General features: G+C 42.2%; 4 protein-coding genes, 1 non-coding gene and 1 pseudogene across 12 annotated transcripts; 3 read left to right on the forward strand and 3 right to left on the reverse strand.

Annotated features, from left to right (window-relative positions):
• Positions 1–20,370: 20,370 nt before the first annotated feature.
• Zfp57 (ZFP57 zinc finger protein) lies at positions 20,371–29,757 on the forward strand. The gene is made up of 7 exons (XM_026415316.2): positions 20,371–20,437; positions 21,290–21,414; positions 23,014–23,102; positions 24,541–24,923; positions 25,541–25,667; positions 26,687–26,791; positions 28,567–29,757. The coding sequence occupies exons 4-7, from the start codon at positions 24,627–24,629 to the stop codon at positions 29,745–29,747; spliced, it is 1,710 nt and encodes a 569-aa protein (XP_026271101.2). The 5' UTR covers positions 20,371–20,437; positions 21,290–21,414; positions 23,014–23,102; positions 24,541–24,626; the 3' UTR covers positions 29,748–29,757.
• Positions 29,758–30,469: 712 nt separating this feature from the next.
• Mog (myelin oligodendrocyte glycoprotein) lies at positions 30,470–41,840 on the reverse strand. Of its 4 annotated transcripts, XM_026415319.2 has the most exons (8): positions 41,729–41,807; positions 39,461–39,808; positions 35,425–35,538; positions 33,307–33,327; positions 33,014–33,034; positions 31,452–31,568; positions 31,158–31,176; positions 30,470–30,489 (listed from the first exon to the last, which is right to left on the reverse strand). In XM_026415319.2, the coding sequence occupies exons 1-8, from the start codon at positions 41,805–41,807 to the stop codon at positions 30,477–30,479; spliced, it is 732 nt and encodes a 243-aa protein (XP_026271104.1). In that variant the 3' UTR covers positions 30,470–30,476. The 4 variants fall into 4 exon arrangements, with proteins under 4 accessions (XP_026271104.1, XP_026271105.1, XP_026271106.1 ...); XM_026415320.2 differs by lacking the exon at positions 31,452–31,568; XM_026415324.2 differs by lacking the exon at positions 30,470–30,489 and having other exon boundaries at positions 31,000–31,176; positions 41,729–41,840.
• Positions 41,011–41,121, reverse strand: LOC113201562 (U6 spliceosomal RNA). Its single transcript, XR_003303170.2, has one exon. It is a non-coding gene; the product is annotated as a U6 spliceosomal RNA (small nuclear RNA).
• A 24,121-nt stretch (positions 41,841–65,961) lies between the features above and the next one.
• On the forward strand, positions 65,962–95,915 carry Gabbr1 (gamma-aminobutyric acid type B receptor subunit 1). Of its 5 annotated transcripts, none has more exons than XM_026415298.2 (23): positions 65,962–66,049; positions 66,520–66,607; positions 67,278–67,481; positions 68,202–68,387; positions 69,738–69,758; positions 71,164–71,324; positions 74,576–74,710; positions 75,076–75,246; positions 76,279–76,380; positions 76,669–76,734; positions 77,306–77,497; positions 82,713–82,955; positions 83,580–83,643; positions 85,618–85,695; positions 86,978–87,128; positions 87,620–87,752; positions 89,099–89,215; positions 89,307–89,414; positions 89,572–89,665; positions 90,383–90,510; positions 91,277–91,405; positions 91,632–91,775; positions 95,625–95,915. In XM_026415298.2, exons 2-23 carry the CDS (start codon positions 66,520–66,522, stop codon positions 95,682–95,684), a joined length of 2,775 nt encoding a protein of 924 aa, XP_026271083.2. In that variant the 5' UTR covers positions 65,962–66,049; the 3' UTR covers positions 95,685–95,915. The 5 variants fall into 5 exon arrangements, with proteins under 5 accessions (XP_026271083.2, XP_026271089.2, XP_026271085.2 ...); XM_026415304.2 differs by lacking the exon at positions 95,625–95,915 and adding an exon at positions 92,477–92,691; XM_026415300.2 differs by lacking the exon at positions 69,738–69,758.
• Positions 95,916–103,942: 8,027 nt separating this feature from the next.
• On the reverse strand, positions 103,943–104,881 carry Or2h2 (olfactory receptor family 2 subfamily H member 2). The gene has a single exon (XM_026415315.2). The coding sequence runs from the start codon at positions 104,879–104,881 to the stop codon at positions 103,943–103,945; it is 939 nt and encodes a 312-aa protein (XP_026271100.1).
• Positions 104,882–130,087: 25,206 nt separating this feature from the next.
• Positions 130,088–131,953, forward strand: LOC113178561 (oxysterol-binding protein-related protein 9 pseudogene; annotated as a pseudogene).
• Positions 131,954–143,483: the final 11,530 nt, after the last annotated feature.

Genomic DNA, 143,483 nt, shown 5'->3' on the forward strand with positions numbered 1-143,483 from the left:
TCTGCCGAGAACTAAGAAATAAATATTAAAAATTCTCTCTCTCTCTCTCTCTCTCTCTCTCTCTCTCTCTCTCTCTCTCTCCCCTCTCTCTCTCTCTCCCCTCTCTCACTCTCTCTTTAAAAAAATAAAATAAAAAAATAAAGAGAATCCATGAAACCATGGCTGACAGATGGGATCCTTTAAAACAGAGAGAGCTGCACATACAGAATTCCTTCCACTTATATTACATCTGACAGATCAATTCCAACTGCAAATTTCTACAATAATTCAGAAAACCATTCAAAGTCCAAATTTTTTTATAGTAAAACATCTTTTTCTTGGGCTTATATTTATAGATGGCCCATTCAGCCAAGATCTCTCTTCTCAAGAGACCAAAGAGACTAGCAGTGGGCCAGCCACGGTGGTGCACACCTGTAGTCCCAGAGGCTGAGGAGGTTGAGGCAGGAGGATCTTGAGTACAAAACCAGCCTCAGCAATGGCAACTCAGTGAGATTCTGTTTCTAAATAAGATACAAAATAAGACTGGGGATGTGGCCCAGTGGTTGAGTGCTCCTGAGTTCAGTACCCAGTACCAAAATAAAAACAACACAGAGACAAACAAGAGGGAATTTCTAAACCCAAGGAGACCACCAGTAAGATCAACATAGCATGGTCTATTTCTTAAAGGGCCAGTAACTCATTTTAAAAAGGAAAAGAAAAAGAAACACAGAGACAGACAAACCAGAGAGGATCCATGAAACCAATAAACAGATAAGAATCTAAAATAGACCAGATAGGAGCAAATATCCCTAGATTATAAAGTCCCACTTAACTATGACTCCTATACCACTTATACCACAGATGTCCCTGCAAAGAGGAACCACATATGTGGAATCAAGAATCTTGGTGTGCACACTGAGGTCTTACCAGATGGCCAAGATTGTCTCAACTTTACTGAATTCAGTTTCCTGTTTTTTCAAAGTGGACAAAATGGAGCAACATGTATCATTCAGGGAGAGGAGGTGGGAGTTCCCCAAAGCAAAAGGAGCTTAAGCAACTGCTGGGATGCTTTAATCTGAGGCAAACTCACCCATATCCTAACTCTCCTACAGTTAGGCTCTCAAGTTTACCAGCCACCTTGCATCCTCGGCATGTAAGTGGGGTTTCTTGGAGAGCCAAGCCTGCCCCCCAAAATACCAGAGCAGGGCCTGCTCTTGGGTTCCACTGGGGTACCAAATTTGTTACCAAAAACTGGGTACTTATCCCCACTACCAATCCAATAATGAAGACATCTTTTTGAGAAAAAGGAGAAATTTTATTGTTTGGCTAGCAAAGGAGAAACATAGGGAACGCCTGTCCTAGAAGCTGTGATTCTTCCCATCTCAGGGAACAGGGAGTTTAGTTTTATTTTGTTTTTTAATTGTTATTTATTTATTTATTTAGTTGTAGATGGACACAATACATTTATTTATTTATTTATTTTTATGTAGTGCTGAGGATTGAACCCAATGCCTCATAAGTGATAGGCAACTGTTCTACCAGTAAGCTACAACCCCAGCCCAGAACAGAGAGTTTTTTGTTGTTTGGTTGGTTTGTTTTTGGTACTGGGAATTGAATCCAGAGGCACTCAACCAGTAAGCCACATCTCCAGCCCTATTTTTGTATTTTTATTTAGAGACAGGGTCTCACAGAGTTGCTAAGCACTTCACCATTGTCATTGCTGAGGCTGGCTTTGAATTCCGGATCCTCTAGCCTTAGCCTCCAGAGTCACAGGATTACAAGCTTGAGCCTGGCAGAATAGGGAGTTTTTAAAGAGGTGATTCAAAGGCTACATTCAATGTGTTCTCAGTTCTAAGTTGCAATTCACTTGTTAATTCAGGAAATTGTAATTTCTGATATCTTCTGGTGCCACCCCTAAAATCTGAATTACTTTGTACCTGTGGTTGGTGTATACTCAAGGACAGATAAATCTGCCAAGAATGGGGAATAAAGGTAGTCCTGTTTCCCTGGAGATTAGGGAGGGGAAGATATTAGGAAGGAGTAGGAAAATAGGAGAAACAAACATGTCCATTTTAAAAATGTCACAGTGGCACAGCAGTAAGGGCTATATTTAAAGCAGAAAGTGAACTACTGTTACATGTTAGTAATTGGAGTACCAGCCTAAAGTAAATCTGCAGGATTTCCAAATTGTCAACTGCTTGGCAGGCTCCAAAGGCAGATTTGGTGCCAATGTTAAGTAGTGACAGTTTTTCATTTTGCCAGAGTGCAAGTTCTAGTAAGAGCAATAACCTCCACAACATGAATTGATTTTATAGTGGGCAGAGTATGCCTCAAGGGTTTCATGTAGGGAATTATTGTCTTTTTCTCTAAAAATTCTCTTCCAGAGCCATTGCACAATAGAAATTATCTGAGTTATCTATAGAGATATCATGAGAGATCCTCTTCCTTCAAAACCATTTCTGTAACTATGAGTCAATCCTATGGAGTGTATAAGGTCCTTGCTAATCATCTGGATGGCCATCTTAAGTGACAGCTGCCAGTTTAAGGAAAAAGTTTTGCTTTCCCACCCAAGGTCTTTTCTGAGAAAGGCTCACCACTCCCTCATACCAACCCAAACCTTAACCAGCCTCATTAGGACCCACCCAGCTCTGATTCCTGAGCCTCCCCCATTAAAGTTCCAGAACTCAAGCCTATTTTGCCTCTCTCTCCTATAGAGAAATGGCCTTCATTTGTCAGCTCTGAGAAATAAACTGTCATGTATATCTCTGCCTGGTCTCCATCTGTTATGCTTGAATTCGGGACCCCCAAAAGACCATCAGAGACCAAGATCGATATAAGCAGCAAAGAGGTGTTTATTGTGAGCTAGCTGGGTCCTCCACGCACACAGCAACTGGTGATGCTGAGAGACCCCAGCTCAGGGTTTGCAGCAGTTTTATACACTATTTAGGGAAGGCAGGGACTTCACATAGCATCTCTTAACAAATCATTACACACCACGGGAAAATCATAAAACAACTCTAAAACATGATTAACACATTCATTGGTGGGAACAAGTTGGGTAGGGGTGAAAAACCAGCCTCTACCTCAGAGCAAAGCCTGTCCAAGGAAGGGCTAGGTGGGGATCCATAGCAACCCCCTAGTAGCCACCAATCAGCATGAGACAGAGAAATACCTGGGATGCCAGATGACCCTCCCAGTAGTTTACGGTGGTTGATAACATGTTGGGAAACTATGTAGTTCAGCACGAACACCCCTTTTGGCTTAAACCAATTAGTAACCAATCACCCCTACCCAACTTGTTCCCGCCAGTGAATGTGCTAATCATGTTTTAGAGTTGTTATTTGATTTTCCCACGGTGTGTGATGATTTGCTAAGAGATGCTATGATGTATGTAGGGGGTCCCTGCCTTCTCCAAAGAATGTATAAAACTGCTGCAAACCCTGAGCTGGGGTCTCTCAGCATCACCAGTTGCTGTGTGCGTGGAGGACCCAGCTAGCTCGCAATAAACACCTCTTTGCTGTTTACATCGATCTTGGTCTCTGGGGGTCTTTTGGGGGTCCCAAATTTGAGCATAACAGGGGTGATTGGCTAGGAATTTACTTCCTGATATAAAGAGACATATTCAGAACAATATAGGTGTCTAAGATGTTCTGTCTCTTTAAAATCATGATAGAAGAAAGTGCACAACTCTTTGAAAATGAATGGCTTACAAAAAAAACAAGAGGAAGCGGGGAAAGGAATGAAAATCTACAATTCTTGCTTTGCAAATAGAATCTTAATAGAGGCAAAGGAATAACTCTAAAAAGGAATCAAAGGGAGCTGGGCACAGTGGTGCATGCCTGTAATCCCAGGGGCTCTGGAAGCTGACAAATGTGAATTGGGAGTTCAAAGCCAGCCTCAGCAACAGTGAAGCACTAAGCAACTCAGTGAGACCTTTAAATACAATACAAAAATAGGGCTGAGGATGTGGCTCAGTGGCTGAGTGCCCCTGAGTTCCATCCTCAGTACCAAAAAAAAAAAAAAAAAAAGAATCAAAGGTAGATGTGGTGACACACATCTGTAATTCCAGTTATTCACAGGGCTGAGGCAGGAAGATTGCTAGTTCAAGGCTAGTTTGGGTGACTTAGCAAGACACCATCTCAAAAAAAGAAAAAGAAAAAGAAAAGAAAAAAGGAAAAAAGAAAGAAATCTTTCTTAGTGGGTTTACTTTCAAATATTTGCAGATATTACAAAAAGCCAGGGCTTTTATGAAGATGTTTTTGTATTTTTTATGCCATTTTTAGCTATTTTCAATGAGAAGACTTGTCCATATAATATTTTTTTTTCCAGAAATGGAGATTCTAATTCAAGATAGTTCAATGAAAAGATCATGGCCCTAGAGGAGATGATCAGAACTGGAGTCTTAAGATATGATCAGGTTACTATTCTAAAAAAAATATATATATATAATTTTATATATATATTTTTTATATATTTATTTATTTATAATATATTTTATATATTTTATATATATATATATATATATAGTATTTTTTTTAAAAAAAAGAGGAATTCATGCCAAAAAAGAATTCAAAAGATACACAAGGATAGATACACAGATAAGTATGTTGTATCTATTAGATATGGAAAAAGATACCCCCCCCCCAAAAAAAAATAAGGAGGCCCAAGAAAAAGAAGTAAAAAGGAAAGCCATACATCATAGCTTTCATCTTTCTCAAGGTCAATCCCTTTCAGATTCTGGCTGCAGGTGGGAAAAAGTGTTTCATCAAACCTAGAGTGATAGTCTAGGAAACACTAATCTCTCCCAAGATAACTCCTTTTCAGGTGCTGGCCACGGAACCCAAATCAACCCAACAACTTGACTTCCTGAGTGCCCAAACTGACATGCTCACTAAATCGCCTCTCAGGATAGCCTGTTGGAGGGACAGGCAAGACGATAAACCAAAGACAGCAGGAAGCAGATTTATTGTTTATTTATAATTGAAATCAGGTTTGAGGGAAAAGCTTTTGCTGTAAACTTCCTGAACGAACCCTAAATTCAGGAAGTTTCAGAACTTTACACCCAGTGTGTAGGAGGAAGGGCTCAGAAGTTCACACAAAAGCAGCTCTTTCTTTCACTGTTCTGGGCAAGTTAACTTTCAAGGACAACACCTAAGAAGGGGAGAGCTTCTTCTCCCCTTTCTTCCCTCCCCCTGCCAGCTGTTACCATGGAGCCATATTAGTAACACCTTCTCTAATCTTTGAAATGTAAACATCTCTGAGAAGATCAGGCCAAGGCCAGAGGCCTGGTTAAAGAATTTGTCCTTCTTATCATACTCAGCATTTGCAAACACACTTCCTGAAAGAAAAGTGATCACAACACTCAGAGCAACCAAGAGATCTTTATTGCAGCAGTGCAACAGAGGAGAAAAGAGAGAAAGAGGAGAGAGAGAGAGAGAGAGAGAGAGAGAGAGAGAGAGAGAGAGAGAGAGAGAGAGAGAGAGCGCCCAAGAGAGAGACTGCGAGCGCAAGAGAGAGAGAAAGCAAGAGAAATAGCAAGAGAGATAGAGAAAGCAAGAGAGAGAGGGGCCCGGCAGGAGGAAGTTTTTATAGCCCAAATCTAATGAGGTCTCTGGGTCTGCAAGCTGCCTTGTTGGCACAAGGGGGGTTACATGTTCGGTCTTGAGCAGGGGGTTGAGTGTTTAGCCTTGAGCGGGGGCTTGAGCATTTGGGCTTGAAGTAAATAGTTGATAAAGAACCAGACAGAGGGTTTAAGAGGGCAGGTCATCCTGCAGCCAACTTTGTTTGGCATGCCCTGCAGACAGCTTACTCAGCCTGTCCTGCACCTAGCACTTCCTGCTTGAAAACTTTTACAAACTATTATACATATTATTACTATACTAGATAGTCCATAAATGTTTGTGAAAAACTAGTAAAGGGGTGTTCAGCACCTAGAGTGCTGATCTCTTTCAGGCCGGTGGTCAAATTTAATTATTATAAGATACAGCAACAGGAAATAGGAAGCTTAATTACATTGAACTCTTTTGAAGAGATCCTTTTGCTGATAGTCTTAAGCTCAATTAAGGTGAAGATTTCTGGAGATGCTTAATTAAGATTTTCTGTGGAGAAGGGGATGCCACTAAAAGCCTAGTCCCTTTCTCTGTCCAGTGGCTCATTTTCCACCAGGAAAGTGGGTCCAACAGCATCACCCTGTCCCTGCACCCCATTCCTGTGTGATACTTTGTTCCTGAATAAAAGAGCTAAGCTGATTTGTAAAGTTTGTGTCTATCCTGGTCTCTTTGTGATAACAGTATCCTCCTCCTTTGTTCCCCAATCCCCCAATCATCTATTGCAGAAACCATCACATATAGCAATTGCTCATTTCTCTTCCTATTAAAAAATATATCTTTGCATTAATGTGTGTTGTTGTATTAGCAAAAGAATGCAGGCCACAGAATTGGATAAAGTATTTTCATATTATATATATGATAAAAGAATTATATTTAGTCAAGCATGATGATGCAGGTCTGTAAACCCAGTGAATTGGGAGGCTGAGGCAGGAAGATCTCAAATTTGAAGCCAGCCTCAGCATCTTAGGGAGGCCTTAAGCAACTTAGTGAGAACCTGTCTCCAAATAAAAATTTAAAAGGATGAGGGACATGGCTCAGTGTTTAAGAGCCCCTGGGTCCAATCTCCAGTACCCTTCCCCCAAAAAAAGTATTATGTTTAGAATAAATGAAAAATCTTTAAAATTCAGCAATTAGAAAACAAATAATACAATTTAAAAATGATCAAAAGTCTGGGCACCTCTCCAAAGGAGATATACTGATGACAAATAAGTGCATGAAAAGATACTCAACATAATTTTTTTTTTTTTTTTTTAAATTTTCTAGTTCTCGGCGGACACAACATCCTTGTTGGTATGTGGTGCTGGGGATCGAACCCGGGCCGCACGCATGCCAGGCGAGCGCGCTACCGCCTGAGCCACATCCCCAGCCCTCAACATAATTTTTGATTAGGGAAATGTAAATAAGACAATGAAGGGAAAGACAGGAACAAGAGACCGGTAAGCAAGAAATGAAAGAGGAGACCAGGCAGAGATACATACTAGAGTTTATTTGTCAGAGCTGACAAATGAAGGCCATCTCTCTATAGGAGATAGAGGCAAAACAGGCTTGAGTTCTGGGACTTTTATGGGGAAGGTTCAGGAATCAGAGCTGGGTAGGTCCTAATGAGGGCGATTAAGGGTTTGGTAAATATGAGGGGGTAGGGTGCCTTTCTCGGAAACACCCTTGGGTGGGAAAGTAGAACTTTTTCCTTAAAATGGCAACTGTCGGGGCTGGGGATGTGGCTCAAGCGGTAGCGCACTCGCCTGGAATGCGTGCGGCCCGGGTTCGATCCTCAGCACCACATACAAACAAAGATGTTGTGTCCGCCGATAACTAAAATAAATTAAAAATAAAATGGCAGCTGTCACTTAAGATGGCCATCCAGATGCTAAGCAAGGACAACAGTGATACACTGTTTGTACCTGCTGCAGCACATGTGCTTGGAGCTGAGGCAGGAGTTCAATCCCTTGTACTAAAAAATAAAAAATTAAAAATCCAAAAAACTAGTAATAAACTTCTTCATTAGCACATATTACATAATAATATGTGCTAATGAAGAAGCCAGGCCTGGTGCTGTGGCACATGCCTGTAATCCCAGGGACTTGGAAGGCTAAGGCAGGAGGATTGCAAGTTCAAAGCCAGCCTCAGCCAAAGTGAGGTGCTAAGCAACTCAGTGAGACCCTGTATCTAAATAGAATACAAAATAGGGCTGAGGATACGGCTCAGTGGTTGAGTGCCCCTGAGTTCAGTACCTGGCCCCCCCAAAAAAAAAGTAAGAAAAAAATTAATAAAATATGGAGTAGTAACAATATATCAATATTGTTTCAGGAGATATGATAAATGTATAATAATAAAGTAAGATGTTTACCATAGGAGAAACTGAGGATAGGCTATACAAGACCTATGTCATACCTTTGCAACATTTCTGTAAACCTAAAAGTAGTCTAAATTTAAGATGGTTATTATTTTTTAAATAGTCCTCAAAATTTTTTTAAGTAACCCTCAGGCATTAGAGGTGCAGCTCAGTGGTAGAGTACTTGCCTAGCATGAGATAGGTCCTGGGTTTGTTCCATAACATCATAATATATAATAACTGTCCACATGAAAATGAATACAGTAACATATGTATGTATACTCTTTTATATGTATACACATATATACATGAGTATGAGTGTATGTGTGTATCTATCTACAATTTTCAGTTTTCTGGGTTATTGTCATCAAGGGGCTAGATATTGTTGAGAGAAGAGATGGAATCCTCAGAGGTAGGATAGGATTCCTTTCAGAAGATCTTCTTTCCTGTGTAGTACAGGGCTGCTCAGAAGGTTCTTTTCCCCACAATGATGCCCTGCCTTCACATCAGCCATCTCTACCTGATTCAGACCACAGCCCAATCCTCTGGCTGGCTGCTCAATCAGAATCCCAGAGGGCAAAGCGCCCTCGTGTGGCCATGGGATTTAGTACATAAGAATGGAACTCTCCTGCCTACTCCTTAAGTAGGGACCTTCCCAGGGTCACACTGGGCTTCCAGCAACTGGCAGGGCCATGTACACAAAGTGGGGCCCAAGTCCTGCATCAGGTTCAGAGACTGAAGCATTTCTAAATCTACACTCACATACATGTTTCCTCTCCACTGGGTGATGATGGACGATGGACTCTGGCCTCAAAGCAGAGGGGAGTCTCCAGGTTGTAATGGCTGATTCCTAGGTTGGGAGTTTCACCCAAGAAATACTGTCATTTGTTTCTGCTGCTGCTTCCAGGGATGAAGGCGCCTCCTTCTGGGAACCAACCCCGAATTCCCCATTCCTAGGAAGAGGGGTGGATGAGGACATCCCCAGGGTATTGACCTAGAAATGGGTAATCACCTGGAAAAGTCAAAATAGAGAAGAAATAGGACCTGCTAGTTAGACCAAAAGATATAGAGGGGGAGAAACATAAGAATAAGAGACAGAGTAAGGGTCGTTTATTTCCGGAAAGGTGGATTCTGCTGAGAAGAGTCTCAGGGACTTCTGGCTGAGATGCTGTTTTCTTGTGACTAGTAATTATAGAAGTATCAGTTTTACAGTTGATTGGTAAACTAAAGTTGTAGGTACTTAAAGGAACAGTATAATTTACACATAGAGAGATAAAGGGACAAAGAGAAGATGAGGGGAGATTTAGGAAGTTCTTTTCCCTTTTCTTGATTCAGATTCCCCCAATTTTATTGTGCTGGGGTGCCGCAGTCCGGCTGCAGCAGAATAACCCGGGGGGTGACCAATAACTTGTGTTCGTTGATACAGCAGGAGTAGGAGCCTTTTATTGTAGGACAACAGAGGTATTTATACATTTTGCACAGCTTATCTTAATTAGTATAAACTAGATACATCAGTCAACCAATAAGGAATCTCCACACTTAATGGCTCGCTTTTGTTACTTCTCAAACCACTCCCTCTGGCATTTTGCCAGGCACCAATCAAACTTGTTTATGAACTCTAACATTCCCCTGGCAAAATACCAGGTGTTATTTTGACTTGTTTACAGACCTTAACACTGGGGCTGCAGGGAAATTGAAGGGCCCTATAGGGGAGTTGAAAGTAAGACCTATGCTTCCCATAAATAGGCCAACCCTGATGAAGGTATTCCTGCACCCACTGTCTGATAGGGTCACAGTGTGGGGGATGCTGTGGCAAGGCCGCACAATCTGGAAACTGGAACCATTGGGAATGTTAAGTGTTTTGTTTATGATACTCATGATATGGATAACAGGGCATACGTCAATCAATAATAAAAGTACGTATTGCCTGAGATTGCAGGAAAATTCCCAGAATGAGACTAAGGATACAATTGAGACATGCCATGAGGTGAGTTTCAATGTCTCTTAGGATACAAACAATGGTGTTATTCCTCAAGCTTAAACAACAAGAAATATTTACCCTATGGTTAACAATTTACACTAGCCCCCCAACCCCATCCAGAAGCCACAACCTGTACAATATCCTAGCTACAGAAAAACAATTGCTGTGTTAACAGTACAAGGACCACAGTATGTAGCTTATGGTATCCCCTCGAGGACAAGAGGCTAATAAAAATACATTCTCCAACCAATAGACCCTCCTTTGCTTTACACAGAAACTTATGATGAAAATGGAAAACACACTGTTAATATAAATGACAAATGAGTTGAGGTATAAAGCCTGCCTTTTAATTAGAGATTAAAAAGACATAAGAATTGGTGTGCTTTGACCAAGGATCAAGGAAGTTCTTTAAGAAAGCAGTTGAATAGGTCATATGAAAAAAAAAATTACCTTGGAAATTAAAAATAGAATAATGTAAAATTAATATAGATATATTTTAGAGGCACCTCAGAGTAGTAGACTTTTAAATAATAGACTTTCACTACTTAATTGTGTTTTACTGGGATTTTAGTTTAGAAGTAAAAAAGCTTACCAATAATCATAAGTATGCTTTAAAGTTAAAGGTTAATGAAATAATTATAGGTATGCTTGAAAGTTAGAAGTGAATAATAGGTCAGGAGTCATGTAGTCTAGTTGCTGTCACCTAGCACCTAGTGATTGACGTGAAAACGTAAAAGCTTAATCATGATTGTCTAAGGTTACAGAAAAATAATGAACAATGTACTCAATATCTTAGGTAATCAATGTATGTCAGAAAAGATTGTAACTCCTGAAAACTATGTAAATCAAAAAAGTTTCAGGCTTTGAAGCTATCCATCAACTACCTGAAAAAAAAAAACTGTAAAAAAGGTATAAAAATAAAGGTCTCTCCAGGGGCAGAGATGTCTTCTGGAGATTGCTTGTAACTTACAACCTGTCATCCGACTCTTCTTCTTTCGCCCACGCAACTCCTCCTTCAGGACCACCCTGGACCCTCACTCCCCTCCCTGGGGCTGGACCTCCGCACAACCCTAGTCCCTCATTCTGGGGTTTTCAGGTCCAGTTTTTGAGTGTTCAGTTCACTCTTGGCTCACTCTCAGGACGTCAGGTGCACATCCTTCAACTCAATTCAATTCTGACACTAACTGGAATTACTACAGACCCCACAGGTAAAGGCTCATTCCCACAAGACTGCCCCCTACTTGAGATGCCAGTCACAAATCCCAGGCTATTTTACCTGTGCTTCTACCATAAGTTGGAAGTTTCCAAGATCACTTCCTCAGGTTCATTCATTTGCTAGAATGGCTAAGAGAACTCAGGGCAACTATTTCTTATAGTTACTTATTTATTAGAAAAGCGTGCAAATGAATGACCAGATAACAAAGACCTAGCAGGAGATTCAGAAGAATCTGGAGCACTTTTCCATGGAGATGGGGTAAGTCACCCTTCCCGCTCATGGATGTGTTCTTGTTCACCATGCAGAAATCTCTCTAAACCCCATACTGCGGGGATTTTTATGGAGGCTTCATCACATAGGCATAATGAATTAACATCAATTTGCAATTCCTCTGCCCTTTTCAGAGAATGGAAGGTAGGAATAAAAGTTCCAAGTTTTAATTATTGCTTCATCATCCTGGAACCAGCTCCAATCCAATAATCACCTCACTAAAGGAAAAGATACCCTGATCACTCAGGAAATTCCCAGGGACATATGACCTCCATGTCAGATGCTCCTACTGCTTAAGAAGTTACAAAGTGAAGGAGCACTAGTTTAGCATGCATGAGGTCCTGGGTTCAAACCCCAGCACTGGAAAGGAAGGAATAAGTTACAAAGTAGGAGCTGTATCAGGAACTGGGGTCAAACATCAACTATTAGAACAAAAAATTGTCCTAGCACACTTATTACTCAGAAAATTACTAGAGTTTCCTACTGGGTGCTTTGGTGCACACCTGTAATCCTGGCAACTTGGGAGCCTGAGACAATTTAATGTCTCAAAAATTTTAAAAATAAATAAATAAAAAGGGCTGGGGATGCAGCTCAGTGGCTAAGCACCCTGGGTTCAATCCCTGATATAAAAACAAACAAACAAACCACACACATCAAAAAATTACTAGAGGGGATGTAGTTCAGTTGCATGCTTAAGGTCCTGGGTTCAATCTACACCACCACCAAAAAAAAATTCTAGAGTTTTAGGAGGTCTGTGCCTGAATTGGTGACAGAGAGCAATATATATATATATTCCACAGGTGAATATTGGTATTTTTTTTCAATACTGGGGATTAAAGGGAGGTATGCATTATCGCTGAGCCACATCCCAGGATTTTTTTTTTTTTTGAGATGGCCTCCCTAAGTTGCTGAGGCTAGCCTCGAACTTGAGATCTTCCTGCCTCAGCCTCCCTAGTCACTGGGATTATAGGTATGCACCACTGTACCTAGCTGAATATTAGTATTTTTCTTAGAATCATGCTACTACCACCACAAGGAAAATGGAGAAATTAGTTTCTTTACTTTATTCTTAATTTTATTTATCTGATGCCTCTTTGAATTTGATTTTCCCCCACTTGAGGCAACCAATGAGATACTACATCACTAGCCACCTTTTTTTTTTTTTTTTTTGAGACAGAGTCTCACTAAGTGTCTTGAGTCCTTGCTCAATAGCTGAAGCTGATCTGGAACTTGAGATTCTTCTGCCTCAGCCACCCAAGTCACTGAAATTACAGGCATGTGCCACCCCAATCAGCTAAAATATAAAGTTTGTAATTTCCACATCCTGTCAATATTTAATATTGTTATAAGTCTTATTAGTGTTATTCACTCTACATGTATTTATACATTGTGGCTTTAATTTGCATTTATTTGATAACTAGTGGTGATGATTATCTTTTCAGGTACTTAGTGACCTGCATATCATCTTTTGTGTTTTTCGAACATTTTGTACATGAACACAAGAATTGCTTTTCCCTTTTTATTGAGTTGTAAGCATTATTTATATCTTCTGGAAAATATGTGTCTGCAAACTCTTCTCCCTTTTGTGAATTGCATTTTTTATTTCCTTAATTATATTTATCAAAATTTAGTTTCTGCTGGGGTTGGTTGTGCATGCCTGTAATCCCAGCAACTCTGGAGGCTGAGGCAGGAGGATGGAAAGTTTAAAGCTAGCCTCAGCAACTTAGCCAGGCCTTAAGCAACTTAGTGAGACCCTATCTCTAAATAATATATAAAAAGGATTGGGGATGTGGCTCAGTGATTAAGAGCCCTTGGGTTCAATCCCCAATACCATTTTTTTTAAAGTTCATTTTTAATCTTGATTAAATCTATTCCATCATTTTTTTGTTTTATATTTTATTTCATTTTGGCACTAGATATTGAACCCAGGTACCCCCCCCAACCAACTTTTTTTTTTAAAGAATTTTTTTAATATTTATTTTTTAGTTTTCAGCCGACACAACATCTTTGTATGTGGTGCTGAGGATCCAACCCAGACCGCATGCATGCCAGGCAAGCATGCTACCGCTTGAGCCACAACCCCAGCCCCCCCCCCCTTTTTTTTTTTTTGTTGGTATTGAGAGTTGACCCCACAGGCACTTAAACTCAGAGCCACATTCTCCATCCCTTTTTTATTTTTTTATTTTGAGACAGGGTCTCACTAAATTGCTTAGGGCCTCATTAAATTGCTGACACTGGCTTTGAATTTTTGATCCTCCAGTCTCAGCATGCTGAGCCACTGGGAACATAGGCATGTGCCATCACACTGGGTCTCTTTTTATATTTTAAAATTTTGAGACCGGGTCTCCTAAGTTGCCTAGACTCACCTCGAATTTGCAATCTTCCTGCCTCAGCTTCCTGAGTCTCTGGGATTATAGATATGTTCCACTATACCTGATTTAGACAAAAAAAGAAAAAAAAAATTCTCCCCCCAGTACTGAATCCAAGGTTACTTTAACACTGTGCTATATCTCCAGCCCTTTTTATTTTGTTTTTGAAAATTTTGAGACAGGGTCTTATAAAGTGTCCAGTCTGGTGCCACTATGTCCGTCTTAGGAAAAAAATCTGGTAAGAGCACAAAATAAAAAGTTTCAAATGTAAAACAAGAGCTGGGTGCAATGATCCACACCTGAAATCCCAGCAACTTAGGAGACTGAGGCAGGAGGATTGCAAGTGAGAAGTCAGGGTGGACAATTTAGTGAGACACTGTCTCAGAATTTTTAAAAATGAAAATGGCAGGCTGGAATTGTGGCTTAGCAGTAGAGTGCTCACCTAGCATGTGTGAGGCCCTAGGTTCAATCCTCAGCACCACAAAATAATAAATAAAATGAAGGTATTGTGTCCAACTACAACTAAAAAAAAAATTAAAAAAAGAAAAAAGAAAAAAAAAAGAAAATGGCTTGGGATGTAATTCAATAGTAGATTGCCCCCTTGGGTTCAGTCTCCAGTACTGCAAAAATATTCTTCTTCATCATCATCATCATGATAAATATGTATATATTTTAATCTAATCTAATTATACAAAAATTTTTCTGTGTTTTTTAGAAAAAGATTCTTAGTAGTTTTAACTTTTTTTTCTATTTTTGGTATCAGGGATTGAACCCAAGGGCACTTAATCACTGAGCCATATCCTGTCCCTTTTTATATTTTATTTTCAGACAAAGCCACTAGGTTGCTTAGAGCGTCACTAAATTGCTGAGATTGGCTTTGAACCTGCAATCTTGCTACCTCAGCCTCTAGAGCTGCTTGGATTACAGGTGTGAACCACTATGTCTGGTGTGAATTATTCTAATTTGTGTGCTGATCTTTAAAAAAAAAAAAGAAAGAAAGAAAAGAAAAAGGAAAGGGACTAGGAAGGAAGAATGAGGATGTAGCTCAGTGGTACAGCACTGAGACACTGGAATCAATCCCTAGTACCTAAAAAAAGAAAAAAAAAAAAAGGACATGAAAGAAAGTATACATTGATACACATTGCAGTAGAAAGCCCCTGATTCTGGTTCTAGTAGAGCCCTTATTAGTTACTGGCTGTGTGACCTTGTTAGTCACTTGTTAGTCAGTCACTGTGTGAATTTACACAAGCATTTTACCCCCTGGGTCTCAGCTTCTGCATCAGACTAGAAGATCTGAGATCTCAGATTCAGACACTCTTTGAAAACATGTTGGAGACACTTCCTGATTCATGGACATTTGGGATTATCCCTGCTTCCCCCCACCCCCATGAATGGGCACACAGGATATAACAAGTGTTCCCCATTCTGAGTCTTAGTGAGGATTGCTAATGCACCCAGCAGAGAGGAAAGGAAGGAGCATGCATTTACAATGCCTTTCAGCACCCGGCTGCTGTCCCATTTGGGTAGCATTGAAAAACTCTGCAGGAAGCAGGAGAAATGGATCTGGGGAAATCTGGCTAGTCTTCCCAGGTTCCATGCCTGTCATAGTCTATGACCATACTTTCCCTTTGAGTACTACTAATAGTGTGGATTACATATGTTCCTAGATCAACCTAAAAACACAATTATTATTTATTACTCCATTTCTAGGAATAAAAATAGGTTCCCAATACTGGCCTATCAGTTTAAAACTAAACCTTTAGAATACAAAACTTCAGGGAGTTTGGACTTGGTGTGTGAGGGAGTGGCTCTTTTGTCAGTGCTTTTGCCTTTCTGGGTGGCTATCCAGAGGGAGGAGCTGTGTCTCAGGAATGCTTAAGAAGGGGCTGGGGAGTGTACCCTACCTGCTCTGGTTGACTATGACATCCTATAAAATAAAGACCAAAACATGCACTTAGTTTCCACATATCCTTCCTATCAGGAATTCTGTACCTTCTTTTTTCCTTCAAATGTCAGCTGAAAACTCTTTTTCCCCAGTAAGTTGTATACTCATTACCTACTCATTAAACTGTCCTGTTACCTCATGTTTCCTTGCTAATGTGGACTCTGCAGCCAGTTCTTTTGTGATAATTTCTCTGTTTCAGTCTTAAAGGGTAAGTTCTGCCTCCAAAGATTAAGAGCTGGTGGAGAGCTGGGACCAGCCTTGAGTTCTTAGCTGGACCTGACAGGAGACCATGACAGGCCCCATTTATGGAATTCTCCCTGAGTGTCACAGCCCACGTGGAGTGTTTTACATGAATTCTTTTTATAATGTTTGCAACAACCCTACAAAGGAGGTGCTATTATTATTCCTGTGCATAAAAGAGGTTAAGAGACTCCTCTAGTGATACAACTAGAAGAGGCAACATTTAAACCCAGGGCTGTCTGAATCCATCCATAGTTCTTAACAAGATCACAGACTCTCTGGGCTGGAGGAACTAGACAAGCATTGGTCCCTCCCATTAGAGATAATCTTCACTTCCCTTTCTGCTTCTCTCCAGCACATTCCAGCTCACAAAGTGGTGCCCCTTCCTGTGGAATCCCTCTGTTCTCCCAAGAGGGGGTGGGGCGTCTCTCACTTGTAGAAGCTCACTTGCTGGCTGCTGACACTTTTCCTCCAGCTCCTTGACTTGGATTCCAAGCTGGATGACCTCCTCAGAGACCTTAGTGATGTACTCATCCCTCTCCTTCCAGATCCTGCTCTAGCTCCCTCAGCCTGGCCAGCAGGAGAGGCCGCTGGTCCTCCAGCTCCTGCTGCAACCTCTCAAAAGTTGTTTCTACTTGTTGTTTCTTGTTTTCAATCTGAGTCTATCAGCAAGAGAAAGATGGGCATGGTTAGGGAGGGGTTCACAGAGCTAGCTTCCGGAAGGATTATTGATGTACTTATTAAGAGGAATACGGGGCTGGGGTTGTGGCTCAGTGGTAGAGCCTGCCTCTCATGTGTGAGACCCTGGGTTCGATCCTCAGCACTGCAAAAAAATAAATAAACAAAATAAAGATATTGTGCCCATGTATAACTAAAAAAAAATATTAAAAAAAAAAGAGTATGGGGACTAAGGAGCTTTAAGACTCAGTCCTCCAAATAAGACTATGGTAAGTTGATAGGTCTCAGGATAAACTTTCCATGATGAGGGCTATGCTATCATCTTAGCTAGAGATTCTAATAATTATGCCACATTGTGCTCTGAGGGCCACATGGAGCTTTTTTAAAGTGTCTTTGTTTTAGTCAACTTTTTGCTACTGTGACAAAATGACCCAACCATCACAACTGTAGAGGAAGAAGAGTTTATTTGAGGGTTCACAGTTTCAGAAGTCTCAAGCCATAAAACAGCCAGCTCTATTACTCAGGGCTCAAGGTGAGACAGGAACAACATGGCAGAAAAGTGTGGCAGAGGGAGGGGGCTCAAGTGGGGGTGAGAAAGCAGAGAGACTCCACCCTCCATATACAAATTATATACCCCATAGCCATGCCCCCAATTCAGCACTTCCTCTAACCACACTTCACCTGCCTATAGTTACCACTCAGTTACTACCATCAGGGATTAATTCACTGATGAGGTTAAGGCTTTCACAACCCAATCATTTCTCCTCTGAACCTTCTTACATTGTCTCACACGTGAGTTTTTGGGGAATACCTCACATCCAAACCATAATAACCTTTGACATCTACAATGCCATCTTAACTCTACTGTACTTTCTTTAGAGTTAGGTGGAGATGATTATGGTAAATTTTTAAGAAATTAAGGCAAAAGGAAGTTGTGATTAGAATCAACACAGGTTGGTGGACAAGTATGTCATCCTGGTTTTAGCCACTGAGGTCAGTCACCATCTACTATGCATCGTTGGATAGGAGTAGAGATCTAGAGAGATCTTTCTCTCCTGATAGTTCATCTCTTTGGTCAAGTTACCAACATTCTTTTTTTTAAGGTACTGGGTCTGAACTCAGGGGCACTCAACCACTGAGCCACACCCTATTTTTTTGTATTCTATTTAGAGACAGGGTCTCACTGAATTGCTTAGCACCTTGCTTTTGCTGAGGCTGGCTTTGAACTTGCAATCTTCCTGCCTCAGCCTCCCAAATTGCTGGGATTACAGGCATGTGCCTGTAATATATTTATATATTTTATATATTTACATATTTTATATATATATATATATGTCCACCTGTCTCAAAATGAAAAATAAAAAGATCTGGGGATGTAGCTCAGTAGTAGAGCACCTCTAGTACTTGGGTGGCCAAGGCAGAGGATCACAAGTTCAAAGCGAGTCTCAGCAATTTATCAAGGCTATAAGCAATTTAGTGAGACCCTGTCTCAGAATAAAAGATCAAAAGGGCTGGGGATGTGACTCAGTTATTAAGTGCCCCTGGGTTGAATCCCCAGTACCAAAATAACAACAACAAAATCCCACCCCCAAAAAATCCTGTAGTAAAAGGATGTCAGGAGTGTGGTGATGCATGCCTGTAATCCTGCAACTTGCAAGGCTGAGGCAGGAGGATTACAAATTTTAGGTAAGCCCGGGCGGTTTCTGGAGACCCTGTCTCAAAAAATAAAGGGCTTGGGACATAGCTCAATAGTAGAGGGCCACTGGGTTCAATTTCCCATACCATTGATAGATAGATAGATAGATAGATAGATAGATAGAGAGACATACATACATACAGACAGACAGACAGATATTCACATGTCCAATGTCAGTTAGGAAACTGTCCAGGTGCCAGTAACCATCAAGAAATTCTTGGCTATCTTAATAGGGTTTGACTATCCTATAGGGTTTGGAACATGTGCCACAGCCACCTAGTGGGAAAAATAGTGATTACAACCATGATAGCTTTCATCATGACAAGCTGGATCCCTACATTGCTTACTTCCTTGCTGATTCTCAAGAATTAAGGATTAAATTGAATCAGTTAATTAGAGTCCAGGGGCTGGCAGCTCAGGTTTGTAAATACAGTGCTTTGGAATCAGGGTAGGATTAGGGTGATGCAAGGGCAAAAATGTGTGCCGGATTCTGTCCTTACTGAAAGGCTGGTCTAGTTCTCCGTAATGGAAAGCATTTATTTTTAATGGAAAGCATTTTTTTTCTGCTTCCACTACCACCCTGTTTTCTTGTGGGTCTAAAGATAATGGTAATCTACATGCTTCATTGTGCTTTCCACAACCTTCCCTCCCAGCCAACTATTTTGCTCTGATGCTGCCTGAGATCACAGATATCCACTGTCTGCCTGAAACACTGTGGACAGAACACTGTGTCACATATCTGAGAACATCGAGGTTCAAAACCTGCACTTGCCAGCCACCCAGTGCTTTCCCATGGAGCCAAGACATCAGAGTGGAGGTTTGAAAGCAGAGTCTGGTTTCAAGTCCTGGTGCAGTGTGGGTCATGGTCTTTCACAAGGCTCAACATTTCTGGATCTGTTTCCTCACTTGCAAAAAAAAAAAAAAAAACCACAAAACAAAAAGCATAATAATAGTAATGCCTACTTCCCAGAAGTTGTGAGAATTCAAGGAGTATTTGTTTACAAAAATGTTGGTTGTGTAAATTGTAAAACTTCATATTAATGTGAAATATAACAATCATTAATACAAAGCGAGATGAGATTATAATTAAAATGCTAATGAAAGGAAATTGTGGTTTCAGTTGAGCTGATTAAGAGATTTTTTTTAGAGAGAGAGAGAGAATTTTTTAATATTTATTTTTTTAGTTTTTCGGTGGACACAACATCTTTTTATTTTATTTTTATGTGGTGCTCATGGAACCCAGAGCCCTGCGCATGCCAGGCGAGCGTGCTACCGCTTGAGCTACATCCCCAGCCCCAAAGAGATTTTTTTTAAATAAAATAAAAGATCACAGAGAACTGGGTTCCAGTAAATGAGGAGTAGTAACTACTAGAACTTGATTATTTTTTGGGGGGGAGGGGTATTGGAAATTGAACTCGGGGACACTCAACCACTGGACCACATCGCTAGCCCTATTTTGCATTTTATTTAGAGATGGTTTCGCTGAGTTGCTTAGCGCCTTGCTGTGGCTGAGGCTGACTTTGAACTCCGGATCTTCTAGTCTCAGCCTCCTGAGCCCCTGGGATTACAGGCGTGCGCCAATGCGCTGGCTCTAGGACTTGATCTTGACGCGGTCCATGGTTCTCCCCGCCTTTATCTAGTGTCTGGGCATCAATCAAGTCCCATTGATTTCACTCCTTAACTTTTACTTTTCTAAGATGCTGTGTGCTTGAGGGGCTGTAAAATTTTCATTTTCCCTCACCAAGTCAACCCCCCCCCAAATTTTTAGTGGTTTTGTGATTTTAATCGAGGTAATTTGGTCCATATTTTTTTCCAAGAGTAAAGGGGAAATCCTAGCATGAAGTGGGACCACTGGCTATCAATTGGTAGGTGGAGCGAGTTGGTAGGGCAAGGCGGTCCTCTCTGTGCGTTAGAATTGGGATGCAAACTCCTGACCTTGGCTAGACCACCGACTGTGCTGGGTCACTTGGCTACGTAGGAGGTGGCTTGCGCACTGCTAACCAGCGGAAGCAGGCGGGATTTGGGCGGAGTTGCGAGCGCTCTGGACTTTGTGCCCGGGCGGAGTGCTCCAGCCACCAGCTACAAAGACGTTACGCGCGGAAATCAGATCCGGGCTAGACTGGTGAGTAAGGCAGCGAAGAGTGGCGCTCCTTGCGGTGGAATCTGATGGAGGGTATTTGTCCGGTATTCCTCCATCCTTCACCTCGGCAATGTGAGGCCCTAATCTTGGGGAAACTTCCAACTTGTGGAATCCCAGACTTAGCCAGATGTGTGTGGCTTGGTGCAGTGTCCACTCCCGCCACCTTGGGGGCTTGCGCCAAGGAAAGGGTCCTGGCACGTTTTGAGTTGTGATGCCAGAAAAGAGGGTTTCAGGACAGACGGGCATCGGGCAGTGCCGTCCAAGTCAGTGAGTCTATTTCAGAGCACCGAAGCTGGTTCGGTGAGTGTTAGCCCCAGCTGTGCGCCGCAGTGGTGAGCAGAACAGCCTGGCTCCCACCGGAGCGCTATGAAACGCTGTGATCTGACCGGCCTGGGAGGCACAGTGACTGGACAGTATCCTTGGAAGGCCTGAGCAGCGACCCAAAGGCCATATTAGAGGGACGAGTGTTGGGCGGTTCGCTGAAGGGCAGAATATTCACGTGGCTGAATACTCGGGTTTGGGACCTCGAGGGCACATCCCACAAAGCCTTGAGGGTGTGTTGGGAATTTAAGGGGCATTTTGAGAATTTCCTGTGGGAAATTATGATAGGGTTTTGGTTTGGAGAAAGACTGATTTGGTTCAGGACTGGAAAATGGCGACACATTCCAACAGGAATTGCTTTCTGGAAGGGTGGGGACTGGCCGGTACGTGTAAGCCTGCTGTGACTTCCGGCCCCTTAATAGCCAAAAGTCTGGTGAGTCATATCTAGCTTCCTTCCACTCCAGACCCCTGTTGAGTTCCGGGGTCCTGTGGACAAAGAAAGTACTCTTGTAGGCCGCCAGAGAGACAACCCTGACAGAAGATAGAATCCTGATCAAGGACCTCTTCCTGCCACTCTCAGCAAAAGCCATCTTAAGTACTGATGACAGCAGAGTTCTTCCATGCTGGCGAGGGGAAAGGCAAGTCTTTAAGGACATTATCATTGAGGCCATTTAAAGTGCAATTGGCTGGAAAATAGATCTCTTTACTTCATAAAAATGGCCATGAAAAGTCTTGTTATGTCCCCTGATACTGGGACTTGAACCCAGGGACACTCTACCACTGAGCTACATCCCAGCGCTTTTTGTTTTTTGAGACAAGGTCTTGCTAGTCTGGCCTTGAACTTGGAATCCTCCTGCCTCAGCTTTCTAAATCGCTGGGATTTCTGGCCTGCATTACCACACACAGCTGATCATAAATTGCTGAGGTCCAGGTCCAGCCCGGGGAGGTGGGGGGGCTACTGAGGGTCCAGGGTGGTCCCAAAGGAGGAGTGGCGTGGGCAAAAGAAGAAGAGTCAGGACGACAGGTTGCAAGTTATGAGCAACCTCCAGAAGACATCTCTCTACCCCTGGAGGGACCTTTATTTTTATACCTTTTTTACAGGTGTGTTTTTCAGGTAGTTGATGGATAGCTTTAAAGCCCGAAACTTTTTTGATTTGCATAATTTTCAGGAGTTACAATCTTTTCTGACATACATTGATTACCTAAGATATTGAGTACATTGTTCATTATTTTTCTGTAACCTTAGACAATCATGATTAAGCTTTTACGTTTTCACGTCAATCACTAGGTGCTAGGTGACAGCAACTAGACTACATGACTCCTGACCTATTATTCACTTCTAACTTTCAAGCATACCTATAATTATTTCATTAACCTTTAACTTTAAAGCATACTTATGATTATTGGTAAGCTTTCTTCTAAACTAAAATATATCTATGTTAATTTTATATTATTCTATTTTTAATTTCTAAGATAATTTCCTTTTTTCTTATGACCTATTCAACTGCTTTCTTAAAGAACTTCCTTGATCCTTGGTCAAAGCACACCAATTCTTATGTCTTTGTAATCTTTAAAGGGCAGGCTTTACACCTCAACTCCTATGTCATTTATATTAACTAACTGTGTATTTTCCATTTTCATCATAAGTTTCTGTGTAAAGCAAAGGAGGGTCTATTGGTTGGGGAATGTATTTTTATTAGCCTCTTGTCCTCGAGGGGATACCATAAGCTACATACTGTGGTCCTTGTACTGTTGGCACAGCAATTGTTTTTCTGTAGCAAGGCTGTTGTACAGGATGTGGCTTCAGGATGGGGTTGGGGGGGGCGGGCTAGTGTGTAAATGATTAACCATGGGATAAATATTTCTTGTTGTTCAGGCTTGAGGAATAACACTATTGTTTGTATCTTGAGAGACATTGAAATATACCTCATAGCATATCTCAATTGTATCCTTAGTCTCATTCTGGGAATTTTCCTGGGATCTCAGGCAATATGCCCTGTTAACAATCCATATCATGAACATTATAAACAAAACACTTAACATTCCTAATGGTTCTGATGTGGTGCGCTGGTGCGGTGGTATGCTGGTACCGTGGTGCGGTGCTGTACTGCCTTGTAGGTTGTTCCTGCCTTGCAGACCTGCAGCAGCATCCCCCATGCTGTGACCCTGTCAGACAGAGAGTGCAGGAATGCCTTCACCAATAAATAGTCCTTTTTTTTTTTCCCCCTCATGAATAGCCTTGAAAGGAAAAGGGAGAGAGGAGAGAGGAAAGAAGAAGAAAATAACTTCAGATCCTAGGACTGCAGTTATCATCACATCTTTGGCGGTACCCAATTCACTTTTACTCAAATGTCATTTTCCTTGCTGGCATTTATTACTTTCATTACTCTTCCAAAAAAATGAAAGGAGGAAAAAAAGTCAACAGTTTAATATACTTTTCTTAGCATCTGAAGGGAGGGAAGATGTGGGTGAGTGGTTGTTAGCAGGAACTGGTGTTCTAGCATGTTTGCATCAGAGCAAGAACTCTTTTCGAAGTGAGCAGGGAGCCACAGTGCTTGGCACATTGTGACCCCTGAATAAGTGAGAGCTGTTGTGTTGTTGTCAGTATTATTCTTTACAAGCATTGTGCTGTTTAGATGCTCTCTGGCTCACAATGACATGATTGTTTAACTAATGTATTTTGACTTTGCAGTGTTAGGAAAGCCTTACCCATTCAGTTGAGATTGTACTTTGGATTTTGAATTTGGATCTTTTTCCCAGGCTAGTGATATACATATAATACTCTGATATTCTCATCTCTCTCTCTCTCTCTCTCTCTTTTGGTACCAGGGATTGAACCCAGGGGGGACTCAACTACTGAGCCACATGCCCGAACCTTTTTTTATATTTTACTTAGAGATAGGGTCTTGCTTGCTAAGTTACTTAGGGCCTCACTAAGCTGTTAATGCTGGCTTTGAACTTTTGATCCTCCTGCTTTAGCCTCCAGAGCCATGGGATTACAGACATGCACCACTGTGCCCTGCCTCTGATATTGTCCTGAAGCTGTGTAGTGCCATTGAGCTTCAGCTTCTTGTTAGGCATATGATAAGGAGAGGAAACAACTGATACTCTTCAGTGTGCTTTGTTGCTAAGCCAAGATGTTCTGTAGGTTAGGTGCATTAAATGCATTTCTGATTTAAGACTTATCACAGGCTGTGGATGTAGCTTAGTGTTTGCTTAACATATGCAAAACCCTGGGCCTGAGACCCAACATCAGGAGAAGGAGAAGAAGAAAATCTAGGTCAAAGAATCATTTAAAAAAAAAAAAAAATATATATATATATATATATGTGTGTGTGTGTGTGTGTGTGTGTGTGTGTGTGTGTGTATTTATCTCTGGAAGAGATCTTAGAGAATGTCTTCTTTATTTTCACATTTCCAATGAAACCAAGTCAGAGAAAATGAAGAGACTCATTCAAGGTGGTTTGTGACAGATTCAGAAGATTCAGATCTGGATGCCCTAGATATATGCTTTTCAGTGGTTCTGAGTAGGGTTTCAACAATTAACTTTCCCATGGATCAAGAGTGTCTTCTCCAAGTTACTCAGCATCTCTATATTTGCATACTTTAAGATGGTGCCAATAATTGTTACCTCAATGGGCATTGCTAAGAGGTTTCAGTGATACAGAGTAGAGGGTTAATAACTCTTGGTGTTCACTGACCAAATAAGGAGTTGTTTCTTACTCTCCTTCTTCCTCATATGTTTTGTTTCTCTCTGACCTCAGGTTCCTAGAGGTAGGCACCAGCCAATTCCATAAAGCAGGCTGAAACAGAAGTTAGACACCTGCCTTCAGCCTGGCATTACTGGACAATGGCAGCTGAGCGAAGGATGACCAGGTCCCTGAATTCTGCAGCCCAGACTTTGAGGGAACCAAAGGTGTTCCCAATGGTAAAAGAGGAGACTTTGGACGGCACAACAAAGAAAGAAGACAGTCCCTTGAAGCAGAAGTGCTTGTCACTGGAAGCCATATCAAACCCTCCAGACTTTGCAGGGCCTCTCCATCTGCCCAGTTTTGGGGAGGTAGAGAGCTCTAAGAAGGAGTACAGTCTTCCTTGGGGGCTAGGTCAGGAGTGGATAAAGCTAGAAAGAAACACCACAGAAGAGAAGGTACGGCACCCTTAGGTGGGTGAGGTGGCAACATCCCTTCAGGAAGCCAAGAAGAAAGATTGTGGTTGAAAGTAAAGAGAACTAGCTAGAAAGGGGGAGGGACCAGGTCCTAGTCTCCAGGAGCTCTTTCATCTATTCTCCTGCCTGTGGGTCTTTGCTTTTCTTTCCTATTCATATTCTGCATATCCCACTCCCTTTCCCACCACATCTTCTTTTCATTTTTCTGCATCTTTCCTTTCCTTTCTGTAGGTCACAGTTGCTGGCTTAGTACCTGTCTTTTTAAAATTTCTCTCTTCCTTCCATGGTTTTATTTTTCTCTTAGGTTTTAGTTCTCTGAATCTTTTTTGGGGTAGGGGAGGGGGTATCAGGGATTGAACTCAGGGGTATTCAACCACTGAGCCCCATCCCCAGCCCTATTTTGTATTTTATTTAGAGACAGGGTCTCACTGAGTTGCTTAGTGCCTCACCATTGCTGAGGCTGGCTTTGAACTTGTGATTCTCCTGTCTTGGCCTCCTGAGCCACTGGGATTATAGGCGTGCACCACTGTGCCTGGCTCAGTTCTCTGAATCTTGAGTGTCATGTATATACACACTCTGAATCTGTTCTACTCTTCCAGATGCCTGTCACCTTTGAGGATGTGGCAGTGAATTTCACCTGGGAAGAGTGGGAATGTCTAGATGCCAGTCAGAGAGCTCTTTACCAGGTTGTTATGTCAGAAACCTGCAAAAACCTGGAGTCTGTGGGTAAGAGGTGGGGTCCTGAGTCATTACCTGGGCACAGTTAGCTTCACTGAACTAGTTCTGTGCCTTCCAGATGTGGAAAATATGGGTCACTAAGCTCGGGGGTAAAAGGAGAAGAAATGAAAATCTGCATAAAGGCAGACATAACACTTGTAACAAGATGACAGAGTTCTCAGAATATGCAAATTTGTCTATTCGTCCAACCTATATTTATTATGTCACTCATGTGCCAGGCACTTAGAATCTGGCCTTTTGCAATGTGTTTCTGCATCTAAGTGTACAGATTAAATTTGTTTTTTAAGGACTTAAATCAGTAATTGTTTATTTGACTCACAGATCTATAGTCTGGGCAGGGCTCAACAAGGAAATCTTGTTTTGGTTTAATATGGTGATGGCTGGAGTGGCTCTTGGGGCTAGAGGATCCATTTTGATGATGGATTATTCATGTGGCTGATAAATTCACAGTAGCTTTTGACTGGAAGCTTGGACAGGAACCCGAGTTCCTCTTCCTATAGAATTTTCCATAGGGCTGCTTGAGCTCCCTTCTAGCATGGAAGCTGGGTTGCAAGAGGGGTTTTTTTTTGTTGTTGTTTTGTTGTTCTGGGGATTTAATTCACGGGTGCTTTACCACTTAGTCACACCTCCAGCCCGTTTTATTTTTTATTTCGAGACAGGGTCTTGCAAAGTTACTGACTAAATTGCCTCACTAAATTGCTAAGGTTAGCTTTGAACTTGCAATCCTCCTGCCTCAGACTGCTGAGTCTCTGGAATCAGGTGTGAGCCATGATTCCTGGATGAGAGGATGTTTCAAAGGACAGGATGTGGTAGCTACTGATCTACTAAGGCCTGAGCTTGCAAGTTGGCACATCATAAGTTCTGTCACATTCTGTTCATCAAGTACAGAGCCCTCCAGATTAAGGTTCTTAAAACAAGCATATAAAAAGTAACCTGTTGACCTCAACAGATGTGAAGGGTCCGAGCCTGGTCCTAGCTTTACTCTTTCTTTCATTCCCACTTACCAGGAGGAATATTTCTGCCTAAATCAGATGTGGTCACCAAGCTTGAGCAAGAAGAGAGACAGAAGAAAGCATATCTCCATCAGCCAAAGAGAGAAGGCCTCCCTTCAGGTAAGAGTTGCAAAGGAGACAAAATCAAAAGGGCCCAGGGCAATCCTTGGAAGGGTGGAGAGCTCACTGAGAGAATCAAGGTTCTCTGTGTTCTCTCCTATCATCCATTTTTCCAGCCTGGTTAGACTTGGAGCTAAAAGAGACCTGGAGATGAAAGGCTGAATCCTTGACTTGGTGATGAATGTCTAAGCCTTTCCGGACAAATAATGTCTTATCTGAGTAGCTTTGTCAGCTAATACCCCTTTGATGAAAATTTTTTTCCAAAAGAAAAGAGAAGCAGGAGAGAAAAGTTGAGGGTGGATTGGAGAAGGGAAGACTTATTCCTGGGAGTAGAATAAGGAGTAAGAAGATATCAAGCCAGACTGATTACATCTCCCAATTTGCTAGAACTGTCCTAGTTTATACTTCTCATGCCAACTTGATAGATTTTTTTTTTTTTTTTCCTTTTGGCAGTACTGGGGATTGAACTCTGGGCTCCTTGCATGCTAGGCAAACCTCCACTACTGAGCTATGTCCCTATCCCTTTTTATTCCTATGACACTTAATTAATTGATTGATTAATTAAGGAGCACTAGGGACTGAACCCAGGGGGCTCTCTACCACTGATCTACAACTCCAGTCCTTTTTGTTTTTTATTTGGGTCTCCCTAAGTTGCTGAAGCTGGCCTCTAACTTGCCATTCTTCTGCCTCAGCTTCCAAAGTAACTGAGATTACAGGCCTACACAACCATGCCTGATTTCCAGTTTAATTAGTAATAACATATCTTTATTCTCAAATGTTCCAATTTGCATGATATAGTAGTCCTCCTTGGACTGGGGATAGAGTGCTCCCTTATCCACAGGGAAGTCTTCCAAAACCCCCTGTGGATACCAGGCACAGTGGAATTAGCCCGTAATCCCACCTACTTAGGAGGTTAAGACAGAAGGATTGCAAGTTTGAGCCCAGCCTAGGCAATTTAGCAAGACTCTGTCTCCAGATAAAAAAAATAAAAAGGGCTTGGAGATGTGGCTCAGTGGCAGAGCATCTCTGGGTTCAATTTTCAGTAATGGTACCAGGGACACTTTACTGCTGAGCTACATTCCCAGTCCTTGCCCAGCTAAATTTAATTTATAAATTAGGAACAGTAAGGCATTAAACAATAATAATAAAATAGAACACTTATAAAAAAAAAAGTTCTGTGAATATGGTCTTTTTTCTCTCTCAAATTCTGGAATTTTCCATGTAATATTTTTGGACTGTGGTTGGTTGTGGATAACTGAAACCATGAAATTTGAAGTCACAAATATGGTAGATTACTATACATTGTGTGGTCATTTGTGGATATCTGTGGAGTGAGTGTCTGTGGGAGTGTGGACAATATTGGAATGGGAAAATAAATTTCAAGAAATGTGGCCATAAGTTAAAATATAGATCTCTGACATTGTTGGAAGATTCCAGTTAAATTTTATTTGCTTATAATTTTTTTTTTTATAGTTGTGGATGGATAGCATGCCTTTATTTGTTTAGTTTTTTAGGCAGTGCTAAGGATTGAACTCAGTGCTTCACACATGCTAGGCAAGCGCTCTGCCACTGAGCCTCAGCCACAGCCCTATTTGCTTATAATTTGAAAAGCCTAAAGTTATTCTTGTCTCCATCCTATGAAGTTTAAGGGTGAGGGTAAATGTGCAGGTGGGAAAGTGATGGCAGAAGGGGAAGTGGCTCACACTGGAGGGAGAGGTTGTACTGGCCTTCGCCTTGTGAATCTTGTGTCATTGATACTTCCTCATTTGCTACAGGAGACAAGAAAGAAGAACTTCAAGAGCCAGGTCAGAATCTGAAAAATGAGGGGACTAGTGATGACAAGAAAGTCTCCCTTATTCACAGAGGGACAAGCCAGAGATCACCTTCTGGCAGGATCTCAGTGTTCCGAAAATCCCAACCTGGGCCACCCTTTCTCTGCAACACCTGTGGCAGGTGTTTCAGAAAGAGCTCCCACCTCCACAGCCATCTCTCCAGTCATCAGTTTGTTCACAACCCTAAGCAGACTAACATCTGTAACCGGTGTGGAAAGTTGTTCTGGAGCCGCAAGGCCCTCAGCCACCACAGGCGCAGACATCATGGAGAGAGGCCCTTCCGTTGCTTACTCTGTGATAAGACCTACTGTGACGCTTCTGGACTGAGTCGGCACCGCCGTGTTCATTTGAATTACCGGCCCCATTCATGCCCTGTGTGTGGGAAGTGCTTCCGAGACAGATCTGAGCTCAAACGCCATCAGAAGATACACAGAAACCAGGAGCCAGTGGCTGGAAACCAGAAGCATATTGTGAGGATTCCAGGCACCACAGCTGGATTGCGGGAGCCCGTTGCCACAAGACAGAAGTCCATCCAGGGACTTGTGAACCAGGCACCAGTGGCTAGGATCCAGGAACCCAGATTTAAAACTAAGAATTCTGTGACCAGGACACAAGCACCAGACAGTAGATCCTCCTACCGGAATACCAGATCCAACTCTATTACAGTGCAACCCTCAGGATTCAAGGTCTTCTCTTGCCCACATTGTCCCTTGACTTTTACCAACAAAGCCTCTCTCTCCAGTCACCAGAAGGTTCACCTCACAGAGCAGCCTACCTGCTGCTTCTATTGTGGCAAGTCCTTCAGCTCATCCTTCTGGCTCTCCAAGCACCAGCAGACTCACTGGAAACAAAAGATCTACCGATGCCCCATCTGTGACCTCTGCTTTGGGGAGAAAGAGGACCTTCTGAATCACTGGAGGAGCTATAAAGGCAAGGAACAGTACCTAGGCAGTCCCCATATATGCTGGGTAATTCTGGGCCAGAGCCTTGGCTGCTTTCATGATTCCCCGCGACTGGGAAGGATTAGCGACATGGAGGAAATAGATCTTCAGGAATCCATATCCCCAGGAGAGATGCAATATGGGAGAAGGCATGCAAAGGAGACAAGGCGAAGGAGGCAGTGAGGATCTCAAAACATAAATAAATGACCTTTGCAACAGAGGTCTTTGTGTTTGGTTTTCCTGAGGACTGACCTCCGGGGTCAGGAGGCTTGAGTAGAGGGAGAGAGGTGAATGGATGATGAATAAAATAAACAAAGAAAAGGGAAAGGACGTGTGCATATAGAAACTCATTAATTAGCACCTAACTTGTTTCTTTGTGTCTTCTAGATCATCAAGTAGTATTTGTTGAATAAAACAATGTCTACTGTGATAGGTATGAAGATGGGAGAAAGGGATTAGAGGAGAGAAAGTGTGAGGGATGCAGAGAAGTTGTGGAAGTAGAAGGGAAACCATTCTAAAGTGGATGTGCTGCTCAGTTCCCATTCATTGCTTCCTGTGGCCCTCCATAGGCTGCATAGACGAGATGGAGCTCTGGCCAGTATTCTATGTTCTCTCCCCACTTCCAGGTCTTGGTTAGGGCTCCCTACATCCTCACTCTGCAGCTCATTCAGCTCCCTCTTTGATATTTTGGACTCTTCCTATTCCTTCCCTTCTACCCTCTCAGCTCTGCTCAATAAGGACTCAGTCTTGGAAGAAACAACCACCATTTGCAAATTGGATGTTCTGTAATTGGCAGTGAGGAGGATCTTGGTCTTGTTTGTGGGAGAACTCCTCCTGTCTGTGTTACTCTCCAGCACAGGTGTCCTCTGATGAAGAAAAGAGACCCACCTGGCTTTAGCCAGAGAGGGCTTCCTAGTGAAAGATGGAGAGGAGGAGAAACATGGGAAGCAAAAAAATGGCAAAGGAAGGAAGGAGCTGAGGAAAGGAAGAAAAAAGGTAGATGACAGAAGGGAAGTCAGTTCTATTTTGAATTCAGAATGTTCCTAGAAGTGGCCAGTGAGTGTGCAACTTGATGGATGAGACATCCCCAAGGATCAGTCTCTGGACCCACCAGGCTCGCCTCCAACCTCGTCAAAATGCCACAGCACTCAGAAGGGATTTCCTAGAAGAAGGAGAAAATAACTTGAAAAATCAATGTCAGAAGTTTCTATCATGAAACCCCTGAATCTGGGAAATGAAAAGACCCCTGAGGACATCTTATTTCTGTAGCTGCCTTGGTAGTTGGTCTCAGAGGTGAAGCACTGGGCAGCTGCTGTTGAGAATGGGAGGGGAGATTCCTACTGGAGGGCACTGCGGGTAGAACAGATGAGACAGTAGATGGCAGCAGCCCAGCTTCCCTCTCTGCCACCTGTAAACTTGAATCTGACAACTGCCTTCTTCCCTCTCCCTCACAGGGTGAGTCCTCCTCCACCATGCTTTCCAGCCCCTCCTGTCCTGGGATTGGGCGTCTTCAGTAACCCCTTCTTTGTAGCTTCAGTTTCCCTTTCCTGGCTTTTTGTTCTCAGTTTATAAGAAAGAGAAGAGAACTTACTTAGTTCCTCAAGAAACTGCCCTGCAAACAAGAGAAATAAATAGATGATCAATGGAAGATGGCTACCCGCTCTCACATCCTCCCTGTGGACACTCAAAATGACCCTTCCCTTTCCATTGAGGGGCCCCACAGATTTCGTAAGCAAATCTCCTAGCAACTCCTCTGAGGAGCCTGGCGATGGGCATGAGGACAGAAGAGGAATTCCAGGGTTCTGGTTGCACTGTTTCCCAGTCAGGGCTGCCTGGGTCCCCCGCTGCTTAGTGGTTCTATTTACTGTCTCCTCCCCACTACCTCACCTGCCAGTCTTCGATGCAACCAGTTGTAGCAGATGATCAAGGCAACCAGGGGTCCAAAAACTGGTACAATTACAAACAGGGTTATCTTCCAGCAGGGCACCCTCAGAAAGTGGCGATCTGAATTGTTCATCAAACAAACAGGGTTAATATGTATTTCTGCTCATACTCACCTACTCTTCTCCTTTTGAGGCTTCTGGTCCAAGAACACCAAAGGACTCAGGACAGAGTCCAGGGAGTCCATGAACTTGGATGAGAAGCACCACGTCTTTATTCACATCACAGTGTCAGCAGTACCTGTACTTTCATTGCCAACGGAAATCACAGATGTTTTCCATCCCATTGGAGTTGTTACAAAAATCTCCAGGTGCTGTTTATGTTGAGAGTTGCCGCTCCTGTATTTATGTGTTACTTTTATTATTTAAAGGAATGTTTGTTAATATATATCAGTTTGTTTATGTGTTGGTAGCTGTATTCCAACACAGATTTTCTTTGTAATCCTATGTGTTATGTGTACATTTAAAAACTTTCTGGGGATGGGAATGTGACTTGGTGGTAGAGCATTTGTTTTAGCAAGTGCAAGGCCCTGGGTTTAATTCCCAACAAAAAAAAAAAAAAAAAAAGAAGAAGAAGAAGGGATCCTTTCATGGTACAAAAAGAGTTCAGACCTTTGATATTAAAATCCTACAAAATAAAGATCCTCTTGCTCTTACATGTGTATGAGGCAGCAGGAAAGGCTACTCAGCATAGGGAATGCCTGTGCTCTGCCTAATGCCAAATTTCTATGAAAGTCATTCATTTCAGCACAAATATTTGGCTGCTCTTCTGTTGGCATTGTCCTTAGGCACAGAGCAATCTGTAGTAAATGAAAAAGACAGAGACCATATCCTCAAGGGATCAACTTTCTCTTGGGGCTTGTGGCATTACTGCTCCAAAAAACTTTCCCTGATTAGTTGAGTATGGTTACTTGGTCTACACTTATGAAAATTCACTCTGCCATGTAAGTACAGTAGATATGTGTGTTTTGTTTTGTTTTGTTCTGTTATTTCAAGTATGTTTCTCCTCTCCAACTATACACAGTTTGTGTTTACCTTCCTTTTGTAATTCCTAAAAGAAAAATGTGTAAGGATTTAACACTTTACATTTGTAAAGGAATAGAAAAGACAGTAGAATTAATTGGACATAACTTTCCTAGCCCTGTATTTGTATACACGACACATCATGTATGAGTACAAGAGTGGGAATATAAACAGAATACGTTATATTTTATGTATGTATATCCTGCCAAAATACATTCTACTGTCATGTATAACTAAATATTAAAAAAAATTTTAAATTTTGTAAAGCTGTTGGTATAGTACCTGGCACATGGTATAATAGTATTTGCTATTTTAACCAATCCTAGATGCAAATGATGACATATTTAAAGATAGAAAAAAGAAGGAGAATAACCATCAGAAACCAAAGGTTCTTTTTCCTCCAGGTGACTGGAACCTGGTTGAAAAACCAAGTTGACCCTGGAGGGCCGTGATACATCTGACTTACCGTGATATACCTGTACTTACCGAAGGTCCGGTGAAGATTCTCTGAAAGAAGAACAAATAACAATGGATTTAATAGGGCAATCTAGGAGGATCCTTTCTTCTCTCTGAGTCTTTGTTTTCTTCTCTTGAGTCTTTGTTATTTAATCACTTAAAATTTGTTCTAGTCCTGACCCAGGAGAGGAAGGGAAGCTGTAGGATTTTACTTCTGCTCTGGCTAAAGGCACGGAGAGGAAGACCCTCTACAATTCGTGGCTGGTTATTGTTTTATAAATAGTGAATTTCCCAATTGAAGAGGGAGGGTAGCTGGAACTTACCTATTTCTGCTCGGAGTTTTCCTAAAACAGAAAAAGGCAACATTTTTAGTTCCTGCTCTGGCACTAGATAGGAGTCTGTCCATACCCAGTGCCGTAGCCCTTTGCACAGGCTATTTCTCTACAGCCTAAGAGTGTCTTCAGGAGAGCAGGAAAAGGTCTAGATTTGAAACCAAGGGTTTGGCTCTGTCCCTGGTTATTGTCTGGATTGAATAGTGAAACAATGCAAAAGACTTCTCTAGTCCAGAACTTCAGTAAATAGGATGTGAGGGGCAAACATCTGTCAACCCATTGATTGCCAATGTTGATTCAGCTGATCTAGCTGGCTAGGCAGGTGTCCCTTTCCTCCAGAAGCTGTACCCTCAGTTGAAGAGGAGAACCCCGATGTTCTTCGGTCAAGGGTACATGAGTATATATGTTCCCCACTAGAACTTACAAAGAAGCTCTCAAAAACCTCAGTGAAGCCAGGCACAGTGGTGTATGCCTTTTTTTTAAATATTTATTTTTAGTTATAGGTGGGCACGATATCTTTATTTTATTATTATGTGGTGCTGAGGATCAAACCCAGTGCCTCACGCATGCTAGGCGAGCGCTCTACCACTGAGCCATGGCCCCAGCCCTAGTGTATGCCTTTAATACCAATGGCTCAGAAGGCTGAGGCAGGCGAATTACAAGTTTGAGGCCAGCCTTAGCTAGACTCCATCTCAAAAACATGGGAGCCTGGGAGTGTAAGCTCTGTGGTAAAGTGCTCCTGGGTTCAACACTTCCCACAGCCAGGCAAAAAAAGAACCTCTGTAAACAGCAAGGCCCCAAAACATCCTAGGACTTTATTACCTCTCCCACTGCTCTTTGTTCCTTTTCTGGTAGTTCTTAGTTCACCTTGTCACTCTACCCCACTGGGTTGCCATTTTGTAAATCTAAACCCACTTTCCATCTGAATGAGGAAGGGAGGAGCTAGATCTTTAGTGAGCAGCTACCTTGTGACTGGTTCTTTATTGGGCACTTTACATAACATTATCTCCTTTAATCTTCCCTACAATTTAGGAGGGAGAAAGGTTACTTGACAAATGAGGAAATGGGCTTGGAGAACTGAAGAATTTTGGTCATAGTTCAGTGCCTAAGACAGAATTCAGTCCCAAGTTGCCCAACTTCATCATTCTCATTCTTCCAAATCACTAAGATCCATTAAGGCGGTTTTGTTGTTGTTGTTTGTTTGTTTGTTTGTTTTGTTTTCAGGTGGGAGAAGTGAGCATCTGAGATAAATTCAAGATGACAGAAAAGACCCCACAAGATCCCACTAATATCTGTTCTCCCTTGTATACCCAAACCCTCCTAGTTACTTTATCCTCTTAGTAGCAGGAGAAAGTGATAGGTCAAAGTCCTTGTACTTTGGCAGTGGGGAGAAGGCTCAGAATAGAAGTGGTGGCACAAAAGAAGAACCTCATTGAGCCGGGTGTGGTGGCACACCCCTATAATCCCAGTGGCTTTGGTGGCTGAGACAGGAGAATAGCGAGTTCAAAGCCAGCCTCAGCAACAGCGAGGCGCTAAGCATCTCAATGAGACCCTTTCTCTAAAGAAAATACAAAATACAGCTGGTCGAGTGCCCCTGAGTTCAATCCCTGGTATGCCTCCCCGCCAAAAAAAAAAGAGCCTCATTGACAGCTGAACCCAAGGCCTTGGGGTTGAATGGAAAAGATGGAGGGAAACTAGTTTTGAACACATGCTATTGTGCTAGGGACTTTCATTTTCATTAAAACTCCTAATAGCTTAGACTTGCCTGACTTTGAAGCTCACTCTCCCTGATGCATGAAGCTACTGGATATGGTACAGAAGTTTGAGCTCTGCCACTTACAACTTGTGTCAATTTGAGCAAGTCACTGAACTTCTCTTGGCTTCAGTTGCCTCCTTTGTATATGAGGCCATTACATGTCAGATTCACCTCCTAGGGAAATGGAAGCTCTTATTATACCATGTGAAAGCATTCGGTGGTTAGATGTAAGATTTATCATTGTGTAATTCTGATCTTGAAAGTCTCTCAAAAGGAAATGTTAACTGACCCAACTCTAAGAGGTTAGCTACTGACAGGGAAGGATATTGATGGGCCCAACCTCTGTCCTGTACCTCTCAATCTGTGTTGCAGGCAGAGAAAGACGAGGCCCACGGTGATCTGCAGAAGGAGCACAGGCAGCACAGCAATGAGGACCAGCACTCCAGGGTTGATCCAGTAGAAGGGATCTGAAAGGAACAATTGATACCACCCAGGCTGTATCCTCAATTCCCAGCACAGCATCCATTAGCTGTTTTGGATAAAGAAACGAATATCACCAAGATTCAAAGAAGGTGACACAGAATTGACACCTGAGCTTAGCTTTGAAAAAGAAATGGAATAAGACATAGAACAAGACTTTTGTCTATTATTGTATTCTCCATTTTTAAAAATGCAGCACAGGGCTGGAGATGTGGCTCAAGCGGTAGCGCGCTCGCCTGGCATGCGTGCGGCCCGGGTTCGATCCTCAGCACCACATACAAACAAAGATGTTGTGTCCGCCAAAAACTAAAAAATAAATATTAAAAAAAAAATTAAAAAAAAAAAAAAAAAAAAAAAAAATGCAGCACATACTTTACTTTTAAGTTTTTATTTTTTTCTTTCTTTCTTTCTTTTTTTTTTTGGTAATGGGGATTGAATTCAGGGGCACTCGGCCACTAAGCCACATCTCCAGCCGTATTTTGTATTTTCTTTAGAGGCAGGGTCTCACTGAGTTGCTTAGCACCTCGCCCGCCCGCTGCCCACCTTTGCTGAGGCTGTCTTTGAACTTCCAATTCTCCTTTCTCAGCCTCCTGAGCTGCTAGGATAACAGATGTGTGCCATCGCGTCCAGCTACTTTTAAGTTCTTTTTTTTTTTTTTTTAATATTTATTTACTTATTTAGTTAGTTAGTTTTTAGCGGACACAACATCTTTGTTTGTATGTGGTGCTGAGGATCGAACCCAGGCTGCACACATGCCAGGCGAGCGCGCTACCGCTTGAGCCACATCCCCAGCCCCTTAAGTTCTTATTGAAAGTTACCTGTAGCTATATAATTAAGCAGGTTCAACCATCCCTTGGAATTCACAGGGGAATTGTTCCAGAAGCCCCTTGGAGGTCAAAGTCTACATATGTTCAAACCCCTTATATAACATGGCATGGTATTTGCATATAACTAACCTATGTACATTTTCCCAAATACTTTATTTATTTGGCCATGCTGGGGGTTAAACCTAGGGCTTTAAGCATGCTAGTTAAGTGCTGTACTACTAAGATACACCCCTAGCCCCTTCCCATATACTTTATTTATTTTGTATTTGTGCATTACCATATACTTTAAGTCATCTCTAGATTATTTATAATACTTAATGCAATGTAAATACTATGTAAATAGTTCTACTGTATTGTTTAGGGAATAATTACAAGAAGAATTCTACATGTTCAATACAGACATCATCACCATTATGATGATGATGATGATGATGATGATGATGATGATGATGGTATGTGGATTGAACCCAGGGGGAGATCCACTAATGAGCCACATCCTCAACTTTTTTTCTTTCTTTTTTTGTAGTGCTGAAACTCAGGGTCTAGCCCTTTCTATTTGTATTTTAGACAGAGTTTCACCAAGTTGCCAAGGCTGGCTTTGAACTTGCAATTCTCCTTCCTCAGCCTTCTGAGTTGCACACACAAGTGTGTGCCACTATGTCTGGCTTTTTTTCTGAATAATTTTGATTCTAGGTAATTCAATCCACTGAAGTGAAATTCATGGGTATGGAAGGCTAACTGTGCACACTTTTCTTTCTTTCTTTCTTTTTTGCATACTTCTTATACTTTCACAAAAGATTAGAATCATAGAAAGAGATAAAAGCAGACATTATCAGCCTCTATGAAATATGCCAAAATAAATCAAACCTGAGTCTGATCTTGCATAGATTTCTCAGTTCACCTGAAATAAAGGGCATGTTAATCAGAAATGTGGGAATGTAGTCAGCAAAATTCAGACTATGGGAAACCCTATAGGCAAATACAAATGTGGAAAGTCTGTTTGGATCTTATTCAAACAAACCAACTGTAAGAATACATTTATGAAAGGAAACCTTGAACACCTTGAACAATAGAACACTATTTGATGATACTAAGAAATTTTTGTTGATTTTTAAAGACATGATCATAGAATTGTGGTTGTTTTCTTTTTTTAAAAAGTGCTTTTATATTTGAGTGATACATTCTCAAGCACTTAGCAATGAAATGATAATGCTGCTTGGGATTTGCTTCAGCAAGTTGCTAGGGAGTGGCAATGAACAGGAATCAGGTAAATCTAGTTGTAGTTGGTTTGATAACTGCTGAGCAGAGTTCTTGGAGGTCCATTATGATATTCTCTATACTTTTGTAAGTGTTTTTAAGTTTTCATATTGAGTTTAAAGAAATGATTAGAGACTGTAAAATGACATCAAAAAAGTCAAAAAGAGAGATGGGAAACTTTTTGGAGAAGGAGTTTTCTATATTTAAAAAACATGGTTACTGCATTCATTCCTATATTTGTTTCACTTCCGGGCTCCTCAGAGTAGTCAAGTGGATTTAGCTGTAAAACAATCCTGTTTTCAGATTCTTAGGTATGCAGACCAAGAGATGGGGGAGGGGTTTGGAATGCGGAAACCAGCTCAAAGGAAAACTTTCTCCCCTGAGGCAAAGCTTTAGGGTATTTTTCTCTTAATTCTTTTTTCCCCTTTCTCTTTTGGTGAGGTGGGCCTCAGGGAGTGAGTTGGGGAGGCAGTTCCTAGGCAGAAGTAGTAAGCTGTTGAACAGGAAGGATGAAAATCTATAACCACAGAAATCCTTCCTATTTGACATCTTTGTGGGTAAAAATTCCCCAGTAAAAACAGCTGTCTGAAGAACATTCTGTGACACACAGAGCTATTTTCATGTCCCTGCAGTTCATTTCTAGAAATAGTGCATTGTTATTCAGCACACAATGCCATCTTCTGGTTCCTACACTGCAACAGTCACCCCCAGCCCAGTCACAAAAGTGAAGGATTGTCTTATGTTTGCACTGCAGGTGGGGGAAGAGGGAGGGTGAGGAGGGGAAAGGACTGGAGGCTCAGGAACTCAGAACATTTTTGTTCTTCAATTAAATGGCCATTAATCTTCAAAGCTCCCCCTTTGTCCACTTCACCTTGCCACATTTTAACCTTCCTAAGATGGAATGAATGAATGAATGAACGAACTCCAAAATCATCCATCACAGAAAACATACTGAAAATGGATTTCTGCAGAAGTGAAGCAAATAAGGTAAAACCTACAAGTGTATCTCTTTCTGTAATTATTTTCAGATATCTGCTTTGCTTGTTCATTTAGTTGTACTATGTTTTACTAGGAATATGGCTTTCAATAATGTTTCTCACCCAATGAAACACACACATACACAAACACATACACACACACAAAGATTTTTTTAGAACTATACTATATGGCTTGGAGGCATTTCATGATAAAAGGAAGTTAAAGAATGTAGGGAACAAAAACCTTGTGACCTTGGGTTTGTGAATATATACATTATATACACACACACATATATACACATATATACATATTATATAATATTACATATTATATTAAATATATATTTTTTCATATATATGAAAGAATATCAACAAGAAAGTTAATATGAATTACTATGGTAGAAGAGCTTTCTCTCCAGGAGGGAGAATAGAAGTGTGACCCAACCAAAGAATAAAAAAGAAAAGCCCATAATTATCCATATGATTGTTCTTATTCATTGATATAAAAGTCTATATAATGTGTACATTTGTGGATACAATTTGAGAAAAAAAATTAAAGAAAAAAGGAAAATAGAAAAGATGAGAAATGGAGGCAGCAAAAATCTAGAATAATCCATCTATGATGATTTTGTATCGCTAGAGGGAAATATGAATAATCTTTAAGTTAACCTTCCTAAGATGGAATGAATGTATCTAAGTATCCTAGGGGAACTTTTCTGTTTTGCTTTGGGATGTTCTTTTATTTGTCCTAAAGAAAAACATCATTCCTAGGGAGTCACAATTGATCAAATCCTATTACAGTGAATTCCCTGGTGGGTATGAATGTGGTATTTCATTGGATGACTCACCTTCCACTTTCAATTCCATTGCTGCCTCTTCTTGGTAAGAGTGATCTCGGAAGAAACAGGTGAAACCTCCTTCATCTGAGAACCTTACATTCCGGATCCTGAGAGTCACCTTTCCTTCACCAATAGTCTCTTTCAGCAGCTCTGTCCGGCCCCGATATTCAGGTGCCTGCTCAGCATCTTGGTCCTTGCCATTTCTGTAGAGATGGACCACCCTAGAGAAGGGGGGGCGGTACCACCCCACTTCCATGCCTGTAGCATTCTTCCCAGGAGATAAGCGACATGGCAGCTCCACTTCATCCCCGACCAGAGCCCGGATGGGGTGCCCTGGGCCTATCACTCTGAACTGTCCTGTCCAAGACACCAAAGAGAAGAAACTGAGGGTCAGAGGGGCCCTTGACATGGGAAGAGCTGTTTCGAACAAGAAAGGGAGGAACACACTCAACTGTTAAGTGGAATTCAAAAGTCAGTGAGGAGCTCATTTTTTCCTTTTGAGCATATACCAAAACAGTCTCTAGTCATGTCCTGATTGTCTTACACAGAATATTCTAGTATGTGATCATCTTGACAGCTGCTGCCCACATTTTTTGCCAGCAGCATCCATCTCTGATTCCCACCAATCCTTTAGATTCTACCTTGGAATGTGGTCCAGTATCTTGAAGTTTAGTTCTCCCATGCACCTCCCCGTTTTTCCTAGCTATACTGGTCCCCTTTCCCCTAGAGGTTTTGCTTTCATCACCCTCTATGACTTCTCAGCACTCTGTCCTTGTTCACACCCTGTTCCCCAAATTCTACTCTAAGATCTTCTAGGGGTGGCTCTACTTTACTCTTCTTTACTCAATGCACCTTCAACCACATTCCAGATCTTGTCCCTGCCTTAATATCTACAAGTCTTTTTCCTATGAAGACAGGTTTTCCAAGCTAGACTCTGAGCTACCAGATAAGGCTGGTTTCTTCCTTAGATCCTGGGGATGGGCTCTGGTTTCAGAGATCTGAAAATATTTCTCCTGCGAATATCTAGACTGGACCTATTTGTGAGTCAGGGGTCTCCCTGAGGTTGGAGCCTTGTCTTCTTTTCTTTATGGTACTGGAAATTAAACCCTGGGCCTCAAGAATGCTAGGCAAGTGCTTTGCCACGGAGCTATATCCTCACTTCAAGAAATCAGCATTTTAGTTAGATGTGGTGGCGCATGCCTATAATCCCAGCTGCTTGGGAGGGTGAGGCAGGAGGAGTTCAAAGCCAGCCTCAGTAATGATGAGGCACTAAGCAACTCAGTGAGACCTTCTCTCCAAATAAAATACAAAATAGTGCTGGGGATGTGGCTCTATGGTTGAGTTCCCCTGAGTTCAATCCCCAGTACCAAAAAAAAAAAAAAAAAAAAAAAGAAAAGAAAAGAAAACAAAGAAAAGAAAGAAAGAAAAAAGAAATCAGCATTTTTTTCTTTCTTTGTGGTGCTTGGAATTGAACTCAGGACCTCATGCATGCTATACAGCTACACTACCACTGAACTACACCCCTAGCCTTTCTGTTTCTTTTTTTTGTTTGTTTTGTTTTAAACATGAAACACTTCACGAACTTGCATGTCAACCTTGCTCAGGAGCCATGATAATCTCAATTGTTCCAATTTTAGTATACATGCTGCTGTGCTGTGCTGCTGAAGCAAGCACTACTTCTGTTTCTTTTATTTCTCCTCTACGTGGGATAAAAAAGTTCCCCCATGAAAACTTATTGGTGCCCAATTCTGCAGGGCAAGTTCTCAAACATAACAATATGTTATAACTCAACATTTATTGGAATTTACTACAGGCATTGCTAAGCATGTTACATATCTCATCTTATTTAACATTAACAGCAACTGCAAGAAGTTATAATTTTATCCCCATTTGAGAGGTGAAAAATCAAAGCCTGGGTTAGGGGTGTAACTCAGTGGTAGAGCGCTTGCCTAGCATGTTTGAGGTCCAGGTTCTATCTCCAGCACCACACATGTGCATGTGAACATGCCATATATGAATTCTCTCTCTCTCTCTCTCTCTCTCTCTCTCTCTCTCACACACACACACACACACATACACACACACATACACACACACACCAAGTTTGGATTCTATTCTGAAAGGAGCCACAGAGGTTTTGGAGGAGAACTGTGTTAGTAGATCTAAGTTTTTAGAAAGATAACTCATATAGCTGTTTGAGAATGATTGGAGGTGAGCCCTGGGAAACTATCCTTTCTGTTCTTGGGTCTCCACACAGCAGGGATAAACAAACCTTACCTGCATAACTGGAAGACAGCTGAAGGAAGAGAAGGGTGAGGACACAGCTGGGTAGAGAGAAGCTTGATAAACCTGCCATCTCTGCTGTTACTGGGGACAGAGAGTCCCCTTGATGGGGTCAGGCCAAGCAAAGACCCTTGGGATGCATGTCCCTTACCCCTGGGAAGCTTGAAGGGAGGATCTGGGAGGAAGTACTGCCTAGGGCCCTGCCTCCACTCGGGCCACTGCTGCAGCTGTGCCCTTAGGAACAGCTCCACGTCACCCTTGCCAGACACTTATACAAAAGGGCTACAGACTAAGGGGATGACCAGGATTTGCCTTCCCCACCCCCTCCAGAGCAATGGAGAAGTGTCTGCCTGGTACTGAACCTTCCTCTCTTACCACCTCCCAGTGACCCAGTCTTCTAGGGGCCAGTGAGATTGATCATTCACTGGACCTCAGAAGAGACTTGTTCATGGAGCCTGTAAGGTTTTTTGGATCCCTCTTACCCCCTGGAATTAGTGAAGGGAGCATGATTATTGTTGACTCTTTAAAGGAAGAGGATCAGCAGCAGGAGGAGGAGAAAGAGGACAAGGACAAGGAAAGACTATTTAGCCTTGGCTTCCTATTTCTATTGTCTCACAACTGACATTACCAGGTCATTTTTCTTGATGTCAAATTCCCTGTGTTCTACTACAAATCCAGCTCCCTTTCTTATGCTTCAGATATGGGACAGGTTTCTTGAGCTTACTTAGTCTTTTACCCCCAAAGAATGTGCTTGGCAAAGTTATAAGGTTGACATCAGGAACTGATGATCATCTCTTCCCAGAGAGGCAAGCATGGAGGAAGAGAATCAGCAACTGATTGATGATCAACACAGGCATCAGGGACAGAGCCGGCATGCAGGACACATCCCTCAGCCTTGTATTGTTCTCTGTTTTCCTTGGTGTCACAGGGGAAAGAGAGTGTGAAATGAATATGAACTTTTTTCTTACCTCAGACTCAGCTGAGAACTGCACAGGTGAGACCAGCATTGACACAAAGTTTCTAACTTATTATTATTAATCTGGGGATAAAATCCAGGGCTGCAAGCATGCTAGGCAAGTACTTTAGCACTGAGTTACATCCCCAGCCCTATTTCCCAATCTTAAAGCAAGAATGCCTCATCAAATAAGAAAAAAAGGGGAAGGGTAGACAATTTAAAGCCAAGTTGTCCAACATGGTATCACTAGCTACAAAGAGCCATTAAAGTTAGAATTAATTAAAACAAAATAAAATAAAAAATTCAATTCCTGATTGCATAAGCTGTTTCAAAAAGCTCATAGCACCCCAGCTAGTGGTTACCACATTGGACAACACAAATGCAGAGCATTTCTATCATCACAAAAAGTTAGTCAGGCACACAGAAGGTAACATTGGGAAATAATGGGTAGAAGCATGTGGGGCATACACTTTTGCTTTTCTCTGACACAGGCATAACAGGCTAGAAGGACAGATTATAGTTAGCTGAATATGAGACTTGCTTATTCGTTCTCCCTGCAAGATAGATGAGTTTGGGCACAACTAGGGTTTGGCTAATTTGGAGTCCTAAGCTTGAAAGTCAAGGTCAGGGGAGTGAATCTCATGTGAAAAGGAGGCACCATGTATCTGCTGACTTCCTTTCAAGTGGAAATTCTCTTTCCAGAACCCAAGTGGCCTGGGATGCTCTGACTCCGTGATGCATATTCAGTAGGTGAGTCATGCAGAAGATGCTTTTCTAGGTAGGGATGGTGGGGTGTTTGTAATGGTTCAGCACCAGGCCAGCTGTCAAAAGCTAGATGAGAGATCAGGATGGGGGTGGAAGAATGGGAGTGTTAGGATGGTCAGAGTGAATCAGGAACTAGTCAGCAAATCAAAACCCTTTTGGGGAAATCACAACATCTCTGGGAAAAAAAAAAATCAAAACCAAAAATCCTACCACTTTATTGAATGCTTCCATGTGTCACTCTTCCAATCAATTTATATAGATTAACTCATTTAATCTTCATAACAATAAAACAAACATTAAAATATTTTGTTCCTCAAAAAGTTGAGGAACAAAAGAAGTAAAGTAACTTGCTCAACTAGGCAGCAACAGAACAGGGATTTCAAGCCAGGCTTTCTAGCCTCAGCATTGGCATTTGTGGCCATTACACTACAGGGCACCTGATGAGTCACCTTACTTCTGTCTGTGCTTTCCGATACCTCATATCTCCTGAAAGAGAATGGATTCCTGGAGCTATGATGAGAAGTCCATTGGATGACATGGTTATTGAGCAAAGTTGATGTATATAAGAGAAGGGAGAGAAGCCACCAGCAAAATGAAGCTAACAGGGTTGCCACATACAGAAATCTGGGGTGTAAGCTGGGCATGGAAGTACATACCTAGAATCCCAGAAACTTGGGAGATTGAGGCAGGAGGATGGCAAGTTCCAGGCCAGCCTGAGCAATTTAGGGAGACCCTATCTCAAAAAATAAAAAATAGGGGTGGGGTTGTGGCTCAGCGGTAGAGTGCTAGCCTTACAATGTGAAGACCTCGGTTCGATCCTCAGTATCACATAAAAAAATAAATAAAATAAAGGTATTTTGGGGGCTGGGGATGTGGCTCAAGCGGTAGCGCGCTCGCCTGGCATGCGTGCGGCCCGGGTTCGATCCTCAGCACCACATACCAACAAAGATGTTGTGTCCGCCGAGAACTAGAAAATAAATATTAAAAAAAAAAAAAAAAAAAAAAAAAATAAAGGTATTTTGTTCAACTACAACTAAAAAATAAATGTTAAAAAAATAAGAGAGAATACACACTAGAATGCACTATCTTGCATTCACAATGAGGAAAGAACATTTGAGAATCTACCAAGAAGTCTGCAATTCAAGGAGGGAGCCCCCCTCACCAGACACTACCCCTGCTGACACACTGATCTTGGACTTATAGTCTCAGAACTGTGAGAAAATAAATTTCTAAAAATATTAAAAATAAAAAAGGGCTATGACTGTAACTCAGTGATAGATAGAGTGCCCCGGGTTCAATCTCCAGTGCCAGGGAAAAAAAAGAATTCCAAGATGTGACTGTGACCACAGAGCATTTTAACTTAGTGTCCCCTTGTAGGCATGGGACCTTTTGCAACTATTATATCCTGGTCACATAATAGTTGTGTTCTTAAGTTATTCTGGTGGGTCCACTGAGAATAACAGACTACAAAATGTTTCCACTTAGCCAGATGCTGTAGGAGTCCTAGAAAAATAAAAACATGCTTTTTTTGTTTGTTTGTTTGTTTTCAGGCTGGGGGTGATCTTGGGCATTTAACCCAGGATACTCTACCACTGAACTACATCCCAGCACTATTTAATTTTTAAAATTTATTTATTTTTGTAAATAAATAAATTCTGAGGATTGAACTGGCTATTTCGAAACTGGGCAACTGTCACTTTGCTTATCATCTTGGAGCTGAGCTACCTCTCCAAACTTTTTGTTTAAGCTGTTGATAGACTTTTATTTTTTTTTAAACTCTTTTTTTTTAAGAGAGAGAGAGAGAGAGAATTTTAATATTTATTTTTTAGTTTTCGGCAGACACGACATCTTTGTTGGTATGTGGTGCTGAGGATTGAACCCAGGCCGCACGAATGCCAGGCGAGCGTGCTACCGCTTGAGCCACATCCCCAGCCCCGATAGACTTTTATTTTATTTACTTATATGAGGTGCTGAGAATCGAACCCAATGCCTCACACACGCCAGGCAAGTGTGCTACCACTGAACCACAGCCACAGCCCCTCCCCAACCCCTTTTATTTTTATTTTCAGGTAGAGTCTCAGTTGAAGCTCCTTGAACTTTCCATCTTCCTGCTTCAGCCTCCTGAGTTGTTGGGATTACAGGTGTGTGCATCACTGTGTCTGGCAGTTTTTTCATTTTTGTGTGTTCCCCATTATTCTTCTGAAATTCACCAATATTTTCATATTTTTCAAGGGAAAGAATTCAGCTTTTTATGAATCTGATGAAATCAGTTTGCTTCTCTTCCCACCCCACTCCCTAAATAGGAATGGGGTTTTGCGTATTTTAACCAAATGCTATGGGATGTCGTGTGGAAGAGGCGTTAGATAGTTCTGTGGGCCTATCGAAGTCAAATTTCAGCCCAATCCAAAGATGACTTTCTCCACCAGAGCTGTCCAAGGTGGGAATGGACTGCAGGAGTGAACTTCCCATTCCTGGATGTTCCCACCAGCATAGAACAGAAGTTTCTCTAGAAGACCCTGAGTTTTTTTTTTTTTTTTTTTTTTTTTTAATTCCTCTTCTTTTCCTGCTCTTCCATGCCTCCTTTCCATTTCCCTGTCATCTTCACTTTTCACCACTTTGATTGCTGGATCTTGCAGGTAAGGAAGGAGGTGCTCCCAAATCTGCCCAGCAACAGCAGACGTCAACCGCTTCACCACTAGTAATAGGTTGCCAGGAGCCTTGGGGCAGGAGAAGAAGCAGCGATCACAAACCCTCTCCAGTGAGGTGTCTGTGCGCGAGGTGTCTGTGCGCGGCGCTTGGACCCTCACTCCCCACCGGCAAAGCCTTTGTCTTTTTACTTTATACCCTCTGCCCTTGGTTACCTGCTTTTCCGCCGCTGCTTTCTCTCTTTTAATCCGGCCCAGAAGCCTGCATCCTGTAGTATTGGAACAGGAAGACCCAGTGGCCATTTTAGCACCCTAGTCCAGTCCCTGGGAGGAGGACCCACCTAGTGATGGCCCTTCTTTCACTAGAAGCTCCTCGAAAACGAGGGATGTGCATTTATGGCTGTTTTGAAGCTGCGCAACTGTAGTTTTCTTTATCATCTTGAAGCCTGGCAGTCACAGTTGATTTTTTTTTTTTTTGTATTTATTCCTCTAGCAGAGAAAACTATATGAAGGGATTGCTTATGTAATCTAGACTCATAATATCCTTATTTCAGAATATAGAGGACCTGGCATCAGCATAAGCCTGGAATGCTCAGATGCAAATACCAGCTCCCCACTTTCCTAGATGATGAAGGAACACTAATTAGCTGTCCTGTAAAAAGACTGGTGAACTCTTGCAGATAGTTTAAAGAAAACTCAGGTTCTTTATCTACAAATGGGGATTATACTGCTCACTTCATGTGACAAATTTCAATGTTTCAATGAGAGGAGGTACATAAAGTGCATAGGTAGGCCTATGTCTGATTCTCCAAAACAAACAAAAAATCAAAAAAAAAAAAAAAAAAACCCACAACTGTTGTACAGAACCTGTACATAGAATGCCCGCCCATAAGGCATACATATCTCTTGTTAGGAATAGAGTAATGAAAATAATGAGGACTGACATAGCATAGTCTGTTGAAAGAACGAATGATAAATTAAAACATACACCTTTAAATCTCTAGGTTGCGGTTTTGCAAGCAGGTACCTTCTTGTATTCTAACACCTCTAGGTCAATATTTACTTATTATTTGTTTGTCTGTCTTGAGGGATGGAACCCAAGGCCTCACACATGCTAGGCAAACACTCTACCACCCAGCTCCTAGGTCAATATTTATACTTTTACTTGATCTGATCACACCAATTTGTTAACTTTCAGTACAAACTATCAGGTTTGTACTTTTCATTTGATTCTTGATTAAGAACTCTGAGTCCTGATGAGCAACTTCAGGTATGTGTGGAAGTCTTCTTTTTCCCTAGTTCTGGGATTCAAACGCAGGTTCTCATGTATGGCAAGGGCTCTACCACTGAACTATAGCCCCAGTCCTCTGGAGAGGTATTGGAGAGTCAGGAGAGAACCACACAAAACAGCTTTGGTTGCTTTTTTTTTCTTTAGGTGGGTGACTCTGCGATGGCACCGCAGAAGCCCACTGATGGCCAGGGCAGCTCTGTCCTAGGCAGACTCCAACTGTCCTTGCCTACAGAGGAGCAGATGCCCGCAGAGCCACGTGGCCACCTCACTGACTCCACTCACCACGGCTTAGACAGGCAGCCGCAGGTCCAGTGCCTCAGCACCACGTGACAAGGGGAGGCAGCCAGGGCACGGAGGGCCTGGCTCAGGAGCCCCAACCCCAGAGAGCCAGTGTACTCCTCTGGTGGAAGCTGTGACTCCTGCACAGCAGCTGGGATCACTGCATCACACTGACCCTGCACCACACTGACCCTGCACAGTGGGGTTCTCTCTTCCTACAGCCCTGTTTAAAGGGACCCTGCCTCCTGGACACTTGATGATGAATCCACACCACCGGCCCAGCCCTGCAGCAGGGGCATAAAGCGGCTCCTGTCTGTTCTCCTGGCTTGTGAGCAGTTCCCACGGCCTCCTAAGGCAGCCACCTGAGGACGTGCCCTGGGAGGCTGCGAGGCCAGCACACCTGTCCGCAGAGCCTCTCCAGGTGTCCCTGAGAGCCATCACCCATTTGGCGGGACAGGAAACAGCTCAGACACAACACAAGGCTTGCCTGAGTGACTTCAGTTCCCCAGGCCACAGCCAGTCACCTGCTGGCCCCCACCTCCTGCCTTCTGACCTCTGCACTGCCAGATCACGAGGCCTGAAGCAGGATGGAACCTGCAGCCACCAAACTCCAGGGAAAGCACAGCATCCGTGGCAGAAGACCTGGAAGGGGTGGTGCCACCTGAGCCCGGGTCCAGCAGACAGTGAGCACTAGGCAGAAGTCCAGCCCTCTGCACCTACCAGGTCCCAGGTCTGAACCTCCACCTGCTCCCCAAGGCTCACGATGCACAGTCCCCACCAGGGTCCTTCCTCCTCTCCTCTTTTCACATAGCTACAGGGGCTTTGCTTAAAGAGGGGCTTAACACAGGGCAGTCGGGGAGCCACCACCTGGACATATGCGCAGGACAGATGCTGGAAAGAAGGAAGAGGAAGACCACTATCTTGTCCCCCAGGGCATACTGCATAGTGAGAGGAGAAGGCAGCAGACAGATGCTGGAAAGAAGGAAGAGGAAGACCACTATCTTGTCCCCCAGGGCATACTGCATAGTGAGAGGAGAAGGCAGCAGATGAGGACTCGGGCTTGGAGGAGAGCTGTGTCCATGAGAGTGACCAGAATTCAAACCTCAAGGGATGGCTCCATGGAAGGCCATCTGAGATGGGCTCCAGAGGGGACCTGAGAAAGGTGTCAATCCTGAGGAGCTGAGGCATTTCAGGCAGGGAGAACATCACATGCAAAGGCCCTGGAGCCAGACGGCACACACTGTATTTACTGCCTCTGTGAAAGGGAGAGGGGCTTCAGGAGGGGGTCTGGATACTCTCATGGACATGGACCTGTCCAAGCGTGTGAGGAGACAGGGGAGGACGAGGACAAGTGTGGCACACACATGCTACAGAGGGTGGCATCTGCACCAGGTGCAGAGGATCTGGAGGCTGTGGCAGAAGTCTGGTGAGACCGGAAGGACTGGGCCTCTGCGGGCTCCCTACAGGTGTGTGGCTTGGAGTGTTCATGGCTGAGCTGTCTGAGCAGGACAGGAGGGGCACCCCATCCAGCACCCCAGAGTCCCTGGACCCCGACCTCTGCTCCCTTTGGGTCACCTGTGGGCAGCACTGCCCTCGGTCCACAGCCACCCATAAGTACATCTTGCCACCTCTCCCTCAGAATCACACCACCCACCCACTGCAGCCTCAGGGAGGCCAGACAGTGCCAGTTGACCCAAGGGTACTGATCACTGACCACCCCAATGGCTCACAGCAAGAATGATACTCAAACCTAACCACACACATTGACCCCTGCAGCCCACTCAAGACCCCACATGATCCCCCAGCATCCCTCAGGAGGCCTCAGGGCCAGCGTGACCCAAGCCTGTCCCTCGGCCTGGGCCTGGGCCACTCTCTGCGGGCGTGCAGGAAGCACTGGCTGGGCCTGACCTGAGCCTCACCTGAGCCACGGGAAGGAAGGAAGCCCCTGGGCTCCAGTCCACTCGGCCCTGCCTTTTAGCTTTCCTGACCCTCAGCCATGACTGGACTCCCAAGCCAGCCTCCCATCATGGCCCTCCTGGTCATCCGCCTCGTATTGTTCCCAGTTCATGCGTGGTTTGGGGTTCTGTGTGCTGGGATGGGACCCAGGGCCCACACTCGAGGCAAGGGCTCCACCACTGAGCTGCACTCTAGCCCTTTTTATTTATTTACATATTTTTTGAGACAGGTTTTCACCAAGTTACCCAGGCTGCCCTCAAAACTGTGAGCCTCCTGCCTCACTGGGATCACAGATTATGGATGAGCACCAGTGCACCTGGCTTCCGTGCTCATTTTACAATCTGACAGAGCTTGCTGTTGACCGGCCTTTGGGCCAAGAGCAGGGCTGTGGCGCCATCTGTGTGTCCTCAGAGCCCGCAGAAGGCATGCTCCACACTCACGCCTGTTGATGGGATGGAGATCACTGAAGAGAGGACAGCGCCTCCCCCCAACAGGGTCCTTCCTCAGCTCAGTAGGAATAGCTGGGTCTCTGCCAGGGCAGCCAGGAGACCTGCGCCTGGGAGGCCTGCGCAGAGCGTGGGACAGGACTGACAGCCTAGGCCCATCCTGCTAGCCTGTCAGGTGCACTGGGGACCTCCTGTAAATTTGGGCCACTTCTGATAGGGAGGGTGTGCAGCCAACCTAGGGCAGCCCTGGGTCCTGCTGGTCTCTCCTCCCCACTCCCCTCCTCTCCCCTCCCAACTGGGGAACCACTCTTGGTTTTGGTTGCTTTTTAAATCAGATACTGAGTTGCTTAGGGCCTCGCCAAGGCTGACCTCAAACTTGCAATCCTCCTGCCTTAACCTTCTGAGCTGCTGGGATTACAGGTGTGTGCTACCATGACTGGCTGAGTTAGTGCCTTTCCTCCATCTTTCCTTACTTTCCCTTAGTGGTTTTACTCATGTCCACTTCCACAGCTTCCAAGATTCTAAAAAGCCAGGACCTGAATCCTTCTTCCTGTGTCGTTTTCCTTTCTGCTCCAGAAAGAGGACACATTGATTTTTCTCACCAGTGGCAATCCATCATCTCTTTATATCTGTTAGATGCTTCTGGACTTGCAACACTCAGCTCTAGGGGTTACTCAATAATCTTCCCAGTGTCAGACATGAAAACTGAGGTCCAGATTTAAAAATATTGAACACAACCAAGTTAAATCACTCTTAGTTATTTTTCACAACAGCCCTTTTGATTAATCAGAGTAATTTGGTTTCCATTTGCTCTTGATTCTCTGCAGCACTCTGAATGGTTGGTATTGGCAAGTCAATGGATAAAGAAGGCATGTGAGTGTAGCTAGTTATTGTGGGCTACACCTGTAATCCCAGCCATTCCAGAGGCTGAAACAGAAAAATGGCAAGTTCCAGACCAGCTTGGGCAACTTTGTGAGACCCTATCTCAAAATAAAAAGGGCTGGGATGTATCCCTGTGGTAGAGCACTGCTTAGCCTGCATGAAGCCCTGGGTTCAATCCCTAGTACCTCTTAAAAACAAAAACATAAACAAAAAAACCTCACACATAGTTACAGGTTTATCCCATAAAAGTTCTTGTGGAAGGCAAAAAAACCTCTATTATGTTAAGTTATATGTATATTTGCCTGTAATATTTTTAATATGCTTCTTGACACTGTTGATTCAGTTACTGGTTTAGTAATACCATAAGGCTTGAACTGGTTTAATATGTTACTATTATCACTCAGAGAAGCAGGAGAACTTTGTAAGGAGCCTGGTAAACTGTAAAGGAACTCAAACCCTTAAAATTTGTGGGTGGGGTTGAATGTGGATATGTGGGTGATTAGGGGTGGGCACAGTGATCTAGGATTTGTTCTGGATATCCTTCTGGGATGGCCTTGAGACATTTACAGGCATTTCAACTAGCCCAGCACAGCTTTCTGCTTAACTGGGGTTCCTCAGGGCTGTATACTATTATATTCAAATCAAGGCCAAGAGACTGCCTTGAGGCTCACCAGAAATGGAGTATTTACTTTTTATTGCGCTCACTGCTTGATATATTTTCACAGTGAGCATATGGCCTTTATAATAATGATTTTTTAACAAACAAACAAACTTGAAAAAGCATTTGTTCCTTAGACATGGTCAATTTCTGAAGAGATCTAAGCTTCCTTTGTAACTAGTGCCATCTAATGGTTAAGGTAAGTTATTGCTCTGAATTTGGTCACAGGCACAGGGAAGGATGCTGGAAAATTCAACATTGAAATGCCAAAGGGGAGGAGGAGACACAGCATACAAAAATCACTCTCTAAAATTATATACAGTTTAGGGAGCCGGGGTTGTGGATCAGTGGTAGAGCGTTTGCCTAGCATGCATGAGGCACTGGGTTTGATCCCCAGTACCACATAAAAATAAATAAATAAAAGATATTGTGTCCATCTTTAACTAAAAAAAAAAAAAAAAAGGGCTGGGGATGTGGCTCAAGCGGTATCGCGCTCTCCTGGCATGCATGCGCCCCAGGTTCGATCCTCAGCACCACATACAAACAAAGATATTGTGTCTGCCGAAAACTAAACAATAAATATTAAAAATATTTTTAAAAATTCTCTCTCTCTCTCTCTAAAAAAAAAAAAAAGAAAGAAAAAGGAAATGATAAGATTTAAAAAAATTTTAAAAAGTTGTACACAGTTTTTACTTGCTGAAATAGTAACACTCCAATTCACTCACCTCTAAGGACATCCAAGGACTTGGTGGTAAAACCTACCATTTGAATGCCAATTGAAGGAGTACTAATTTGTGTTCATTTGAAATTTTTACATTCTTAAAGCATGTTTCTACCATTGTATCTGTTTCTCACAGCAGTATGTTAGATAATCAGATAAACTAATTTTATTCTCACTTTAAGAAACCAAGGCCAGAGGGGATGTAATGAGTCAGCCAGGTGATTACTGTCATAGCAAGATCCAGGACCCAAGGTTACCCAACTGGCGGATTTTCCAGGTGTTTATGCTATAGGATATCTCTCCTATATCTATTGTGAGGTGCCGGAGAGTAATCCAAGGGGAAGGGGAATTAATTATTTTTCTCTTATTTGAATTCTGCTCTATAATATAAATTTCTTTCCCAGAGTGGTTGCACTAATATATATTCATGCTAACAGCATATATATCAGACTTCATTGTCAACACTTGATTTTATCAGATTTTTTTTTTTTACTTTTTTGTATTTAACAAACCCTTAGTGAGTAAAATAGTATTTCATTTATTTTGTTTGTCAGAGCTAACAATTTTTTAATATTTATTTTTTAGTTTTAGGTAGACACAATATCTTTATTTTACATTTATGTGGTGCTGAGGATCAAACCCAGTGCCCCACGCATGCTAGGCGAGCATTCTACCACTGAGCCACAACCCCAGCCCCAGAGCTAACAATTTTTGAGAGCCCCTGTGGGCTAGGCACTTTTACATACATGAGTATCTCCTATAATCCCCATAGCAACACCAGGAAGTATATATTATTATTCCTATTTAAGAATGGGGAAAGTGAGGTACTAAGAGGCTAAAGCAATGCTTGGTAGATCTTAGAGTGCTTGTAGTGGGGTACATATTGACTATTACAGGACTACGGTCTGGAGCAGCATTCAGAGATGGTGAAGACCCAAGAGTCTGAGTATAGGATTTGGAAAGGAGGTTCCTGAAAGAAAAAGGGGAGCATCTTTTAGCTTGCTGCTTCTGACATCTTGGTTATTGGTGGAGGGAAGTGAGAAAGTACATATTCTGGGCTGGGAAATTCAAAAGATTCCATATTTCTGTTTCTAAATCAACCACAAAAATTCAATAAATGCCTCCTACGCTTGTAACACTATACACAAACATTTTTTTCCCTTGATTTCCCTGTGTCTTAGAGGCCTGGATCATATCTATGAATTTCTCTCTCATAAAAAAATTACTATTTTTTTTTCAGTGTATAGAGCACTTTATCTTGGTTAAGGCTCATGATATTGGATTTTTTTTTTTTTTTTTTTTGCACTGGGGATGGAACCCAGGGCCTTATATGAGCTAGGCAATGCTCTGCTACTGCATGACATCCTCAGGCCTTTTTATTTTGAGATAGGGTCTTGCTAAATTGCCCAGACTGGCCTTGAGTTTGCAATCCTGCCGCATCAGCCTCAGCCTTCCCTCAGGCTACCAAGTAGTTGGGATTATAGGCAGATGCCATTTGGCCTGAACTTTTTTATTTTTTAATAGGTAAGGAAACTGAAAATCAGAGAGGGTATGTTGCTCACTATAATGGTTGCTGCTTGTAGGATGCTGCAGCAGATTTGATTCTAGTGTTTTTTGTTTGTTTTGTACTGGGGATTGAACCTAGGGGTGCTTTACCACTGAACTATATCTCCAATACCCTCCCACACACACCTTTTTGAGACAAGGTCTCACTAAATTCCTCAATCTTGTGATCCTCCTACCTCTGCCTCCTGAGTTGCTGGGATTACAGGCCTGCACCACTCTGTCTAGCTGATTTTAGATTTGTTTGTTTGTTTGTTTGCTTGCTTGCTTGTTTTGTGGTGCTGGGGATCAAACTCAGAACATCAATCATGCTAGGAAAGTGCTCTACTACTGAGCTATTCCCCCAGCCCTCTAGTTTTTTTTTTTTTTTTTATTCTTCTGGAAGAATTACCTAAATTGCATTGTCCATGAAACAATTACATAACTGAGAAAAGTGGGCATGACAGTAACCTATTCATTCCCCTCCCCACAAGTAAGGAAACACAACCCTCAGCATTCTCTTTACTTCTCCACTGAAAATGCATGTGAAAAATACTACATATAAATAAACAGGATAGACTATAGGTGTACTTTACAATATGGTATAAAAATGTTCTTATAACTATGTTTTTATAAATTGAATAATCTACACCTCATCTGATAAACCTGAAGTTTGATAAATAGAAATTTATTCTATTATAAATCTCTTTGAAACAAAGTAATTCTATTTCTAATTTACACTTATTGGACTCACTCAAAGACACATCCACCCTGCCCCTGAATTAAAAGCAAACTGATTCTCTGAAAAAAGTTCCAAACTTTTTCTTCTCTAAGACTGAAATAACTTCAAGATAGAATTTGGGGCTAGGATTGTGGCTCAGTGGTAGAGTGCCTGCCTAGCATGCATGAGGCACTGGGTTCAATCCCCATCATCACATAAAAAACCTAAATAAACAAAATAAAGGTATTGTGTCCATCTACAACTAAAAATACAAATATATAAAAAATAATTTGGAGATAGTGTGAGACCCGTTAGTGCCCAGAGGAGAAAATCACTCAGGAGTTAAAATCAAGAACAGTTTCAGAAGGCCGGCTTATTGCAGTTTGATACATTTTCATTGTCCTCCCTCATGAGTTCATTCATCCTCCCTCCCATACATTAACCCCAGCTCACTTTGTACTCTTGGGTCATAGGCCTCAAGAATTAGGGGCAACATTACCCCCAATCTCCTTAGAAAAATGTTGGTAAGAAGCTAACAGATTCAGGGACACTTGCTTGGTACATTCCCCCTGCTGCTTTATGTTTTCCCCCTGGTGGCTTCACTTGGGTTGGGCATGGCAAGTCTTCAGTTCTAGGATTTAGGGAAGAAGCACAGGAGGAAGATGAAAGAAGACTCCTTGGCCAGTCTGCCTTGTTGGTGACTTGACAACAACCAGAGACAAGAAAGTAAAGTTTCCTTTTATGGTCCATCAGATTATGGTATCCTTTTTTTTTTTCTTTTTATACTCTATCATCCTACTTGTAGTTATCTGGACAGAATAAAAGTTGGCTCCAGGAACAGATGGAAATTCTCCACCTGGATCCCTAATTTCATAGCAGGATCTTAGGATAAAGATCAAGGAGAATGATCCTTGGATGCACGCTATAAGAGAGCAAGCAGAGGGCTGGGGCAGAGCTCAGTGGTAGAGCACTTGCCTAGCATGTGTTGAGGAACTGGGTTTAATCCTTAGCACTGCATAAAAATAAATAAATAAATAAGGCTGGGGATATAGCTCAGTTGGTAGAGTGCTTACCTTGCATGCACAAAGCCCCAGTATGCATGCATGCATAAATAAATAAATAAACAAAATAAAGATATTGTATCCATCTAAAACTAAAAAAAAATATTAAAAAAAAAATAAAGAGAGTGCAAGAAGAGTGATAAGACCCTCTTCCTAGTAACAGCTGGCTGTACTAGTAGTCCAACTTGTGTTACCATTACTGCTGCCATATGGAGTAGAACTTATGCAAGCACTAGAAATCTTAACTGCATAGCCACTGGAGGACTCATGGGCAGTGGAGGGGGATGCACAGAATTCCTGCTGGGCCTAATGCTGGTGAGGAAGCTTCCATTGGCTGAGTAGTAAGATAAGGATATGGGGCACACAAACATCATTGACAGCAAAGTGACAACACCTACAAATAGGGTGAATAAATAAAGATGAAAAGAAAATGCAGATAAATGCTAGATAAGTATCTGAAGAGGACTCTGTCTGCAACCCAGCCAAAGCCCTGCTCTATGGCAGTGTGAATCTATTCCCAAAAAAACCTCTTACCAGGTAATGATTACCCAGTGTATTCATCCACAGAAGCATCAAATATGCACAGAGGACTCTTGAGAAGACAGACCCCTAGATGACTTGGAGATGCTTCCCAAAGCTGCCCATTGAGCTGAGCAGGATCTCTGGAGCCAGGGCTTCATCTTGCTTATTATATGTAAGACATAGGACAGATTATTAAACATGTGTTGAGTTCCATTCTACCCACTTATGAAATGGAGGAAATAATATTGATGTCAGAGAATGTCATAAGGAGCCAAACAATCTATACAACCCCAAACAGGTTATAGCAAAATAAATGCAATCATTTTTATACAGTATCTTGTGTGCAGAATGTGTCACTATTAAGAACCATAGAAAAAGCTTTCCATTTCACCAACACCTAGCAGGATTTTGACAAATAATACCTTTGACAAAGAACTACCTGGTTGCACTATTTGTTACATTTAGATCTACACAGAAACAGAATACTTTAATGGTGAATAATTTACAAAGAACTCTCTCTTTCTCTCTTGTAATTCTTTCAACTCTTTCTCCACTTGTCAGACAAGAAGACAAAAGCTCAGAACATTTATAGGAGGCTAATAGTTTTGGAAAGTGGTGTGAAAACTAATCTTTGAGTCTGAAAAGCATTTTGGTTGGTTGATCTTTGTGTGTGTGTGGTGCTGGGGATTGAATCTATTGTCTTATGCATGCAAGGCAAGCACTATCAACTGAGCTATATCCCCAGCCCTGGTTGGTTGCTCTTTTATTAAGCTTCTAACCAGGTGACAGGTACCTCACAGCTCTTGTAGTGGGCAACACATCCAAGGTTCTTGCCCTCGTGGAAGTTAGTGCCAGTCAGAAGGGAAGATATTAAATAAATTATTCCGTAATTATTTTAACTACCACTAAGATAAGTTTTTTGGTTTGTTTGTTTTTTTGTAATGCTGGGGATCAAACCCAGGGCCTTGTGCATACTAGGCAAATGCTCTATTCTACGGAACTTCATCCTTGGTTACTGAGATAAAGGTTTTTTTTCTTTTTGAGTAGCAGGGATTGAACTCAGGCGCATTTAACCACTGAGCCACATCCCTAGATCTATTTTGTATTTTATTTACAGACAGGGTCTCACTGAGTTGCTTAGCACCTCGCTTTTGCTGAGGCTGGCTTTGAACTCACAATCCTCCTGTCTCAGCCTCTTGAGCCACTGGGAATACAGGCATGTGCAAGCTGAGATAAAGGTTTTGAATGATGTGTACTATGAGGGTGGCTAGAAGGATGTGGGGTATCAGGGGTCTAATTCCCTGGAGAATTCAGGAAAAGTTTCATTGAGGTGACATGTAAGCCATTAGAGAGATGCTGTCTCAAAATCAAAAGGACTGAGGAGGTAGCTCAGAAGTAGAACACTTGCTTAGCATGTGTTCTGGGTTCACATGAAGATGGCCTGAGGAAGAGGCTGAGGAGGGCATATCCAGACAGAGAGAACTAGTGTGCTTGGTTGCTGAGTTGAAAGTATTTGAGCAAGTCTAACGAACTGCAATCGGGCCAGGCCTGGTAGCACAGGCCTATAATCCCAGCAATCAAGGGGAGGTTCACAAGTTCCAGGCCATCCTGGGCAATTTAGTGACACTCTGTCTCAAAATATAAAATGAAAGGAATGGGGATGTAGCTCAGTGGCAGAGTGCCTCTGGGTTCAAACTCCAGTACCAGGAAAATAAACACACAAAACAATCTGTAATCGGGCCAGAATGGCTAGAGCATAGCCAGCAAGGGAGACCTGGCTTTGAGATCCAGCTCTGCTATTTATTGGCCGTGGGACTTTGGGCAGGTCCTTTATCTGAGCTTTAGTCTTCTTGTCTGAGAAGTGGAGATATTGCCGTACAGAAACAGCTGAAACAATTAGGAGAATGTGAGAGTTCTTTGTAAATTATGCACCGTTAAGGTATTCTGTTTCTGTGCAGATCTAAGTGTAACAAATACTGAAAGCATCTGAAGGTGTGTATGAGTCATGCCGGCTTTTTAGAATTTCAGAGTGATGGTTTGGAAAGATAGGGAAGGAAGAGTAAATTCAGCAGGTGTTTGTTTACTCTCAATTGCTAAAAGAAGCTCTTGCTTCACATCTGTTCCTGGCTTTCTCCTCTGCTAGGATCCAAATGGCGTATGTTATTCTCTGGGATAGTGCAGGACCCATCTGCCCTGGTGTAGTAGGGTCATGGGTATGGATGCAATTAGATTTGCATTTAAGGCCTGATGGAATCCTTGCTCGAAGTTTGATGGTATTTTCATGGATAGAATTTCCAGTCTTTTGCCTCAAATTTGTCCATTTGACTCCAAAACATTGATTTGTAAATATCTTCTCATGTTTGTAAACTTAGTTCCACACATTTATTTTTTCTTTCTTTCAGTACTGGGGATTGAACCCAGAACACATGCTAAGCAAGTGTTCTACTTCTGAGCTACCTCCTCAGTCCTTTTGATTTTATTTTGAGACAGCATCTCTCAAATTGCCCAGGCTGGCATGAAAGTTTAGATCTTCTTGCCTTAGCCTTCAGAGTAACTGGGATTGCAGGCATAGGCCACCATGCCCAGCTCACACATCCTTTTTCTGCAATTCTGCAATTCTCAATATGCTGAAAACTTAAAGTTTTGTTTCTAACACAGTTGGTGGCAAAATCTGGCCCGACATACATTCATTTTGTGGAAAAACCAAATGTGAAGCTATTGTAGTCTTTGTGTACACCAAAAGTCTTACCTTTAATACAGAAATATAATTGTGCTTATTGTGGGCTTCAGATCTGCATACCTATATTAAGTGATGAATTTTTCAGCATCCTGTAAACTTCTCATAGAAAAATCTGGGCGGTGCATCTTTTTACTCTGAGTATTATTTGCCTAGTGTGCTTTGAACAAATGAACAATCATTATAGGTACCTCTGTTGAACACAATGAAAGAGAGAAATCTGTTACAATAAAATAAACAAATGAAAACTCTACCAACCAATTGCACATGCTATGATACATATGCTTTTCAGATTGGTATGAATAATTATGTATATTTATATCAATATACAATTATTTATTTATTTAATTAAAGGCAATACTTTAAATTTTTTTTAAAGAGAGAGTGAGAGAGAGGGAGAGAGAGAATTTTAATATTTATTTTTATTTTTTAATATTTGGCGGACACAACATCTTTGTTTGTATGTGGTGCTGAGGATCGAACCTGGGCCGCATGCATACAAGGCGAGCACGCTACCGCTTGAGCCACATCCCCAGCCCACTTTTAAATTTTGAATTCTTAAAATAATCTAATTTTTTAATAGTTATGATAGTAGCAATTTCACATAACTTGTGTTTATGTGAATTGAATCGTTTCTATTAACTTGACCTCATGTACCTCAAATTGTAGAAGAAGAGACAAATAAGCTTACTACTTTCCTTTTTATTGCTTAGGTTAATTACATTGTGTTCATTCACTTATACAAGGGTTTACTTATGGCTGCACTCAGTATAATCCCAGGGACTTTGAACACTGAGATGAGAGGATTACAAATTCACAGCCATCCTTAGTAATAAATAAATAAATAATAGTTTACTTATGGAGAAATAATTTTTTTTCTTAAAGAGAGAGTGAGAGAGGAGAGAGAGAGAGAGAGAGAGAGAGAGAGAGAGAGAGAGAGAGAGAGAGAGAGGGAGAGAGAGAATTTTTAATATTTATTTTTTAGTTCTCGGCGGACACAACATCTTTGTTGGTATGTGGTGCTGAGAATCGAACCCAGGCTGCATGCATGCCAGGCGAGCGGGCTACCGCTTGAGCCACATCCCCAGCCCCATGGAGAAATTATTTATAGAGACAATTCACAGTGTCAAGTTTACAATCTGGTCACTGACTCTTCTTGTCAGTGGGGAAGGTCACTGTTAGAACAGGTATTTTCACAATGTGGCTTTTTTATTTTACTGAAGCTTTGTGAATTTCAGACAAGGGTCTCCTTTACATGCCTGTACATATATAATAGCAATAACTTTGTAACTTCCTGTCCCTGTACTAGGACAAAGAACCAAGACCAAAAGTGTCAAGAATTGTACACCTGCTATGCTTTGAAAGTTTGTGTCTGTCCCCTGAATTAGTTTGTTGAAACCCAATTCCCAATGAGATGGTATTAAAAGATGGGACATTTTGGGAGGTGATCAGTGTCCTTATAAAGAGGCCCCTGGGAGATTGTGTGCCCCTTCTACCTGTGAGGACAGAGCTAGAAGGTACCATCTGAGGCAGTGGACCCTCACCGGACAGAATCTGCTGGTGACTTGAGGATAAGAGTTCCAGCTTCTAGAAATGTCATTAATAAATTTCTATTTTTTTAAGGTACCCAATCTAAAACATTTTGTTATAGTGGCCCAACAGACTAAGACAAAAACCAAACTAGAATTGTGCATGAAGAACAATTGAGGGGATTTGGTAGAGATTTTCCTCAATCCCTTTTGTTCTTCTGGCCCAGTCATTGGTCATTCTTCCCTCCCTCCCTCCCTCCCTCCCTCCCTCCCTTCCTTCCTTTCTTTCTTTTTGATCTAGGGAATGAACCCAGGGCCTAGTGCTTGCAAGTCAAGCACTCTATCAACTCAGCTATATCCCAATCCCTGGCACAGTCATTCTGAGTGCCTACTTCTATCAAGAAAGGCAGAAAGAAAACACACAAATGAAAAATGAGGGGAAAGGTTAAATAGGAAAGTGTTAATGATAGTAAAATATGATGGAAAGAGTTTAAGCCCTTATAATAAAGCCAGAGTGACCCTAGAGTCTAAATAACTTCAGTGTTCATCCCCCCCCACCCTCCCCGGGTACTAGGGCTAGAACCCAGGGCACTCTACCACTGAGCTACATCTTCAGCCTTTTCTGTTTTTTATTTTGAGGTAGGGCCTTGATAATTTGCTGAAGTTATCCTTGAATTGAGATTCTCCTGCCTCAGCTTTGTGAGTCTCTGAGATTGGCTCAATGTTTGATATTTATAACACCTTTGCCTCATACATTTTTCTAAATAGCAAGAGCTGTGTAGAGGAACTGGGGATGTTATCCAGTGGTAGAACACTTGCCTAACATGCACAAGACTGTGGGTTTGATCTCTACCACAGTGTATATGTGGTGGGTGTTGAGTAGGTTAGATAACTGTTCCTGAAGACAGGAACCTCAATAGGACAGGACACATATATCTTCTGTTCATAAACTGGCCACTGTTACTTCAAGTGAGAAAGCAGCAGGGAAGTATAGACAGAAGAACAATATGACTTTTGATAGAGAATGCCTTGTGGTGGGTACTGGTGAGAGTCTTAAAATTAAATCTCTGAATTCAGTGCAAAGAATTTAGAAATAGACTAACAGACTTAAGATCAGGTATTGACTCTGTTAACTTTATAGTTGTGTGACTTCTGACTTGCTTTTTTTCTCTAAATCATAGTTTACTCAGCTCCAAATTAAGTACATGAATATCTACTTTGTGTGAGAATTAAATTAGATGTTCCCTGAAGAGTACCTAGCATCTAGCTGATCATCAATAAGTTGAACTACTTTGATTAATATATTTTCAGGGCTCTGCAATATCAATTTTTGGGCTATAGGCTCTCAGGGGTGGGCAGAAGATTAGGCAGAAAAGAGGAAGAAGGAAAGTATGGGAAATAAAATGAACAATATTAGCCATTCTCAAGTAATCTGAATAGGAGTTCCACCATTTCCATACACCACAGTAAAACTCTAAAAGCAGATGGCATTGCCAAATGCACAAAGTTTTGAGAGGAGGATAGGATCAAGCCCAGGGAACTTTCTAGAGGAGAAAAATTTTGTTTGATGTGAAGGAAAAGAAGGAAGTGGAGGGCTGGAGGTATAGCTCAGTGGAAGAGCACTTGCCTAGCTGTGAGAGGTCCTGGGTTCCATCTCTAGCACCATATCATCCCCTCCCCCCAAAAAAACCCAAATTGGCTCTGGGGAGGGTAGAGTCAGGATACTGAAGTAGGGTGGTGGTGGTGATGGTAAGGAGGACATCAATAAATGTCCTAAGAAATAGGACCAGGAATCCTGAAAGTGACATTGGAAAATGAAGAAGTATGAAAGGAAAAAATTAAAGCTACTGGTGGATTTAAAGGGTGAACAGTTTGTACCGTGAGCATAATTGGAGCTCCTGTCTGTATTCTCAGATGCCTCTGTCCCAGTGAATAATAGATTTTGGTTACATTGATTCAACTTGCATGGGAAGGTTTTTAAAAATAAATTCTAAAAATGATTTATAATTTTCACACTTGTGAAAATTTTGAACAAATGTTGAACAAAAAAGTTATACAATAATTCATAACCCAGGGGCAATGATCTATTTTCTTCTAGCTTTTTAAAAAAATTTTTTATTAGTTGCTCAAAACATTACAATGATCTTGACATATCATACATTTGATTCAAATGGGGTACGTAATCTTAATCTTATTTTTCCGCATGTACAGATTGCAGGATCACATTGGTTATACAGCCACATTTATACATAGGGCCATACTAGTGTCTATTGTATTGTGCTGCCCTTCTATCCCCCCCTCCCCTCCCCTCTTTCCACCCAATCTACTGTGACACGTTTCTCTCTCTCTCTTTTTTCTTCCCCCTCACACCATTTTATATGTAATTTTGCATAACAATGAGGGTCTCCTACCATCTTCTATGCAATTCCCCTTCTCTCTCCCATTCCCATGCACCTCTCATCCCTATTTAATGGTAATCTTCTTCTCATGCTCTTCCTCGCTGCTCTGTTTTGAGTCGCCCCCCTTATATCAAAGAAGACATTCTGCATTTTTTCTAGCTTTTTAACATCTGTATTTACCACAGTTGTACACATCCCATATCTTATCTCCCCTCCCCCAAATTCTCATACTTTCCCATATCAATATCATTTGATACTCTTTCAGACATGTTTTCAAAACTGTTCATTTGAATGGGCACATTCTAATTTATGGAGTCAGTGTTTGTGATTTGGACATTAATGTTGTTTCCTTTTCTGATTTAGTACCAGCAGTATGGCAATGAATATCACTGAACTTTCAATTTCATGGACTATCTTTTCAAGGAGGAGTCTTTTCTTTTATAACCCTCATTCCAGGAAAGACTTCAGGGAAACCAGAAACAAGTTGCAAGAATGAATGACCAGATAAAGTGTGTGTGTGTGTGTGTGTGTGTGGTATTGGGGTTTGAACCCAGGGACGCTCTACTGGCTACATTCCTGGCTCTTTATTTTATTTTATTATTAATTTTTTTAGTTGTTTATAGACCTTTATTTTATTTTTATATGTGGTAGTGAGATTCGAACCCATTGCCTCACACATGCAAGGCAGTGTGCTACTACTGAGCCTGAGCCCCAGCCCCCTTTGTTTAATTTTTAATTTTCCTTTTTTGGTGCTAGGGATCGAACCCAGGGCTTTTTGCATGTGAGGCAAGCACTCTACCATCTGAGCTATATCCTCAGCCCTTTATTTTTAAGACAAGTTCTAAGTTGCCCAGGCTGGTCTTGAACTTGTGATCCTCCTGCTTCAACCCCTGAAGTGTGGGGTTATAGGTGTGTAACACTATGCCTGGCTAGATAAGGCTTTTGAAAGCTGGTTTGTGGCTCCTGAGAGTTCACATGCTCAGGTACTCCCCTGTAGAATGGCCTGCTGAGTCTAGGAAGTGAGTACTCTGAGCGAACAGGAGCACTGAGGGATAGTGTACTGCCAGACAGACAGACCAGTCTGCAGAGTGGGCAGTCAGGAAACTTCCCCAAGCAATACAGGAAACTTCTCATCATCATGACATTTTCCCTGGTGTTAATTATTTTAACTTAGTTGATAACTATATTTATTTGGTTCTGTCCTGCTGAGAGGACAGGCCACTCAGAGGAGGGTGACTATCATTTTGAGTAGTTAGAAACCCTTCCCATTCTCTTTTGCTCTTTTCTAGTTCAATGGCTCTCAACCTCTCCCTAGAGAACATTTTGAAACTTCAGGTTTCCTTTCTGTAATTACAGTGGTGGAGGGGGGCACTATTGTCATTTATTGGCAGGGCATGGGCATAAGCTATTCTTCAAAGTACAGTTTGCACAATGAAGAGTTGTCCTTCATCCAGATTCTCAGAAGTCTCCTAGGACACTCATGTACGTAAAAACTCATGTTTAATTATGTGAGTCTAGAACTTAATACAATTTAAAAAAAAATTGGTCTAAATATAAGTGAACTTTCTAGGAATGCAATTACTGTTCTGTGTGAATGTAGAGAAGATTGACTTCGCTACCAGGAGTTGCTCAACATTTCATTAAGTCTTTTCATTGATGGCAACATGCTGGAGGTAGTTGAGTCACCGTCTCTGCACCTGTATTAGCTTGTGTTGGTAGCAATTACATCCCTGTGAGTCTATGGATGGGTGCAAGCATCCCCCTGCACGTAGTGAAGCTGGGCCCTGCACTCACACATTAAAATAATATTTATATTATTTTATTACAAGTAACTGTTATTTCATCCCCCCTTTATATTACAGCTAGGGAAGCATTGTGATTTTTTTTAAGTCATGTATGTAGGGAAGTTATATCATCTATGAATTTCAATTCATGATGGGAAGAGGGTCATTACAAAATGCTTATAAAAAGGGTTGAAGGTTGAGAGCCTGGGTTCTACGTTCTAGTCAGTCTCTCAGCATTTGGCCAGGAAGCTTTCTTTCTTCTTTTTTTGTTCTTCTCCTCTCCCTGCCCCAATTCAGGTCCATAATCATCAACAACCACGACCATAACAACACTGCACACGCCTTCAGGAGCTGTCAAAAGGCCTGCACTTCCCTATCATCTTTAGAGCTTCCAGTTGGACCTTAGACAAGAATTATTAATTGCCAGGCTCTGCTGGAGTCAAGAATATTGGCTTCCGCCCATCTGGAGGTTTCTATTCCTATGACCTCCTTACCCCGCGCTTTTCTGTATTTCAATTTCTCTCCTTGATGTCCTCCTTCAATCAGCCCCAGCCCTTCACTCCACGGAGCAGGCAGGCTAGTGGCAGCAGAGCTGTTGTACCATGGAGTCGCTCTGGTTTCCAGCTCTCTCCCCCACCCAACTCTTTTCGCGCTTAGTTAGCTCCCGGCGGCCCCCTTCGTCCCCGGTATCTTTCTGACCCTGGCTTCTCCTTTCTCTCCCTTGGTCTCACTTCTCCTCTTGGCCCTTGGCCTTTTTCTTCCCTCTCTCCTCTCGCCAGGATCCAGTGTTGCCTTCTCTTTGTGCAACCGTCTTTCTCCACCTTCATCCTAAGCTCCGTCTCAGCGCCAGCTCCCCTGGTCTTTGATTGGGGGCGTTTAACCTCCACCCCGGTTTCCAGCAGTGTTGCCCCTAGGTCGCTCGGCGGTGCTCTGTCCCCACCCGTGCGCGTGAGCACCAGTTTCCCCCTTCTATCTCTCAGCCCCGCGCCTAGCCACCGCTCCCTCCCCCCCGCGCTGTGGGCGGTCCAGGGCGGGGCCGGGATCCGGGGCGGCTCCCGGGGCTCGGGTTGTGGGAGGCGCCCTCTCCCTGGTCTCCCCCTCTCTTCCCCCCGCCCTGCTTCCCCTGCACCCTCCTTCTTCCCTCCGCCCGAGAGCTTTCCCGGTCCCGGCGCCGCCTCCTTCCCTCCCGGCTTCGCGCTCCCGCGGCCGCCGCCGCCCCGGGGAAGGAGAGACGGGGGTGGGGTTTGGGGGAAGCGAGAGAGGAGGGGAGAGACCCTGGCTGGGCTGAAGCCCGGATTCGAGGGGAGGAGGGACAGGAGGAGGGGAAAGGTGGAGGAGAAAGGAGGGGGGAGCGGGGAGGAGCGGCCGGGCCTGGGGCCTTGAGGCCCGCGGAGAGCCGGGGAGCTGGGCCGGCGCGCCGAGGTAAGAGCCAGGGCCCCGGGGAAGCAGGGCTTGGAGAGGGGGGCGCTGGGGAGGACCGGCGGGCGCAGGGCCGAGCCGGGGATCGGGGCTGGGGGAGAGGAACTGCGGGGATGGAGACGGGGAGTGATAAGGCGGCCGAACCCGGGAGCGTGGGTAAACCCGGCTCCAGCGAGCCGCGGGGGCCGGGGGAGAGGAGGTGGTGAGAGGTGGAGTCCCGGGAGGGTGGGGGGCCGAGGGAGGCAGGAGGAGGGTGGGGACAGGCTTTCTCTCCTCCTCTCCCCCCACCCCGTGCGGGGCTCCGCCCCCGCCTCCTCCGCGGGGCGCACTCCTCGTCCTTAAACTGAGCGGGGTCGGAGCTCCGAAGGCTTCCGGAGGGAGGCCAGGTCGCCTCCCCGGGCCGGGCCAGGTCGGGTCGGGCAGGGCCGCTCCGGCGAGGCTCGGTCCGGTCCTCACGGTCGCCTCTCACTTAGATGCTGCTGCTGCTGCTGCTGTTGGCGCCTCTCTTCCTCCGCCCCCTGGGCGCTGGCGGGACGCAGACCCCCAACGCCACCTCAGAAGGTGCACCCTTCCGTGATTCGGGCCCTCATCCGACCCTGCTTCCCCTTTCCCTTCACCTCCTCCTTTCTGCTCCTCATCACTATTTCCCCAGCCCTGTAGAGCATCCTGATAGCCAACCCTTACTCCGCGCCACTATACACTACTCCTGACCTCCTTTCTATCACCCCACATTACTACTTAGCACCCCTTTTCTCTGCCCCACATTACTAGGCTATACCACCTTTCTGTGACCCCGAATCATTTTGTCAGACCCACTGCCCTTTCCCACATTGGCCCCACTTTTGTTACTTAGATGGTCTTGTAAGGTCCCCCTCTTTTTCTAATTTAAATCAAATATCCTCGTTTAGCCCCCGTTTTTTAAACCAAGCTCCGGCCATATTTCATATCCTTCACGATTTCTTAATTGCTTTTCTCCATTACCCCCAATCAGCACTATTCCCTCCCAACTGGTGGGCTCTGTCGTCAGCTTTAACTTAGCCCATTACTCACTGTCCTTTAGCTCAGGGTTCTGTATCTGCCCTCTCATCTGCCGTCCAGTCCCTAACCTCCCCCTAGTTCCCAGCCAGTCCACTGACCACACCCTGCTTTTCCCTGCCTCCCCAGCAGAAGTTGGGCTTTCCCTTCTTTCCCACCATTCCTCTCAGTATTGCCTCCCCAACTCACCCTTCAGGTTGCCAGATCATACACCCTCCCTGGGAAGGGGGCATCAGGTACCGGGGCCTGACTCGGGACCAGGTGAAGGCTATCAACTTCCTGCCGGTGGACTATGAGATTGAGTATGTGTGCCGGGGGGAGCGCGAGGTGGTGGGGCCCAAGGTGCGCAAGTGCCTGGCCAACGGCTCCTGGACAGATATGGACACACCCAGCCGCTGTGGTGAGTAGCCTTGGGAAGCCCCACCCCTTCTCAAGACCATTAATTACTTTTCCTGCCTTAGGCTTAGCATTACTGTTTCCAAGTCAGCATAACCAAATTTACAAATACATTTAATGAACAACTACTATGTAAGATGTTGCTGGGTAGTTAGAGGTGGCAAAGCACGCAGCTTGCACATTTCATTTCATCCTTTCCTTAGGCCAGTGATCATTGGATGAAATAACTTTGATTTTTTTGTCTTATGCTATTCTCTTTAAGGATTTTTAGTAGCAGATTATGCCAAAAAAATGCTAAAATGATTTCAATACATTGCCCAACACCTGTCCATTCCAATGACTATATGCCCAGGGAACAAAAGACAATTTAATATTAACCATCCATATTAAGAAAAGCAAATCTGATTGTGCATTCAAAGTTATCCACACATTTCAAAGATAGAGAACTGCCCACTATAGTGGATTGTGGAGAGATCCCATTTTGTGTGCTTATAGCTCCATCTTGGGTTCCTACAATGGAAATACTTTTTCTTATTTTCTTTTGAGAATGTGTGGATGCTTTCAGGGTTAAGGGGGGAGTAGAAGGTAGGGATGCTAATCCTTTCACAGCTTATTTTCTGTAGAGTAAGATACTGTGGGATCGAACCCAAGCCCCCTGCTCTCTGTTAAGGGAAAAAAGCCTTCTCCAACTTGCATCTCTTCTCATTTTCCTATCTCTCCACAGTCCGAATCTGCTCCAAGTCTTATTTGACCCTGGAAAATGGGAAAGTTTTCCTGACGGGTGGGGACCTCCCAGCTCTGGACGGAGCCCGGGTGGATTTCCGGTGTGACCCCGACTTCCATCTGGTGGGCAGCTCCCGGAGCATCTGTAGTCAGGGCCAGTGGAGCACCCCCAAGCCCCACTGCCAGGGTGAGGGGAATAGCTGCCTGCATGCAGCTGATGAGGATGCTTGTGCAAGAAAGGGAGTGGGGTGGAGTGGGAATAGATGGTGGGAAAGGATGGGGTCCTATGAAGAACGTGGAGGAGGGCCTTGGGAAGGCAGAAATGAAAGTCCAATTTTTTCCACCATCCACTTGCCTCAAACTTCTGCTATCCCCAGTATTCAATTTCCCTATGTTGGGGGATATCCTTTCTTTGCTTTCCTCTTTCTGTAAAGTCCCTGCTTCCAGTTCTTGGGACTTACATTTTCTTTTTTCCTTTATGAATCGAACCTTCCCTTACCTTCACAAGGTTTAAATACTCCAAGTTTCCCTAGATCCATTCACTTTCTCTAAATTTAGAACTTTGTATGCATCACCCTCTTCTAGAATTGACTCGTCACCATTCATTCTTTAATTGAATTTTTGTAAATATAAAGTCATGCACAATGTAGAAAAATTGGCAAGAGGAGATCCAAGAGTGGAAATATATCAGGGTAAAATGATTTAAAATTGGGGGCAGAATTATCAGAACATTGACAACTCAGAGATGGAATGGGAAGACTATAGTCCTTTTCTGTCCCTCCTAGACAATTTCCAGCATTCCCTGAGGGAATAATTTTTGTGTTTACCACCTTTTTTGCCATCTAGTTCTGCAAACTTCTCCTTTTTCTGGGCACTCAAACTCTCCTTCTGCAGTCTTCTCTTCTAGAATGTAGGCATCTATTCCTATGCCTCATGCTTCTGCTACTCTGTAGACTATTTCAAGATCCTTGGCCTTGTCTTTCTTCAATTAACTCAAGTTATTCCTCTTCTAGTTTACCATTCCATCCCGGAAATGGGTGTCCTATCCAGGGGTGGATTTACTATTAAGCTAACAAAGCTTAAGCTTCAGGGTTCCTCACTTACCAGGCCCTTTTCCTGTGCTCTAATAATGTAGTGGGCTTTAAGAATGTGTTCACATGCTACTTCATTTTTGTCAAAATTGCAAAAACTAGGTATTTTAATAGTAATTGCTTAAAATCCATTGTAATTTTTTTCTCAGAGACCCTTATACTTTGTAATATTCAGGCTCTACAAAACCAGAATCTGTCCCTGCCTTAACTGTTGCTCCTCCTGTCTCAATTTCTATGTCCTATGAAAAATAAAGGAAGAAAACCAACAAGTCCTGACCCCCAGCCCCACCTTGCTCTTATCCCCAGGCACCCTCCCCTCAGAATCGCAGGCTTCTGCCCTCCCCCTTCTTCGGCATGGAGAGGTGTGGGAGGGGGCTGGGGATCAGGCCTGGGAAGCTGGGCGCCAGTGGTAACTCTTCTCTGATCCCGGTCTTTCCTGCTGCCAGTGAATCGAACGCCACACTCAGGTGAGATCAGAAACCCTAATTGCGTGCACCGCAATCCCTTTACCCTTAAGTCTTCACCTTCCACCAGCAGGAGTTCTGCCCCTAGGCTATGGATGTCCTTCTTCACCCACCTCCCCCCACCCACCCTTTGCGACCGTCCCCTTCTTTCCCTACCTGTTTCCTGCCTCCAGTCCCGGTTTTCCGCGGTCCCTCCCATCTCCTTGCTTGGCTGCACTTCCCTGGGCTCCACCTCCTCCCAGATTCTGCTTCTTGGCCAAATGGCAGAGCCCCGGCAGGGGGCGGCAGCGTGCTGCGAACTTGAGTTTCCACCTCGTCTTCCCCTTGGGGTTCCTTCCGACCTTCTCTGGAACCTTTTCCTGCTTGCCCCCTTTTTAGGATTTCACCTGATGGACTCCATCAGCCCATTTCACCCACCTCCAACCCTGGCCAGGGCCTCTCACGCTTCCCCCAATTCTTTCCTTCCTATACTCCTCTTTATTCTCAGTTCTGTCTCCCATCACCCTTTCTCATCTATCTGCCCCATGTTCCCTTCCTCTATCCCCAACACTGACCCTATACCAGTCTTCCCTTCCTAACCCATTTCTCCCTTCCAAAACTCTTCCCACCTCTATCCCTCTCTCAGCACCCTCAGTTCATACCCTCCTTTCAGATCTCGGACGCCAGCCCCTTTTCTGTCCTGTCCCATTCTCCTTCCCTTCCCCATCCCTCTCTCGCTGCTTCAGCCTCTCTCGCTTTGCTCCCTCCGCCCACCCTGCTCTCCTGGCACGCTCCATCTCCTCTTTTCTCCTCCCACTAATATCCCCTTGGGTGGGTGGACCTCTCCCTTTCCATCTCTCCATCCATCCCTATACCTCGAGAGGTTGCACCCTCTTTCCCTAACCCTCCCCTCCTTTCTGGCTGTGGTTCCCACCTCGAGCTTGCTTTCATCCCCGCCCCCTTCCTCCCACCCCATCTCCTGCCCCCCCACCACTGCCGTGCTGCTCGCTCGTGACGTCAGAGCCCCCTCCCAGCCCCACATCTCCCTCCTCCTCCCCTCCCTCGGTCAGTCAGTCCGCGAGGAGAGTCCGCGGTGGCGGTAGCGGTGGCGGGAGTAGGAAGCCCACCTTCCCTGCTTCCCGGGGGGGCCCTAGCCCCCTCCTCCCCACAAAACCGGGGATGGAGGTGCCTGCCCGACACCCCCTTAGCAGCCCTCCCCAGAAAAAGTGTCCCCCCTGAGCTCCTCCCAGCTCTCCAAGCTGCCACCCCCGCCCCCTCCCTGCCATGGGTCCCGGGGCCCCCTCTTCCCTAGTGGGGTGGCCACTGCCTCTCCTGGTGGTGATGACAGCTGGGGTGGCTCCAGTGTGGGCCTCTCACTCCTCTCATCTCCCACGGCCTCACCCGAGGGTCCCCCCGCACCCCTCCTCAGAACGGCGCGCAGTGTACATCGGGGCGCTGTTTCCCATGAGCGGGGGCTGGCCAGGGGGCCAGGCCTGCCAGCCCGCGGTGGAGATGGCGCTGGAGGACGTGAATAGCCGCAGGGACATCCTGCCGGACTATGAGCTCAAGCTCATCCACCACGACAGCAAGGTAGCACCCGACAAGGGAGTGGGTGAGAGGTGGGGGCTTAGGGGGGCAGGGGGCCAGCTGTGTTATCGCCTGAGTCTGAGTCGCTTTGAGATTGCGAGGCAAACCCCTCCCTTGTGTGACTAGCAGGAGAGGGACTGGAAGTGCAGGAGCTTGGGGAGAATAGCAGGGGCTGGAGGTTCAAGATGAGGGTCTGGGGGTTCAAAATGGTTAATCATGGTTAATCACGCTGTAAGACAAACCCTTTGCTCTGCAGTGGGAGACTCATGAAAGTACAGGGGTGTTGAGAAAACTGGTGATGGGTTTAGGGTCCTAGCTGATACTGGCCTTCTGAGGGAGTAAACTAACCCTGGACTGGGTTGGGGGCAGGAGGGAATGTCGGAGGTAGTGAGCTGTATCAGGGGTTTACATTTACCATGGTAACAAGGTAAGTGTGGCGTATGTTAAGGATGGAAGGAATAGGGAGAGAATGAGAAAATTTTGAGGGACTTGAGAGCTCTAGTTTATTTATCAAAACAAACAGGAAGGTAGCTTCTAGCCCTACCTGACTCCTTATCCCTCCATCCCCAGTCCTATTGAAGATTCCTGGACTGTGAGAATGTATGGCTTATAGCTTTTGGGGAAGGATAATGGTTTAGAGGTGGATAGAGACACTGGAGGATAAATTGGATTAGGGGTCCACATGAGGAGCCCCCACCATAACATGGTGATGGAGAGGAATGCCTAATACAGGGAGAGGAAAGAACAGAAAAGAAAGGAGTGGGGGAGGGGGGCAAAGAGGAAGGATGGGGATAGTGAGGAATCCTGGGGTGTCTTGTGGAGCTTGGGGGTCCTGATTTTATCTTCTCTTTTAGCATTATGGCCTTTAGATGTGAGATGTAGGGTTAGAGAGGAGAGAGAAGGAAGAGGGGGAAGGAAGGAAATTTGGGTTCAGGGGTTTTAGGGATGATCTCTGATAGGATTTCTTTACCTTCCCTCTCCCCTACATGAATAATTGGGTAATGGAGAAGGTATGACACAGAGAAGGAAGGAAATTTGGGATCCCCCTAAATTTCTCTGACATGTGGCTCCAGAGATTTAAGGGACTAGGTTAGGGAGGTAGGGTACAGTGGGTGAAGATTTGGGGATTTTACACTTGGAGTGTGCTGAGGATTTATATCCATTCTCTAGAACATCAATATATATCTAAAGTAAGTGGGGGAAAAGGAAAGGGGATAGAAGTGGGGCTGCAGGCAGGGTGCTTGAGGAGAGGAGAGCATAAGGATTGGTAGGCATTTGGAGACAGAGCTTAAAATCCTTTTGGACTGTTACCTTCTCTGTATTTCTCAAATGTCAGTGTACATAAGAATCACCAGAGGGGTTGTTAAAAATACAGATGCTAACTCCTGGGTCAGGGAGGAATCCCAAAAATTATCTACATTTTTACCAACAGAAATTCTGCTTGAGTTGTAGCTAACACTAGGATGCCTATGGAAAGAGCAGCAGGGTTCAGGAAAAGAATTAGGTATTAGGGTAGGGAAGGCATGAAGAGAAATAGAGGGTCACATCTATAGGAGGGGTTAGACTTGGGAGACTTTTCGAGAGTTATTGGTCAGGGGCAGGGGTATGAGTGTGGGGGAAAAAGATTGGGAGAGATGGGGGCAGGCTTTATGAGGGGGCATCACAAGGAAGTAGGGGAGGCCTGTCTGTGAGCTTGAATTTACCCATCATGATAGGTGATTCCCTGAAGTGTTGGGGAGCAGCTGGGGGACCCAGGATAAGGCAACTAGAGAAATTAGCAGAGGCAAAAAAGGAGGGGATGAGAAGGCAGAAACTGGAATGTGTCCACTAGAATGTGCCTCTTTTCTGCTTGCAAGAGCAATAGGAAGAGGGAGAACTTCATGGAGAGGGGATCTGCCATGATGTCCACATGTTCTTATTAACCATTTCTTCAGACAGGAAGTAGAGGGGCACTGAGGAGGCTTTGGAGAAGCTGGGGGCAGGATCTGGAATAATAGATGCTGAGAAAATTCAGGATATTTGGACTCCAGAATAGTAAAGATATACTGAGATGCCCAAATGGGAGACATGAAGAGAAAGTCTTCAAAGCAGTTGAGCAATACCCTGAGCAGGGGGTGAAGGTGAGGTGGGCATCAGGGCTCAGTGTTCTCTAGCTTCCACCACCTTCCCCTGGCTCCCCTGGCTCTCTGGACTCTAACTTCCCACTGTGTCCCAAATGTCAGGCCTCAGTGGGGAGTGAGCAGGCTCTAGGGAGCTTTCTTTATTTCCTTTCTACTTGTACCCCCCAGTTCACCCTCCCCAGTTGCCTATGTCTCCTGTCTGTTTCCCCTCTTCCCCGGCTCCCCACTGGCTGCCATTTATTCTCCACTTCCTTTGGGTCTCCTGCAGCTTCTGAAATGTCACATTTCAGCAGGAGGGGAATAGGCAGTGGGAGACCCATGACTGTCTCTCCCTCCCCCCCATTGCCACTCCTCCCAGCCTCCCTTTCCTCTCTAGCTTTCTGCATTACTTACTTTACCCAGTGCCATGCCTCTCTTTTAGACACCCCTGAAATCATTTATTCTTGAGAGTTCCATTCTATTTATTCTCCTTGTTCTTTCCTCATCTTAGATTTTTTCCTACTTCCACCCCTGAGTGTTTTTTTTTTTTTTTTTTTTCAAATGGACCTGTCAATTGTCAGGGCCCAGCAGGAGGGGATGGGTGAGCTGAGCAGACCCCCTACTGGTCTTGTTCCTGTTCTCTCTTGTTTACTTATCACTAGCCCTGAAAAGAGGGAGGAAAAAAAATGAAGGAGAAAAGAAGGAATTCTTAGAGGTGAAGGAAGAAATTTCATAATATGATTTTTGAGGAAGCTGTCTGGGAACCTGGAGAGAATTTGTGTTCCTGCAGACTTTTCTTCTCAGAGATGTTTGGAACATAGAAACATGGGGTGAAGGGCAGGGGTGACAGGAGAGGTGGACTTGGGGATGTCAGCGGATGAACTAAAGGAGAAAAGATACATATCCATGAATACTGATATAGGGGTATGCAGGAGAGGAGAGGGATTCAGTGCCAGATGGAAGACAGAGAATAGAGGTAATTGAAAGAGGAGAAGCAAGAAACTTGACAAGAAGAGATGTCAGGGAGAAGAATATGGTAATAGTGATGAAAGTGGGTAATTGAAGAAGGAACTAGGTTGTCCAAGAAAGATAAGACAGTTGAAATAGAAGGTTAAGAGCCCTGAGGGGCTTCCCAACCCTTCCTTCCTCACTCAGTGTGACCCAGGCCAAGCCACCAAGTACTTGTATGAACTGCTCTACAATGATCCCATCAAGATCATCCTCATGCCCGGCTGCAGCTCTGTCTCCACGCTTGTGGCTGAGGCTGCCAGGATGTGGAACCTTATTGTGGTAAGCAAGGGTGTGGGGGTGGTTTCCTTTTGGGCTGTACTAAGGGAGGATTGTAGGTTTGGGTTTTAAGAGGGTTGAGGGAGGGACCCACTTCCAGGATCCAGAACCTTCTGCAGACCTGAGCTGGTTGGACTCCCAGCAGCAGTGCTTAACCATACTTAAGCTGATCTCAGAAGGAACTGGGTAGTTAGATGAGTGAAGGAGCATCCTAATTGTGAGGAGTGTGTGGGTCTTTGAGAATCACTTTTCCTAGGACAAAAGTGAGGAGGTTTGGAGAGAGTGGAGGAGAAAACTCTAAAGGCAAGGAAGGGATCAAAGGAATTCTTAGTAGCCCTCAGTGGAGTCCACTTTCCTTGTCCCCTTAGCTTTCCTATGGCTCCAGTTCACCAGCCCTGTCAAACCGGCAGCGTTTCCCCACATTCTTCCGAACACATCCGTCAGCCACTCTCCACAATCCTACCCGAGTGAAACTTTTTGAAAAGTGGGGCTGGAAGAAGATTGCCACCATTCAGCAGACTACGGAGGTCTTCACTTCGGTGAGGAGGGATGGGGGAGAAAGTAAAAGGGGGCATCGACTCAAAGTCCTGTGGAGAGAGATGTGACACAGCATTCGTTGTGGGGGAAGATCATGGTTCTTTATTGAAAGAGAACCCATTCCAAGTGGGTTAAGTGCATGTACTTTCTGTAGCTAAGGGAATGAGTGAATTGAGTTTTTGGGATCCTCTCCATCTTTTTGATATTATGATTCTTTTTCCTTTTGATGCTGTATTCCCCAGACAGATAGGCTCAATGACTCTCAGTTCTGTTAAAGTAGGTTCAATCCCAAATTGAGTCAAGAGGAGAGAAGGAATATAAAATAGGAACCCAGGAATGTAGTAGATTCTAAAGACACTGGGTGTGTGTGAGAAAGGGGACAGAGAGGTGGAGCTACTGGTTGGGAGGGGGATGGGGCACAGAGGAGAGGTAGATGCAGACAGACAAGAGACACAGGTCTGGTAGTTAACACTGGGAGAGAAATGCCCATAGACATAGAGGTTGAAGGAGCCTCAGGAAATCTGTGGAAATAAAGAAGAAATTCAAGGTTCTACATCCAAAGAAAGTAGTCTGCTCCCTCCCTTCTATTGTATTCTTTGGGTCTTCCACCCACTCGAACGTTCAGTGGCCCTTTAATCCTCCTTCCTCACTTTTTCTCAGTGACTCAGGCTGTTCTCTGATCCTTTAGTCTGTCTGCTTACCTGCCTCTTGGTCTTTTTTGGGTTCTTCTGTTTTCCCCTTAGGGGTAGAAGTAGGGTGAGTGGTAGGAGTGAGGTCAGTGGAGTGGCTTCCTTCAGACACAGACCTGAGGAAGGGCTCATTATGTGCCGTTCCACTTGGGAAGCCACCTTCTAAGACTGCAGATGCTTTCCTTTGAACTCTTCTAGCTTTGGGGACAGAGATGTTGGAGGAAGGTTCAGAACACTGCTCTGTCACTCTTGAGATTTCAGTCCCCAGTTAAGGCAGTTAACATCTCTGCTTTACCCCATTGCATGCCCCATGTTTTTCTTATTCATTTCTCGTTCCCACCCAAGACTCTGGATGACCTAGAGGAAAGAGTGAAGGAGGCTGGAATTGAGATAACTTTCCGCCAGAGCTTCTTCTCAGATCCAGCCGTGCCTGTCAAAAACCTGAAGGTGGGTTGGCCAGGAGTGGTGGGCTCAGCCTGTGGAGGGGCTGGGTTGGAGAACCAAGGTCTACTGGAAAGGAGAGTCAGGCGGGGACTGACTGATTGTGTGAGGCAGCAGTGTCTCCTGGGGAGATTTAGCTCCATCTTCCAGCTGACATTTATCCACTGCCCATTGAACATTACTCTGCACTAAGCACTCTGGGATGGGAAATCAAAGCTGTGAAAGCGCCTGGCTTAGCCCCTCAGGCGCTCCTAGGTGTCCCTCAGGAGCTCTGTTTCTGTCTCCATTTTATAGCGCCAAGATGCCCGAATCATCGTGGGACTTTTTTATGAGACCGAAGCCCGGAAAGTTTTTTGTGAGGTGGAGTTGGAATCTGAAGAGGGAGGGAGATTGGGTGGGCTTCTTGCCTTGGTGTTCTTCCAGAGTCTCCTCACTGTATCTTTGCTGAAATTAATAGCAAATGATCTGAGGTGATGATTAATATGATGTCTCTATCTGTTGGCTCTGACTTTATCCTTTCTCCACACACACACAAATTGCACATACCACCACTCCCTGCACACATGTTATATTTAATTTTCCTCCCTTTTTTTTTTTTAATTTCCTGAGTAGTCCATGAATGCCATTTCTTCTGACTGACTGGAAAGGCTACTCAGAAATAGAGGGTCTGGGGAAGAACTTGGAAGTTGGGAGGAGGTGTTATTGAGACTTTCCTATCATTGTTAGACTTGTGGATTTCTAGACAAGCACTCTACCACTGAGACATGCCCCAGCCTTAAGACTTGTACATTTCTTTTACTTATTCTGTTGCTCATCTGTAATTTCTAAGAGGCTGAATAGCTACCATTGAAATAATACAAAAAACAACAGCCACCCCCCTCCCCCCAAAAAAAGCCCTAAACTGTATCCCAGCCTTCTTCTTTCTGTGCAGGTGTACAAGGAACGTCTCTTTGGGAAGAAGTATGTCTGGTTCCTCATTGGGTGGTATGCTGACAATTGGTTCAAAATCTATGATCCGTCAATCAATTGCACAGTGGATGAGATGACCGAGGCAGTAGAGGGCCACATCACCACTGAGATTGTCATGCTGAACCCTGCCAATACCCGGAGCATTTCTAACATGGTGAGACTGTGGGGCATGGCACCTGGGAGGAGTGGGTGAGGGAGCTTCTGAGGGGAGGGGGAGGGTGTAGAGTTTGAACTTATGAAGAGAAAGGGGTCTGTGCCCACTCTGAGCTTGTTAGCATCATGTCTCCTGTGGATTCTACCTCTGTTGTGACTTTTCTCGGGTAGGAGGGAGAGAGGGAGGGAGAGAAATGATAGAGTGGTATGTTCAGTAGGCTCCTGATGAGTGGAAGGGCTGTTACCATGGAAACAAGGAGCAGTTGGTGTGAAGTCAAATGAGGGAGAGGAGTTAATGATAATATAGACGCTTGTATATGCAAGCACACCTTTACCAAAGCACTGTTCCTGGGCAGAAATGCATTTTATTTTTTTTGGTGACTTACATTAGTATCTTAGAGTTACTTAATATTCACTCATGATGAAATTAGCTTGGATTATAATGTTTTTTTTTTTTAATGATTCTTTTTTTAGAATTTTAGATGTAAAAATGACTAAATCATTTAGTCCCAGATAACTGGTTAGTGACAGAGTTGGAACTAGAAGCACATTGCCTGACTTGGGAGGGCTGGGGCAGCCTTGCAGGTGGGAGCACAAGTGGGTGTGGATGTGGGTGTGGGTGTGGGGGAAGAGCTTCACTGCTGCTCAGCATGACATCTTAGAGCACAGAAATCTTAGTGAGCTCAATGGGGTAACCAGCATGTCTACTTATTATATCAGGTACACCCTTAGGTATATAATGCCTGTTTTGGAGAGAAGGCTAGGGGTGAACTAATGATGGTAAAATCCTCAAAGTGTTTATTTAAAGGAGTTTTACTAGCAATTGATTTTATTTGGTAAACTAGGAATTGAAAATCAGATTTTTTTTTAATATTTATGTTTTAGTTGTAGTTGGACACAATACCTTTATTTTATTTATTTATTTTTATGTGCTGCTGAAGATAGAACCCAGGGCCTTTTACGTGCTATGTGAGTGCTCTACTTCTGAGCCACAATGCCAGCCCCTTAAAATCAGATTTTAAACAATATTCTGATGTATATTTATTATTTGCATCTTATATACCAGAAAATTAAGACTCAGAGAAATTTAGTGACTTGTTCCATGCAGCTATTGAGTTGTCCTGCTGGAACTGGCTTCTAATTGAATCTAATTCCAAACTGCTCTGTTCCATCACTTCTATGGGTAAGCATGAAGCCTGACTGAAATCTTGTATTTTTTTGTGCTAGCACTGTTCAGCTGATGGCAGTTTTTGAGCACGGGAGAAATAATAATTTAGGAAGTTGGTTGTGTCAGTGAATTATGATGAATGGTGAACTGCCTCATGGACTCTGATCATAGACTCTATTCTGGGACATTCTAAAGGGGACTCTATGTTTAATGTATCTTATTTGAAAAATAGAGTGAAAAAATTCTGGAGGTTCACCTCCCTATAGAGTACTGGAAAGGCGAGTCATCCTCCAGAACTGAGGAATTAGTGGTGCTGGTTGCTGAAGATGGGAAGACTGATACCCTGAGCCCAGGACCTGCCAATAATGGCTGCTGTCTCATAGCAGGAAACTAGAGCAGGCAGACAGAAAGCCAAGAATTGTTCACAGATATAGAGGGACACTTGAGCTTTGGAGTAGGATGTTAGAAGATCTCTTTCTGGCTCCTGGTCTCTAGAGGAAGATGGTGCCTGCCTTCTAGACCATAGGGCTTCTAGTGACACCGGGCTAAAATACCAAGTAGAGAAGTCAAGATTTTTCAGTAGAGGAATAGAAGCAGCCCTAACAACTGACTCGGGAATCAAATAGCACCAAGAAAAGTGAATCAGAAGCAAGGATTGAAACAAGCAGGACAGAGCTATAGAGACTTAAAAAGAAGCTGAGTTGCTTTCACTCCACACAGTGGCCTCACATTTGTTTAAATCAGTATTTCCCAAACTTTAGTTTCCATAGAACTACCTACAAAGGTAGTTAGCACAGACTACTAAGCTGTTTCCCTAGAAGTTCTGAGCTGTTTCCCCTAGAAGATCTGGGGTAGAGCCTGAGAATTTATATTTTTAACAAGTTCCCAGAAATGCTGATGTTACTTCTTTGGAAATCACTGTTAGGGTAGTAGTTTTTAACCAGAGGTTGGAAATGTCTGGGGATACTTTTGATTGATACAACTAGGGGTGAGGGCTTCGCTGAAGGATAGCTGCTCATAGTGTCTAACGGGTATAGACCAAGGATGCTTCTAAACATTCTGTAATGTGAGCTGTGCATGGTGGTACACACCTGTAATCCCAGCTACTTGGGATGCTGAGGCAGGAGGATTGCAAGTTTTAGGTTAGCCTGTACAACTTGGACCCTGTCTCAAAAAAATAAAAAGGGATGGGATGTAGCTCAGTGGCAGAGTATCCCTGAGTTTATTCCTCAGTACTGGAAAAAAGATATTCCAAAATGCACAGCTCACCACTGACAGCAAAGCTGTTCTGTCTAAATTGCCAACAGTGTGGAGATTTGAGAAATCATGATATAGAGAAAGAATCTTTAGGTACAATATAAATAAATGGAGGGTGAATTAGAATGGTTTTGGAGAAATGTAGCTATGATCTAGAGGGGAAGATGGGAGGTGGCATACCTGGAGATGAGATTGTGAATTTATCCTGATTGGGAAGGAGATCTCATCAGACCTGGGTACAAAACAAATTAAAAACCTACCTCAGGACACACAGATCACTGTCAAGCATCCATTTTCACACATGGAGCACAGACAGAGCTGTTTATAAAAAATGAGGATCATAAATTTGCACTTGGTTAATTCACTAATTTCTGTGAATTGTGGAACTTTTGTTGTTCAGTTTTTCTCAGCAGCACAGTAAAATTTCTCTTTGGAAATTAATAACCATATCTTTGCTGATTGAAAGGGGAAAGATCGTTTTTTCATTGTTTTAGTAATAGGGACACCAGTGCTCCCTTTGGCCAGGAGTGTTAGAGGTAGTGACCTAGGGTGAGCTGAGAGTTTGAAGATCTGGGCAGGGGATAGTATCATGCTGAGCAGATTAATCCCTTCCCATCTGGGTGATTTTCTGATGTAATCTTTACTTTGAACTGAGGATTAGATAGACCTAGAAGCTGAAGGACTACTTAGAAAGTCTCAGTTTAGCTGTTGTCTTTGAGCAGGTGCTCTTGGAGAGAGGCATTTCAGTGTATAGAAGGAGTATGGGTAGATGGTTAAAGTATAGACTTTGTTATTCAGAAGGCTGAGGCAGAAGGATTGCAAGTTCAAGGCCAGACAAGGCAATTTAGTGAGACTTTGTCTCAAAATAAAAATTTTAAAGAGCTGAAGGTGAAGCTCATGGGTAGAGCACTTTATGCCAAGGTTCAGTCCCCAGTATTGCATTGATAAATAAGACTTTGGTGCCAGACTACCTGGGTTTGAGTCCTAGCACTGCCACTTACTGGCAGTATAACTTTAGGCAAGTTAACTAGCTTCTGTGTTTCACTTTCCTTTTTCACAAAATAGGGATAATAGTGTCTTCCTCACTGAATGGTTTGAGGATCAAATATATTGATATGTGTGCCTTAGAAAAGTGCCTGGCATACAGTAAGGACACTATAATGTTAGCCACTGCCATCATCATCATCATTATCATCATCATCATCATCATCAACCTACGTAGAGAGGGATGATACTAATGAAACACCTCAATAAAAGAAGAAAGAGGTTTTGGTGATTTGGAAGAGTCAAAGGTGATTCTAAGGTTTCAATCTTATATAGTGGGCAGTGTTGAAGTGTGAGGAAAAATTGAGCTTAGAGAGTTTCTGTATATACCTCTACATGGGCAAAGCCTCCCACATTAGCAGCAGACCCCACCAGAATGGTACATTTGTTACAGTTGATTAACCTGGCACATTGTAGTCATCCAAAGTCCATAGTTTACAGAAGTGTTTGTTCTTGGTGGTGTATAGTCTGTGGGTTTGAAAAAATGTATAATGGCATGCTTCTATCTTTATAGTATCATACATAGTTATTTTCACTATCCTAATTTAATGTACATTTATTGTTTGTACATTATGGTGCTAAGAAAAAGAAATAAAACTTGGTTCTGTTCTCAGAAGTAGTAGAGCCTGAGCCCATGTGTGTCTTCAAATCTCAGGCTGTTTCAAGAAAGTTGAATAGAAAAAAAAAATGTGGTCATGTCATGGAGAACATTTGTTTATTCTTTATTCATCTATTCCTTCCTTCCTTCTGTTAATACATTCCAAATTCAAATAGTCATTTGTGTAGTGCTGCTGTGTATTATTTGTGCCTTGGCAAGCAAGTTGTTGCTGAGCCTTTGCTTGTGTCTTTTTGGGAGGTGAGGAAAGGAAGATGAGATTTTCTTCATTATACAGAAGGTAGTTTCAAGTTAACCATCTGTGGTTATTAAACCAAATGGGGTTACAATCAAGTATGCAAAGTCAGGTCTCTTGACCTGTTGTGTAAGAGTTAAAGGAACTATCATTCTTTTCGGCTTTCTTGGAAAATATTGAGTGTTGAGAAGTGGTGTGAGTAGGATTGAATGATAGACTTTGGAAGTGTAAAGGGCAGGACTGGGGATGTGGCTTAGTGGCAGAGGGTGTCTAGCATGCATGAGGCCCTTGGTTTGATCTTCAGCACCACATACACACAGAGTGTGAAGGATATTTCTGCAGTTCTCAGTTTTTTGGAAAATGTCTAAAAGGCAACTAGAATGGCAAGAAGTTAACACACTGAAGAAAAATCTTCCGGGTTGACAAGCAGAGTGACAAAGGCTGTGGGTGTTGCCTTTTCTAGGAACTTTCAGTGTTGGAGGAGCTGTTAGATCCTGGGTCAGCTCTACTGAGAGTCTGAAGGATGAGAGGACATCAGTGTCACAACTCTTCATTGCAATATCTGTGTTTTTTCCTTTACTCTATGTCTACTTTTTCTCCTTTGCCACTCATTACCAGAGTGTTTATTCATCAGACTTCTCTGTTTGTAGTTCTGAGCTAGCAGCTGTACACACTAAGACCATTGGGCTCAGCTAATCTCTGCTCTAGTCTAGTTGCTTCAAACCTAAGACAGACACATGGGCATAGTTAGAGATTTTGAATGTACATATGCTTCATCTGACAACATGAACACAAACCATCCGCTCAAGTCGAAGTGTTTGAGCCAAAATTGGATGGTCCCCTCCCCCTGCACCCACACACATTCCAATCCTTTTCTCTTGTTCTTCTCTCCCCAGACATCCCAGGAGTTTGTGGAGAAACTAACCAAGCGACTCAAAAGACACCCTGAAGAGACAGGCGGCTTCCAGGAAGCACCGCTGGCCTATGATGCTATCTGGGCCTTGGCATTGGCCCTGAACAAGACATCTGGAGGAGGTGGCCGTTCGGGTGTGCGCCTGGAGGACTTCAACTACAACAACCAAACCATTACCGACCAAATTTACCGGGCAATGAACTCCTCGTCCTTTGAGGGTGTCTCTGTGAGTTACAGCCCCTTTCATGCTCCCCTGTCCTCGCATCGACAGACACCCCCTTAGAGGCTCCTTTAGAAGCATGCATTCCCCATCTTTCTCAGATACTTCTCTGCAGAAGTTAGTCTTAGAGGAGGGGAGTGGGGATCCCCAAACCAGAAAATCCCACAAAAGACTACAAAAGAATAAAACTGTATATTTTTCAACCCTTCCTCTCATTTCTTTCAGACAAGTCCAGGTATTTATGAGTCAGATGAGAACTGTAGGATTTTAAAAGAAGAAACAACCCAAAAGTTTATCTCCTTATGCCTTTTAAAGTGAGAAAATAAATGCCCAATGGGATTTGGTGACTTGCTCAGGCCACACAGCTGGAAGCCAGGTCTCCTGGTGTTCTGTCTGGGGATTTTTCCCATTCAAATCTCACGGGTGAAGCTTCTTCTCAAAAGAATAATATTTCTAAAATCTAGGGTATGGGCATCTGGGGTATGTCCTATATGCAGGCAAATGCCATAAATAGTATTCATTCAGAAGCTCAATTGCATCAAAAACAGAAGGAGTCAGAAAGTCCCTGATGTTCTCTTTTCACTCCTGCTTTTATCCCCTTTGCTTCCTCCACATGTTTCTCCCCCTCAGGGCCATGTGGTGTTTGATGCCAGTGGCTCCCGAATGGCATGGACACTTATCGAGCAGCTGCAGGGTGAGCATGGGGGTGGAGGTGCAGGGTGGTGGTGGCAGAGGCTGGGACTGGGCCAGGTCCCTACTTGGAAGAACACTCAAGACATCACGAGATTGCCTGGTGCCTCCTCTCTTGCCTTTCTCTTTCAACTGTGTTCATCAAGCTTTTAAATAACATTAATAAAAAGCTTAGGGAGGGCTGGGCACAGTGGTACATGCCTGTAGTCCCAGCGGCTCAGGAGGCTGAGGCAGGAGAATCACAAGTTCAAAGCCAGCCTCAGCAAAGCAAGACGTTAAGCAACTTAGTGAGACCCTATCTCTAAATAAAATATAAAATAGATCTGGGAGTGTGGTTCAGTGGCCAAGTGCCCCTGAGTTCAATTCTTGGTTCCCCACTCTGATTTAAATAGAATTGGGTTTCTTGCTGAGTTGTGTTCTTTAAGGGCATGTAAATTAAAAGCAGCGTTTCTCTATTCTTTCAGTCTCAGAAGTTTGCCTTCTAATAGGTGTGGTGGTGTACCCTTGTAATCCTAGCTATTCTGGAGGCTGAGGCAGGAGGATTGAAAGTTTGAGGCCAGCCTGGGCAACTTAGCAAGACTCTTTGTCTCAAAGTAAAATTTTTTTGAAAGGCTGGGGATATAAGTCAGTTGTTGAGCCTAGCATGCTTGAGGCCCTGGGTTTAATCCTCAGTACATGAAGAAAAAAAGAAAACAAAATTTCCCTTCTGAGACCTGTAGGAGCTGTCAGTGCCTCCTCAAAGATGCAAGGAAAGCTGAATCTAGGAAACCTGCTAGTTTTTTAAAGGGAGTGCATTGAATTTTCTTGCTAGGTAACTATCATTCTTAATTTTCCGTAGTTTGACCTTTCTGGATTGAATTTTCTTATAACTTAGCATACTTAAGTATTTGCAGAACTTTGGTGAGTTAATTTTTCAGTTCCTTCTCACTTGCAGCCTTTTATGGGATGGACAAGAGAGCTATTTCTTGGCCTTCTGTGAAAAGTTTCTTTCTTCCTTCCTCCCGAACTCCCACATTCTCTCAGCTTTTCTTTGTATCCAAGACAAGAGGGAATGGATTCATTGGTGAAAGCCTTGTGAATTGGCTTTCGAAAGAAAAGTTATGTTAACTGGGACAGTTTTAGAACAGAAATCTTAGGAGTGACCGAATTTCACATAGTGGCTCTTTAAGAGGCAGATGTAACTTATCCAAGGAATTAGAACCCAAGACAACGGGAGATAAATTTCTAAAATTAAAATGAAAGCCACTGGGAGAACAGATTCTGTGATTCTGTCCATCATGAGAGAATAAACGGAAATATGTTTAAAGCTTTCCAAGCCAGAATCAGAGTGAGAGACATCTTGCTGAGAGAGCTGTGAGGCAGTGGAATAGGTGGCAGACGTACTGTGGCGCCTTCCTCAATGAAGAGTTTTAAACATATAAGATGTTAATTCAAGTGCCTTAGGAATCACTTTTTTTTTTTTTCCTTTTCTCTACTGGGTTTTATACCCAGGTGCACTCCACTATTGAGCTACATCCCAACCCATTTTATTTTATATTTTGATATAGAGCCTTGCTTAGTTACCCAGCTGGTTTTGAACTATCCATTCTTCTGCCTCAACCTCCTAAGTTGTGGGGACTATAGGCATGCACCGCTGCACCCAGCTACCACCTTATATTGCTTTTTTTTTTTTAGTTGTAGATGGACACAATGTTTTTATTTTTATTTATTTATTTTTATGTGGTGCTGAGGATTGAACCTAGGGCCTCAAGTGTGTGAGGCAAGCGCTCTACCGCTGAGCTACAACCCCAGCTCCTATATTGCTTGTAAGTGAGATTGTTTCAAGCAACTTCTGTGTCCTTCCAGGTGTCCTTTAGTTGCTTAGATAAAGATAGTGTCACATGCAGTCAAGAAAGGCAGCTTTAGGAGTGTGGGAAGTTGGAAATACCCAGCATGGCTTTTTACCTACCAATGGCCACCCCTCTTGTTATTTGCTCAGGTGGGAGCTACAAAAAGATTGGCTACTATGACAGCACCAAGGATGATCTTTCCTGGTCCAAAACAGATAAGTGGATTGGTAAGTGCTCTCCTATATATTTTCTTTTAATCCCTCTGAATAATTGAGGAGAATGGTCATGCATTTGAATGAGGGTGGGGTGGTGGGTTCCATAGGGTTTAAATATGGCAGGGAGAGGGACCACAGGCAGGGATTAAGAGAGAGCAAATATAACCTCCAAGAAGGGAGAGGAGATTGGTGTATTTGGAGAGGGACTAGGAGGTGGGTAGTACTATTTTTAATAGCACACTGCTGGGGAAACTGGGGATTAGAGGCAGGGGGTGGGCAGGGGGTGGGAAATGGAAACTCCATTTGGTTTCCAGATGTCCTGGTGCCTTGATATATCTGAACCAGCTACTTTAAGCCTTTAAGCTGTCTCATTGTCTCTGTCAGGAAAACATTAAACTATAGGAGAGGACACAAAACCTCAGATCATTGTCATCTGCTACAATGTACTTTTAAAAAAGGGGAAAGTGAGGAATTATTGATAGTGTACTTGGTGGGCTAAATGATAAGAAATTGAAAGATCCTGGAGGTGGGCAAAAAGAAGCACCAACTGCTAAAAGAAGGGGGGTTAGTACCTGTTGAAGGTAGCAGCAGCTACCTGGCCCTGCCCAACAAAACCTACTTGTTCCCAGCACTGTTAGAATTCCGTTCTTTTTTTTTTTTTTTTTAATAAAATTTGAATTTAGGACAGTGTTCTGTACTGCCATAAATGCTGCATGGCCTAAATTAGTTTTTTTTTTTTTAATTAAGCAAATTGCAATTAGGTTTTTTGGTGAACTCTGACAAATTTGAACTTCCCCTTAATAATAACTGAAAAACACTTTAGGGAATATCATTCTGCCAGGGTTAAGATTTCAGACTAGTTTCTTTTTGTTTGTTTTGCCTAAGGTTAGAAGGCTACATTAGATATTTGAGGTCCTTTTAGCTTTCTCACAGAGTAATTGTCTTTTGCAGCTTTTGACTTGGTGATAAGAGACCTCATAAGTTTATTTCTCAGCTAGCTAGCCCCTTCTTTCCTCTCCCATTTTCCTTTGCTGTTTGCTGCAAGAAAAACAGAGAAGCAGGAAGAACAAATCATAACAAAACAAGACTCTACAATTTTGGTGAAATGCCCCAGCATTCACTATATCTTTCTCATTTATTTTGGTTGCTCCCCAAGGGCCCCGGTGACTGTGAGCATTCATTCTGCCAGTCACACCTGTGCAGAGTATGAAGGCCTTAAGTCCTCTGCCGGCATCCTTTTCCTTCACCCCTTTCCATTATCTCTTCTTTACCCTTTTCCTCCCTGTGCATGCAGGAGGGTCCCCTCCAGCTGACCAGACCCTGGTCATCAAGACATTCCGCTTCCTGTCACAGAAACTCTTTATCTCCGTCTCCGTTCTCTCCAGCCTGGGCATTGTCCTTGCTGTGGTCTGTCTGTCCTTTAACATCTACAACTCCCATGTCCGGTAAGTTTCTTTTTTTCCCATGATCCTTGTGCTGTCTGTCTCTCCAAGGTAACGATCATGCTCCTTAGAGGGAGTGAGACTAAAACCTGAGTTTATTATTTCTAAAACCATCTGTTATAGAAGGTTCCATTTGGACTTACTGAGATTGCAAGAGGGGGATCAAAGTATAACCCCCACCCTTGATCCAAAGCAGCCAACTGGAAGAAAGGAAACAAAACAAACCCCTCTGGGGCTAGGTAACACAATGTTGGGCTCTAGAGCAATAGATTGTATTTCTGAGAGGGCCTTGTGCTAGGGGAGCCCTCTACAGCTCCATCTTCAGCCCCATGAGCCAGCTCATTGTCTCTCAAGACTGCCACCTTTCTTTTGGTAGTCTTACGGCCCTGGAGTTGAGGTCATGCTATTGCATGACATTTGGAGGGCTGAGCTTCCTTGGAGAAGAGGGGTAATTCTGCTCTCTTCCTCTCCCACCCTCTCCGCCTCTGCCCTAGTTATATCCAGAACTCCCAGCCCAACCTGAACAATCTGACTGCCGTGGGCTGCTCACTGGCGTTAGCTGCTGTCTTTCCCCTTGGTCTGGATGGTTACCACATCGGGAGAAACCAGTTCCCTTTTGTCTGTCAGGTGAGGAGGGCATATACCTTGCAGAATGTGGTTTCCCACCCTTCTCAGGAGCACCTTCCACCATGTATACTTCCCTGCCTTTCCTTCTTCTTATCTTTCCCTGACTCTTGTCCCTGTTGCTTCCTCCTAGCATCACCCCTCTGGTCTCTGTCTGGCTCTGTCCCTTCTCTCTGGGCCTCTAGACCTTTTCCATTCTGCAGTTCACTTGCTGGTACCAGGAGGAGGGAGGTATTGAGGACCAAGAAAGGGGGTCTGCACAAAGAAGAATTGTGGCTCATCTGTGGTATGGAAGCTGAGTACCAGATCTGTGGGCTTCCTGTGGGAGCCTTTGTTGAGGTTTAGAAAAATGAAGGCAGAAAAAAAAAAAAAAAAAAAAAAAAAAGAAAAATGAAGGCAGAATCTAAGTTGTCAGCTAAGAGAGCTGGTGAGGGAAGGGGTGCCATCACACAGGGAGGAGGGCCTCTGGGACTTTAAGTATATGAAAGATTCTGAGGCTGTGGGACAAGGCTGGCTTCAACAATGATATTTGAGTGGTTCTCTATTATGCTGCAGGAAACACCCACGCTTCCCCCTGATTCTGCCTATCCGTACTCTTGCTTTCCTCTGCTCCCTTTCCTGAACTGATCACGTACTATGCACATGGCATCTGCACTCACATGTATGCAGTTCATCAGGAATTATCTGTTCCCAGTAGAATCAGAGTGCAGCCAGAAAGGGAGACAACTAGCTGCAGTGCAGTAGGAGAGGTACAGGAATAGGGATCTGCAGAATGTGCTGTGGGAGCAAAGAAGGGAAGCAGCTTATAGTCAGAGTGGCTGGGTGGGCCTCATGAAGGTGGTGGCCTTTGTGTATTGAAGCCTGCATGAGATTTCCCTACTGGAGAAATAAAGGAGGGTTATTGCGGGGACAGAGAATGTCATGTGACCAGCAAAGATATAAAAGAGAGTAGATAGGAGAGCACTAGTAGGTCATTGTGGCTAGAGCGTGCAGTAGGTGAGGACCTGGGAGATGAGTCCAGACAGGTGGATGGGATCATGTTGTGAAGGGTTCTTGTCACACCTGAAGGTGTTTAGGCTGTCACCTGTAGGCATTGGAGAATAATCAAGTAATTTTAGTAAAATTGCTCTGGTTGTGGAGAAGTTATAAGATGGATGAGAGGGATGGTAGGAAGTAGGGAGACCTGCCCTGTGCTCTTTTCCCCACACACCTCATTACTTGGTGACTGCGTCCTGCCTGCTTTGTCGTCTGCTCACTGCCCACACTCCCTCCTACAGCCCTGAACATCCTCACCGAAGCCCTACCCCCTACTCTGCCCCCTTCTGTCTGAGCCCTCTCTCCCTTTCTAGGCCCGCCTCTGGCTCCTAGGCCTGGGCTTTAGTCTGGGCTATGGCTCCATGTTCACCAAGATCTGGTGGGTCCATACAGTCTTCACAAAGAAGGAGGAAAAGAAGGAGTGGAGGAAGGTGAGCTGCTTCTCAGTCTCCATCCTTTGCTCCTTGGCTCTAGGGGCTTAGAGAATTTCTCCTGACCTCCCTTCTCTGAATGTTTGCTCAGACTCTGGAGCCCTGGAAGCTGTATGCCACAGTGGGCCTGCTGGTGGGCATGGATATCCTTACTCTTGCCATCTGGCAGATCGTGGACCCCTTGCACCGGACCATTGAGGTACCACTTGAGAGGAGGTATTGGGGTCAGGAGGCTGAGCCCCTGTCTGTCAGTGTCCCCAAGGTTGTGTGTATTCTTGAGGGACAAAGCTACACATGGAGAGTGTAGGGGAGGAGGGCAACCATCCATCTTCCTTGTGGTCCCTTTTCTCCCCTAGACTTTTGCCAAGGAGGAACCAAAGGAAGACATTGACGTCTCTATTCTGCCCCAGCTGGAGCACTGCAGCTCCAAGAAGATGAATACATGGCTTGGTGTGTGAATGTGGAGGAGAGGAGGGCAAATTGCAGCAGAAGCAGGAGGAATGGGCAAGGACATTAGGTTTGAAGGGAAAAGTGTCTTTGGGAGAAGAGACAGAGAGCTTGTCAACCAATTTTACTGTTCTTCTCTTTGTTATTGTGCTAATCTTTTTTGAGAATAGTGGAGAGTTGGTCTTTGCTATGAAGAGCTTAGGATACAAAGCAGGGATGAAGAAGAACTTCTGTTCTTTATCAGTGGAGATAACCCCATCCCCTGGCTTGACCCCCATCTGTATTTGTTCACCTCCTTCAAGTAAGACCAGGATTGTGAGGTCATGCATGGATTTAGGCTCCCTTTGGCCTTATTAACGTTTCTTTGATCTGTAACCACACTTGGTAAATATGCCCTTAGCCTGGAAAGCCATCTTCCCCCTGGAGAGAAAGGGGTGAGACGTTATATATGGCCTAATCTGGCCCATTTCCTGCTGGCCAATCAGGCTTTTGCCTGACTGACAGATATTGATGAGCACCATTTTCTGGTGTGAAATGTGTCCATTCATCACAGGGAGTGCTTGCTAGGTCAAAGTAGCTAGACTGGAGAGGAGATCTCCCTTTCCATTGAGAGGCTCCAAGAAGGAGCATTAGTGAGTGATGGGCAAAGAGAGAGGACAAAGATTGAGTGAGTAGCATGAAGGTCCTTGATGCCCAGGTGACCCTTTCCTGCTATCCTAGGTATTTTCTATGGTTACAAGGGGTTGCTGCTGCTGCTGGGAATCTTTTTGGCTTATGAAACCAAGAGCGTGTCCACTGAGAAGATCAACGATCACAGGGCTGTTGGCATGGCCATCTACAATGTGGCGGTAAGCTCCCTGGATGCCTGGCATTGATCCTGTATGATGACCATGGATGGCAACTGAGATGTGGTGGCCTAGGGAGAATCAGGCACCATTTCTGGTATCACTGTGTGGGAGTGTTGAAAAGTTTGCTTATGTTTGATTTACAAAGCTAAGTATAGATATTATATCATTAATTTTCTTGCATCTACCCAGTGAAATAGATGTATAGGTGAGGAAACAAGCAGAGATGTTAAATTGCTTGTCTGTGTTTCATGGGATGAAATCGGAGTACACTATTCCTCCCAGGAGTCCCCAGGGGCTGACTGAATGGGTGCAGAGAGATCCTGGGAGTTTCTGCTTGGGGAGAGGGGTTAACCTAGAGTTGAGGACTTGTTTGGTGCAGTTTATTTGGCATTTTTAAAATTTTAACTTGAATTTTCTTTTTTTATTTTTTGGAATTGGGGATTTAACCCAGGGGTGCTTTTTACCATGGAGCCACATCCCCAACCCTTTTTTTTTCTTTTAATTTTGAGACAGTGTCTTGCTGAGTTGCTGAGACTGGCCTTAAACATGTAATTCTCCTGCCTCAGCCTCTGGAGTTGCTAGGATTACAGGCATGCACCACTGTGCTTTGGCATTTTTGTTAATCTAGAGTTGAGAATGATTCTGGATTTATGGAAAATTCACCAGGATCTCATCCTCATAGGATCCTTCCTGAGGGAAGAAGACTCTAGTAGATCCCATCTGAGCCTGCAGATCTGAGTCTCTTTACATATGTTCTGATCCCCAGGTCCTGTGCCTCATCACTGCTCCCGTCACCATGATTCTGTCCAGCCAACAGGATGCAGCCTTTGCCTTCGCTTCTCTTGCCATCGTGTTCTCTTCCTATATTACTCTGGTTGTGCTCTTTGTGCCCAAGGTGATTTTCTGACTCTTCTCCTGCCCTCTCTAGTCCCATGCCCCTTATATCCTTTCTTCCTAGGACTCTGTTCCCTGCCCTTCCCTGCACCCTCCTCCCACTCCTTCCCTTGTATTGGGTCTAGCTTGTTCCTCTTTTGTTCATTCCTTCCTACTCCTACCCACCACCCTCTGATCACTGACACAGCCCCTGCTCCGCCATCCCATGCCCAAACATTTGCCCTCAGATGCGCAGGCTTATCACCCGAGGGGAATGGCAGTCTGAGGCACAGGACACCATGAAGACAGGGTCATCTACCAACAACAATGAGGAGGAGAAGTCCCGCCTGTTGGAGAAGGAAAACCGTGAACTGGAAAAGATCATTGCTGAGGTATATGGATGATGGCCAGGGTCCAGAAGGACTCTAACTTAGGTCTGGTTGTCTGAAGTAGAGCCTGATATGTAGGTTCAAGTGTTCATGCTTTATGGAGGGAGGGTCTCAGAAACCCTGCAAGGGAGTGAGTGAGTGGAGCAGGATAGGGAAGGGAACAGGATTGAGCAAGAGTCTGTCTTAGCTAAAATCTAGTGTTTATCTGATGAAGTGGAGTGGGAGCTGCATTGTTGATTTGACACTCCTGAGGCAAGGGGTGGCTGTCCACGGTGCTGCGTAGCAACCAGTGGGAAGCAGCTGTGAACCATTAGCAGCCAATACTCACAGCTGGGTGTTAAATGTGCCCACAGCAAAGGAGGTCTGGGCAGGTGCCCACAGTGTCCACTGTGCCCCAGGCTGCAGTTAGGGGTTAGTTCAGTGCCAAAGAGGGAGATATTCCAACTGGGTTTACATAAATATCCATGTGATTTATTAGAGCCTTTGTGTACTGACTCTTCTCTTTTCCATTTTCTCCTTTTGTTTTAATCTCATTTCCCTGATCTCTTTTCTTTTGTTGGTGCTCCTGTTATGTTCTTTTCTTGATTCCACATTTTAATTTTTTTCTTTCAATTTATTCTATCCCCCACCCACTCTTCACTTTTCCTTCCCCTGCCTCACGACCTCCCCTTTTCCTGTTCTCCCAATTGTGTTTCTTCCTCCAGAAAGAGGAGCGAGTCTCTGAACTGCGCCATCAGCTCCAGTCTCGGCAGCAGCTCCGCTCCCGGCGCCACCCCCCAACACCCCCAGATCCCTCTGGGGGCCTACCTAGGGGACCCCCAGAGCCCCCTGACCGTCTTAGCTGTGATGGGAGTCGAGTCCATTTGCTTTACAAGTGAAGGGGTATCAGGGAGGACAGGCCCAGTAGGGGAGGGAAAGGAAGAGGGGAGAGGGTGGGGGACTGGGTTGGAAGCAGGGGACCCCTATCCTCAGTTGGAAAGAACATGCTGTCAGTTCCATCTCTTGTAAATTCATGTCCCTCTGTGTGTCCCGGGGTTATTTGAGTCTCCAAATACTCTGGGAAATAGATCTTTTTATCTTATTCATTGATATAATTTTATATCACTACTTTATAATTTAGTTTGTGCCTCACTTGAAGCTACTCAGTCATGACTCCTCAGCAGCCTCACTACATCTTTGTCTCCCATGACAGCCCTCTGTCCAGTTACCACGGCAACCCTGCAGCTCCCATCCTGTTTGTGCTATGCTCTCTCTGCTTCTGTCAGCAGGGGTCTCTCCCCACTAGTGCTCTTTCCACCCCAGCAGGGGCTTCTCCATCATAATTCCCTTCCTCTCATCCTACTTGCCCTTCCACATGTTCCCACGTTTTCCTTTTAAATTTTGCTTCTTTTGGGGATTCATTCTTTTCCCCCAGAGCTTGAATGCTGCTTGCCTCTACTCTGTGTGTGCTCATTCTTATGCATCTGCTCTTCTCTTGCTTGTGCCACTGGTGCTCCTGTGCACGTGTGCTTGACCCATGTGCTTTGTCATGCTGCAGTCACAGCTATGTGTTCTCCTCTTGTGGTCATGGGTTTGCCTCAAGTGAGTCTGGGTAGGATGTTCCATTTGTCTAGCATGCTAAACTTTGTCTTTCTACTTGCACACATTCATGTTTATCTATATTTTTCCTGTGTACCTACCCTCAATGTACCCTTATACCTTCTCTTTGCACAGTATTCTTCCAGCAGAGCCATATGTAACCTCCCTGCACATTATTATGCACTTTCCCCCAATCCGTGTTTGCTAGGGCCATCCTCACTGTCTGCTTGTCATGTTTAGTTTCCACTCATACTTCCCCCTCCCTCCTTGGTATTCACTCCTGCACCACCCTCAAATCTGCACACACAATCATCCTCTCAAGACCGCTCCCTTTAATTTTTTTTTTTCCTTTTTTGCGGAAGCTAAGAAAAAAAAATGGGGGCAGGTTTGGGGAACTGTTTCCAATGAATAGATGAAGAGAATTCCGACCATGGAAGGTACCTCTGACTGTTGATGGACAGATGGACCTATGGGGCGGGAGGTGGCGCCCCTTTCACACTGTGGTGTCTCTCCAGGAAGGATCTTCCTGAATCTCAATAAACCAGTGAACAGTGTGACTCAGCACCTCACCCTCTGTACTGTGAACAGAGCCGGCTCCCATCCAAGGAGGGAGGCTCAGAGAGCTCCAAGTTAATGAAAAGGCTTTGAAGCAAAGGGGTGGAAAGAGGTGTTTTATTGATCCACTGAGGACTTAGCAGGGCAAAGTAGGACATGATTAAGGCTGAGATTAGTGAAAGATGACATTATTGGTTAAAAGTGTGGGCTCTGGAATCAGACTGCTAGGGTATCAGATCCCACTATATGTAAAAAAAAAAAAAAAAAAAAATCCTTTATCTTTATTCTTCATGCCCTCATTTGTGAAGATAGAATAGTAACTACAGCCATATATTTTTTCATATGGTGGATGCAAGGACTAGGTTAATTATGCATTCAGGCCCATGCTATATGTTGGGTAAATGCTTACCTCTGTCACTACTGTTTCATGGATTCCCTGACAGTGTGGGTATGTATTGGGAGCCTGGAGCAGGTGGCTGAACAGATGTGAGCACTCTTCCTTCCCAGGAAGTTAGAACAAAAGAATGATGACTGCTCAAAGGTTTTGGATGATTTGGCCTGAGTGTTTCCAACCTTATACATCTTTGTTTAAGGAAGTCTGAGCATCTTGGGAAGAATTTGCAATCAAAATGAAAAAAAAAAAATTTAAATGGCCAAGGGAGAAAAAAAATTGCCTGGAACTTTATAAGTCTTTGTGTCTTTTTGGAGATAACTTTTCCCTTTCACTTGGGCATTGATTTTCATCTCACTTTTTTGCACAAGAGCTGTAAGGGTGATTGGACCCTGTCATTTCATTGTCCTGTTTATGGGTAGTTTAAATCTTAGGTCAGTATTTGAAAAACCTTTCACTGTGATTATCCACCTCAGATCAGTTGGAGTTAATTTGAGTTTCCTTTCTTCCCACAGTGGAATATTCTCAAGGAAAGGGGAAGAAGTCTATGGGGTAGAGAAACCTGCAGCGTGAAAATGAACAGTTGGCTTTAGAAACAGCAGCAGGAGCTATGTATCAGGCCTAGGTAGAACCTAAAAGATCCAAATTACCACTTCAAACTTGCATTGCACTTAGATGGGGTGTAAATTATAAGTAAAGGGTCAGTTGTTCTTCTGTGGCTTAGGGTGAACCAGATACTCTTTGCTAGCAGGAGGGCAGAAACAAAGCCAAACAGTAGAACTGGCAGAGGTGCCTGATGCAAAAGGTGTGAGGGGATGAGTTGCTGGGCAGTGAGGCCACTGCTTTGTAGTTCAGGCATTAGTTGCTTCCCTCATTCTGGTCTTGAGGCAGGCTCTGCATCTCCTGCACTGCTTCAGGGTAGGATTCCCCCTTTGGCATCAGGTCTCTTTCTGACTTGAAAACATCCCAGACTCCTGATTGCATGCCAGGACTTGGTATTCTCTGCTCTCCTCTGTGTTGGTCTCTTGCCACCCTGCCCTAGTTCCTGTCGTGTATAGAGAGCATTTTTTCTTTCTTTCTTTTTTTGTATTGGGGATTGAACCCAGGGTCACTTAACCACTGAGCCATATCTCCAGCTTATTTTTAAATTTTTATTTTGAGACAGGGTCTCACTAAGTTATTGAGACGGGCTTTAACTTGAGATCCTCCTGCCTCTGCCTCCTGAGCTCCTGGGGCTGTAGGCATGCATCACTATGCCTCACTAGGGAGCATTTCATGAACACTTTTGCTCTTGTGTGATTTTCATTGTCTTTTCCATCCATCAACAGGTGTTGATTGGGCAAGATGCTGTGGTGGGTGCATTTTTAGGCACTGAAGCAGAGAAGTGAACAAGATGGTTTGCATGGGACACATGTTCCCATGATGGGATGATGACCAGTGAAGATGAACAAATAAAAAACTGAGATAGTGTAAGAGACCAACCAGGAACACTGGGCATCTCTGTCATTAGCTCTAGTGCTCAGGACAACCCTGGGGGGAGGGGGTTGAATGCTCAATAGATGGCAAGGAGACTGTGGCCTGGTAAAGAAAGAATCCTGTGCAGTGTCATACAGCTAATAAGAAAAAAAAAAAAAATCAGTGTTTAAACTGTGCATTATTATCAATTGCTGTGTAACTTATTACCCAAAGTCACTTAAACAACAAAAAATTTCTGGGTCAGAAATTGAGACAGGCTACTTACTCCACAGTGGCTAGAAGGTTTGAAGACTGGGAACTGGAGTCATGTGAAAATTCCTTCAGTGTGGAAAGGTGGGTTTTGGCTCAGCAGAGAATTGGACTGGGGCTGTGGGCTGGAACCTTTACACGTGGCTTTCTGTGTGGCCTGGGGATTCTTCATGATGTGGTGACTGAATTCTAAAGGTGAGTGTCAGCGAGAGAGATACAGAAAAGAGAGTACGTATTATCTTTTTTCCTGTTGAAGCTTTGGAAATGACTAGCAGGGCTTCTGCCCTATTGGTCTGCGTAGTTATAAGCCTGTGTCAGATTCACGGGGTGGAAATACAGAATTTATCACACCATAAACACCACACATGGAGTGGGATAAATATATTGTTGCAGCCTCCTTTATGAAAATAATCCATGGGTCTAACCTGCTTACTCCAAAGCCAGTGTTCTTTAAGGCTCATTCCACTACTTGTCTCCTCTGAAGTTGACCACCCCGGTCTGTTTATTTGCTGGCATTCAGTCTTTTATGAGGCCCCCTATTCCTTGTGGAAATTTCAGGGCCAGCTGTTGTCACATACCTGGCCTTTCTGTCTACAGTGTTGAAGATGGCCCTGTCAACTATGGATCCTCCCATGGTCCTTATTAGTTTTAGGCCATCCTAGATAGGCAAACTGTTTTTTCTTCTTGGGATTTTTGAGCAGAGAATTCTGGTTTTTTTTTTTTTTTTTGGCTTTTTTATGGTCCATTAACTTAAGGGCAATCAATATGGGCTTCATATCACATGACAGCTGGACTTCTAATAGGTGATATTCAAAATACTTAAACAATATAGAATCCACTTATATGCCCCTTGGAGTAAGACATGTACCACCATACTCTGTGATATTACCAGTTTTTGACTGCAAAGGCTGGATCCTTTTTACCTCTTAGAATTATGGAACCACAGTAATGATTCATGGCAGATGATACCTAGCATCCTGGCAGCTGCGGTGGAACACAGGTGAAAGCCTATATGGGGACACTTCTAGGGACTGTGAGTACAGCAAAGTGAGGAACATTTATGTATCATGCATGTGCATCTTGAGGTGTGTGTGTCAAAGGGTATTGGAGAGGGAAAAAAATCTGTTTCCTATACCTATCTACCCATCTACCCATCTTAGGTCCCCAGCTGAGACCCTGTAAATTAGATTGGTAAAAGACATTAACAAGAGAAAGCTGGGCATGGTGGTGCAACTCTGAAGGTTAAAGCAGGAGGATCACAAATTCGAAAACAGCCTCAGCAACTTAGTGAGGCCCTAAGCAACTTAGCAAGACCCTGTCTGGGGATGTGGCTCAGTGCTAGAATACACCTGGGTTCAATTCCTCGTGCCAAAATCCAAAATAGAAGTTTACTAACATGCTTTGTATGTGTACAAATGGCATTACCATTTTTTCTCTTTTTTGGTATTAAAGATTGAATCCTAGGACACTTTACCACTGAGCTGTTACCAGCTCTTTAAAAAAAATTTAAATTTTGAAATAGGGTCTCCCTGTGTTGTCAGGGGCTCACTAATTGCTGATGCTGTTCTTATGACCTTCCATTGGAATTATAGACATGTACCACTACACTCTGTGATATTACCAATTTTTGACCCCAAAGGCTGGATCCTTTTTACCTCTTCGAATTATTGAACCAATATAAAGCCTAAAGCTCCAATTGAGCAGTGGAGGAGACTTGATTATTGGCCAGGAATAGGAAAAGTGGGAGATGCACTTGCAAAGCAACTTCTTACCTGTTGGGGGTTGGGAGATTATAGATATAGGGCAAAAGAAATGAAGGAGAAGGAGGTGATATCTTCTGGGGATGGGTGGAGATTTTCTGAGAATTCAAGCACAATTATCAGTTGTCATGGTGCTGGGGGGAGGGTTGTCATTTAGCAAGCAGATGAGGTTATAATGAAGTTAGAGATCATTTGATGCTCTCCCTAGCATGTTTTCTGATAGCCTACCTGAAGAGGGACTTCTGGCCTTCAGACATCTAGTCCTCAAATATTAGGGTGGGGTAAAATTCAGCTAGGTCACCTAGGCTGTACAAGCAGTGATAACAATCTGGGCTTTATACTGTCTTAGGCTATGCAAAGCAGAAGGGGGTTGGGGCTTCTGGGTAGAAAGCTCTGTTCGTGAAGCTTGTTATGCAGATTTGAGCTAGTGCTTTCTCCATAGATAAAACTATACCTTTACAAATGTAAATTTCCTTTACCAAAGGAAAAATCTCTTCCCTGTTTTGAGAGCATTCTCTCTGGCCCTTTGGTTCTCATGACCTTTAGCTCAATCCATATGCTAAAGAGGCATATTTTGAAGCAGCTATTCTGGTACTCTTCTAGGAGGGGAGGGGTGTGATATTCTGCATTGAAGAAATTGGGAAGGCTGCTTTCATGCTGGGTCCTTGCGGGATACTACAGGAGCTGGACCCTGTCAGTGGGCTAGTGACCTGACTTGAACCTCAGCTAAAACCCCAAGGTTCTGGAATAAAGTTCCTTTTTTCAACACAAGCATTATATTAGGTGGATAGTTAAGTACATGCTTTCTGGCATCCTAAATCCTGCAGGCTTGAAACATTTGAGGGGATCCATCCCCCGCTTTTTTAGTTGAATCCGATCCAGTAACTTCTGTACATTTCTGAAATACTTTCCTACTTAATCTTTTGTCTCCCTGGCATAACTCCTTATACTTACCCTCCCCCACTTAGTTTGCAGTGTTGGGATGGAGTCCAGGTCCTTCTATCACTGAGCCACATCCCCAGTCCTCCTTAATTTATTGAGATAGGGTTTCACCAAGTTGTCCAGGCTGGCTTTGAACTTGGGATCCTCTTGCCTCAGCCTTCTAAATAGCTGGGGCCTTCTTGAAACAAGTAGTGCAAAGGCTTCTCAACCCCAGATTCTTGTGATTAGGCTGGAAAGATTTCAGGCCCGTTGCTCAGAGTTACAGGCGTGAGCCTTATTAGAAGGAATCCTGCCCTTTGATTTTATTGGGAGCTGGGGAAGTTTACAGCGCCCTGCCCAAGTCCACTCTTAGACTTTTTTTTTTTTTGACAGTATGTAAACTGCATGGACTACCTCTAAGAGAGAGGTATTATGCTCAGAGTTGGAATTTTTAAGGAAATTGAGTCCCCTGTTTTTGTCTCAATTTCCAGTTCCTCTCTTTTTGACTCAGTGTCCTTAATCAGTTTTTTATCCTTTGAATAGCTCCCATCAAGCTTTCTTTGTGAGGGTTGATGTTTTGGCTATGGGGAGGTTGAGGGTTGTGACTTAGTATTGGTGATTAAAAAGTTCCTGGATACTTGGTTACAAGAGATAATATTTTCTTTATTAAGACTGGGTGAGGTTTTAACATATCAAGCTTCCATTTTCCAGGTACATATCTGTCAGATGTGCCTCCCTGTGGCTTTCAGTTACCCTTCATTATCTTTTCCCTGCTTATCTATTTAAATGACTGAGTAGCTACCAACCTTGTTACAGGATACCTTGCCACCAAGCTGAGTCAGCCATGGCAGCCCTCTCTCACTTCAGTTCTTGCAATCATGCCAGAAAACTTTCAGACATCGCTCAGAGTAGCAGGCATGAGTTTACTGCTGAATAGGGAAAGGGAAAAGGAGATACTCTCAAAGGCGAGACTGGGTCACAGAGAAGACAGGGATGGTGTGCCTCTCCTGCTCTCCAGTTTTATTGGGGTCCCAGGGAAGTTTCCAGAGAGTTCTGCTCTTGTCTACTTCCTAACTCTTGACTGATGGCAGGGTGACTTCAGACTTTCAAGTTTCCACTATGCATGACAACGCTAGATCACTTTGGCCCATGATAACTGGTTCTAATTGGAACCTGTTCTTAGAGGTTTTATGGTTTGGGGGAATTCTCATCTCCCTGAATTCTGGAATCCGGTCTGCATAAAGGTCACTAAAGTCTCCCCCTTTAGGGTAACTTGTGTTATTGGAATTTCAGGCCTACATTCCTCCTGCAAATAACTGGTTGTTTTCTGAGGTATATAACATATCCTATTGACTTAAGCCAGGCAGAGCAGTATGTAAATTGCTTGTTAAAAATTGGGTGGGGGGGGGGCTGGAGATGTGGCTCAAGCTGTAGCGCGCTCGCCTGGCATGCGTGCGGCCCGGGTTCGATCCTCAGCACCACATACCAACAAAGATGTTGTGTCCGCCAAATGCTAAAAAATAAATATTAAAAATTCTCTCTCACTCTCTCTTAAAAAAAAAAATTGGGTGGGGGAAGGGAGGAGTGGGGGAGGGTAGGAAAGTTGGTGGAATGAGATGGTCAACATTTACCCTAAGTACATGTTTAAAGACACGAACTGTTTGAATCTACTTTGTGTACAACCAGAGACATGAAAAATTCTACATGTGTAACATGAATTGAACTGCATTCTGCTGTCATATATAACAAATTAAGGTAAATAAATAATTTTTAAAAACTTTGGGGAGGGGTTAGCACAGAGGGCCCAGTGTATAGGGCCTGTACTTCCCCATCTCTTTCTGGTACTGAGGATCAAAGCCAGTGCCTCAGGCATGCTAGGTAAGCACTCTACCACTGAGCCACATCCCCAGCCCACACCTCCCCATCTTAATGGGTAACATGTATAAGCCCTGCCTTTACTCCTTTCTATACAGTAAGCAGCAAATATTTCAAATTAATTTAGTTATCCACCATGATTCAAACTTCTATGAAGACTTCTCTGACCAACCACACCTCCTTTCCAAGCACTCACACCGTATGCATTTTTAGTTAAACACACAGTATCTTTATTAATTTTCATGTGGTGCTAAGGATCAAACCCAGTTAAAGCCCCAGCCTTCATATGCTTTTATTGTACATTCCTTTAACCTTTTATCTGCTCCCAACTCAGTTGTGTTACTGCTACCTGTGCTGGAGATATGTCTTTGACTGTCCCTACTGTTTAGGGTTGTGATTAAATAAACTTAAATGGGTTTTTTCTTCTAGAGTATCAAATGTATAACTTTTCACATGGATACTGGATGAATTTAGAATAAGAAATGTTAGTCCTAATGCCTGAGTTAAAGCATTTATTTAATGAAGCAGGTTTCATTAAAACGGATTCCTATAAACTGCTTCACTTAATTCTCTGTTGTATTTCCCCTAGAGTCCATCTAGAAACAATTGAGCTTCTGGGTTTAGGGAGCTGATAAACAGAAGGAAAAAGTATAGGTCTCTAGGTGCCAGTGAGAGAAGATGGAGCAGGTCTTGAGAAACAGTATTACATAAGAGCCTTGAAAAGTAGAATTAACATTAGTGTTGCTTATGGGGCTGAGATTAGAATTATTAAACATAAAATTAGGACCCTACTTTAAGATTAATAATTAGGCTGAGGAGAAAATAAGATTAACACATGAATGGCTAGGATGAAGATTAGGATTAGAATAGAGTTAATGCTGCTGTTCTGGGCTGATAACAGGATAAATGTTGGATCAAGGCCATTTTATGTAGGGACTAGAAATGAAACTAGAATTTTCATTTTTCTTTGTTGGCATGTACTCAAGGAGAATTTGCCCAGCCTGGACAACAGGAAGACCTTGACACAAATAAAACTAAAAAAACTGGTGATGGAGTATAGTGCAATGGTAGAGTTCTTGCCTAGCAAGCCTGAGGCCCTTTGATCCCCAGGACTCCCCCCCCCCCAAAAAAAAAAAAAAAAAAAACCCAAGTGTGTGTGTGTGTGTGTGTGTGTGTGTACATGTTTACTTATTTTGTGTGTGTCTGTGGTACTGGGTTGAACCCAGGGACACTCTACCTCAGATCTACATCCTTGGCCCTTTTTTATTTTGAGACAAGATCTCTGTTGACCAGGCTGGCCTTGAACTGGTGATCCTTCTGCCTCAGCCTCCTTATTTTGGGGAATTACAGGTGTTCATCACCATGTCTAGCTTAGAAATAGAATTTGGTATTGCTGTCAGTTCCATGGAAAAACTAGGCAGAGGAATCTGTAGGATTAGGACTCCACAACTATTTACATTCTCTGGAGGGAAAGATTCATTCATTCGCTTACTCACTTATCCATAGAATCAGGGGCCAATTTTCTGCAAATTTTTCTCTGCTTTATGGTAGCCTGAAATCTCGTGGAAGAACAGGAGCACAGAGGAACACAGAGGAAGGCAGGAGCACAGAGTTGTAAAAATACTTACAAGGGTTTTTTTGTTTTTTTGTTGCCATGGGATGATGATTTGAAGCATTTGAAAAACTATTCCAACTGATAATGGTGGCACACACATGTAATCCCAGCAACTTTGGAGACTGAGGCAGAAGATCAAAAGTTCAAGGTCAGCCTGAGCAACTTTGTGAAACCTGGTCTCAAAACATAACAAGGGCTGGTAAAGTGGGTTCCATTGCTAGTACTAAAAACAAACAAAACCCCCAAAGCAATAACGTATTCTGAGATTCAAAACGGAGTGACCATGGTACATGTGTTGCTAGATTGGGATGATGCTCTCAAGTGTGTTGAGAAATTGAGGTGTCTCCCCTGGGCTGGGAGGGCAATAATTGTACCCATAGGCAGAGCTAAGAACGTGGAATCTGGTCAGTTCTCCTGGTTCCAAATCCTGTGTCTTAATTTCTGCTTCTGAAAAAGGATGTATTATTTGCTTCATATTGTTATTACATGGGTTAAATGCGTAAATGTGTGGAAATTACATTAAATAGTGTCTGGAATCTCATAATCAGTATATAAACAGTTCCTGTCTGAGCAGAGCACAGTGTGTGCTGATGTTCATGAAGTTTCAGGTCATGAGCCAGGGATGGCACATGCAATTTCACATTTGGCCAATAGATGGCATCAGAGTCCTCAATGTACAAATTATCCTGCCTGCCTAAACATGAAGACTTTTCCCTGAGCTTGTTGCTGGCATTGTAAAGAAGAAATGCCAGGACTGAAGTTAAGGTTTCTTCCCAAGGCTCTGTGCTGGCTACAAGCCTAAGGATACTAGAGTATCTGATTATGGGTGTGAAAACAACAATGTGTATTTGAGAATTGTCTGACTGGATGTCAGGGGTCCTTTAGTTCTCACACAGTGTGTTGTTGGGTGAGTTTCTGAACTTACAAGCTGCCCATCTCTTACTAATATTTGAGGGACAAATCAGAATGGGAATATAAACCAGACATATATAAGTAAGTGGAAAAAAAAAGAGAAGCAAAGAAAATAGGGTAGGAACTAGAGATGAAGAAATAGTGATAATATGACAACGGAGGGGAATTAGAAATGGAAATGATAACATTAGGAACATGATTTTGAGGGCAAATTGTTGAAAATAAAATAGAGAAAAGAATATTAAATTTGATTCATGATAAATTTTTTTTAAGAGAGAGTGAGAGAGAGAATTTTTTTAATATTTATTTTTTAGTTATCCACGGACACAACATCTTTGTATGTGGTGCTGAGGATCGAACCCGGGCCGCACGCACGCGAAGCAAGCGCGCTACCACTTGAGCCACATCCCCAGCCCTATGATAAATGTTTTATATAGATACTTATCTCCCTTTCTGTATTCTTTCTCTTGTATGAGTGTATGCGCGTACACACACACACACAAAAAAAAAATCATCTATTGCTGTGAAAATATGGGTGTGAAGAAGACAGGGCTGCAAAACTCAATCTTCCTGATGAAATCATGTCAAATTTCAATTTTTTTAAAGATGTTGATGGACTTTTATTTTATTCTTTTATTTATATACAGTGCTGAGACTAGAACCCAGTGCCTTACACATGCTAGTCAAGTGCTCTACTGCTGAGCCACAACCCCAACCCCTAGATTTTTTGTGGTGCTGGGGGTTGGACCCAGGGCCTTGTGCATGCAAGCACTCTACCAACTGAGCTATATATCCCCAGCCCCTCTTTCAATTTTAAAGCAGATTGATCAGCACTCCCTCAGTTTTGTCTGGGCTCCACTTCCTTCCCCAACAACCTCCTGAATGCCCTCTTTACCTCCTTGTTCCTCAGGGTGTATATGAGTGGGTTAAGTGAAGGAGTGCCCACTGCATAGAAAAGGCCAAAGAACTTGCCCCTCTTTTGGGCATAGGGATTTTTGGGCTGGAGGTAGACGGCAATGACTGAGCTGTAGAAGAGGGTAACCACAATGAGGTGGGAGGAGCAGGTCCCAAAAGCTTTCCTCCTGCCCCTTGCAGAGTTAATCCTCAACACTGCCCAGGTAATGGCACCATAAGAGACAAGGATGAGGCTGAGTGGCACAACCAAAATGAAGACACTGGCTACAGCCATCTGGATCTCATTGTAGGTGGTGTCCCCACAGGAGAGCCGAATTAAAGCTGGGACCTCACACACAAAATCATCCACCTGATGGTGGGGACAGAAGGGTAGGTGGAGGGTGGCTGGTGTCTGGATTACTGACTCCACCAATCCAATGGTCCAGGCAACAGCTGCCAGCTGCAGGCACAGGCGGGGGTGGATGATGGTGGCATAGTGGAGGGGCTGGCAGACAGCCACATAGCGATCAAAGGCCATCACTGTCAGGAGGATGCACTCAGTTGTCCCCAGGGACAGGAAGATGAACAGCTGGATGAAGCAGCCCAGGAAGCTGATGGTCTTCTTGGGGCCCCAGAGGTTGACCAGCATCTGGGGAACACAACTTGTGGTGAAGCAGAGGTCCAAGAAGGAGAGGTTGGAGAGGAAGAAGTACATTGGAGAGTGGAGCCTGGGGTCCAGCACTGACAGCAGGATGATGAGTGTGTTGCCCACCAGGGTGAGGAGGTAGGAAGTTAAGACAACCACAAAGAGAATCCTTTCCAGCCCTGGGTGTTCAGAGAAGCCCAGAAGGAGGAATCCCACTGGGGAGCTTTGGTTGAGCATGGCCTGTTCCTGTTCAGAGCTAGAGGGATGAGTGTGTCAGATTAGTGTGTTCCAGTTTGTTTTGTAAAAACACTCTGGATGCTCACTCCTGGTCAAATGTCTAGTGGGAATGGAATGTGGTGGACAGTGGTCAGAGACCTTGTGCTGATGTTTCTGACTTGAGTGAGGGCAAAGGAGGCTGATGTCAAATGAGGATCCATTAACTCATTCTTTCAGCAGAGGTTTATTGGGTGCCCTATGTTCTGAGTGCTTTTCTAACTGTTGTTCTTAATTTATTTGTTGGAATAAATAGCAAGTAAATATATTTTGAATGAATGTTCTCTCTCTATATATATTATTTCTGTCAGCTTGATTATTTTTTATTGGCTAGATGAATTTTGTAGAACTTCATATTCTATTTTATGCTTCATTTGCAAGGGAGATTATTTGAGAGAGAATGCAATATCTATGGGAGAGATTTTCTTTCATTTTAAGAGATCCGTACTCATAGCAAGATCAATTCAGTTACCCGGGTCTCTTTAGCAACCTAAGTCACTCAGATGACTGATTAGGAGAATTGCTTAGTCCCAAGGGAAGTTTACCAGTGGGAGGTGAGAATGACCCCATACATGTTAAAAATACTGAGTTCATAGCATTATGAACAAGAATAACTTTGTGTGTGTGTGTGTGTGTGTGTGTGTGTGTGTGTGTATGGGTGTGTGTGCGCTGGGAATTGAACCCAGGGGTGCTTTACCACTGAGCTACATCTTCAGCCTTTTAAAATTTCTTATTTTGAGGCAGATTCTTGCTAAATTGCCTAGGAGAATTTGCGATCTGTCATTTGAATTGCTGGGATGACTGGTATGCAGTACTGTGCTTGGTCTTAAAAATAACGAAGTCAATCTGTGTGATGGCCACCACTCAGATTAAGGAACTGAATAAACATTTCAGGGTCTTCGAAGCTCTTATGTACTCCTCCCTGACTTCTTAATTTTCCACTTCCAGCACAGAACTACCTTCTGAATTTGTTCATTTGTTTGTTGAGACAGGGTCTTGCTACGTTGCCCAAGTTGGGCTTGAAATCCTGGGCTCAAATCATCCTCCTGCCTCAGCCTCCCATGTGCTGGGACTCCAGGTGTGCACCACTGTGCCTGGCTTTGAATTTTTAATTCTCTTTCTCCCTCTCTTTCTTTTATTTGAGATAGAGTTCACATACCAAACTTAAGAGTTTTCAAGTATATTCACCAGTTATGTAATTAAACACCACCTACCTCCAGAACATTTCACATCACCCCAAAAAGAAACTCCATGCCTGTCAGCAGCCACCCCTCATTTGTTTTCTTTGATATATATAATTCTTTGTATGCAACTTAAACAATAGCCAACTATTTCTTGTTCATTGGTCAACTATTATCCTAATCAGTTTTCTGCATTTTTAAATTGGTTATTCTCTTGGTACTTCACTCTCTTTCTCTACCTTATTTCTGGATATCCATAGGTTACATCTTGTTTTTTGGGGGGTGGGGGTGGGAAGGAATACTGGGGATTGAACCCAGCAGTGCTTTACCACTGAGCTACCTTCTCAGTTCTTTTAATCTTGAGACAGGGTCTTGCTTAGTTGCTGAGGCTGGCCTCAAACTTGTGATGCTTCTGCCACAGTCTCTGGAGTAGTTGGGATTACAGACATCTGCCAATGCACCCAGTTTAGATTATATCCGTTTTAGGGACTCTGTACTTTTTTCTCTTTTGAACTCTTTCATTTACTACTTTTCTTATAATAATTCTTCTTTATATACATTCATTTATTGGTTTGTGCTTTTATTTGTTTCTTGAGACCATAGTACCAGGATTGTGAGAAGATCGGGGTTAGGGATCCTCCCTAAAGGGGTCTATGATGGTTCCATAGTCATTACCTGCCATTGCTATTGGTGGCTACTGTATGTTAAGTGCTTCCTATGGGCCAAGTGTGGTACTAAGCAGCTCCCTGAACCTCTGGTTCTCATAGCAATCTGTAAAGAAGATATTATTCCAGTTTTGCCAGAGTGAACAGTTTCAGAAAAGATAACAACTCTCTAAAGTCACCTAGTCAATAAGTGCCAGGATAAGATTTTAGAGACTTTTTTCCAGTCTTGGGTGTTCAGAAAAGCCCAGAGGGAAGGAGCCCACTAGGGAGCTGTGGTTGACCATGACCTGTTCCTGTCCAGAGCTGGAGGGATGAATCTGTCAGGTTGATTAAATGTGTCTTATAAAAATCCCTCTAACTCCAAATACAATGCCTTACTGTTGTGGAAACTGATAGCTCATAGGAGAACAACAAACATTTTACTTACCGTTAATCAAAGAAAAATCTCTTTGCTGCCAGCAAACAACCATGACAAAACTCGTAGCTGGCACTTAGTCTCCACTTGGACATCAAGAAGATAACTAAAGGGCTGGTGATGTAGCTCAGTGGTAAAGTGCCTGTCTACAATGCATTAAACCCTGGATAAGATCCCTATCCCTGAAAAACAAAACAACTAAAAATTAAGAAGAATAGGCATCATTGGGCAACTAGATCTCTGGTTCTAACAAGAATTGCTAATATTTACTAGCAAGCACTTTTGAAGCACATCTATATGTGATGTGCTAGAGCTGGCTCATGCTATCTTTTGATTATTAAATTTTCAGAAATTTTGTGAGATACTTATTAAGCCATTGGTAGCTTGAATCAGCTACAGGAGGAATATTTACACTATGGAAATGGACATCACTACAAATTGGCTCTGCCTCCCCCCAACCCAACTGGTTGTTAAACATTTACCAGCATACCTCTGATTGTCCTTCACAACTCTATGTGTTAGTATTATCTTTCCTTTAATATGAAGAAATTGAAGCAAAGAAAATTTAGGCAATATAGTTAATAAGCACCCAAGCTGTTGTGTGAACCGAAGTATGTTGGCTGTTCGCCAACCACAGCCCACCCTATCTCTGCAGGGAAGATGAGGCCAAGAGAAGTCAGAGATACCTCTTTGCTAAGAAGATCTACCAACCACCCCTCTCAGTCAAGGAGAAGTTGGCTTCTGCTTTAGTGATACTGGAGTTAGGTAGGTCGATGTTGTGTGATGGTAGAGGGAGAGATCCCAGGACTCTCATCCCATAGAGAGAAAGAACTCATTAATTCTGTTAAGACCCTAGGGTTCCACAGCCCACAGACAATTAATTAGCCACTGGTGATGGTAAAGGGGGCAGGGGAATATCTATAGAAAATATGCCAGCGAGAGTCACAGTGGTAGGTACAAAGGTCACTCACTGCTTCTCTCTGTCGACAGTAAGAATAAGGACAATGCATCTCCTCCTTTCTACTTCCAGTGACTCCCAGCATCCAGCTCTCCCCCTCAAGCCTCTGATTCACCTACTCAGGACCCCACATTTTTGTTTGTTTGTTTGCAGTACTAGGGATTGAACCCAGGGCCTGTGTGTGCTAGGCAAGTGCTCTATCATTGCGCTACATCCCCAGCCCTTCATATTTTATTTTGAGAAAAGATCTCACTAAGTTGCTTGAGGTAGGCCTCAAATTTGCAATTCTCCAGCCTTAGTCTCCTGAGTGTCTGTGATTACAAGTGTGTAGTACCATGCCTGGCCTAGGATCCACTGACCTACTTATTTTTCCATTCAACACTTCTCTCTGAGGTGGACCACACTGTACTAACAGAATTATAACACCCTAGGGCTATAAGAATACTTAGAACATTTAGTCTCACTCGCATATGGTTCAGCTGAGTCATTACCATACCTCTCTTTCATTACAGCTGGGGCCTGTGGGCTCAGCTGGCCCAGCTGGCCCAGGTCCAGATCAAGTGAATGTACCCTTTGGCCTAACTTAAGATATAATTGGGATGCATGTACTAGGGAGTTGGCAGGATCTCCACATTGGTTCTTTGGTGTATGCAGTAATGGAAAAGTGGGGAAAGTCAAATGATGCTCTGAATCTGCACTCCCTTCTCCACAAATGCAGTAAATCAAGAACAATGTTATGATAAAAATAAATGATTGCCTGATGCCACATTTAAAGGATTCAGGGCTAATTGTCCCTTTCATATGCCCCATTTAATTCACCAGTCTAGTCACTACAAAAACCAGATGGATCTTGGAAGATGACTGGGCTACCACAAACTAAACCAAGAGAGAGCAATAATTGCAGTCATTGTGTCTTATTAACATAGTTCCAGGTCCATGTTACACAACCATCAATCTGATGAATGCTCTGTTAAAATACTATCAGGGGAGAGGACCAGAGGCAATTTACATTTACAGAGTGTAGATATAAGTTCACATTTGTGATTTTTTGGACTATGTGGCCCAAAGAGACAAGGATACTGATGGTTGCTACTCCAGGTTGAAAAAAAAAAAGCTTTGATTTGTAGCATTTTATGATTTTCATAGTCTAAAATATTCCCACCATGGCCAATTTTAAACTGTCAATGTGACATTTCAAAAAAAAAAAGGTTGAAAAGAGACACATAGTAACATACTACTATGCAGTATATTATATAGTAGTTTTATTATACAGACATTACAGATGTGAATAACCACAAGAGCATAGATAACAGTGAACTATGGTAAAATAACTAGGAAATGATGAGTTTAAGTACTTTTTACTTTTGTCTTAAAATATAATTTATTTGAATGTAAGTTTAAATATCCATTTTTTTGTGTTGGTTGTTTAACAACTGGTTTCAAAAGTTCTTGAAAATTTAAAAATCAGCTTCATGAGGCAGTATGAACTAGCCCCAGTATACTCTTAGACATGACCTTCTGGACATTCCACAAAACATCACATAGTTTCACTATATAGATGATATTGCATCTATATAGTGATATATATATGAGATATATATGAATGAGATAGAAAGGTAAGTATGTTGGGGCCATTGGTAAGACAAAACACTCCGTGGGTGGAAGATAAACCCTATAGAGATTCAAGGCCATCTATAAAATTTTTAGAGATCTAGTAGTCTGGAGCCTGTTGGAACATTTTTCTTTCTTTCTTTATTTCTTCTTCTTCTTCTTTTTTTTTAAATTTTGGAGTTGTAAATGAATAGCATGCCTTTATTTGTTTCATTTTATGTGGTCTTCAGGATCGAACCCAGGGCCTCACACATGCTAGGCAAGCGCCCTACCACTGAGCTGCTGCCCCAGCCCCGGGACATTTTCTTTTTAATTGAGTATTGAGGACTGAACCCAAGGGTGTGTACCACTGAGCTACATCCCATGCCCCGACCCTAACTGCATTTTTTTTTTTTTTTGAACAAAGATCTTGCTAAATTGCAAAGGCTGGCCTTAAACTTGCAATCTTCCTGCCTTAGCCTTCTAGTTGCTGGGATTACAGGTGTGTCCCACTTCTCCCAGGTATTCCTTTTTATTTTTTGAGACAGGGTCTCATTAAGTTGCCCAGGCTGGACTTGAAGTTGGGATCCTCCTGCCTCAGCCTCCTGAGTAGCTTGAATTACAAGTGTGTGACACCACTCCTAGCAAGGACATTCCTTTGAAATAAGGACAAGTTATTGCACTTTGCACCACTGATGGTAACACCACTGATGCTTGATAGTCTTTTGGTTCTAGGGGAAGCACATTCCACATTCATAGGGTTACTGCATGGAAGTGTTCATTAGTAACTGACTGGAGCCCAGAGCAGGAAGGGTTCTGTGGCTATTCTAGGTGGTTCTACACAGCCCTGCTACTTTGGTTAGCTGATCTAACAAACTCTAGAGTACTAGATACTAGAGGTATCAGTGATGGTAAAAGATGCAGTGTGACATTACCAAAGGAAAATCACAACATAGACCTTAAGTCTATGCTGTTAGAAAAGTGTACTCCATTAGGAAATCCTCCCAGCTTGCTACTGGGTCTTATAAGAGACAGGATTCCTGACTGTGGGGCATCAAATGACTATGAGGCTCGAAATGCCTATGATTACCTGGGTACTGTCAAACCAATCAATATGAAAAAGTCACACGGCCATAGCATCATCCATTGAAATACAGAAGAAGTACATTCTAGATACAGCATGAGCAGAACTGGAGGGCAAAAGTAAGGTGCATAAGCATGTGGCCCAGATCCTCATGTTGTCCATACTGTTGCCTCAGGATCTCTGCCTTTGCTTTCATCAGTGGCTCATGGGAGGTGTTCCATTACCTATTATTATATTATAAAATCCCCCAAATCTTATTTTTTTTAAAAGAGAGAGAGAGAGAGAATTTTTTTAATACTTATTTTTTAGTTTTCGGCGGACACAACATCTTTGTTTGTATGTGGTGCTGAGAATCGAACCTGGGCCACACGCATGCCAGGCGAGCGCGCTACCGCTTGAGCCACATCCCCAGCCCAAAATCTCCCAAACTTCATTGTATCTCACAGTATAATTGGCCGAATTCAGGAAGGTCTTGGCTAGGTGAGTCTTATGTTTCATGATGGGTCATCTGGGATCGCTTGGATGTATTCAGCTGGCAGATGGACTGCTCCATCCTGGCACCTTGATGGGTTTATTGCAAGTTTGGGCTCATCTTGACCTTTCTGTCTTTATATTATCTCAGGACCTTACAAATGATCTCTCTAGCATAAAAGTCAAGTTTTTTTACATGGTGATTTGGGACTCCAAGAGCCATGCCAGTTCTCTTACAGGCAAGGCCCAGAACTGGCATGGTGTCACTTCTGTCACATTATCTTGGTCAAAATAGCCATAGACCAGTTTTAGATTCAAGAGGATGGGAAACAGATACCCTTCCTGATGGGAGGCTTGTCAAGAGTTTATAAGCATCTATAATCTTTCTTAGTGGGAAGGAGAGGTACTTTATGAGAAGTTTACAGAGGGAAAAAAATGCTAATTTTAGTTCAGTTCAAGACATTGGTCTGAGCTTAAAATGGACTGCTTTTTTTTTAAAGCATATTTTTCTCTAGTTCATCCATTTACCAATAAATGCCCTAATTTCATTCTTCTTTATGGCTGAGTAGAATTCCATTGCATATATATTAGACATTTTCTTTATCTAGTTGACGGTTAATGGGTACCAGGGCTGGTTCCATAACTTGGCTGTTGTGAATTGGGCTGCTATAAACAAACATTAGTATTCATGTTCTATAGTATGCTGATTTTAGTTCTTTTTTTTTTGAGAGAGAGAGAGAGAGAGAGAGAGAGAGAGAGAGAGAGAGAATTTTTTAATATTTATTTTTTAGTTTTCGGTGGACACAACATCCTTGTTTGTATGTGGTGTTGAGGATCGAACCTGGGCGGCATGCATGGCAGGTGAGTGCACTATCGCTTGAGCCACATCCCCAGGCCCTGATTTTAGTTCTTTTGGATAAATACCAAGGAGTGGAATAGCTGAGTTGTAGGTGGTTCCATTCCCAGTCTTTTGAAGAATCTTAATACTGCTTTCCAAAGTGGTCATACTAATTTACAATCCCCCCAACAATGTATGAGTGTATGTTTTTTCCCCCCATTCTCACCAGCATTTATTATTATTTGTACTCTTTCTTTCTTTTTGGTACTGGGGATTGAACCCAGAAATGCTTTATCACTGAGCTGCATCCCAGCCCTTTTTATTATGTATTTTGATAAATTGCTGAGGCTGGCCTCCAACTTGGGATCCTCCCACATTGCTGGGATTACAGGCATGTGCCACTGCGCCTGGTTAATTTGTATTCTTTTAAAAAATTTTTAGTTATTGATGGACCTTTATTTTATTCATTTATTTCTATGTGAATCGAACCCAGTGCTGCACACATACTAGGCAAGCACTCTAGTGCTGATCCACAACCCCAGCCCATATCATTTGTACTCTGGATGATTGCTATTCTAACTGGGGTGAGATGAAGTCTCAGTACAGTTTCGATTTGCCTTTCCCTGATTGCTAAGGATGTTGAACGTTTTTCATATATTTCCTGGCCATTTGTAAGCTACTCCTCACATCAGGAGGATGAGAAATGCCTGTGTAGACATTTGTTTGTTTATTTGTTTGTTGGTATTAGGGATTGAACCAGGGGCCCTTAACCAGTGAGCCATATTCCCAACTCTATTATTTATTTATTTGCATTGAAGATACCATTTTTAATGTTCTTGGAATGGCTGGTACTGGTAGATAATTAAAACACACATTAATCGAATGAATACAGGGTTTCTTACACTGTTGATTGCAAATTGAGTATTTGTCTCTTAATAAAATCACATTTGACATGTATCTTACTATCTACAATACAATTCAAATTTAAAAGGTGTATACAAACAAAATAATACAAGATACTCAGCATCTTCCCTAGGCTGTCAGTGCCACACCCACATGCACTTGTGTACTGAATAGATTTCATGAAAATACTTTAGAACCCAGTGCCAACTCTCTCTCTTAAAGCATTCTATGTTGATAACACCTTTCTTTCTATATCCATCATGCCTTTGTTAACTGTACTGCAACACATGGAGTGCTGTTATAATTGTTTCTTGGTTTCCATTTTTGAACAGCACATACTTCAAAACTATGAGCCATGTATTGCCCATCTGTATTAACTTATCATTTTATAGTTTATGACAGATATTGGGTAATCAATGTGACTATTTAATAAAATGAGTAAAAGTGAGCATTCAGGTAAGGGGCACAATATTTAGAAGATTTCTATATAGATTGACTTAACTGATCCTGATATTATTTTTTATTTAAAGACCGGGTCTCGCTAAGTTACTGAGGCTGGCTTTGAACTTGTGATCCTCTTGCCTCAGCCTCCTGAGTTGCAGGGATTACAGTGTGCACCACTGCACTTGGCATTTGTCCGTTTATTGATTGCATTATTTGTGGGTGTTTTTTTTGTGTGTGTGTGTGTGTTAAGTTTTTTGAATTCTTTATACTTTCTGTATATTAATCACCTGTCAGAGGAGTAACTGGCAGATTTTCTCAGATTCTGCCTTAGCCTCCTGGTTCCTGGGATTTCAGGTATGCACCACTTCTCCCAGGTATTCCTTTTTATTTTTTGAGACAGGGTCTCATTAAGTTGCCCAGGCTGGCCTTGAAGTTGGGATCCTCCTGCCTCAGCCTCCCGAGTAGCTTGGATTACAGGTGTGTGACACCACTCCTAGCAAGGACATTCCTTTGAAATAAGGACAAGTTATTGCACTTGGCACCACTGATGGTAACACCACTGATGCTTGATAGTCTTTTGGTTCTAGGGGAAGCACTATCCACATTCATAGGGTTACTGCATGGATGTCTAAACTGTTTTCTTTGCTGTGAAGATGCTTTTTAATTTGAAGTCATTTCATTTCATTGGTTTTATTTCCTTGAGTTTTGGGAGTCTCATTAAGGAAGTTGGTGTCTGCATTAATATGTTGAAAATCAAGATCGAATGTTTTCTCTCATACCTAGAAGCTGGAGAGAAATAAGAAATTTTTTAAAAGATGGGATCCCATGAAAATAGAAGGAAGACTAAAAGAGTGGAGGAAGGGAATTAAGGGGGAAGGAAGAGGTACAGGAAGGGGGAGGAACCACAGAATGAAACTGGTTCTATGCATCATTCTGTGTGCATGTATGAATATATCACAATAAATTCAACTTTTATGTATATCCATAATATATCAATTAAAATACAATAAATTAATAGAAGGAAGACCAAGAAAGTAGGGGAAGATGGTAGGGGGAGGGAGAAGGGGAGGGAGAGGGGAAAACTGAGGGTTGAAATGGAACAAATTATATTCTATACATGTGTTAGGAAACAGATAAGGATGGTGGGAACATGAGGTTGAGAGAATTATTCTATAAAATAGGCCCACTGTGCTGACCCCCCACATGTTTTCTTTGCCAAAAAGCAATTTGGCTACAGCCCTGCCTGGCCTAAGTGGATAGGATATGTCCCATTCCTCAGCAAACTGAGGCAGGGGCAAAGGTCAGGCAGTCAGTGTAGGTAATGAAGGATGGAGGGCAAGAGAGTGATGACTGGTTATCAAAGAAAGAACAATCGTTTTGCTGGGTCAACTGGGATTGTGTTCCTGGACACTCTGGGTTACGATCAATTAATCTCCTGTGCTCCTGCTTCTAGTCATGTATACAGGGAAGAAAGAGAAGACAGTGATTAAAGACATAGGTATTGGGATTTATAAGAAAGCTAGTTGCACCCTCTCCCCTTGGCTTTTTGTTCCAAGGCCTCCTTCTCTTTGTGGAGTCTGTCCTCTATCACTTTCCTAAATACAACTTGCTTGCTACGCTTGCTTCAGTGTTATTCTTCAACCCTGGGAACAAGAACCGGTTTCCAAACTCCACCAAACTGGTATCACATGTCACAATGAACTTCACAGTTATAAATAAAATAACAAAAAAATAAAGAAGAACATAAAATAAATAAATAAGAATCAAACAAAAACAGACTGCTGCTGCACTATAGCCTCAATCAAAAGTAGCTGTGGAAGACAATAGTGATGGGAAATCTTCCCAAAGGACAGGGCTTTGGGTGATGCACCTGGCTATACGTTTTGTTTGGAAGGAGAAGTGGCTCAATGGAAGAACAGATGTAAATAGACAGTGGCAAATGGCTTAGCTAGTTGACCAAAGGCTTGGAAGGAGAAGGTTTGGAAGATCAAAGAATAAAATTCAGGGAAGAGACACACGAATGATTCTGTGAAAATGCAAAAAAAGTGTGAGTATTTTTGTATTGTATGCTAATGCCCATGGGGGCACATCCATAATTGAAGAAGCACTAAACCACCAAGTAAGAGAATGAGTACTTCACTTCAACCAGCCTCTGCATAGGTTACCCCAATTCTGCACAATGGGCTCACGAAAGCAGTGGCTATGGTGGTGGGAGGTACAGATGGGCCCAAAAGCATGGGCTTCCACTCACCACTTAACTTCTGCTGCTGCTGCTGAATGTCCAATGTGCAAGAAATATACAAACATTATATATTGGTGCCATACTCTGAGTAAGAATTCATAGGCCTAAGAGTCAAATTCAAGACAATCTGTTGCAAAATTGGTCATGATCCTGTATAACAGGAAAAAAAAAACCAAAACAAACAAACAAAAAAACCTTAGCTGTTTTCTCCACTATGCTCTCAACCCTAGACAATTCTTTTTTTCTTAAATTTTTTTTAGTTGTAGATGGACACAATACTTTTATTTTATTTATTTTTATGTGGTGCTAAGAATCAAACCCAGTACCTCATACATGCTAAGCAAGTGTGTTACCACTGAGGTACAACCCCAGCCCCAACCCTTGACAATTTTGTTCACTAAAATGTGTTGTTTTTCCTCCCACATTGACCAAGAAATTCTCCAGTGGACACTTACTGGACATCCTGTAACTTAATTCAAGTCTGTACTATATACCTGGATGTTGAGTCAGATCCCATAGGTTAAGGTATCCCACAAGACTGCCATGCACTTCAAATACTAATTTTAAGTCCAGGCTCTGGAAATTCTGACTTCCTGGATACATATCAGGGGTTCCCACAATCCTCCCTTTAGATTCAATCATTTGCTAGAGTGATCCACAGTACTTAGGAAAGCTCTTGGGTTTATCAGTTTATTATGAAGGGTATTATACAAAATGTAGCTGAACAGCCAGATGGAAGAGATGCTTAGAGTAAGGAATGTGGGAAGGGACAGTTTCCATGCTCTATCCAGGACATGCCGAGTGGAGAATAACACCTACATGTGTTCAGGAACCTGGAAGCTTTCTGACCTCATAGTTCAGGAATCTTTCATGGAGGATTCATCATGCAGGGATAATTATTAACTCCATCTCCAGCCCCTCTCCAGGATGTGGATGTGGGATGTGGAGCTGAAAGTTCTAAACTTCTAATCATGGTTTGGTTTTTCTGGTGACTAGGACTCATTCAGGAGCTCAAGTGACATCTTACTAGGACAAAAAGATTTTTTTTTTTTTTTAGTTGTACTTGGACACAATACCTTTATTTTATTTATTTATTTTTATGTGGTGCTGAGGATTGAACCTAGCACCTCGCACATGCTAGGCAAGTACTCCACCACTGAGCCACAACCCCAACCCCAAAAGATGTTCTTTTTAACAAAGAAATTCCAAGTGATAAGGAATTCTGTGCCAGAAACCAAGGTCAAAGATCAAATATTAGTTTTGAAATAAAGATTCTCCTAGCATTCCTATTGTTTAGAAAATTACAAATTTTCAGGAGCTCCATGCCAGAATCTGGAGAAGAGATAAAATATTTCTTATATCACAATATTGCAGTTCCTTGGCCACCACATTATTCTGCAGCCCTTGACTGCATTATCTTTTCTGATTTTACATAGATGCTTTTCAAATGTTGTTATAGGCACAAGCACAAAGCCAGTTCAGTGATGATCTCAGGTTTGTGTTATTTTGTTGATTCTCTCCCAAATTTAGCTTTTTGAAATTCTTCTGGCTTTATATTATAGGATGTGTTTTAGTTAACTTTTTTGTCATTGTGACCAAAAGACCTAACAAGAACAATTTCAGAGGAGGAAAAGTTCATATTTCAGTCCATAGATAACCTGCTCCATTGCTATGGGCCCAAGGTGAGGCAGGGCATCATGGCAGAAGAGTGTTATAAAGGAAAGCAGGCCAGAACACAGGCACCAAGAAGCAGAGAGAGATATATACCACAAAATCACATCCCAATGACCCACCTCCTACTCACACCCTACCTTCCTAGAGTGGCCACCCAGTTGATTCCTAACAAGGGATTAATGCACTGATTAGGTTAAGGTTCTCATAACCCAATCATTTCACTTTTAGACTTTCTTGCATCATCTTACACATGAGTTTTTTTTGGGGGACACTTCATATCTAAACCACAACAGTATGGGATGTATTAGTAATCTCTGATAGTTTTGTGGCATATACAATATTTATGGATAAAGCAACTTTGGGAGTGGATAAGGAGCAAGATGTTTATAAATTTAAATTTGTTTTTATTTTAGTTACTGTTTTGTTATGGCCATTTTGCCTGACCATTAGATAAGCACTGCAACTGATTCCTACTGGGGCATATATTTGTAGCCACTTCTGTCCCGAGCCTATAGCAGCTTAAAATTTTCTCTTTTACACATGCAAACACACACACACACACAAACACACACACACACACACGAATAGGTAAAGCATGCACAGCTGGAACATTCAAAAGTCAGTCAAGGACATACTTAAAAAAATAGATTTCCTGCTAGGGTGTTTGGTAGTGCACATCTGTAATCTCAGTGATCCAGGAGACTGAGGACCAAGAATCACAAATTTGAGGCCTGCCTGGGCAACTTAGCAAAATCTTATCTTAATATTTAAAAAAATAAAATAAAAAGGAGTCAGTGATGAAAGAGCCTTGAATTCAATCCCCAGTGCTACTCACACACACACACACACACACACACACATAAAGAAAAAGCATATTTCCCTCCCATGTCTTTTCTTCAAACTATTCCCTTTTCTTAGGTGTAACAGTTGTGACCAGTTTCTTATTTCATTTATATTACACTGGTGTATATTCTTGCAATGTTTTATTTTTATTATACTGTATAGGCCCAGTCAGGAGACAGAAATCACAGTGTTTCAAACAGGAAGTTTACTATAAAGCATTGTTAAGCTATGCTATAAGAGTAACTATAATTCTGGGCACAATGGCTCATGCCTGTAATCCCAAGGCAGGAGGATTGTGAGTTCAAAGCCAGCCCCAGCAACTTAGTGAGGCCCTAGAGCAATTCAGCATGACACTGTTTTAAAATAAAATACAAAAAAGGGCTGGGGATGTGGCTCAGTGGTTAAGTGTCCCTGGGTTCAATCCCTGGTACCAAAAAATTTTTAAAAAGACTATAAGGTATAAAGATAAATCTATTGGATACTCTTGGGCTGAGGGAGAGTTTAGCTCCTTCTCCCAATGCAGAATTCACACTACACTAAAGAAGGGGTAGTTGCAGCTTACTGGAATAGCAGAAAAGTTTTATAGTTTTTCTAGTTCAGAGCTGGTCCACAGGTGCTGATAAAGCAGGAAATCCACAGTTGGCAAGAGGATACTTGGCATACAAAGAGTACGAGTGCCACCATAGTTGGGAGGACTTGTGGTCCTCTTTGAGCTGGGAGAGATGTAGGGGAAAATCTTTTGGGGCTGCAGGTGATCAGAGGGAACTGTGGGTGAGAGATCTGTAGCACGGGGTGTCTATGTTGAGATGGCTGTAGGAAGGTGATCAACAGCTGGGTTGGGCTGTGGGATTGCTATGTATTCTAGACACATGGAAGGGGCAGAACATAACTAGCTTACCTTTACACCTGCACCTGGCAACAGTGGATTCAGAAGAGAAGCCCCTTTCTTCTGTGGTGTTTTCCCAGAGCTCTCTTACTTACTACAAAGGAGAAATATTTGAAGGATTTCTGTCCATTAATGCAGAGAAATTATAGAAGTTGAATTTCGAGTAGAGAGCCAATATGTTGATATTTGGCACATGTACAAATATAAATAACTATAAACATGTAATGTCCTTACTTTTAGAACACAATTCAGGCATATTACCTCATTTGGTTCATTTGCTAAGAGATTGTTCCATATGAATGTATTTGAAGTTACCTCTTTTCAAAGGCTACATACATATTCCACTGTATGTACCTTTACTTATTGTACTACTCCCTTATTAATTTTATTTCTAATAATTTGCTATTAAAAATAATACTGCAGTAAGTATCCTCATACATCTGCTATTTTATACTACATAAGTATACCCACATACAATTCTATAAGTAGAATTTCTGGGTCAAAGGCAGGCACATAAATATTTGTAAATTGTATTTTTAAAAATTTTTAAAATTAATTTTATTTATATATGACAGTGGAATGTAAATTGTATTTTTAACAAAACTTAATACACAAAAAGAATAAATATCATACAAGTACAAATTATATCACTAATGATCAATCACATACTCATTAACCTACTATGGATCCCAAGATCTAGAACAAACCACTGCTCCATCTTGTGTCCACTTCTCTGTCCCTCCTTACTGTTTCTTCCTTGAAGGGATTCACTACTCTGTGCAGTGTATAGTTTTCTTGTTTTTTATTTTAACAGTTTTATCACATTTGTATAGATATCTAAAAAGAACATAAAATTTCTCCTATCCTTTATAATCTTTTTGTTCCTGCAAAGTAACAGCATGCTTTATTTTATAGCTACTAGGTAATGAAGTAATGGTATTTATGTTAACCAAGTATTGAATAATGGTACCAGTTTCATTCAACATGTTGTTTCATATAAACATTTAGGCTCTTACAGTTGAACTTTAGGTTTTGAATGTGATCTGATGAGACAGTATCAGGAGGATCTGTATTTACTACTGAAAAATCTTTAAGCCAGATGTAATGGTGAGTGCCTGTAATCCTAGTGATTTGGGAGTCTAAGACAGGAGGATTGCAAGTGTGAGGCCAGCCTCAGAAACTTAGTGAGACCCTGTCTCAAATAAAATTTTAAAAATAGGGTGGGGATGTAGCTCATTGGTAAAGTGACCTGGGTTAAATCTCCAATACTGCTCCCCACTCCACACACACACAAAGAAAAGAAACTCTCATATCTCAGCATTTAGATTGGGCTTTACCTCAGAATTATTGGCTTCTTCTATGTTACAAAGAAAACTGAATTTAAAAATATCTTATCTTTTTTCTCTATGAAATTCCAGAATTAAAAAAAATATATATTTTAATTTGTTATAATTAGTTATACCTGACAGTAGAATGCATTTTGACACATCATACATAAATGGAGAACTTTTCATTCATCTGATTGTACATGACGTACATAGTCATGTAATCATATGTGCACAAAGGGTAATGTCCTGTTCATTCTACTATCATTCCTACCCCCTACCCCATCCCCTCTCTTCACTCCCCTCTGTTTTGAATTAGCATCTGCATATCAGAGAAAACATTTGACTTTTGGTTCTTTGGGATTGGCTTGAAATTCTGGAAGTTTGGTAAGAAAATATCATATTTTGAATTCTGAATGTGTCCTCCCAAAAGTGTGTATTGGAAACTTAACACTTCTGTGCAACAGTGTTAGGGGATGGGTCCTAATGGGAGGTAATTAAGTTATGAGGACTCTGACTTCATGCATTAATGCCTTAATTGTGGGAACATTTCCTCATAAAAGGGCAAGTTTGACCCCCTTTTGTCTCTTGTGTTTTTGCCTTCTCTATAGGATAATGCAGCAAGAAGGCCCTTGCCAGATGCTGGCTCCTTCTCCTTCTTCTCCTTCTTCTCCTCCTTCTCCTCCTTCTCCTTCTCTTTCTTCTTTTTCATTACTGGGGATTGAACTCAAGAGTATTTTACCTTTGAGCCACATCCTTTCAACCATCTATTTATTTATTTATTGTTTGTTTGTGGTACTGGGAATTGAACCCAAGGGATGCTTTAGCACTGCGCCACAGCCCCCATCCTTTTTAAATTTTGAGATAGGGTCTTGCTAAATTGCTGAGGCTGGCCTCGAACTAGTGATCTTCATGCCTCTGTCTCCTGAGTAACTGGGATTACAGGTGTGCACCATTGTTCCTAACCTTGGTGAAGTTTTAAAATCTCAGTTACTGCACTTTTAAAATCCAGATATTCTATTTAGTCTCTTCTTTGGTTTCTTCCTTTCTCCCCACCTTTACTTAGTATCATTTAATGTATTAAAAACCAGCTTTTTAAAAAAATTCAAAATAGGAAATGTCAGTCTCAACATACTTTTTTTTTTAAGTAGATGGACACAATACCTTTATTTGATTTTTATGTGGTGCTGAGGATTGAACCCAGAGCCTCATGCATGCTAGGCGAGCACTCTACCACTGAGCCACAACCCCAGCCCTCAACAATATTTTTTAAAAAATTTATTTCATTGGTTCTTCTTAGTTATACATGACAGTAGAATACATTTGATAAATTATAAAAGCATAGGATATATGTTATTTTAATTACAACTCCATATTTGTAGGTGGGCATGATGGTGGTATGCATTTAGGTATTTTCATATGTGTTCATAGGAAAATTATGCTAGATTTATTCTACTGTCTTTCCTTTCCTCATCTCCCTTCTCTTCCTTTCATTCCCCTTTGTCTAATCTATTGAACTTTTCTTCTTCCCCTTTCCCTGCTTTATTGTGGTTTAGCTTCCACATATCAGCAAAAACATTCAATTTTTGGTTTGGGGGGATTGTCTTATTTCGCTTAGCAACATATTCTCCAGATCTACCTATATATTGGCAAATGTCATAAGGTCATTCTTCTTTAAGGCTGAGTAATCTTCCATTGTGTATATATAGCACAATTTCTGTGTCCATTCATCTGTTGATGGGCATCTAGATTGGTTGGTTCCATAGCTTAGCCATCAACAATACATTTAATACAATCACAGATTCCAAATGAAAAACATAAATGACTCACGATACAAGTTTTCAACCTTTCTTAGACAACACAGAAACAAAGTATTCAAGTTGTGTTTTAATAAGAGGAAAATGAAATCTAATTTCCACACAAAGATAGTTTAAAAAATAAAACCAATGTTGAACTACTTAAAAAAATAAAACCAATGTTGAACTTCTTTAAATCCCCGCCCTATCCCATTTTTTTTCCCTATCCCACTCTTGATCTTACTCAGCCAAGTTCTATGTCAGCAAATGCAACCCTCTGCCTTCACATGTCTCTCTACCCAAGATTTCAATAAAAAATTAAATATTAGTGGTGTTATTGAATAAAAACTACAATATGCTTAAAAAAAGCCAGCTTATTTGTTGAATGTTGAAAGAAGGGACTAAAATTGGGTGTCACTGAAAGGGTAGTCGGGAAATGGCAGAGCTTGTTTAATTTGCTTCACTCTGATTTTTAGATCATGGGATTGTGTCCAAAGAAATTAATGATGCTAAGAAACATCCCAACCATTCATTATAAAAGGAAGACTATACCAATGTCTATGAAAAGCTTAAAATAACATGGGAAAATATTTAAATTATAAAGTTAAAGAAAAAATAGGATACAAAAAACTGTGTATACTGTATGATAGTAACTCTATCAAGATAACCAACCAACCTGGGCTAAGGTACAGCTCAGTGGTAGAGCACTTGCCTACCATGTGGGAGGCCCAGGGATTTCATCCTTAGACACAACACCTTAAACAAAACCAAACAAAACACCTACCCAACCAAAATATGCCCTATGAGAAGCTGAAATAAAATGGTTCAGAAAGTTAACCATGGTTGTATTTAAGTAGTGTATCTACAGAGAACTTTCTTTTACTTTTCTTTTTAAAGATTTTCTCCATTAGGAAGATTTTTTTAAAACTGTTACAAAAAGTCTGATAGAAGTATTGAATCTGAGTTAATGACTAAGTCCAGCTTATAAGAAAGGATGTGTGAACATTTATTAAACTATAAAACATTTCAGACTTCTCCATCTACCCACTCTGGCCCAAGGATGGAGGGCTTCAGCCTCTCCCCTACCCGGGTGAAAAGTGTGACTAGGTTCTGTTGAAGAAAAATGCTGAACCAAATCCAAATGGTAATGCTATGAATTTATAGAAAGCAACAGAAAATGTCAGACTTGGGAGCAATTTATTTACAATACAGGAGTGTTTTAATATTAGAATTAAACCCGAGGACAACTCTTTTTTGCTGTATTGTGTAGATATCAAGTTACAAAATCCAGTCCTGGTTTAGAAACTTAAACAAAACAACATTGTAATAAGAGAAGACCAAGAAAAGTGTGAAACTGAGAAAAACTGCTTCTGTAAAAAAAATTTCCTTTAAGACTTTTGCTTACTCACAACTTAAGGCCTCCCACTTCTCCCCAACAGAGGCCAATCCTCTAATACTTTCTACCAAAGCATCCAATGGTTTGTCCATCCAACAAATACTTATGAACAAAATAAAAACCACCATTTCAGGACTCTAATTTAACTAAAGGCATTTTCCAAGTCACACACAGATTTATCAGCAAAGGGTGGGGCTTTACTAGCTTAAAGCACACCTTCCAACCAATCATGGCTCACCCAAAACTTTGCTTTCCCTAGGGAAATACTAGGAAACCAAACTCTAAATAAATAAATAAGTAAATAAGGGTTGGGGGAATCCCAAAGGTAGAACACATGCTTAGCGTGCACAATGCCGTAGATTCAACCCAAGCACCAAAAAAATAAAATAAAGGGAGAAATTTGTTCATAATGTGCTGGACACTGGAGCCTTAAACAGATGAGAAACCTGTCCCTGCCTTAAGGACATTTCAATTTTCCTAAAATGGGAGATAGAAATCAACCACAATCCATTAAGAGCAGACACCATCACATTCTGACTATTAAAAATACAATGCAATTCTCATTGATTATTTATCTAAACATCCTTACACTGAAACTTTACTGACTTACTAGAGTGCGAAAATGCAACTACTTTCTCCTGATGAGTACTTCTAAAAAGGGCAGTTATTTAAAGGACACGTTGTGATGTTTGCCCCTAAACATCACAATTCCTAGTGAAATTAAGAAATGGCGCATATTTTACTCCAAGAATAAGACACTTTGCAACGAGATTAAGCGACCAGTCCTATTATCTAGATCAAGTCTCATCAGTACCCTGAAAAGCTGAGTCGTAAGAATGCTAATTTCAACTATCTTCAGTCTTCTCTTCCAACTGCTGATTGGCAATGTGCTCCTGTGTCAGCAGCTCCAAGTCTCTCTGTGTACTCGGTGGTCTTCCAGATCTTCACAGAGTGATCTGACGATGTCCAGTCTCCTGTAATTCTTGACTAGGCTTCGCACCACCTGGAGGCATCTCTCTTTCAGGGTATACACTGGCAGTGTGATGTTGGCAAAAGTAGGCTGTCCATCAACGGTGGCAGATGGCACAAATAATTCAGTTAACCAGAAGCCCACCGTGTGTTCCTACACCTCTGAAGAGCCAAATATGGTCTCGGGAGGTGTGGAGGCGGAGGTGCTGCCCGGCTGCAGCGGCGCCCTGCTCCTTTCGGTAGCACTCTTCAGGGTTGAACAATATGCACCCACCGCCTTGGCAGACTCTTCTGGTTCCTCACCTTCCCGGCTTCACATTCCCAACCTAGAGGACCGCTTGGCTGCCAAGGGATTCGCCAGCCTGAGTGGGGCAGGGCGGGGCTGTGGGTGCGTGCATGCTAATGCGCGAGCTGCCGGCTAGGCTTGCGTGCTCTGTGCGCGTTCTCAACTGGGATTAAATGGGCGGTCCCCAGAATGGCTGGCTCCCTGTTATAGTCTTTATAATAAAATTTTTTATTTGCTGAGTTTTTTTTTATGTTATCTCTTTACTTCTTTGCATATATATATTTAGTTTTAGGTGGAGGCCATATCTGTATTTTACATTTATGTGGCGCTGAGGAACCAGTTCCTCATGCATGCTAGGTGAGTACTCTACCACTGAGCCACAACCCCAGCCCCTGATGTTAAGACAGATTTGTGGGACCCCAATAGACCTCCAGGAGCCAAATCCTATGCAAGCACACAAAGAGTCTTTATTGCAAGCTAGAGCCTGGACTCACAACTGTTCCCAATGCATTGGTCCCAGGGAGTGAGTCCTGGTCCTTTGTTCAGTGAGATTTTATAGGTTTTGGGGGGATACTCTATGCCTCACTACATCACACAGCAAATCATCCATACTGCGGGAAAATCAAACATTGATTAGCACATTCAATGGCGGGAACAAGATGGGAGGGGTGATTGGTTAGTACAAGAAGGGGATTCTTTTGAACTGATTGGTTTAGGCCACGAGGGGGTGTACGTGTTAAACTACTTGGTTTCCCAACTTATTATCAACCACCATAAACTACTTGGGGGTCATCTGGCATTCCAGGTATTCCCCCTGTCTCATACTGATTGGAGGTTGCTAGGGGGGTTGCTATGGGTCCTCACCTAGCCTAACTGAGTCAGGGACACCTGGCGCCTCAGACCTCTCCTGTTATTTGCAGACAAACAACTCAGCAGAGTGGGTATGTGCTTAGGAGTGCTCTGTGGGTTTTTCCAAGGACAAGGGTCACACCCCCTTCCTTAGGACAGGCCTTGAGGTAGAAGCTGCTGTTATTTATTTTTAAAAATGGAGTCACATTAGTTTCTCACTACAAGTATATTTAATAAGTGCTTTTGAAATATTTTTGTCCAACATCTGGGATCTCCAGAAACAGGTTTTATTGACTGTCCTCTCCCATGTATGTGTCACATTTTCATATTTCTTTGCTTGTTTCATATTTTTTGTTGTTAATGTTAGTGGCACCCCTTTCTCCACAGAAAATCTTAACTGGATTCCTCCAGAAATCTTCACCATGGCTGATTTTAGGATTGTCAACAAAAGAGTCTCTACAAAAGTTCAATGTAGATAAACTTCCTATTTTTGTGTTGCTCTATTTTACTTGGCTACTGGCCTGGAAGAAATTGGCACTCCAGGTGCTGAACACCCCTTACTAGTTTTTCCACAAATATGTATCCAGTATAGTAGTTTGTAGAAATGTGTAAACAAGGCCTCTAGCCTTGAGCTGGAGCTTCACAGAGAAGTCTACTTCTTTTTTTAAAATTTTTTTTTAAAATTGATTTTTAATAAAACAAATGACAGCGGAATACATTACAATTCTTATTACACATATACAGCACAAATTTTCATATCTCTGGTTGTATATAAAGTATGTTCACACCAATTTGTGTCTTCATACATGTACTTTGGATAATGATGTCCATCACATTCCACCATCCTGGCTAACCCACTGCCTCCTCCCTTCCCCTCCCACCCCTCTGCCCTATCTAGAGTTCCTCTATTCCTCCCATGCTCCCCCTCCCTACCCCACTATGAATCAGCCTCCTTATATCAAAGAATATAAATAACTCAAAAAGCTAAGCAAATAATAATAATAATAATAATAATAATAATAATAACCCAAATCAACAAATGGGCCAAGGACCTGAACAGACACTTCTCAGAAGAGGATATACAATCAATGAACAAATATACAAAAAAAATGTTCATCATCTCTAGCAATTACGGAAATTCATCAAAACTACTCTAAGATATCATCTCACTCCAGCCAGAATGGCAGTTATTATGAAGACAAACAACAGTAAGTGTTGGCAAAGATGAGGGGGAAAAGGCACACTCCTACACTGCTGGTGGGACTGCAAATTGGTGCAGCCAATATGGAAAGCAATATGGAGATTCCTTGGAAAACTGGAAAAGGAACCACCATTTGACCCAGCTTCCCCTCTCCACATTCTATACCCAAGGACTTAAAAACAGCATACTACAAGGACACAGCCGCATCAATGTTTATAGCAGCACAATTCACAATAGCTAAACTGTGGAACTAACCTAGATGCCCTTCAGTAGATGAATGAATTAAAAAGTGTGGCATATATACACAAAGGAATATTATTCAGCAATAAAAGAGATGTCTACCTCTCCAAGATAAGAGAAGTTACTAATTGGGCTCCATGATAATAGCTGGTAGGGTGAGGAAAGAAAGGGGAGAAGAAGCTGTCCCCTTCTTAGGTGTTATCCTTGAAGGGTTAACTTGCCCAAAACAGTGAAAGAAAAATTTGCTTTTAAGTGAACTTCTGCAGATTGTGAACTTCTGAGCCCCTCCCCTTACATATTGGGCATAAAATTCTGAAAATACCTTAACTTGGGGTTCAGGGGATTATTTGATTACAGCAAAAGCTTTGCCTTCTGAATCTGGCTGGAATGCTTTGCCTTGTCTGTCCCTACAACATTAAAATTGGACACTTTAGATAAAACTATTGTATTGTATCAGCTCTAAATTATAATCACCCTATTTCTAAGAGATAGCAACTGTTGCTACTTTTGTTTGTTTAATTACTTTTGTGGACAAGTTCTATGAAATATGTTTCCCTTGCTGTGTGTAGCCATTTACATAATCATTTAGTGATTAGTCATCTTTTAAAAGAAATTTCATCATTTTATTTTTTGGTGCTTGGATTGAATCTATAGCACTGTGCATGCTAAGCATGTGTTCTACCATTGAACTACCCCCACCTTATTTATTTATTTATTTTTAGTTTGGTTTCCTGGTATTCCCCTAGGGAAAGCAAAGTTTTTGGTCAGTCATGATTGGTTGGAAAGTGTGCTTTAAGCCTGTAAAGACCCACCCTTTACTGATAAATCTGCGTGTGACTTGGAAAATGCTTTTGGTTAAATTAGAGTCCTGAAATGGTGGTTTTTATTTTGTTCACATATACTGGTGACTTTTAGGGAGAGAATTTGCCATGCTTTTCATTCAACCAATCTGTTTTCACTGAATTTTAACTCCAACCCTCAGTAAATAAAAATTCAAAGTAGTTTTGGATTGAGTTTGATTTGTATTTCTAAAGCATTATTCATTCTCAAAGCACTTTGAGAAATTTTTTGTGGGGCTTTACTCAAAGAAGGGAGCCCACCCATAAGCTTGGAGCAACATGCGAGTTTCATGGACTTCTGGGCCATTTGTTCCATCTTCTTAACCTATCAAAATCCCTAGTTCTGGGAAAAAAAAAAAAACACAAAACCTAATTCTGCACTTTTGTCTGGCCTCTGATTTTGTTAAAAAGCAAATAAGGTAAGAATATTTTGTCTTTGCTCGGTGTGGTAGTGCCCACCTGTAATCCTAGCAGCTCATGAGATTTAGGCAGGAAGATCACAAGTTCAAAGCCAACCTCAGCAATTTAGTGAGGCCCCAAGGAACTCAGTAAGACCCAGACTCTAAATAAAATACAAAAAAGGGCTGGGGATGTGACTCAGTGGTTAAGTGCCCCTGGGTTCAATCTCTGGTATTAAAAAAAAAATTCTGTCTTTGAGAGAAGTTATGACAAGAACAAGAGCATCCTCTCTAACATGGACATTAGGAAGCAAAAATGTCAGGCCTCCAAGAAGAAATCCTTCCCATATTTGGGAATGGGGACACTCAGGGAGTCTGGAATAGTTCTTTCCTTAGTTTCAGTTAAGGAGGGAAGAGAAAGAAGTCTATAGTCCAAATTTGTTGTTCAAATTCTTTGAAAGGGCATCATTTCTCTGAATCTACATCCTCTCTAGGTAGGGAATTCCCTGAATTAGTTTTTCCATGCAGGATCCCAGGCTTCCTTGTGCAATTACTCCTCAGTGGAAATCTCCAAATCGTGTATGTGATTTTTTTTGTTACCATCCAGAGTCTGAGAGTATGGCTCAGTAGTAAATTGCTTTTCTAGAATATGCAAAGCCGTGGGTTCAATCCCCAGTCTCTCTCTCTCTCTCTCTCTCTCTCTCTCTCTCACACACACACACACACACACACACACACACACAATCAACCAACCAAACAAAACCCCAGAACCTGAGGATGTGGAGGTTTGACTGTGCCTATCGTGCCAGGTACTGTGCCAGACACTAGAATATAAAAGTGTATGAGACATAAGTCCTGATCTTCAATTCCTTACTATTTTTTTTTAATTTTTTAAAAAAAATTTTTTAATTCCTTACTATTGACTGGGGCAGTAGACAATAAAAGGCAATTTATTTTTTATTTTTATCTTTTAATTTTTATTTTTTGATAGTAGAGGGGAATTGCAAGGGGGAATTTTTTTTTTTTTCCAGAAAAGGCTAGAGGTGACAGAGAGCTTGGTGTGGTTCAAGGACTTGCAGGTAGTTTCACGAAATTGCAGGATTCTAAGTGGTTCAGTCATGGGAGATTGGAATCGTAAAGTTAGGAAAGCAGAAGCCTGATCTAAGAGTTTGGGTTCTATGTTTAATAACATGGAATCCATTTATTATTTTTGGCTAAGAGAGTACTATGGTCAAGTTTGTATGTTGGAGTGATTTCTCTGGTGGCAGTATGGATAATAAGAATTGGGCAAAACAAGAGGAAAGAAGGCAGTTAGTAGTCATTCATATCAATTAAATATTTCTGGTCCTTTCCTGGCACATGGTTGGCTTATTTGCCCTTGAAATTAGATGTGGCCACAAGATTTGCTTTGGTAAATGACAAGTGGTTGGACTGTTTTTCACTTCTGGATGGAAGGTTTAAGTGTCAGTTTACCATTTGTCACACTTACTCTTTCCTTCTGCCCTAAAAAATAGCAATATTCAAAATAGAGGTGGAGGGACGCGGTACTTTGGGGGATGGGCTGAACCTCTGGCTAGGCCGCCTGCTCTGCCACGCCGCCCGCCCGGGGATCTGATCGAGGGAGTAGAAGAGGGGTGCTCCCGCCCCAGGAGGCACCGAGGGCTGGTGCCTCAGAGAATGGCTTTCTTGCTGGCCACTTACGGAGGATTCAGAATTTGTTCCTAGTGTCCAAGACTTTGACAAGAAACTAACATAGGCAGATGCTTACCTACAAATCTTGATAGAACAACTAAAGCTTTTTGATGACAAGCTTCAAAACTGTGAAGATGATGAACAGAGAAAGAAAATTGAAACTCTCAAAGAAACAACAAATAGCATGGTAGAATCTATTAAACACTGCATTGTGTTGCTGCAGATTGCTAAAAGTACTGTTAATCCTGTAGATGCAATATATCAACCCAGTCCCTTGGAACCTGTAATCAGCACAGTGTCTTCCCAGACTGTCTTACCTCCAGAACCAGCTCAGTTCTGTAAGTCAGAGCAGCATCTGTCTTCCTTACCCGTTGGATCTGAATTAGCTACCTTGGGACATCATCACACTCCAACACCCAATAGTACAGGCAGTCGACATTCACCACCTAGTAGCAGTCTAACTTCTCCATGTCATGTCACCTTGTCTCCAAATACAATTCCAGAGTTTTCTAACTATAGCAGTGAAGATGAATTCTATGATGCTGATGAATTCTATCAGAGTGGCTCATCCCCGAAACGGTTAATAGATTCTTCTGGTTCTGCCTCAGTCTTGACACATAGCAGTTCTTGAAATAGCCTAAAGCACCCAGAAACCACAGAATCACTGAATTCTTCCATGTCCAATGGTACAAGTGATGCTGACCTTTTTGATTCACATGACTGATAGAGACCATGATGGGGAGGCAGGATCAGTGGAAGAACACAAGAGTGTTATCATGCACTTCTTGTCACAGGTTAGGCTCGGAATGGATCTTACTAAGGTAGTTCTTCCAACATTTATTCTTGAAAGAAGATCTCTTTTAGAAATGTATGCAGACTTTTTTTGTACATCCGGACCTGTTTGTGAGCATTAGTGACCAGAAAGATCCCAGGGATCGAATGGTTCAGGTTGTGAAATGGTACCTCTCCGCCTTTCATGCAGGAAGGAAAGGATCAGTTGCCAAAAAGCTATACAACCCCATTTTGGGTGAGATCTTTCAGTATCACTGGACATTACCAAATGACACTGAAGAGAACCCAGAGCTAGTTTCAGAAGGACCGGTTCCCTAGGTTTCCAAAAACAGTGTAACAAAAGTGGCTGAGCAGGTTTCCCATCATCCACCCATTTCAGCCTTTTATGCTGACTGTTTTAACAAGAAAATCCAATTCAGTGCTCATATCTGGACTAAATAAAAATTCCTTGGGATTTCAATTGGGGTGCACAACATAGGGCAAGGCTGTGTCTCATGTCTAGACTATGATGAGCATTACATTCTCATATTCCCCAATGGTTATGGAAGGTCTATCCTCACAGTGCCCTGGGTGGAACTAGGAGGAGAATGCAACATTAATTGTTCCAAAACTGGTTATAGTGCAAATATCATCTTCCACACTAAACCTTTCTATGGAGGCAAGAGATACAGAATTACTGCTGAGATTTTTTTCTCCAAATGACAAGAAGTCTTTTTGCTCAATCGAAGGGGAATGGAATGGTGTAATGTATGCAAAATACGAAACAGGGGAAAATACAGTCTTCGTAGATACCAAGAAGTTGCCTATAATCAAGAAAAAAGTGAGGAAGTTGGAAGATCAGAATATGAGTCCCACTGCCTTTGGAAGGATGTCACTTTCAATTTAAAAATCAGAGACATTGATGCAGCAACTGAAGCAAAGCACAGACTTGAAGAAAGACAAAGAGCAGAAACCCGAGAAAGGAAAGAGAAGGAAATTCAGTGGGAGACAAAGTTATTCCATGAATGCTGGGTTTATGATGAACCATTACTGAAATGTCTTGGTGCTGTGAGGCATTAGGCTGGGAAACAAAAGTTTATACCCAATGACCAGGGCAAGTTGTCCAAATTAAGCAACAATCTTTCTTTGGGAGAACCTATCACTCCCTTCTTATTGCAGTGGTTCCTATCTCAGGGATACTGAACTTTCTGATGCAGATGAACAATTAAAGCTGGAAAAGCTTCCCTTTCTCTATGGCAGTTAAGATTTTGACTTCAGTCCTGAGAAAACTTTAAATTTTGAAACAAGATGTCAGTTCCCGTTCCAGACCCCATGCTTTGAAATTTTTCACACCCTGTACTTTTGTTCTGCTGTTAAGACATGACATACAGACTCTTATTTCCTCTTTCATGTAATCTCTTGGGTTCTATATATACAAATATATACACACAAAAATATACCTGGTGGAAGATTTTTCATAAATCTTCCATCTATTGTAAATATTGGTTTCTCAGAATTCTTTTAGAATATTAGTACAATGTATTAAAATCAAGTGTTAGGAAATTTCATGGTTTTACTTATGATAACTTTTATTTTGTAAATGAGCTATTATTAAATTGTATCTAAACCTGGAAAAAAAAAACGGAGGCTATTCTGTCAGTTTACATTCTTGAAAAAGAGTGACATGGCAAAAATTCTGGATAGATGGTAATAGGCATGTGCCAACAGCAAGAGATAAACCTTTTTCTTGTCACTAAGATTTTGATTTGGTTATCACAGCATAATCTATCTGCATGGCATTACTCATTGATATGCTAGTGATGAAGCTATTACAGTAAAAATGAGCAACACTCAGACCTCAAGTAAGTTGGAAACAGTGAAATGGAGAGAAGTAGATGGATGTAAGAACTGATGAGATAAAATTGACTGGATGTGATGAATGGGATGCAGGAGAAGAAATAGGTTCACATGAAAAAAGATAACAGTTCTAAGTGGAGATGTCAAGTGGGTAGCTGAACTTATAAGGGTGCAACTCAAGAGAGATACATCTGGACTATCTGAATAACAGGACTGACATCAAGATGGTGTGAGCTACTGAGGGAAAAAGGCAAATGGGAAGTGGAAAGAGGTGAGCATGGTTCTATTTTAGACAGGTTCTCTATTCTCCATTCCATTCTTGTGAGGCTTTGATAAGTATGAGTGTAGACAGGCATTGAAAAGGAAATAGGATTTCATAGAAAATGGGGCTTATACTGCTGTTCTTTTTCCTTCTTCCAAAGCTCGCTCTCCATTCATGCTCTATCAAAATACTTTGTCACCTACAATCTGAATTTGTGTTTATGTCTGGCCGTTGCAGGCTGGTCAGAAGCCCAGAATTCCACTGGAAGATGAATTCAGAACAGCTATTATCCACTGTGTAACAGTTGAAGATAGATCCAGGGTCATTGTCATACAAAGAGATTGAGAATAGAAGAAAATCAACTCTAAAAATGGGGTTAGTGTTGTGATCCTTGGAAAGCTGGATGGTCAGGAAAATGCTAGGGCTGAAGTAGTGGAACTTTCTGCCTGATAACCCATTTTGATGTAAATTCTAAGTTGCTGGTACATTTGATAACGTTGTAAAAGCAACAACATATACTTGGAAAGTCATTGGATTAAATATCTCAGTTAAGTTTTAAAATATTGCTGTATATTCTTGGGTGAAATCATGAAATTCTCAGAGCTTCAACTTCCCCATTAATCTTCCTCAAGTAAGGGAAAATAAATAAATTCCTGATGAAGAAGGAAAGACGACATGGTAGGAATTAGAAGTGATGATGACAAGACAATTAGAACAGAATGGAGAAATCTATAATGGAGATGAAAACAATTAAAAATGGAATGGAAAAGAAACAAACATATAGAGATTAGATATTAAGAATTGTAGGTATGAACATGTTTTTCAGTTTCAGATATGAATTAAAGATACTTATCTTTTCTTATCTGACTCTTTAGTTTCCCATTTTCTCTTTTTTGCATCAGTCTCTCAATCTCTCTCTCTCTCTCTCTCTCTCTCTCTCTCTCTCTCTCTCTCTCTCTGTCTCTCTCTCATACACACACACTCACACACACATGTACACTATGATCCACTGTAATGGTGTGGACGGGCGTAAGGAAAGAAGTGAACTTGGAGCTCAAACTTGTTTGCAAAAGCATGAAAAATATTTCTTAATTCACCAAACATGAAAAATGCTTCTTAATTCAGAAAGTAGATTAAGTAGTATTTGGGGCATAAGGATATTTGGGCTGCAGTTAGACAGAAATAACTAAGATAATGTGCAAAGTTTCCAGAATGCTGGACTAGTTCTTCTACACTGGACATGAAAAATGGAGAGAGACAATACAGAAATGGGCATGGCAGAGTTTTGGAATCTGTATAAGTGAGGGCAGTAAAGACAGGATGGAGAAGAAAGGAAATACTTATCACCAACAGGAATGATCATGTTTGAATTTAAGATGTTTTGTGTAGATATACATCTTAACTGGGCCTCCATCTCTCTCTTAGATACCACACAGTGACACTGACCCTCTGCAGGGGCCTAGGTGTGTGGCCTAGGGAATTGAACATTAAAAAAATAAATAAATTATGAAGAAACTTTTCTTTCCCCTCATTTCTCCCTAAAATTCCCTTATTTCCCCCAGCAACCTCCTGAGTGCCCTCTTTACTTCCTCATCCTCAGGATGTATGTGAGAAGTTAAAGTGAAGCAGTGCCCAAGAAAGAGGCTAAAGAATTTGCCCTTCTCTCATGCATAGGGATTTTTGGACTAGAGATAGACAGCAATGACTGAGCTATAGAAGACAATGATAACCATGAGACGAGAGGATTAGGTTCCTAAAGCCAATACTCTTTCTGCATCCCTTACTTATTCTCCTGGAAACTTATGATCTCCCTCTATGCTATATGTTATTTCTCAATCTTTTCCACTTATATCATTCCTTGACTTCCCTTGTGTTTCTCTTTTGGGGGGGGGGTTGTGGGAGGATGTGCCGGGGATTGAACTCAGGGGCTTTCAACCACTAGCCACATCCCCAGCCCCTTTTTTTTTTTTGTGTGTGTGGTGTGGGTACCAGGGATTGAATTTAGGGGCACTCGACCACTGAGGCACATCCCCAGCCCTATTTTGTATTTTATATAGAAACAGGGTTTCACTGAGTTGCTTAGTGCCTTGCTGTTGCTGAGGCTGGCTTTAAACTCATGATCCTCTTGTCTCAGCTTTCCGAGCCACTGAGATCACAGGTGTGTGCCACTGCACCCTGCCTTTGTTTTTGTTTTATTCTGTGTTTCAGAACATCTCCTTTTTTCCTTTTTTTTTTTTTTTGTACAGGGATGGAACCCAGGGGTGCTTTACACCTGAGATACATCCCCAGTCCCTTTTATTTTTTATTTAGAAAAGGTCTTGCTAAATTGCTGATGCTGGCCTTAAACTGCAATCCTTCTGCCTTAGGCCTCCAAATCCCTGTGATTACAGATGAGTTGCTGGAATTATAGGCATGTGCCACTTCACCACACTAAAACATCTTTTTCTCTTGTCCTCTTTCTCCTGATGTTTTTTTCTGAGATACCAGCAAAAGTTGAGTATTATTTTACTTTCTTCCCATTTGTTCTGTATTCATGGATGCATTTGTTTCTTCATTGAAGACTTAGCCATGTAAAGGTACCACAGGGAATGAGATTCCTGTTCTGTGCTACAACCCAATAGTGATAACCACATTATTATTTGATCAGTTATAATGTATTGAGTTATAATGTATTGAGTGCTTTCTATGCACCAGGGATCACTGTAAACATTGGGCTAAACTTTTCTTGAATGTCTGGTTATCTAACAACCTGCAAAGTAATTAGTATTATCCTCAGAATAATCTCAGAAAGGTTAAATAACTTGTCCAAGTTTTTTCAGCCAATAAAGGCCAGAACCTGGATTCTAAGCCAGTTTAATTTTAAATATGATGGTCCTGGTGGCTTCACTATTGAAGACATGCAGAAACAGATAGGCTGTAGAAGAAGAAAAAATAGATTTTTAAACTGGTCACGAAACATGTTTAATCAAAGAAACAGATAAGTGCAGAATATTTAGTCATTTATTTTTCCCACTTTTTTGGTGCATTAAGGTTGTACATAATGGTGGGATTTATTGTTACATATTTATATATGCACACAATATAACACTATGATTTGGCCAATGTTATTCCCCAGTATTTCTCCTTTTCCTCCTTTTCTCCATCCCCCTGTTCTGTTTCCTCTAGTCTAGTGATTTCCCTTTGATTTTCATGAGATCTACCCCCACACCTCTCTTTTCCCTTTTCCTCTCTACCTTTCACATATAAAACACATCTCTTGACCTTCTGAGTTTGACTTATTTTGCTTAAAATAATTGTTCTCAAGTTCTAGCCATTTTTCTGCAAATGACATAATTTTATTTTTCTTTATGGCAAAATAAAACTCCACTATGTATATGTTTCACATTTTCTTTATCCTTTCATCCATTGATGGACACCTAAGCTGATTCCACAGTTAGGCTATTGTGAATTATGTTGCTATAGACATGATATGCATGGTGAAATGACTTTAGTTCTTCAGGATAAATACTGAGAGATAGTATAGCTAGGTCATATGGTGGTTCCTTTTCTATTCTTTTGAGGAACATTCATACTGATTTCCATATTAGTTGCACTAAGTTACAGTCTCACCAATAGTGTGAAAGTGTTCCTTTTTTCCACATCCTCTCCAGAATTTATTATTGTTGGCATTCTTGATAACTGCTGTTCTGACTGGTGTGAGATGAAATCTCAATGTAGTTTTGATTTGCACTTTCCTAATTGCTAATGTCATTGAAATTTTTTTCCATGTGTTTATTGGCCACTTATATTTTGTATTTGAGAAGTATTTGTTTAATTCATTTGCTCACTTATTAATTGTTTTTTTGTGGGCTTTTTTGTTAATTTTTTTTTTGAGGTTTTTGTATATTCTAGATATTAATAACTGTCAGAAGAGTAGCTTGCAAAGATTTTTCTCCCATTCTTTAGGTTCTTTCTTCAAATTCTTAACTGTTTCCTTTGCTGTGCAGAAGCTTTTTAATTTGATGCCATTCTACTTATTAACCCTTGGCATTATTTGCTGAGCTTTAGGGGTCCTATTGAGAGAGTCATTGCCTGTGCCTTATATACTGGAGTATTGGTCCTACATTTTCTTCTAGGAGTTGCATAGTTTCTGGTCTAATTCTTAGGCCTTTGATCCATTTTGAGTTGTTTTTTTTTGTGTGCAGGGTGAGAGATAAGAGTCTAGTCTCATTCTTCTACATATGGATGGTCAGTTTCCACAGTACTGTTTGTTAAAAAGGCTGTCTTTTCTCCAATATGTTTTTGGCACCTTTGTCAAGGATCAGATGACTGTAGATGTGTGGGTGTGTCTTTTATTCTGTATCATTGTTTTATGTGTTTGTTTTAATGCATGTAACATACTGGTTTTGTTACTATAACTCTGTATTATAATTTGAAGTCAGTTATTGTGATGCTTCCCGCATTATTATTATTATTATTATTATTATTATTATTTTGGCTTAAAATTTATTTGGCTATTATGGGTATTTTATTCTTCCAAATGAATTTTAAGACTGTTTTTTTTCTAGTTCTGTGAAAAATGCCATTGGTGTTTTGAAGGAGATTGCATTGGATCTGTATATTGCTTTTGGTAGCATGGCCATTTTAACAACATTAATTATGCCTATCCATGAACATGGAGGTCTCTTCATCTTCATTGCTTTCTTTAATGGTCTACAGTTTTCACTGTAGAAGTCTTTCACCTACTTGGTTAGATTTATTTCTAGGTAGTTTATCTATTTATTTTTTATATATTTATTTTTTAAGTTTTAGATGGACACAATATCTTTATTTTAAATTTATGTGGTGCTGAGGATCGAACTCAATGCCTCATGCATGCTAGGTAAGTGCTCTACCATTGAGCCACAACCCCAGCCCCTATCTATTTATTTTTGAGGCTATTGTAAATGAGATTGTTTTCCTGATTTCCCTCTCAGAAGATTCATTGTTGGTATATAGGAAAACTATTGATTTTTTAAAATTGGTATTGGAGATTGAGCCCAGGGGCACTTAAACACTGAGCCTATCTCCAGTCCTTTCTTACTTTTAATTTAGACACAAGGTCTTGCTAAGTGGCCTAGGGCCTTGCTAAAATGCTGAGGCTGGTTTTGAGCTGCTGGGATTACAGGCATTCACTACTACACCTGGATGTATGTTGATTTTGTAAACTGCTATTTTGCTGAATTTATTAAGTCTCACAGCCTTTTGGTGAAGCTTTTTGTACCTTCTAAGTATAGAATCATATTATCTACAGTGATAATTTGACTTCTTTCTTTTCTATTTTTATCCCTTTTATTTCCTTCTCTTGCCTAATTGCTCTGGCTAGAATTTCTAATACTACATTAAGTAGGAGAGTGGTGAGAGTGGACATTTTTGTCTTTTTCAGATATTAAAGGATTTTCCCTATTTATTAGTGAGGTTGGATTTTTTTCTTCTATGCAACATTTACAATGAGGTAGATTCCTTCTGTCCCTAGTTTCTTCAGGGTTTGTATCATGAATGGGTGCCAAATTCTGTCAAAGACTTTCTCTGCATCTATTCAGATGACTTATTTTTTTGTCTTTTAGTTATGTGATGAATTAAATTTATTGTTTTGCATATGTTAAATCATTCTTGCGTCTCTGAGACAAGACCAACTTAGTCATGATGTACCATCTTCTCTTTTTCTTTTCTTTTTTGTACCAGGGTTGCTTAACCACTGAGCCATACTCCCAACCCCTTTTATATTTTATGTAGAGACAACATCTTGCTAAGTTGCTTAGGGCCTCACTAAGTTGCTGAGACTGGCTTTGAACACACCATTCTCCTGTCTCAGCTTCCTGAGCTGCTAGGATTCAGGTGTGCACCACCATGCTCAACACAATCTTCTTAAAATGAATATGATTTGCTGATATTTTATTAAGTATTTTTGCATTGTTTCATCAAGAATATTGGTCTGTAGTTTCCTTTCCTTGATGTGTCCTTATCTAGTTTTGGTATGAGTGTGATACTGACTTCAGAGAATGACTTTGGAAGTGTTCTATCCCTTTATATTTCATGGAATAATTTGAGGAGCATTAGGATTAGTTCTTCCTTAAAGATCCAGTAGAATTTAGCTGAGAATTCATCTGGTCCTGGGCTTTTCTTTGTTGGAAGTCTTTTTAAAAAATTATTGCTTTTATCTCATTGTTAGTTATTGGTATGTTTAGTTTTTATATGTCCTCTTGATTCAATTTTGGCTGGTCATTTGTGTCTAGAAATCCATTTCTTCTAGTTTTTCCAATTGATTGGAGTATAAGTTTTCAAAGTAGTTCCTAATGATCTGCTGGATTTTTGTGGTGTCTGTAGTGATTTCTTCTTTTTCATCTCTAATTTTATTAATTTGGATCTTCTTTTTCTTTTGGTTAGTTTGGCTAAGGACTTATCAATCTTGTTTATCTTTTCAAAGACCCAATTATTCATTTTATTAACCCTTTGTATTTTTTTATTCTCATTTTCATTGATTTTGGCTCTGGTCTTAAGTATTTCCTTCCTTTTATTAGTTTGGGAATTGGTTTGTTCTTATTTTTCAAGAGCTGAGATGCATCATTAAATTGTTTATTTGAGATTTTTCTGAATTTCTTATGTAGGCACTCGGAGCTATAAACTTTCCTCTTAGAACTGCTTTCAGAGAGTCCCAGAGGTTCTGGTATGTTGTATCACTATTTTTATTTGAATTTAAGAATTTTTAAATCACTCATTCCCCTGATTTCTTCTTTCACCCAGTCATCATTCAAAAATGTATTATTAAATCTCTATGATTTTATATTTTCTGTAGGGTTTTATGTCTTTGATTTCTATTCATTCCATTATGATCTGCTAAGATGCAAGGATTTATATCAGTTTTTTTTTTTTTTGGTATATGCTACGAGTTGCTTTGTGTTCTAAAATATGGTCTATTTTGGAGAAGGTTTCATGAGTCTGTAAGAGGAATGTGTACTCAGCTATTATTGGATGAAATATTTTATAGATATCTGTTAAGTCCACTTGATTTGAAATAATTTTCAGGTCCTTAGAGTCTTTACAGAGTTTATGTCTGGATGACCTATCTATTGATGAGCAAGCTGTGTTGAAATCACCCAGTGTTATTGTACTGGGATCTCTCTGAGGCTTTAATTCAAGTATTGTCTCTTATGTAATTTATTGCACCCACATGAGATAGCATAAATATTTACTATCATTATATCTTCTTGTTGGGTTATTCCCTTTATCAGTATGAAGTGACCTTTGTCTCTTCTGACTAATTTATTTTTGTTTGGAATCTGCTTTGTCAAATATGAAAGTAGCTTCCCTTGCTATTTTTCAGGCTCCTTCACATGTTATATCTCCTTATACCCTTTCACCTTCAGCCTGTGGCTGTCTTTGCCTGGTATATCTTTTGTAAAGAACACATAGCTGGATCTTTTTTTTTTTTTAACCATTCTTTCAGGCTATGTCTTTTAATTGGAGAGTTGAGACTGTTTACATTCAATGCTATTATAGAGAGATGTTTATTAATTAATTCTCCCATTTTGATTTATTTATAATGTTTAATTTGGTCCTGTTTCTCATTTACTTAGCTACACTTGACATGAGATTTATTCATTTGTGAGTTCTAGTGTTTTTGTTTTGTTTTGTTTTATTTTTTAAATTTAGGTGAAGAAAAATATTATGATTTACCCACAGTCAGGTTAGAAACTCTTCATCTCCTTGCTGCCAGAGCTTCCCATGATAAGAAATTTCTGGACTGGTTGCTGCCTTCACTAGGTCCTCACAATGAAAACTAAGAGTAAACTGAGGAGAGTTGGCCACTTTCAAAGAAATTAGAGGTCAGGGATCAGGGATATTGTTGATCCTAATGTTACTGCCACAGTTTTCAAAATACATCATAGCAAACATATTACCTAGATACTACTACTATATTCTATCCTTGTTTTCAGACGAAGAAATAGAAGCACAGACAGATTAAATACTTTGTTCAGGATCATGCAACCAGAGCTGAGACTTGAACCCAAGCTTAGCATCATACATTAATCAAATTCCACTGCCATCATTCTGTTGGACAAATAAGGAGGCCATTGTTTGCTCTTTGCCAGCAGCTTCTTCATTTTAGTCCAGTAAATTGACTTCTCTTTTAAGCATGGTACAGTGGTGGAGGGAGGGAACCCAGGATTCCCATCTTATGGAGAGAAACAGCTCATTAATTCTTCCAAAACTCCTGGGCCTCAAAGGCTATAGACAGCTAATTAGTCCCTGGCACTAATGATTGTTAAGAAGGAAGGAGAAGATTCAGAGAAAATGTGCCAGCAACAGGGCTCCCAGTGGTAAATGAAAAAGTCACCCTCTGTTCCTCTGTGTCACTTGAGAGTACAAATTTTTTTTTTTTTCTCAGTGCCACCTTCTTGGGTATTCTATCATTTCCTTTCAAGCCTCATTTGAACCTATTAAATACATTATTATTATTATTATTATTATTTTGTGGTACTAGGAATTTAAACCAGAACCATTCTGCATCTGAGCTACATCCCCAGCTTTGTTTTTCACTCTTTGAGACAGAGTGTCACTAAGTTATAGAGGCTGGCCTTGAACTTGGGATCCTTCTGTCTCCTGAGTCACTGGGATTATAGGTATGTGCCACCATTCTCAACTGTATTGTTTTTATTTCTTATTTCATGGTTAAAATTGAGACACAGTTTGTATATAATAAAATGCACAGATTTTAGCTGGGTGTGCTTGTGCACATTTATAATCCTGGAGGCTGAGGTAGAAGCATGGCAAGTTTGAGGACAACCTGGACAATTTAGCAAAAGCCTGTCTCAAAATAAAAAAAAATAGAAAAGTCTGGGGATGTAGCTCAGTGATAGAGTAACCTCTGATGCAACAAAAAAGGACAGATTTAATTTTTTAAAAAATTTTCCATTTTATTTATTTAGCAGAGATTGAACCCAGGGGCAACTAACCACTGAGACACATCTCCAGCCCTTTTCATATTTTATCTTGAGACAGGATCTCACTAAATTGTGTAGGCCTCAATGAGATGCTGAGGTTGGCCTTGAACTTGTAATCCTTCTGCCTCAGCCTCCTGAATTGCTGAGATTATAAGTGTGCACCACTGTGCACCACTGTGCCCAACTAAAAACAGACTTTTTTTTTTTTTTTTTGGTAGTGGGATTTGAATTCAGGGGCACTTGACCACTGAACCACCTCCCTAGCCCTATTTTGTATTTTATTTAGAGACAGGGTCTCACTGAATTCTTAGCACCTGGCTTTTGCTAAGGCTGGCTTTGAACTCACAATCTTCCTCTCTCAGATTCCCCAGCTGCTGGGATTACTGGCAACCACTACCATGCCTGGTTTAAAAGCAGATTTTAGGTGGATAGTTTGGTAAATTTTAATGACCTCAATTTCCACCTTCTGTCACGGCCCTTGGGATGTTTTCTCGGTTTCGCGAATGGGGCGGTGAGAGGATTGGAAAAAAGACAAATACAAATATAGAGAAAGTGGGACAGAGTGGATCAACCAAACTCCTGATAGGGGAGAGACTGACACTGAGTGGGCTCTGCAAGTTTGTTATGTAGGTTTAAAAATCAAAAGAATTTACTGTGAGAAAGCTTCTTCAAGATAAACAAAACAGAGCAGAAGTTGTGGCTCAGGGGTAGAGCACTCGCCTAGGACATTCGAGGCACTGGGTTCGATCCTCAGCCCCACATAACAATAAGTAAATAAAATAAAGGCATTGTGTCCATCTACAACATATATATAAAATTTAAAGATAAACAAAACAAAGTTGTGAGCAAAAGCAGCCCTGTTAAAATGTATCAGCTTGGGCTGGAGTTGTGGCTCAGTGGTGGAGCGCTCATCTAGCACTCACAAGGCCCTGGGTTCCACCCTGAGCACCACATAAAAATAAATAAATAATGTATTGTGTCCAGCTATAACTATAAAATAAATATTTAAAAAAATGTTAGTTTTTTTAAAAAAATGTATCAGCTTGCACCCATATCTCTTCTACCTCCAGGGTGGAACTCAAGGCTATTGAACCAATAAATTCTGTGGAGGCATGTAATCTTCCCTTTGAACAGGACGTTGCCAGCAATGAACAATCTTGATCAGTGCCATTCCACTGAAAGTGTTCTTAGAAGGGCATCACCTCTGTCTTGGAATAGTTCAAAGAAATCTGTAATTCATTTCCTGCTCCTGCCAACCTCGTACAACCTTGCTTTTGCCTCTTTCTTCACATGCAGCGCTGCTACTCCTGTCCAGGGACAACCACTATTATGATTTCTGCCATCATAATTTAGTAATACAATATGTACTCCTTTGGCTCAAATTTATTACATAGTCAGTGCAAATTATCCATTTCATTTCACATATCAGTAGTTCATTTCTATTTTAAAAATTAACTTAATTGGAGTACAATTTACATGGAAGAAATTGCACACATTTTAAATATAAAGTTCAGTAAGTTTTGACAAG

Source organism: Urocitellus parryii, chromosome 8 (assembly GCF_045843805.1).
Source record: "Urocitellus parryii isolate mUroPar1 chromosome 8, mUroPar1.hap1, whole genome shotgun sequence".
Classification (NCBI taxonomy): domain Eukaryota; kingdom Metazoa; phylum Chordata; class Mammalia; order Rodentia; family Sciuridae; genus Urocitellus; species Urocitellus parryii.

Bases quoted from the DNA above. Each gene is read 5' to 3' on its own strand.
- Zfp57 (XM_026415316.2), top strand. From the start codon at position 24,627: ATGGCAGCTGAGCGAAGGATGACCAGGTCCCTGAATTCTGCAGCCCAG. The intron at 24,924-25,540 runs GTACGGCACCCT...CTACTCTTCCAG, and splicing joins GAAACACCACAGAAGAGAAG to ATGCCTGTCACCTTTGAGGA. The intron at 25,668-26,686 runs GTAAGAGGTGGG...CCCACTTACCAG, and splicing joins CAAAAACCTGGAGTCTGTGG to GAGGAATATTTCTGCCTAAA.
- Mog (XM_026415324.2), bottom strand. From the start codon at position 41,807: ATGGCAGGTTTATCAAGCTTCTCTCTACCCAGCTGTGTCCTCACCCTT. The intron at 39,809-41,728 runs GTAAGGTTTGTT...TGTCTTGGACAG, and splicing joins GCTGTCTTCCAGTTATGCAG to GACAGTTCAGAGTGATAGGC. The intron at 31,569-33,013 runs GTAAGTACAGGT...TGAACAATTCAG, and splicing joins GAATCTTCACCGGACCTTCG to ATCGCCACTTTCTGAGGGTG.
- Gabbr1 (XM_026415304.2), top strand. From the start codon at position 66,520: ATGCTGCTGCTGCTGCTGCTGTTGGCGCCTCTCTTCCTCCGCCCCCTG. The intron at 67,482-68,201 runs GTGAGTAGCCTT...ATCTCTCCACAG, and splicing joins GGACACACCCAGCCGCTGTG to TCCGAATCTGCTCCAAGTCT. The intron at 89,216-89,306 runs GTGAGCTGCTTC...ATGTTTGCTCAG, and splicing joins AAAAGAAGGAGTGGAGGAAG to ACTCTGGAGCCCTGGAAGCT.
- Or2h2 (XM_026415315.2), bottom strand. From the start codon at position 104,881: ATGCTCAACCAAAGCTCCCCAGTGGGATTCCTCCTTCTGGGCTTCTCT.